General features: G+C 31.6%; 1 protein-coding gene across 1 annotated transcript; it reads left to right on the top strand.

Moving 5' to 3' along the window:
- The first annotated feature begins 39952 nt into the window (after positions 1–39952).
- On the top strand, positions 39953–97948 carry ckd (cracked). Its single transcript, XM_075363403.1, has 5 exons — positions 39953–40044; positions 72233–72277; positions 78090–78130; positions 82272–82495; positions 94124–97948. Exons 2-5 carry the CDS (start codon positions 72241–72243, stop codon positions 94191–94193), a joined length of 372 nt encoding a protein of 123 aa, XP_075219518.1. The 5' UTR covers positions 39953–40044; positions 72233–72240; the 3' UTR covers positions 94194–97948.
- The last annotated feature ends 46231 nt before the right edge of the window (positions 97949–144179 follow it).

Below are 144179 nucleotides of genomic sequence, written 5' to 3' on the forward strand. Positions count from 1 at the left end.
ATCAACTTGCTTCTTTTACATCCCTGATACTTGCGAATGCTTAATAGATATACTCCACAAACATCTGGAAGTCCTAGACGTCCTTCCGTTCCTTGGTGGAATGATAACTACCAAAACGCTATTAGAAACGACGGCTGACACTGAACAACGTAGGCTTAAAAACTAACATTTAAATTTGTACCGTAAGGCTAGAGCGTGTTGTCGTCGGGTATTCTTCGACGCTAAGAGGAAGTCATGGACGAAATATCTGGACACCATTTCACGTACTAATCCTACATTTACTGTGTGGAAGGAGCTTTGTGCAATTTGCGGTCACCGAAACAGTCCATTCTCGGACGCATTCATGAAGGAGAACTCCTTTCATTATCATCATCTGCAATAGGAACTACCTTAGCAGATTTTTCCACTCGGTGTCTCTCACTTCATCATAATAGATTTCAGAGGTACAAGATACAGTTGGAAGCATTATCGTTAAACGTTGGTGATTTGGTCGGTGAATTAAATGCTCCATTTACATTCAACGAGTTGCCACATGGACTTAAAAATTCAAGTGACACCTCCCCTGGACCTGACAACATTCGTCTCAGTGTGCTCTCACACCTTTCTGATTCGGCGCTGCAACACCTTTTGTGTATTTAAAATGGTTTATTCTTCTCACAAGTCATCCTGACGTCTGATCAGAAGCCATTTTCATACCAGTAATTAAATGTGATAAAGACAAAGCATCCCAAACAAGCTACCGCCCTATCTCCTTGACAAGCGTCTTATGCAATGTGATAGCGAGAATGGTGAACTGCAGGTTATCATGGCACCTAGAAACATGGCTTTTTATCTTTAGAACACTGCGATTTCCACCAAGAACGATTTTCCATTGACCATTTAGTATCACTGGAAGCAGCTATTCAAAACGCTTTTCTACTCCGCCAGCGCCTCGACTCTTCTATTTTTCCAACTTTTCGGTGTTCATATCCTCCATGGAGAATCAACCCTGTAAATCTTAACTTTAGCCTTACTGTATTAAAAAATCAACAGCTCCTTTAGTCTTTCAGCAAATGTTTTACCAAATTCTCTCCCAAGACAAACTCAGACGCAGTACTATATACAGATGGCTCGAAACAGAATGACACCGTTGGATGCTCATTTGTAGTTAAAGACAGAACGTATATGTTTGGCCTACCTAGTATACAAGTGTCTTTACTGCTGAACTACAGTACAGCCCCGCTATAACGCGGCTCGATACACCGCGGATATGGATATAACGCGGATTATAACCTGTCCCCTAAAAAAATATCTGAATATTTGAAAAAATCAAATAGGATAAAGAAATTCTAGTCACTCTACGTCTGTATTCGATATCGGTGTAAAACCCACCATTAATGCTTTGAAATTGTCAACAATACGCTTCTAATATAACATCTGCCAATTAGTCACGATCAATTTTAAATTTAAAGCCTTGGAATTACTAAAAACATGATTCAATAAAACTAAACTACGATTCCAATACAGTAATAGGAGAAATTCTTATGATGTACTGCACATGACTAATTTCCTGTAACAGCGATAAGACCATCAATGTACTGCCTGTACAAGGCACAGTAAAAGGAATCTGAATATTATTACGTATTGTGATTTATTCGTAGCTGCTTTTACTGTGAATATCAGTATCGTTAAGTTTTATTACGTTGGTTAATTTATTAGATTTTGTAGTGCTTGTTTTCGTTCGTATTTGCCTAACATATCGTCTAAACGAAAAACGTATTCTGTAAAGGAAAAATGAGAAATTATTGAAAAGATTAAGGCAGGTCGATGAAAGCCAGTTTATCCCGGGAATTCGGTGTGCCTGAAGGTACTATCCGTGGTTGGGTGAAAGAAGAAGATGAATTGCGTTCTTTTATTGATTCGGTAGATGAAACAGTCGGACGTGATCGCAAAAAGGTTAGACTCGGTGATGTTACTGTTGTAGGTGAGTGCATGTACCTTTGGTTTTTGTAAAAACTGAGTGAAGGAGTACCACTATCAGGGTCAATACTTCAAGCTCAGGCACTAAATTTTCATGAACAAATTAATAATGGAGAAGAATTCAGTGCTTCTAGCGGTTGGTTATCGCGATGGAAAATCCGTCATGGCATAGGCTAAGTGTATATCGAAGGAAAATCTCGTTCAGCAGATGCGACGGCAGCTGAACATTTTTCACAAACAATATTACAATCAGAATAACTTCAGCGACGAACAGTTGTGTAATTGTGATGAAACTGCTTTGTATTGTATCTATTGACAACAAAAACATTTGATGCGAAGCGGGCATCACATAAGTCTGGTATGAAAATGAACAAAGAAAGGGTAACTTTTCTTTTGTGTGCCAATAAGTCAAGAAATCATAAATTGAAGCCGTTGCTCATTGGCAAGTACGTCAACCCACGTTGCTTCAAACACGTTAATATGAATTCATTACCGGTTACTTTTAAAAATAGTAAAAATGCTTGGATGATGTGTAATATTTTTTTAACGTGGTTTAACGACGAATTTGTGCCTAGTGTTAAAAATTATTTACGAGTTCGAAATTTGGAAGAAAAAGCTTTATTACTTCTTGACAGTTACCCTGCTCATCCGCCTACGACTTGATGAAATCTAAATATGAGAAAATAAAAGCAATGTTTTTACCCAAGAACACCACATCTTTGATCCTACCATTAGACCGAGGAGTTATTCGGGCATTTAAAGCGTATTACCGACGAGAGCTACTGACCGCTATCGTTAACTCAGAATTACAAGTAACAGAATTTCTTAAAACCGTGTCATTAAAAGTATTGTATACAGCGCTGGAACAGCATGGAGTAGCGTAAATTCTATAACAATTAAAAATTGTTGGTCGGTATTGTCAGAGAGTAATACAGAAGATATTGAAACAGAAAATGTTCATATTTTTACTGACGAACACGCAATGGAATTGTCACATTCAACCGGGCAAGAATTGCCTGTAAGTGGTCTCAATGAGTGGGTTGAAGAAGACAATCAAACACCCGTTGCCCATTATATGACCGATGAAGAAATTCTGTTCTACAACCTAATGATAATTTGTCGGAGGAAGAAGAGGAAGGTGTTGTAGAGGTCGCTGATACGGAGAGCTGTACACTCTCAATAAAAGACTTCCTGGAAATTATAAATAGTGTAATAATATGGATGGAGCAACAAAGTGATAGTGATGATCGTCATTTATTGCACTTAAAAAAGTGTAAAGTCATATATTATAAAGAAGAAACGTACAACCGCGAAACAAAAAACAGTAACTTCTTATTTTAAAAAATAATTTACATTCAAAGAAAAAATATCTTATCTTCCGCACTTAACTTGTTTCTATGTAAGTACATGTTATTCTGCATTGGCTTTTTCTATTACACCATTATTGTTTGATTTTTTGCCTATTTTTTTTTAACTGATCCCTTTGTGATTTTAAATTTACTTCTCGAAATAACATGGTTAGCCTATAACGCGGGTACACGCAAATCCTCCGATAACTGCGTTATAGTGGGGTTACACTGCATATGCTGTCAATAAAGCTTTGAATATCATCAATCCGAAGTACCGTCATATCCTTATTTGTAGCGACTCGTGCAGTGCACTACAAGCTTTAGAAGATTTGAGCTCTAGAAATCCTCTCGTTACCGAAATCTATAATGCAACTGCTGAAATGAATCATCGCAACACACAAGTAAGTTTTGCTAGATTCCTTGCCACGTCGAATTTCCGGGTAATGAAAGTGCGGAATCCGCTCTTAAAGACGCATGTAGTCAACTGTCCTTCCCCACTTCTGTTATTACATGCGATTTTATTAACTGTATAAAACACGCTGTTTGAGTAAAGTGGCAAGGTAATTGGACTGCTACAGTGGATAATAAACTCCGGCACACCAGAGATACTGTGTTGCCACGGAACTCTTCATGTAGAAAAAATCTTCGAGAGGAAGTGGTCCTCTGCCGATTGCAGTTACGACATACGAGAGCCATTCACGAGTTTCTGATGTCGGGGAAAACGCACCAGTATAGTTGCATAAGATGCAACAGCCGCTTGACTGTGCATCACATTCTTGTGGATTGTATATGTTACGCGACTTTACGTCGTAAATTTAAATTGCCCAGAAACATTCGTAGAAAGGGTGTTTACACTCCTCTCGGACTTTGTTAAATTTTATTTAGGTTTTGTTAATTTTATACTTTTTATTTTAGTTTTAACTAGCCGATTAGGGCTCGCTTTGCTCTACCAACCGTCTAACCAGGGGCTCTGTTTCCTAGACCCTCGACACGTTCGCATCCTCATGTTTGTGAGAATTTTAAGTATTTTGCTGAAATATTTCAAGAAAATAGATATTAGCATTTCGCCGCGATGAACTTATTGTAGTGATTTTTTAGCCACAGCTCCATTTATCAAACCGCAACTTATGCTTCGCATTTATCGCTCCATCTAACTGCTCAGCCAGGCATCGCTTCGCTCTGCTCTTTGGGGCGTAAAAGGAGATTCAGTTTTTGAAAACCGATTTATTTGTCGTAAACGTGAAAAATACATAATTTTAACTTTAATTATAAAATTAACTAAACTTTTACAAGATAATTGAAACTGTTTTCCAGACAACCCATGAGGTACAGTCAAATGTGCGTTACTTTATAGTCTTGAAAAGTTTTTCCAGACACGATTCATTTTTGCATGCCTCACAATTAACTGCGTATTACGAGAAATTACTGTAATTAAAAGATTTCTACTATTTATTTTTCCGGTACTTTAATTATTAATTTCGGTTTCTTATTTCTATTTCATAATTCCAACGTTAGCCCTTGTACTGCTAGCAAATACGCTGTTTGAATTTTTAAAATTGCTCGTACCGTTCCGGAGATATAAGTAAATTTCGGAAAAATAGCGGATAACCGAATGATACACCTTTTTTATGCAAAGGTTAGCACTCAACGTAGTAAAAAATAAGCCGTTAGAATTTTTAAAATTGGTCATACCGTCTCGTAGATATAACTGAATTTTGGAATAAGAGAATGACCTCATAACCGGACAACTGGATAATCGAGACTATAAAAGAAAAAAAGAAAAACCACCCTCATAATAAATAGAAAATTTTTGTCGTATTAGATTTATTTGTATACCTATGGGATCCTTTATCTTACATTTCAAAGAAATCGACTCCTCTTTTATATATGTATATATATATATATATAGATAAAAATAATTTATTTTGAGTTTTGGTCTGTGATATTAGTTTTAAGTGAGTCTTAAGTGTCGGTAGTACTGATGAACAATAATCGAGATAATATTCGGGTTGATGACATATAAATATAAAATCATTCAAAAAATTGAATAATAGTGTGAGGGAAAAGTCTACAAACGGTTTTGATTTTTCTTAAACTTGCATAAATTATTAAATTATTTTTTTTCTAAAATTAAAGTAGAAAGAATACTTCATTCTGATTTATTAAACAGATTATGGGAGATCCATTATGTTATATAATATACTAGTTAAATTTATGTAAGAATAATAATAATATTTCACTAATGTACAGAAGAAAAATATTCGAAGTATTTTTGTATTAAGTATTCCGAAAAATATACGATGAACTGTGTATACTGCCAAATAATTATTTATTCAACGTATAGCATACCTGTTGATAGTATAGAATAAAAATTTAAGAACTCGTAAAATCAGCAACTTACTTATAAACATGTATACATGTAAATACATCAAAATATTTTGTACAAGGTAGTTAATTTATACAAATATCTTCCAGCATAAAATAAGGAAATTATAATTTAATGTTTAGAATAGTAAATTGATGTAATTTAATTATATATTTTTTTCATTTTTGCCTATTAACAAATTCAAACCTACAGCAGTAATGGAGTCATTAATAACGTTTTGTGTATATATGCGCACACTTACACTCACATACACAAAAAACTAGGTATGCTAGCCTATACTTCCGCGCCAGGTTACGAAATAAGCATATCTTTAAAACTGCGTTTATTTAATGATGTTTATATTAAATGCTACAGTTTTGTTTAAATAAGTTAAGCCTGTAGGCATAAAAAGTGTAAAAACCTGGCATATTTTATTTAATAGGTCATTATTAACATCAATTATAAAAAATTCTGATGTGGACACCACATGACTTCCTTGTACGCCTATTAAATTACATATACCCATTTTTTTAAATGAAAAGAACGTAAAATTTTATTTCATTAATAGCTTCCGATATTTTTTCATAATTTTTTATTTTTATTTTTATTATTGAATTATTATTTATCGTAAATATTTTTTTACATTCAGAGGTTAATAATTCTTAATAAATCAATATATTTAAATTATAAAAAGGAGATGTCTGATTCGAACCGATATGCCTTCCCCTTATAAGATCCAAATATTTCATCAATTAAAATTTCATTCAGCTATAACTCTGGAACCAATGAAAATAAGTACCAGTTATGAAATATCGTTGAAAAGCTCTCAATAAGGGCTTATTACTATAGTTAAGAAAAAGTCCAAAATCCAAATTTTTTTTGGATTTTCGGCTTCTTTTGACACTTTTGGTTCAGTCGATTGCAATCAAAATGGGTGGTGCACAACTAGATGTTACAACAGTTCTAAAGCCAAAATTTCAACATCCTACGGCTAATCGTTTTTGAGTTATGCGAGATACATACGTACGTACAGACGTCACGCCGAAACTAGTCAAAATGAATTCAGGAATGGTCAAAATAGATATATCTGTTGAAACCTGAAAACCGAAGTTTTTCTCAATTACAATACTTCCTTTATTTCGTACAAAGAAGTAAAAAAGAAAAAAGCATCTATTTAATATATTAAGATAATTCATTTATTTATCGTTCACAAACAATTTCTTTTATAAAAATTAAAATAAAACAAAACAATTACAAATATCTATTTATTATTTAATTTTTAATGACCTTAGTCGGTCGTTGAAATCAAAGTAATTTTATTTTCCATAGGAAATTATTTACATAACGTTATTTAAAATCCCGATAGTGGTGGTTCGTTGGCGCTCAAGTAATTGGTGATATATGTGGAGTAAATAATCCGGTCTATACGGATGATCGATTATCTCAGTGGATAAAAACGGCCGGATACTTGATGTCAAGAGATTACAGAAATAAAAAAAATCAACAAACTTGTATTTCTATTTTATAGTTAACAGTTTAAATTAACTAATAAACGAAATTTTAAAAGACCTTTACTGAAGCGTGCAACAAAATTTTGTAAAATGTTTTTGAGTATGAGAATATTTGAAAAAAAGAAACAGGTTATATATAGTCGAAAAATGTTACGTAGTAATAAACACATTTTTTTAAATCAAAACTTTCTTCACAGAAAAATATTGTGCCGTATTATTAATCTCATTTTATTCCTGTTGAAATCTGATAAACCTTTGTCATAGCTAAAGATGACACTACGGTGCATGAATCTGTTCGTTGTTAATGAAAAATTCGTTAACGATTTTAGAATTCTAAAATTATCTTAAATCGTTGACGTTATAATTCTCGTTTTAATTAGCGAGAAATAGAGGTAGTCACTGTGGTGACGATTCGAAAACTTATAGTTATATGTTATATAATATTATTGTAGTTAGTTATTTTACAATAATTTCGTTTAAAAACTAAGTACAGAAACCTTTTCTACCGTTTTTGAAAAATATTTATAAATAATATGTGTATTAGCGCTTCATTTTTTCCATTCATTTATGCCTTCTCACATCGGTTATATTAAGTTCAACTTTAGCATATTTTATACAGTTTACTAATTACTTATATATTTTCTGTAGTATCACTTATTTCAAGATTATTCTCTGTATAATTTTTTAATAAAGATCATGTAGAAAGTAGTAGTCCTTCCATGACGGATATGCAGACGTCTCAGAGTACCAAAAGGCCGGACAACTCAAAGTAAAAATGTTTTTAAAGAAAAAGAAAATTTAACATATATTTAAGTCTAATTAAATAAAGTTTTTTCCAATATTATTTTTATCCGGTTCTCCGGCCAATTTCAGGCACGTGATAAAGTTTATACATTTCTCACAACAATAGATAGGTCTCTATGATGCATGTTCAACGATAACATTTCACTTAATATTAATGCGTGATCTAAATAATAATACATTATACAATGAATAGCATAAAATATTTAAAATTTTATAATATATTAGTAAGGAGGACGTGATCAGTAAATATTCCATATTTTTTATTAATTCGTTTCGTAGTAATTCTTGTTTCTTTGATGAATTTATAAATACCTTTTTTTGTTATAAAGGTTTGTTTTTTAATTTTTCCATGAAAAAAATCTTATTTTCCCATATCCTATCTATAACGAGTTTTCCGGTCCATTTCAGGCATTAGTTGAAATTCGAAACGTCTTTCGTTCAAAAAAATATATCGTTCTACGGAGCATGTCCCAGAACACCTTTATCATTGACATTAATGGCGTGATCTATATAACGTATTATTATGGACCGATCAGAATAAAAAATGTATTAATAACATATTTTTTGGAATAATAGTAACAAGAAATCGGGATTAGTAAATATTCTATTTTTTTTTCAATTACCTTCGTAATAATTCAGGTTTTTTGTTGCACTGTAAATTAAGCTTCTTTTAAAAGAGGCATTTATGATTTATTTTCCATAAAAAAAAAAATTGTCCCCCATATTCTGTCTATACAGTGTTCTCCGGCCCATTTCAAGCCCGAATTAAAATAAGTTAAACCTTTCTTTCAAATAAGAAACAGATCGGCTTATCTTCTATGTTTCACAAACAAATTCATCGTTGAGATTAATTGCGTAACACAGTGTTTCTCAACGTGTGGGGTGTACGCCTCCCTAGGGGTGCGTGATAACACTAAATGGGGGGCCGCGAGCATATCGAAAAGAAAATATTAAATAACTTAATTAATTTACTGAGAGGAAAGCAAAAAAAAATTCATTCTGACATAATAAATAATAAAATTCAGATTTACACTGATATAGTACACTTATAAAAAGGATTGTATCAGTACTGCACAATGTATTTAATAATTATTAATGACTCCCTTGGTCCTGTCTTGCACAGCAAAGTTTTACGAAGGAAGGTTTAATATTAGAAATAGACACTCTGAGTTCTTTTTCTATATTTAGCAGAGATTTATATTTTGTCTTAAAAGCAGCCACCGCAGAAAATCCGGTTTCGCAAAGATAGGATGTTGAAAACGGTAATCGCATACAAAATGCTCTTGTTTTCAGTGCAGAAAACTCATCATCCACCCCTTTCCAAAATTCACAAAGCGATTTATTACTAAATTCTCTTTTGATTTCGCCACTTGCCGTGAAGTCTATGAAGACTTCTTCTTCGGCAATTGAGAGCACTTCGGGAGTATTTTGAAAAGGATCCCTAACCCGCTCGTAACTTGCTAACAAGTTGTCGTCAGCAAGAAAATACTTTTTTAAATTCTTTGTCGGCACGGCTAAATGATTTTCAACAGTTACAAAAGCAACTTTCATATGTTGTTCTTCAGCCTTGTAAGTTTTAACACATTCATCTACATTTGCAAACATTTATAGGTTTTTTTGCTTTAAATTTCTGTTCCGCAATTACAATTTTCTAAAAAAATCTTTAATTTTATCACTCGTATCCAATATCGTATGTGTATTTTCTCCTTGGAGTTGAAGATTCAAGGATTTGAATTTCTTGAATATGTCTACCATGTAGCTCAATTCCACCACAAATAAACCATCTCGAAACTTCTCGGCTTCCGATCGGTTTTCCTTTTCTAGAAAAATGGCGATTTCATTTCATAATTCATAAACACGTTGCAAACATTTCCCGCGTGATAACCATGTTTCCTCGCAATAAAATAGTAACGCTGAATGTACTTCATATTTATTTAATACCGTGAACGGCAATTAACACGCAAATTCCGACATATAAATTCACGATAGATTCGACAGCGATGGAAGGATCGACTCGACAGAGACTGGCTGGAATAGAACGAGGTGTAGCATTTATACACGTTTGCGCAGACGGTTGCGCAGTTGTTCCAGAATTTTCGAGCCAAATCGGAACTTCTCGTGAAGCCGCGAGAATGTCCGATATGGTGGACGTAAGACAGAGACCAATTGAGAAGCATCGATTCTGGTTTTATCAATGCAGCGGTTCGGTGTTGCCAAATATCAATAAATTTACTTATTCTTGGTAATTTGTAATGTTTTTAATTAAGGCCTTAGTGTAGCTTTAGCGTAAAATTAGTGAAAATACTATATTATTGTATGAGAGGTGGGGCGCAATGAAAATTTTGATTGAAAATTTATCGATTAAAATAAAAAAGTTATCGATGACATTTTTTTTGGAATATCAGTAATCAGATCTGTATCTGTAAATATTCTATATATTTTTTATTATTGGTTTCGTAATATTTGACGAGAAATTGAGGTTTTTATAAACGTGATAGTTTTATAATTTGAAGATTATATTTATATTGGCTCTTCTTCAGAAAACTAAAGTATGTATGATCTGTATTTAACGAGTTAAAACATGTGTCCAATATGCTACGACTATTATTTTGAGTGAATATCGGTTGGCCGGGCCAAAGTATAACTAATATATATTCTATTTTTTAAAATCAGTTAAAAAAAGATAGCTAAGTAACTTCAGATGAAAGATATTTATAGGAAAAATAGACAGGTAACTCCTGTAAAACCTTTTAGATGTCACTGTTATAAATAAACATTTTTCAAAATCTTTTCCTTTTTGTATATAATTTTTGGTAGTTTTATTTAATAAGAATTCTTTTTATAAACCTTTCCAATCGTTGTCGGTTTAATTTTTTTTTATCCTTTTATATAGGATTTGCGAGTTTTTTTGCCTTATTAAAATATTAGCACGGAATAACCAATTCCGTGCTACTTTTTGAATGATGCTTTTGCTGTTGTAGATTTACTTGTAGTATAATTCTTGTGTATGAATACCGGTTAGTATACTGACTTCTGATTTTAATTTTCATTTAATATCCTCTCAGGAAATATATAAAAATTGTTAAATCGATCGCTAAAACAATAATTTATTCTAGTCTGTGTACGCTGCGACTTGAAAAAATACAACTTAGCGTTGACTGGTGCCTGTAGTTGCTTGTTTGTTATTTGATGATTTTATCTTTAAAAAAGACAATTTAATTATTTTACTTCTTTTTTTTTTATGAAAACATGAAATATTTAATTTAAGAAATGTATAATTGTATACGAATATATTTTATAATTTGATAAATTGTCGTTCACTTCAATATTTTACCTTTTTTGCACTTGTTTGTTGTAGTTTGTGAGTATATTATGACGAGTACAGCTTATAGATAAAATGTGAAAGAAAAACTAAACAACCTGAATAACGATTATTTAAAATTTGTTTTTATTTCATATCAGAGTAACAGTTTTTTAATACCCTGTGTACTATTAATATTTCGTTATTAAAATAATAAAAAATATTAAGTTGAATTATTAACAAGTTATAAAATAGTTTTTTTCATTACGTACAATGTATGCACGGATGCGTGGGTGTAGATACACGTCTAAAAATATATAGAGGATATGTCTGGATTAGAAATTATGTTATGCTTGGTCGAACTGAAAGCAAAAGATGTGCAAGTACAGTCTTTTCTCAACATATTAATGTGCATGATAAAATTACGTAATCGCATAAGAAAAATTCATAATTCTCACTTATATAAGATAGCTAAAACCTGGGAAATGATAAACCGGATTTTGCTTATATCTTGTATAAAGATTTTATGAAAGTTCACTATGAAATAAAGAACTCATTTTTATTTCATTGAACGGTGGAAATATTTATGTTTATTTATCTACTATTTCATTTTCTCTTGTATTAATTTTTTTAGTTTATTTTATTGTCTTTTTATTTTGAGCAACCTATTTTACGCGAATGAAGATAAAGATGGCAAACAAATAAAATTAGAAGTTGTTCGTTAAGTTCCATAATTCATGTTTTTAAATTTAGTAAGTGTCAGTATTTGATTTTTACGTGATCTTTGGAAAGGGAATTAGCTTTTTGTAAGATAACGTATTTTACAAAAATTGTGGTCGATCATATTTTGAATCATCAGTCAAAGAGCTAACAGCTTTTGGTTATTTTATGTAAATGTTGAGAATATGAGAAGAAAAGATTAAAAGCTTTTGAAATCGGTGCTGTAGGAGAATGTTACTTGTAAAAATCAGACGGGTGGATAAAGTGACAAATGAAGAGGTATTGCGGCAAATTGATAAAGAAAGAAGCATTTGGAAAAATATAGTTAAAAGAAGAGACAGACTTATAGGCCACGTATTAAGGCATTTCTGGAATACTCGCTTTGATATTGGAGGGACAGGTAGAAGAGAAAAATTGTGCAGACAGGCAACGTTTGGAATATGTAAAACAAATTGTAAGGGATGTAGGATGTAGGGAGTATACCGAAATGAAAAGACTGGCACTAGATAGGGAATCTTGGAGAGCTGCATCAAACCAGTCAAATGACTGAAGACAAAAAAAAAATATAAATGTTATTTCGTTTCGCTTGTTAACTTTTCAGTTAGGTAAATAATGCTTCTTAAAGACTATTGACTAATTAATCTAAAGCTGAACACTTACAATTATTCCTATTAATTTATAAATAACACGAAAATATAGATATAGATATAGAAAAAAATTTGATCCGCATATTTTATATATCATAAAATTATAAAATTAAATCAATTAAAATAAGTTTAAATTGAACCATTGGAGATTCTTCATAGACTTAGTAATGATGTTCCAACGATGAAATTAAACTGGAAAAAGTAGCGTTGAATCTAATTAAAATTAACCGTACACTTTGGCATAATGTTTGATAAACTTTCACAAAGTTTAATACCCTGCAACTAACTCCTGCAAATAACTCATCTGTTTGTCTCGCTACAGGCGTCTTACATTCGAATCCGGTCGTCAAACAATCCGCTTTGGAACAGACGAGATCAGTTGATGTCGTCCTATGTAGCCCGCATCAAAGCTCAGTCACACCGTCCAAAGTTTGAAGTTCTTTTTTCTAATCCCCATGTTCGTCGGTACGAAGACTCTCCTCAGTCACCTGCTAAGCTTGTGTTAGAGCTGTTCGCCTATTTTCTTTGTTAAATGTTAAGTTCTCTTCGCTCTTCTCATTTAACGTATGTTCTTATTCGCCTTGGGGATTAAATCCTATAAATACTGATTTGACTGAATTTGTATTACAAATTACAAACAAACCGTATATTCTTAGTGAAGAATTCTCTCAAATCCTGTCTGATTTAAAGTCGGATGCAAGTGTCTATACGGATGGCTCCAAATATAATAATTTAGTCGGCTACGCTTTTGCAGCGGATTAACAAAGTTCTCTTTGGACTCCCCACTATCACAGTGTCATTGCCGCTGATCTTTATACTATTAACAAAGCACTGAACGTCGTGAATCCTAGACGTCTTCTTGTACTTATTTGTAGTGATTCGTCGAGTGCATTGGAAGCAATAGGTATCATGTATTCGAAACATCCTCTTTTTTTTGTAAATACCACGAAGCACTCTGTATGCTTACCTACCGTAATACACGTGTCAGCTTTTGCTGGATTCCAAGCCGCTTCCGAATCCTAGGGAATGAGCGGGCTGACGTCGCCGCTATGTAAGCATGTACTCAACCCGTCTTCACTACTCGTATTCTTGCCTCCGATTTTTCTAATTTTATAAAACGACTACTACGAGTGGAATGGTAGCAATGACTGGAATGGGACGGTAGATAACAAGCTATGACTTGGAAAGAAACGGTACGTCCTTGGTTTTTGTCCAGTAGAGTATATAGGAAGTATGAAGTTGTTCTTTGCTATCTGCGGGTAGGTCATACAAGACTTACACACGTACATCTTATGCTGTCCGGTGATATTCGTACGTGTCGTCGATTCCGATTAATTGTTTTCCGTATTCTTGTGAATTAAGTAATTATGCGGCCTTACGTCGCAAATTTAAAGTTCCTACCATAATACGGCGTATTCCAGTGACGATCTTAACACGATTGATAAAGTGATTAATTTCGTTCGTTGCATAGAATATGACGTCAATAGTGATATTTTTATTTTATTTATTTTTATTTTATTTTTATCCTTTATACATTATACTGATTTTTCTTTTGTTTGTGTACTGTTTTATGTAGTCTATATACCTGTTTTTTTAGTTAGTTTTTAATTTTATTGTTAATCTAGAAGAGGCCCTTTACACTCCTCTTGGAATTTGTTGAAATTTATTTATGTTTATTAAAATTTTATATGTTCTATGTGTATTGTTATTTTTTTAATAAGTATATCTTTGTTTTTAAGATCCCGGCTGTGATATTAGTTTTACTAATATCTTAATTAAGTTTTTCGGATGTTGACTATGATACTAGTTGCAAATTTTTTTGTTTTTAATGTCCTATATGACTTCTTTGTTCCGGGTGATGATATGGAAAAGCATGTTTTTCGCTCAAAAATATAAATCTTGTCCCGAAGCAGCCCTATGTAGAATACCAGATTACAGAGGGAGATAAATAAAAACGAAGAGTCTAATAGATTATCAACATAATCCAAAAATGTAATATAATCTAATATTAAATTATGAAATCTAAATTTATGATGATTAGTTATTCAGTCGTATTCGATTCTTGGCGATTCCACAGGCGAATGTTCTCCCCGATTGTCGATCATGTATGGCTTCTTTAAGCTGCGGTATTATCCTGCTGGTGTCATTTTTTATGGTTGATGGTGTCAAGTCAGCGTTAGCTTGAGGGAATCATGTTAGGTTGGATGTGAAAATGTTCGTATGAGGCCTACGTGAAGGTAAAATTTGATTTGTATTTTATTGATGCAAATGTTTGCCGAAGCGTTTACATCGGTGGCATCCCGACCGAGGCCTGGCTGATGACTGTGAGATGTAATCAGTTAGAGGGTCTAAAGACGACCTCCGGTAAAGCCTCTCAGGGTTTGAAACGGAGGGGGTGGTGTGGCGGTCGGTAACGTCACAAGGTGGGTGTCTTCCCCCTACGGGGTTGGAATGTCAAGTCAGCGTGTCCGTGGTCGTCCTGTTTTTATTTTTCCGCTGACCATACTGAGCATAATCGAAGTTTCTGAGCAATTTGTGCGCATGACGTGGCCAAAGTATGACGGTTTAAGTCTTGTGATTTTTTCTACGAGTGAAATTTCCGGTTTTATATGTTCGAGAACTTCTTTCTTTGTGATTCTGGCGGTCCATGGGATTCTCAACAGTCTTTGCTAGCACTACAACTCTAATGCATCGATTTTCCGCCGTTCTGATTTCCTGAGAGTCCAGCTCTCACAACCGTACATGGTAATTGCAGAAACTATCACTTGTACGGGTCTGCATTTTGTGTCCAATCCGACATTTCTACTTTTCCTAACCTTCTTCATCGCGGTTCGTCCAAGTGCTATACAGCCTTTAATTTCAGAGGCCGATTCTGCATCGCGGTTGATGTTGGAACCAAGGAAAATGAGATCTTGGGCGCATTTAATTTCGTTTCCGTTGACGCTTTAAATTTTAGTATTTACGATGTCCAATTTTCCGATGCTCATACCTCATACGTTCCATGTTGCTATTTTGTGATTGTCTATGCAGCGCAGGCTAGGTCTTTCACCACTGGATGTATCAGCAACCGGGATTTCGCAGAGATTTGCTTCAGCCATATCATAATGTCCACAGCTACTAGTGCCCGGCCGTTGCTCATCCCTAATCACAGTTCGAGGTCCAAGAGAACCTCGGATGCTCGCTGATCCATAGGTCCCATCAACGGACACCATGTCTGAACTTTAGTTTTGATATTTTTCCATTGAAACTTCCAGACAGGTTTTACGGGTGGTTCGCTGTTGCCTTTTCAACCGTCCTCCTTTATCCTGGCTTAGGACAGGCTGTAGAGCTACCACAGTCGCCAACAAAGTCGCTTAGAACTTCGTTGAAGTAGTAGGTAAATAGTTACGTAGTGCTAGTAACATTGACAAACCCACCCGCGGCAACTCCACAGGGAGAGTTTAATGTAAATTATAATTGTGTAATCTACACCCAAAACATTGGACTATTTGAGTAATCGTTAGGTACTGCTTTTTTTTTCACATGTTCATTATGTTTTAAAAAATACAATTCATTAAATTTGATAATACAATACGGTCAAGATTAGCAGATGGCGTACTTCAATTTGAACGCGTTTGCGGTTAAATAATATGAATTAAATTTAATTATAGAATGGGATTCGTTTATTGAAGAAATATTGGTTTTTTTGTTACAAAAAGAGTAGCTTTTGGAGATTCTAATAAATAATAACTTTTGTATACTTTACGTCATAATGTAAATGTAAAGAAAGAGTATTTTATTAATGACGGATGTATGATGAATGAGTAGTATGAGACCAGTAAAACCTTATCATGTTGTGCAAACTCGATTGTTCTATACACGCGCGTGTGTGTGTGTCAGATTAGAACAAGCATCTACAGGTAGATAAGTTTAAAAGTATGGCAAAAATAAAATGAATTTTTTAAGTAGATCTGTAGTAATATGTTACAGAATATACATTTCATTACAATTTTAAACGGTTAACCGTTATTTAGTAATGAAAGTAGTAGTCGTGGTCATATTGCTCAGATTTTTTATGTAATTTTATAATTAAATTTAAGAGAGGTAGAAATATTTCTCAAATCAGACTTGCTTCACGTTCAAACAAACCTATTATAATTCTGCATGAAACGTAGAAAATAAAACAATGGTTTCAATGTAAAAAGCGAAAAAGAAAAGAATTGTTTGTATACTCGAGATGAAGGCAGGAATTTTATTATTATGCACTCTTTCCAGAAGACAAAGAACTCCGCAGAAGACATGAAAAGTTGGAAAGAACAAAGCTTATAGTAAAATGCTAATGCAGAGATATAAATTACTTACAAAGTAATAGTTTTGACGACGTGTCTTGTTCGTAGATGAGAAAAATTAATGCCCTTTAACGAATTCGTATTGTTTTTAACTGTTGAATTCTTTTGCGAGGTAGAAAAAATCACCGGTCAATGGCCGTCGAATAGCAAATGAAGTTTGGCAATCGAATAAACAAACAGAGTTTTACGATAAGGCCGGATAATGCAAGTTTTGAGGACTGTTTGAATGATTTTCTATAATGTGTGTCTGTGTGTAACCGTGATTTTGTATTATATACCTCATACCTTAATGTGTTAATAAGCGCACTGACATTTTATTATACAGCGGATTACAGTAACTAATGTAAGAAATTACTCCTTGCCTTATAATAGTAAAACTGTAGAAAAAAATTACAACGTTTGCATTATTTTCAGGAGAGTTACACACTGTTCTCACGGCAAAGTAGTCATCGGCCGAATTAAATCCCATGATCTGTAAGGTCTTAATTCTAATAATGAATCGCTTGGCCTGATTACCAAGCTCCGTCATCACCAGCTCGAAAAGGGTTCTATCTTCCTGGCATTGATATCTGGGCAAGAAGAAGGCGGGGGAGCTGTTCTACCTTCTCCTGCCTTCTTTGTTTCAGAAAACATCGTTTTAACAAACCGAAAACGTTTTTTATTGTGACTCGTTTTTCCAAAACACTGTCGATCGTCGGATAGAACCGATGCTATATTTAATTTCAGACGAAGTACGAATTCATTTATCTGGGTGTGTTAATTCGCACAACACCAGGCATTTGATGATTAAAGTCGTCACCGGATGTTTGAGAGTCCACTTCACGATGATAAAATCGGTGTACGTTGTGCTGTTCCTGATAATCGTACAGTGGAGTTAATATTTTTGGACCGGATTGTCAATGCAGAAGTTTATCTTACAATTTTCGAAGAGTTCTACTTTCAGTAAATATATCGTGAAAAAGAGTACCGCTTCTTCTAGCAAGTCGAAGCAACGTGTCGTACGTAAAACAATTCACTAACACGCTTTCATAGGGCTTGTACAGATCGAACTGTTGGCAGAGGGTGGTGGCCTACGCTTTCACCAGATTTTTCTATTTGCGATTTCTTTTCGTAAAAAGATCACTTAGCGATGTATTTTCTTTTTTACATTATTAATATCTAGTAAATAAAATCCTTCATGAAAATGTATTCCATTCAATAAAGAGTTACTATTTAAGTTCTTGAAAAGCGGAGTATAACGCAATATCATTCCTTATGTTAGAAAAATGTTTACTTCTTACAAAGAATGGATTTATTTGTCACAGAGTAATGTAATATTTTATTTAAAAAATAAGAAAAAAAATGTATGGTCGTTTATTTATTGACAGTAAAAATTATTTTATGTAATGCCATCGGATCATAAATTTTATAATATGCTACCTTAAGTTGCGAAATGTAATAAGTTATGATTAAAGAAAAAAAGTGCTGTTCTTTTCTTTTGAAACTGTAAGCTAATTTTACTGAATAAAAAATACGCAAATCTGAATAGTCTTATTTACTGCTTTTGCGAGCTGGAAGGAGAAGCTAAAAAGAAAAAGATAAAAAAATACAAACTTTTTTTAGATAAATAATTCACTTACACACTGAGAAATCATTTGATAGTAAACTTTCACTAAAATGTCTCAGAGTGAGTAAGGTTGTTGTAAGTTTAATTTAAAATCACTTTTGATCAATAGTAATTGTTTAAAGCAAAACGATTCTTTTTTTAACCGGTTTAAAATGTATAAAAAGTCGTCGTCTTACATTTATCCATTTAAATCAAAATTAATTATTGCACTGACACGTATGTATGTATGGACGAGGTAGTTTTATAAGTTTATAACAATACAAATGTTAAGAACACTAGTTACGCCAAATAAATTTGACAACGTATCATTGGAACAAACACATGTTAAAATATGTTAATTTTTCAAGATAATAATACTCGTCAAAAGTTAACTTAACAATTATATTAACGTTTGTTATGTTTAATCAGTTAAATACAGAATATTTCTAAACATCTTTATTTTTATTCATCAAAATTTTAGATTTTTAATTTACATTTATAATGAAATAGTTTATTTTTGTGTAGTATTTCTATCGTAGTGCTATCAAAAATCAACTAGCCTATTTTCATCGTTACGAAGAATATCCTCGATGCACTGCTTCACCGTCATTTCCAGTCCTTAAACTTAAACTTGCTTCCACTTTCTCTGTCGATCAGTGTTCCTCAATACTGTGAGATTTGTCCTCTTAATTTAAATTTTACGCTAAAAATAATAAGAAACGCGTAAACCCAGTTGTACGCAACAGGAATCTCGTAACAACGTTACTGACTTAAAATAGATGCATTTATTTACATTTACAGTACTGAGGATGATAATTTTGTCCGTTGTGCTTTCTTTATCGGTAACAGGACGAATAGTTTTGGTTGGCCATCTTTAACTATAAGGCCCTTAACATTATTAGTCCAAAATATTGCCCGCCACATCTTCTTGTGCTCAGATTCGATGAGTGCATTGCAAGCGATGAGAGACTTGTATTCAAGAAACACTTGTATTCAAGAGACTTGTGTCTCTTGTTGTCAAGAAATAGATTCGGCTATTGCTTCAGTGATCCGCCATTATACATGTGTGATCTTATTGCATATTGTGGCATATCCGGCAAAGAATAAGCGGATAACGCGGCCAAAGAAGCCTGATCTCAGATGTTTTTTACGAATCGTGTTTCATCTTCCGAATTCAATCTTTTTTTCAAGCGTCATCTGTGGAATGAGTGGCAATACGAGTGGACTGCTAATGACGATGACAAGCTCCGTGCTATACCGTCTTGGGATTCTTCCAGTCGGACTAATGATTAGTCTTTTACGGATCGATTATATGATATTCACTCTCGGGTACTTGACAGGATCTAGCGAGGCCCCGATAAATATGTTGATGTAATTGCAGCTTCACAGTCCGCGTTCTCATTGATTGTATGCGGTGTCCAGATATTTTTGCGTCGTAACTGATTACCTCTACTTATTTTTGTAATTTTTATGATAATTAATAACAAAATTAAATGAATTTGAACCGCTTATCTAATAGACTGCATTATTAGTGTAATCAGTTTACCTATGTAATAAGCGATTCATTTATTTGTTGATTGTAGCGACTAATTTGCCGACAAATAATGAGTTTTTTCTCGCTTGTCTGTATTATTGCTAATGAAGTCTGTTAAACACAATTGTATCACTTAAAGCATTTTTCTGTTCATAAACTTATGAGTTTCGTAAGGAATATGATTAGTAATTACGTTAAAAATGCCTAACCGGGTTCGAATCCCGGTTAGGCATGGCATTTTCACACACGCTACAAATCATTCATCTCATCCTCTGAAGTAATGCTTAACTTTGGACTCGGAGGTTAAACGAAAGAAAAAAAAAAAATTACGTTAAAAATGTAATTCGATTATTACCTGTGTATTATTTTTTAATATTAAAAAATAAGAAATAATACAAGAATTTTAATTTAAGTGTTATCCTGGAATGCGAACTACGCGTTAAAACAATTGTTTATCTATCTTACGTATTAAATCTATTATTTGATGTAACTGCAATGGAATTGATATAACCCGTTGTATTGTATCAATTTCGAAGGAGAGTTTTATTCTTTAAGACTTCTGGAGATTGATGACCGGCACGGTCCGAAAAAATGTATTGTATCAGAAGAATTATATATACAGTAAACAAGTAAAACTGTACATCATTCGATCTATTTCTTTACTTAATTTTTTTTTTGTTGTATAGAAATTAAATAATAGATTTTTACAAGAATTTTCATTTAGGATGTTTCCTCTTCTGAAATACTACTTCCTTCTCAAAGTGATTAATTATTTGTCAATGCATGCTATTAGTTTACACTGTTATAAGGTGGTAGGCTTTTGTTTTAATTTTAAAAATGATTAAATGCATCGCGTAGACAATGCATTTTCCTCCTTGTATTTCTTTCTGTGCGATTATCCCCTTCTTCTCTTTATCTCAGTTCCCTTACTACGTCAGTTATTCCCTTACTATCTCAGTTATTACTACATAATATTTTGGGCTAATACCTCATAATCATATATACATATATAAAGGGCGATAAATATTATTCATCGGATTTTAAAATTCCATATTTAAAAAAGTACCGCACATAAATTTATGAATTTTAGATGAAAATAAACAGAAACTGTCCAAGTTTCAGTCGTACCTTCATAAATATTTGATATGGCCTCCATTCGTCACACGCCATACCTCTATGCGTAGTCCAGTTCAACCCAACACATGCGTTAACATACGATGGTCATAAATGTAGCTATAATGCGTTCCTGTAGCTCAACCAAAGTTATTGGGTGTGGTGGCACGTAAACACAGTTTTTAACATAACCCCAAAGGAAAAATCTCAAACCGTGAGATCAGAAGCTCTAGGAGGACATTTTAAGAGCGCTAAGTCGTCATCTGCACATCGCCTGATCCAGCGGCGCGAGTTCTTCGTTCAGGAAGCCTCGTACTTCAACATGCCAGTGAGGCGGAGCCCCATCTTGTTGGAATACAAAGTTATTCCAACTCTCGTCTTTCAATGAAGGCCGTCTTTCAATGAAGGAAACAATCACAACTGCACAATATCAAGATATGAAATACCCGTCACGGTATTTTCCGAGAAGAAAAACGGTCCGTACACCTTTGTTTTAGAGATTGCGTCAAAAACATTAAGTTTTGGGTAATTACGTTCTCGTTCTACAGAATTAGGTTGTTCAGTACCCCATATCCTGACTTTATAGCGCTTCACTTTTCCATTCAAGCGGAATGTTGCCTCTTCACTAAACACCGGACGGTTAGTAAGATCGTCATCCTCCATAGCTTCCTGCATGTAATTACAAAGTTTTTATCGTTTTTTGAGGTCATTTAATTATAACTTTTATAATAAATTTGTACGGTACGGTTTCAGCCGTAATCGAGTTCGCATAATCTTCCAGACAGTTGCTGCGGAATATCGAGTTCACTACTAGCACGTCGAGTTGACTTCTTTGGGCTTCGAACGAGTCAGGGCGAACGAAATTCGCCCTGACTCTACTGTTTCATGCGAAACGCTTGGGCGTCCGGTTTTTTTACATTTGCACAAACAACTAGTGTCTTTAAGCTGTCGATACCATCTTAGAATGCTTTGGTGGTCTGGTGGTGCTGTTTCAAACCGTTTCCGGAATAAACGCTGCACGGTAACAATGGATAAACATTTCTATACTCTAAGGCACAGAATGTATTCTGTTGCATAGACGCCATTTTAGAAACTGAACTTGTGCTTCTACCTGTCGGCGACCACTTTAAATCTAACCTGAAACTTGGAAAATTTCTGTTTATTTTCTTGTATCATTCGTAATTTTATGTGTATTACGTTTTTAAATATAGATTTTTAAAATCCGATGAATCATTTGTAATCACCCTATAGGTGTATTCCGAAGTTCACTCGGTACTTTCATAACCTATTCTACTCGTGAAAATAAAGGAAAAAGTTCATATAAATATAGTTTTAAAGTGCTTCGTTTTCGAGTTACGGCTATTGAAAGATTTCGCTCGGATATCAATTATCACGGTAAAATGAGGTCGTACTAAAATTTTTAGGACATTAAGTAGGGTGCAGAACTTTTTATCTGAAAAATCGAATAAAATAGTTCGAATAAATTAGGTAAACTAATCCAGATACGGATCTGTATTAGTTTTTGAGAAATCTGAAGTGAAGACCGATAAATTGGGATAAGCCGTTTTTATGTTTGACGTACAATAACTTTGTTAAAGGGGTAATAAACACATAAATCTTTTAAACAAAACTAAGGGAATTTAATTTTGTACAAAACTGTGTAAGATAAGTCGAATAAAAGAAAGAAATGTTAGAATAATTCGAATTTGATTTTAAAAATGGTGAATAACTTGTTTGAAAATCTTTATTTACCTTCACATTCTGTACAATTGATGCTAATTTCTTACAGCATTTATCGTTTTAATCGAATTTATTTTTATACAAGTACAATATGTAACTGCTGTAGAGAATTATAATAATTAATTGTATTTTTAACAAAACCACTTATTACCGTATTCAATTTTTTAATTGTGTTTTATGAAATACAAATTGCAAATAATAGTTTTCTTTCTAGTATTTTATTTTATTTTTATTTCTTCCGCGAAATAAAACTATCCAAGTACGTTATTGTTTACATTACAAATCAATGACACTGGTTTTCGGATTTTTAGGATGGTTTTTAGGTTTCAATTTTTTAAAAGTTGAAAAATGATTTATGCACGTCATGATTATTGCTTAATATTTTTGACCGGTTAATACTTTCGCCTATGTAAACTAATCATCGTGTTTTAAAATATTTTTACTGCTCATAAACACAATATTATAACTAATGAGTTAAATCAGGATCATAAACATAATAATTTATTATCAATGAAATCCTTTATTCCTCTTTTATATTATAAATAAAAATAAAAACAATCGATTTCAAGATATTTCTAATCGTTTTTACATCCTTTCTGGAAAACTGTTAAAATGAAGCATTTATATATATATTCTTCATTCTTTTATATAATGCTTATGTATAAATTCTCGCCACTGAAGTAACGGGTTTTGTAATTTGTAGTCATTTGGATTTGATTTTCAAAAAAGTGAAAAACTTTCTATGTAAGAGACGTGTTTTACCTCGAATCTCTGTGTAATTAGTCTTTTCTTCTCATTCAATCATTCAGTATCGTAATATTATGTATAATATCTATGTATGAACATAATATAGTATTCAATAATACTTAATACGAAATACGAATACTATCTAATACGATAATACGTATAAGAAACTCACAAAAACTTTACAAATAAAATAATTTGTTATCACTGTATTTAGTAATTTAAGATTAAATAATAATATAAAAAATACAAGTTAAAGAATTTTACATAATATAATCGCAAGTAATATGCCAACCTTTTGTTTATAGTATTAATGCATATAATTGATTTAGGTGGGTGTTAATTTAACATGTTACCTTTTCTTATAAAAAGTTGGAAAAACTTGTATTTACAAGATATGTTTACCTTGGATTTCTGTACAATTTAATACTGGCGTCTCTTTTTCAAACCGGTCGTAGTCATTCATAATTGTACTATAATAATTTACCTGTATTATCAGAAAATTAGCATTAACAATTTTATTAGCAAATTAATTTTTTAACACAGTATTCAATTCTTTAGATTATTAATTTTGTATAAATAAAATTTTAATCGGCTTTCTCATTTCGTTATTATTTCATATATGGAAATAATCGAGAATGAGAATATTCTTACGTATTGAAACTCATATACTACTGATTTACCTCGGTTTAAATGTAGTTCTTTGTTTTAATTTAAAAGTTATGAAAACGTTTTACGCACAAAGTGCGTTCAACATTATAGTTTTATTTTGTAAAATGACATCGGATTAGGCTAAAAAATTTCATACCCGTTCACAAATGATAGGAACACTGTTAAAATAGTTCACGGTAGATTTAGTAATTTACTGAGTCTTGTTGAAAAACATTCTTATTTTGTAAAATTTTTCTTTTCTTTAGGCAATGACAGAAAGACTTTTCCAACCATTACAAGCGGAATAAAAAATCGTAACTACTAAAAATATGTGTGTCTGTAGTTTTTTTTTATCTAATCCTGCAGCAAACACTTTAATAAAGGATAGTGGATCGTGTTTTTGGCAAAGGTAAGATAATTTAACAAATATATTAACTTGCCCAAATTTGGGTAGGTTTTTTTTTGAACAGTGATAACTTAACTATTACAATAAGTTAACAGAATTTATTAAGTAAAGTTTAAGTAATAAAAGTTTGAAAAAATTTACAAAGTTCAAGAATTTAAGTTTTTCATTTTCTTTTTAAAAATTTAAGTTTATTTCTGGCACAAAAGTCACAAACGAACACCGCTGACCCAACCTCAGCGCAAGATGTATGAGACAATCTGAATGAAGATGAGCAGCGCACCCAGTCTTCACCGTTATGGTCCTTTGAATAAAGTCCTGTGCAACAGATGCACTCTGCTTCGACGTTTCGTCAGAAAATATGTGGTAATCTTCAGCAGAGCCATAAGTGTGTAGTATTGGGTCGTCATCATTTTCAGAAGAGCTATCAATCAACTTGCGGACTACTTTATTAATTTTTTCAACATCTTTCTTTCTAACATTTTTATTTTCTGTTCTTTCCTGTTTAACTTCGGTTTTTTTGATATAGCTTTCTTAACAATCTTCAAATTTTTTTGTTTATGTTAATCACTTTTAGTCTTTTCTTCTCATCTCCTTCCTAATTACTTTCTTGTGAAGATTCCTAGTTATAATAGCTGCTGATTCGGCTCGAACATGTTTCGTGTTCTGTTCTACACTCAAAAATGGATTGGGGGAAATATTAGAAGCTTTAATATCTGAAATGGAATGATTTTTGTCGCAACATGTTACGGTTTGATCAGGCGTAGAACTTGTTTCTTGGACAGCCGTAGAACTCGTTGCTTCTTGAGGTTCTTGTTTGGAATCTTTCTCTGGTCTTGAGGAGTCATTTGATCTTGGTTGTTGATGAAGCGAAAAATCTACAAATCGATATTTGTTCATAGGAAAGAGACCAGTCGTTTGAAAACTCTTGACGGCGTCTTGGACAGTGGCTGCTTTCATACAAGGTTTCCTAAATAACTATTTGATTTGGTAAACGTTCATAACTCTTCCAAAATTTGCTCTTAGCCACATTTCAATTTCCTATGCGTAGAATGTTTTCAATGGCTTCATAAATCCATGTCAAGAGGTTGCATTTTATGTGCGAACTTAGGGAGAGGGGGTGCAAACATACTATAATTACATGGTTATCTCGAGCAATGTAAATTATATCAATGCGTCTGGTAATGTTCGTCAAACACTAACAACATTGGGTCTGCTTCTGTTGGCTGAACATGATTGATAAAATGATTTAACAACTTAGTATCTATTCGGATGGGTGGCTTTCGAAAATTGAAGCAGGAGGTTTGCCATTCATAAGTTCTAATTTCATATTTTTACGCGGGAAAATAATCGCTGGAAGGACGAATTATCCCACAGCGTTTGTGCACGTCACCATTGTCATCATGGCTCTGCGTTCTGCGGACTGCAACGTTGCTATTTGCCGCTTACCCTTCAATGCTATCACCTTCCTGTGCTTGTACTGTACAATTGTGATTCCAATTCTATCACAATTAAACAAATGTGATTACTTTTTATTTGCTGGAGACAAGGATCATACATTTCAAAACATTTTGATACCTGTTCAGGGTTGAATCCTGTAGCCCTAGAGAAAAACAGTCCCTGTGGTTGTCTTACAGAGAGATTGGGATTCCTGCGAAAAGAGATTTTAACCACTTTTTTCTGCGAGCTCAGATGTTTCTGAAAAGCTATGTTTAAGCCCATCCAAATAAGCTAATTTGAACGCCATTGCACGCCCATCTCTTATAGTTAATCCATAAAACTTATTTTCCATAATGGTACAGTATTTTACAAGGTCCTCTTCAATATGTTTGGCAAAGTTTGCAATCGATAAAGATGTAAAAGACCCTTTTTCGTTATTGGAAATTTTCACTTAACGCTCTAACGTCAATTGGGGGCGCACTGAAAATCCGAGCAGTTTTAAAAGATCCCATTTCTTTATTTTCCACTGAGTTGACAGCAGTTTTCATTCTCTCAGGATACCATTGCTTTCTAGGCGCATTTTGTACATAAAGAAGTGTGATAATACTTTAAAAAATCTAAGGTAAGCGCAGTTCGGGGCTCCTTAAATTAGGCAACACAACACCTCCCCAAATTAGGTCACACCACGTGTTAAAATATAACTGTAATTTTTCCTTAGTATGTTAAAACAAACAAATAGGAATAAAACTGGCTTGTTACTTCACTAAATAGCTTTGTAAAAACGTGTTAAGACTCAAAATATCATTTACCATTTGCGAAATAACAGTCGACAGCTACCGTTAAGAAAACTTTGAGCACGAACAAAAGTAAAACCACTACCACACTCTTGCTATTCACGTAAGACACTGGCTGTTGTATGCGAAGGCTGGACTGACTGTCTAGTTACTTTACAAAATGTCCGCAACATCGCAGCACATCCTGGATCCAAGAAACTTGACCACCTCAAATTGGGAATATTCCCCAAATTAAGCCGACTTACTCTACGGGTTGAATAAGTTCACCCCCAAAGCATACGTTTTATAACACAATTTTAAAGAACGGGTACATGCACTCTCGCTTTTCTGCACCATTAATTATCTATCCTGTATAGAATTACTCAGTATTGCCTCCCTAGATTATTCCTTGGATTTTACTTAGGTCTGTCAAATTATATGTGTTTATGGCTAAGCTCTTCGCCATTTGTAAATCCTTCATATAGCCACTGATTACACGCCCCATTTTGTGCTGCGACACAGTCAGTATTTAACAGATGTTTTCTGATGTGTACGTAGCAGATTTTTTAGTTTCCGAGATGAATGCAGATGTTACTCGATTTGGCGATAAGTTTATCAGTATCAGCTGGATTTCTTAATCGCGTATGAATTCCAGCTGACGTAACCGCCCGAGAAGTTTTTACTCAGCCGGTCTTTACAGATCATATTAATAATTAAACTCTTTTACCTGCTTGTTGAAAAATCAGTTAACAGCAGAACGGCAAAGTGAGTAGTTAACTATATACCTCGATGGATAATATATTCCTGTACAGGAGTTCACTACGAGATTTACGTTTTAACGAAGTTGCAATTTGCGTTTCGATATACTGGGAAAATTAATAAGTATTAAAATGCTATCTACGAGAAACCCGATCTATTTTGTCTGCAGTTATCATATAACGGTGTGTCATGTTCATTTTGATTGTATTGAAGACGATGCTGTACGTATATATTTCGCGGTGTTTTAGATGACGATTGAAAAAAAGTGGGGTGCGTTTTTGTGAATAGCTGATATTTTGGGAGGGGTTTTGTTTATAACTAGAGTACTTCAGTTTTGGTAATAATTGATGACACCTTAATAAATGTTCTAGATCATTTCAGGGACCTCTGGATCGTCATTCATATTTGCTATTTTAGTTTTATGGATTTATTACTGAGCTTTATATTGCTATACCATATATATGCTGGTCGTCTTAGAGTAGTTATTTTAACTAAACTAAACCAATATTTATAGTATAAAAACTAAGTTATCGATTAACAGTACATATTTAAGACATTTATTTTAAAAATATCGTATATTCACTTATATATGTGCATACAAATTATAATTTTGTTAAAGCATCTAATGAATGTTTATATTTTTCCTTTTCTATGAGACAGTAAATAATGTCTGTTAAATCCGGTGATAATTAATAAATATAAAAGTAGCCGATGGTTATGTTCGTTTGACATTTAATATTTTATTTAATTGATCTTGACTTCGTGTAGGAAAATATATCTTCTTGATGTTGACTTTAGATGAGAGTGTTCCCTTCAACCTTTAAAGGCAACGGTTAAAGGCTGAAAACCTTTTTCACTTCAGTATGTATCTTATGTAGATGTATAATATTATACATCTACATAACATTTAAACGAAATAATAATCACAGAAATTACATTATAAAACATTAATTATTTCGTTATATATATATATATATATATATATATATATATTTATATGACAGGATAGTTAAATAAATTTCTTCTTAAGTTACTTTAGTAGCAAACAACTATTAATCACGTTCAGATCAATCACCACAGTTGTGTTTAGGTCAGTTCATTATGCAGTTAAGATGCGTAGATTAAGAGTGTAATGTTAATTTTACGTTATTTATTTTGAACTATATACGATAAAAGAGTTTATTCTGCACAAATTTTTAACGATGAACTATTCCTCATTTTTTATTTTTACACGTAAGCACTGATTTTAGAAAATAATGAGGTAGAGATATATGTGACATGAATAAAAACTCACATAGTTGGAAAGAACCAGTTATAGTATATCAGTGCCTATTGAAATCTGAAATATCAAAGAAACTAAAAATCTATGTAATTTTCTACTAAATGTCTTGTAGGAACGGTGGGATGTGTATTACGTTTAATGTATGCTGGGAAAAATTTATGCGTTTTGCAACTAAAGGAGTTGGAAGAATAAAAAGCGCTCCTTAATTACGTGTCTTCAATTTTATTATATTTTTATTATGGGCGATGTTAATGCAAAAGCATGTTTTTCGTCTAAAAAAAGTGTTCAGGAAACGCACCGTGAAAGAGGGATGTCAATCTTTGTGTTTATCACCGTGAACGTTTTGACTACGCCACTGCAGAAAGAAGATATATCTGGCAATTCTCTTCAAGGGCATATTGTTTGCTACGTGGATTCCATTGGGTGCTCCCATTATTGCTGTTGTAGTTAAAATTACAGCCTCATTCAAGGTAAAATTGGCCACGTAAATCTTTCACTCGCCTCTAACTATCAAAAACAGATATTCTGAATCTCTTTTCCTAGATTCCGATGTCTTTCCAAAGAACATCGGAATCACGTCTTTGGTTGGTAATTTCACGATCCACCATTCGTCATGGGGCTCAGTTTCTGTCTCCTCTAGGTCATGTGATTGATAAAGTGAGAAAAATCTTAGGTTTGCCTATTGAACAACGGAAAGTACACCTTTTATTCCATCCTTCATTGGCACATGGTCCAACATTGATCTGTTCTTCAACTCAGCTTCTGCCCTTCCCTGCCTTGAGTGGATATTTTGTAATGATTTTTACGGAAGTGATCACAAGCTAGTAGTCTCTATGAACGTACTAAGCAACTATACAAAGGAAGACAGAAATGAGTTATCGAGAAAGCCAACTAGAGTGTTTTCAGGTAAACTCGATTGGCAGTATATGACGACTGTGTACATCAGAAGTAATAATGTACTAGCTGTATTAACGGAAATTTTACTCGATACTGCTAGGGATAATTCCACTAACTTTCGGAAGCCTTAGTGGCTTCTCGTCCTTTGGTTGAATTTGGTGGAATGAGGAGTACCAAAAACGTTTAGAAATCCCGAGCACTTCAACATTTTTATGGCCGATCGAGATACAACGCCTAATCAAGTATAACTACATGTCGACGGGCATTCGTGAAGGCAAAGAAGCAGATATGTTGGTAAATTTGCCCATACCACGGCTAATTCTACTGTATGGAAGAAACGTCAAGCGTTTTATGGTTCCAAGGGAAATCAGTCTCTCTCTCTTTTTCCTGTTTAGCCTCCGGTAACTACCGTTTAGATAATTCTTCAGAGGATGAATGAGGATGATATGTATGAGTGTGAATGAAGTGCAGTCGACCATACCTGAGATGTGTGGTTAATTGAAACCCAACCACCAAAGAACACCGGTATCCACGATCTAGTATTCAAATCCGTGTAAAAATAACTGGCTTTACTAGGACTTGAACGCTGTAACTCTCGACTTTCCAAATCAGCTGATTTGGGAAGACGCGTTAACCACTAGACCAACCCGATGGGTTAAGGGAAATCAGTCTGTCTTTGGACTGAAACACTGCGGCTTTCTAATGATATTACACTGAGATTGTTAATGCTAGCGCCAGTTCCTTCAGCAAAGTGTCTCACACCATATTGCCCGGACTTTCAACAATATGAACTGCAGATTGAAAGAATCCCGTTTATTACTGCGGAATTTTATAATGAAATAAATATCTCCTTTCCTTCGATAAGGTAAAATACGCTCTTAAGGTTTCACGTGAGATTCCACCGGGATGTGATAACATGAGGCTTAGTATGCTCTGCTGTCTTTCATATTCCTGGGTTACACATCTTCTCTCTATTTAAAACAGAATCATCTGTGTTCGAGCCGTCCTATCAAATTAGTCATCCCGAAAGCTTTGGTATTCCCGGAATCAAAACCTGGTAAAATAAAGTAGTATTTCCTTGGAGCTACCGTCCTCTTTCGTTAATAAGCATTGTATGCAATCAGGTGGAGAGGCTGTTGAACCGTAGACGTATACGGTAGTTGGAAAAGTACTCCTACCCTCTCCAGTGCAGTGTGGTTTCAGGCAAGACATGTTTTGTATTGACCACCATGAAAGTCTCAAATCAGCTACAAACAATCTGTTATTATTCTGTCACTCCTGATCACTGTCTTCTTCAGGATACATAATTTATATGACACAGCCTTGGGAAGAGGCATTCACCCTTAAGGAATGATCTATTAAAAATTGACTCGACTGGTTTTTTCTATCATCCTCGCAATCATCCATTTCATTTCAAAAAAAGAAACAAACAAAAAAAAAACAACTATTCAAAGTCGCCCACACTAACTCCGAGGTCTCGCGGCTTTGCACAAGAAGGTCTAGAGTAGCTCTATCTCACGATCAGTAACGCGAGAGAACTACGGTTGCAAATTAGAACTACGCAAACAAATTGGTTGTGAAATTGAATTAAAATTAAAAAGAGAAATAGGTAGCTAGTTAATAACCCACCGGGTTGGTCTAGCGGTGAACGCGTCTTCCCAAACCAGCTGATTTGGTAGTCGAGAGTTCCAGCATTCAAGTCCTAGTAGTCAGTTATTTTTACACGGATTTCAATACTAGATCGTTGATACCGGTGTTCTTTGGTGGTTGGGTTTCAATTAACCACATATCTCAGGAACGGTCGAACTGAGACTGTACAAGACTACACTTCACTTATACTCATACATATCATCCTCATTCACCCTCTGAATTATTATCTGAACGGTAATTACCGGAGGTCAAACAGGAAGAAGAAAGGAAAAGGTAGCTAGTTACTAATAACAACTACTACAAAATAATAACACTACAAGTGTAAACGACAACACAGGTAATTAACTTATTCAGAACACAAGCACATTAACCTAGTATTTGGTGTAGCCTAATTCAGGTTATGCAAAACAACTATACACAATTAGTAAGGATAATCAAGCTCCGCGGCACAGTTAGTACGAAAAATACTAATCTAATAAGTGAGTCGTGTATTAGAATGTTTCGTTATGATATTTACAGAATTCAGTTTATTATAGCGAATGCAATTCTGCCTACTTATATTCATATTAACTAAATAATATTTTAAATTTCAGAAATTCATCCTAGATTTCTGAGAGTGATACACACTTTCCTTGTGTGTAAACCAAACAAAACAATGTTTCCTTAGCACTTTTAAATGCTATCAAAATGTAGATGATTCTTCGTAAATTCCAATATTTTACCGGTTTATTTTACATCGTTTTAAGAATAGAAGTCAGAATTTTTAATTCAACAAATCAAGTCGTGCATTTCTTTCAAAATACATTAAAAAAAAAAATATGGATGTAATAAAATTTGATTCATAATTAAATTTTATTTAAAGCTGCTGTCGCAATAAAAAGATAAATTAGGCAGTGGACAGTAACATACCAATAAAGATCCTATGAATTTCACAGGAACTGGAATTGAAGTCGATAACTTATGTTTGCTAACCTCATTACAACTCTTATAAACTATGTTAATGTAAAAATATAAATATGATATCGCAGTTTTTAAATATAAGTTTTATTTTAAGTTTTTAAATATAAAACTTACCGCCGATGACAGTATTAATGATCACTCTTAATCTAGAAGTTATTAACGAGTTATTTGAGTATTAACACTCGTTTACAACATTGTTGTTACACGGATAATTTTGGTTTATTATTTTGTTTTTTGTCTCCAAATAACACATCTGAATTCAAATAAAACTTCAAAATTTGTTCCAAGGGATTAACTGTTTTATAATTGTCACTCGTTAAAAATGAAAACTGTAAAAAATGTTTTTTTTTTTTTTATTAAGACAGCACTTGTAAAGATTTGTTGCGAGTCAATGTTTATATTTATGAAATATGAATGTCTGAAGATATCTGTATGAGTATATGAACCACATATATTTATAAACGGTTCAGAATGAAATAATGTGGAGTGACTAGTGTGACTAACAGATATAGAATGGCATCGATGTTAAACTATTTAATATTACTCATTCCTTCTAGGAAAATAAAATTTGATTAGTCATTTCACTATATTTTTGCAGAAGACTAGATAATTAGTTTCGTTTTGGCTTTCGTACGAATACCATCGCGTATTTTGTATTTTGTATTATTCCTACTTTTTCTGATGCAGATGTTTATTGTTTTCGTTATACTTCATACATATTGTTTTTTCTGTATTAGTAATTTATTTTAAAATTTGTTTAAATCCTCCTAAAACTCTTTGCTACCTGTTCGGTGAATATACTTTTAAATCTCTAGAAGAAATATTATCCTTTGAGTATAAAATAGGAGGTTAGGGAAAGTCTTGAGCCCCTCATGTCTGGCGCAATTCTTGCCTAACTTTACTAAGCACGTAAGTGGGATGCTGCGATATATACCTTTTGCTTTTTCTACGGTATGAAGAGAGCATAAGGATCACTCGACAGTCTGTTATTTTTATATCACAAAAATCAAATTCATCACATGTAAATTTAAAAAATCTGTTATATATTTTTGTATTCCTTCAAGTGTAAAATCTATTTTACACGATGAAGAGTTCTGCCAGAAATATGGAGTTCAGTAGAAAGCGTTGCGATGAAGAAGCTATGGTGATTTAGAAAGAATTGAAGAAGAAGAGGACCTATATTTCTAAGGTGAGAGTATTGAACCGTATAAAATTACTCAAACAGAAGCTAATGATTTATTTCGCGATCTTAATTTGTTTAATATACAGTCAAGAGTTAATCGCTGCAAGTTAAAAGGCTGGAACCTCCACGAAAGTAGCACTTAAATATGCTTTTTCCGTGTTAGGCAGCAAACATTTCTGCACTGGTTCTTTTTGTACAAATGAAGGAGTTGTATGTAATGTGAAATTTTTACTGACCGATACAGAATGAAAAATATTCTTGGCATTTATGTGTGGAGATTTAAAGATGATACGCTTTTATTAGGTATGCTAAGTACTGTTATTTCTTATTCGAGTGGCACAGTAGTCAGAAAAAATCACTACATTAAAAAGGACTGGTCAAAAAGAGACGCAATCGTAGCCGGGAAGAAAAATGTTATTTATCAACTTCTTGTTAATCCGAAGAATGTGTGTAACTTTTATCATTAGACCTAAAAATTGGTTTGGAGAAACATTTTTTCAAAGCAGTGATCGTAACGGCCAAGGTTTGTTATACTGTAAGGGCACGTTTTCCAGGATCACAAAATTTTCAGGAGATAAAAATCAAAGAAGAAATATTTTTTGGACCGCACATACGTAAGGTAGGAAGAATTCCGGCTTTGAATAAATTTGAGAAAACAGCGCGTGTAACGTTTCAAAATATTATTAAAAGAAGGCTGAGAACTGTGAAGAATTGGTGAGTGAACACGTTTTTAAAGCTATGAAAAATTGGGGTGCAATATATCTCTAAAAATGGTAATACGAAATATGAATATAAAAATGTTATCGCCTTGTTGTTGAATAGTTGAACTAATTCAATGTTTCTTAGTATTTTCAAAGTAAGGTGCATTTTGAAATAAAAACAACACTGAAAAATACGAACAAACTTTATTACTTACGCATAAAAACTACGTGTATTTGCTACTTTTCTACACAGCTGCCTTTAACTTCATAGGACATTTCATGAAATGTGTTTCAGCACACTTTCCATAGCGTTTCACTAGCTTCTTCATCCCTTGTTCTATAAATTCCGCTGCCAGTGTTTTAAAACCACGCAGTAACGCCATTTTTCAATTTGTCATCATTGTTTCATCGCTCTAGGACTATAGGATGAATAATTGAACATTTTCCAACGAAAATTTTGAAATTGCCTCACTGTCTGATTTATCGTGTTTCCGGACTTTATCATCTAAGAACAAAATCTCGTGGGGTAGCATTCCACGTCGTTTGTTTTTTATAGCCTTCTAAAATTTTTTAACGCTTTCGCAATAAGTAATCGACATTCACAGTAGTTCCGCGATCGCTAAATTCGACAAGCAAGACACCCTTTTTTCCCCAAACAAACAGTAGCCATAAACTTCTATACTAAAGGTTTCTGTATGAACTTCTCCGTCAAGGAGATGATGAATGTCGTCATTGCACTGGCTGCTGCTTTGTCTCAACGTACGAATAAGAAATCCAGATTTTATCTCCGGTAACAGTGTTCAAACAATTCATCACTTTCATTTTCGTAACGCCGCAAAAATTCATGCGCTGATACAAGATGTTTCTCCTTGCGTGTGTCGGTTAAAATTTTCAGGACCCATCTGGCACACAATTTTTATAGCCCAATTTTTCAGTCAAAATTTCATAAATCAAAGATCGTAAAACAACGGGAAACATCAAGACAGTTGTAACATGAACAGCCAATTTTCTCAAACTTTTTCCATAAAATCATTGTTAACACCGACAGCCGGCCGCTACGTTTTCCATAATGAAAATTTGTTCGCTGTTCTTGAAATAATAGCTCCACTATCTTACTTTAGTGTCACTGATAAAATTTAGTCCGTAAACGTCCGTAGAATTGTTTTCTGCCATAAAATATCGGATTACTACTCGTACTTCACACTTGGCCGGATCAAGAATTGTAGTACTCGTTATAAACAGATGAATATAAACAACTAACAACAAAATGAGTGAACTATTGTTTATTGAAATAACTGAGCTACGCAAGCTCCGTCTGTCTACATCGCGTATGTAGGCGGAAATTCAAAACTGATTTTACTTTAAAAACATGCCTCGTAACTTAAAATTTACCGCTGATGACTGTATTAATGACTATTATTAAACCAGAGATTATTAACAAGTTATTTCTATAATAATTAATATCGATTATTTTGATAATTCACAAACTATTATTATATTATTTTGGGAGTAATTAGTGCATTCAATATACGTCCAAAACCGAACGACTATCGCGTAATAAAAAATACATCCAGTATTCTTACTACCACTCAAGAATAAGAAACATTCTTGCTATAATTTGAAAAAAATGTGAAGCGAATTACTTTTACTACCGTAAAAATGTACAGTTATTCGCAAAATTTCCGAGTTCGCAGAACTGTGGGTGACATTCATTCATTTCATCACGTTGACATCTTCATTCTCCTCACTGCAATGACTGATTGTAAAACGGAATCTCATTTTTTTTAGAAACAATATTAAATTTTAATTGTTATCCTTGTTCTTTTGACGCTTTATATAAAAGAAAGTGTAAATTTTCTGTAAGAAGCATTAGCAGAGATCGCGTAAAACTACAAAGTAATTATTTCTTCGAGAATTGTTTACAGTAGTTATATATCTTGTGAAATGTATAACTATGTATATAATGTATATGTATATAATCTCTCTCATGTGTATGTTATATATGTAATCTCTCCTATACAACAGAAAGAGAAAAAATATTTTTGAGAATATGTTTTTGTTTTATAAAATATCACTACACTATGAAACGTGTATGTTTCAGTTTGTTTTGCAGGTTATATAAACAATTTTTAAGGGCTTATATATGATCATTATTTGATTTTCTGCAGACAACGGTCGTGTTACATTATTATCAGCCCGGAACGACAAAAATTTACTAATTTAACTTAAACGTCATTGCGTGTTTTGTGTATTGTTTCGTAGTTAAATATTAATTAATTATCAGATATTATAGTGTCCAAATGGTAATATTATTATTAAGCCTCGTTACAGTTTGAAACTATTTTTTACCCGGTTTTCTTTTCCGCTAAAATAATATTTATTTTTCATAAAACCTGTGTTATTATTTTTAATTTATCTTGGTATACATTTTAGTTTTAAAAGTATGCATAAAATTTGAGTTTTTATTACGATGTATTTTTATTTATTTTAAGTGTTAATGTAGGTAGTAAAAGGTTATCAATTTTATATATTCTACTTAACTGTGCCTTCAGTACCATACACGCGAAAATACTTGTCCATTATACGGGTGATTCAAAAAAGGACTTTACAACTTTAAAATCATATAAAAGCTTATTAGGATAACTTTCAGATTCGGTTGAGGTCACATTTCGTAGAAAAACACATAAAAAATGTCACCCGATATTCACTTTGGTTTGATATGGCTTTTACTTGTTAAACGACGTACAGTCGATTTTATTTCAGACTGTAGCCAGCAAGTCGGTCGTTACCTCTGCAGTTGCTGCGGAAGTCAGCTTTAACATCACCAACAGGCAGAGATGGTACATAAACCCGATCTTTAATAAAATCCCACAAGAACATCTACCGGGATCAAATCTGGGGAGCGAGGTGGCCGTGCAACTGGACCTTCACGACCGATCGAACATCAAGAATTCCCAGGTCTTCCCGACCTGCGAATCGAGTATCAAGAAATTCTCGGGCTTCTAGGCGGTATTGAGGTGGTGCCCCGTCTTGCTTATAGTAATTGCGTCTTGGTCGTTATGGTCTAGCTGAGGAATTAGAAAGTTTTGAATCACATCCAGATAAACGATACCATTACGGTTGCCTCTTGGAAGAAAAACGGGCCGTACAGTTTTTGTGTCCTTACAAAAAACATTGATTTTGGGGACATCACGAATATGCTGCAGTTTCATGACGTTTTCGCTATCTCATAGTCGGCAGTCTTGGGTGTTCACCTTTCCATTGATGTGAAACGTTAACTCGTCATTAAAAATTACGTTGTCTAAAATTGTATCATTGTCTGCGATTCTATCCATCATTTCCGCACAGAATTGCAGCCGAGCAACTTTGTCGTCATCTATAACGTATTGAACTACCATTAGTTTGTACGGCTTCACGTGCAATAGTTTTCGTAATATGCGCTAAACAGACGTTTGTGAAATGCCAGTCTCCATGAAGCTTACATTACTAACAGCTAACGTTTATTTTGTGTTTTCAATCTATTTTATTTAATAAAAAAAAAATATATATATATAACATTTTACCAAACGAATATTTTCTATATTATCAGACAGCAGAATAATATATTTTAAATCAACTTTTTAGGAGAAGGCTCATAATTTAAACGTATCCGAATCAAACTGTGATGTAAAAAGAAATAGAATTTTCAATTATATTAAATTTTTGTTAAAATATTATTTTTAAAAATAAACAGTGCAAAAATAAAACTGAATTTAGAATTATCATTTTTAAGAAACTACTATTCGTTTTTTTGTAGCATTTCCTATCACACCGTCACTTTAAAACAATTTTTTTTTTTAAAGAAGGCGTTTAGGAGCTTTTGTTGTTAACGGTATCTAAAATTACGTTAAAAAATATCTATTGTTGATTCCTTTATTTATGAAAGTAATTTATTTTCGTATTTAATCTACCTTACTCTCAAAATGAATTTTTTATTTAAAAATATTTAAAAAATTAGAAAAATCAACAATCCTGATAATAATTTACTGATTTGAACATTTAAACACCGGGATGATCACTAACTTCCGGATCACTTTATTATAATCGCTACATCAAACCGTGAAGGGATGAGCCGTCTATCCGTGTATTCAGTAGCTATTGATATTTCATATATATAAATTGAATTTACCTTAATAAAAATCTTATTTTTTAAAATATTTTTCCATGAAGCCCTTTTGTAATTGTCACGAATAATTAACAGTCTCCATTAGATAACTAATTTGGATTTATATTTTCATCTCTTCTTAAACAGAAAGAGATTCAATCGGACAGTGCTGTATTGGCTTCTTTGATTTTGCGATTCATCCCGGTTTGAGGTTGTACAAAAGTGTAACCTGTTTAAGAGGTAAAAAGCGCATATGTAGTATTGTTATGTAAAATTCCATCTTCACCATCTAGTAAGTAAAATGTATACGTACTGTATCTTTAACAATTATGTAAAGCGCAGATCTGTTCGTTTTGACATAAAATATAATAATTATTGCACATATTATTGTGTTATGTTAATAGACTTCTATTCTAGGAATTTTTAATTTTAAGCGTGCGTATACCTTCTCTTGTGTAGGAAAGCAGAAGTTAGAGATGGGTTAGCATTTTATGGTGGGGGTATTTTTCACGTTTGACCGTCATTTTCCGCGCACCAAAAGCCGTTAGTGAACTTATATGTAACTAAAAAGTAAGAAAAATAATTTTCTTTGGGTTGAAGATATCAGCAGATAAGCTTGAAGTTTGCGTGTGGGATATGGAAGTGGAACATTGTAGCATATGAAACATATCACGCTTGACCGGGATGCAAAGCCGGGACCTTAGTTGAAAGGCCGAGACGCTACCACTCTGCCTCGGAGATCGGCGTAAAAAAGGAAAGTAATTATTATTTATCTCCGTTTAAAAACTGATAATTTATTACTTTTCTCCTAATTCGATTACTTTTTTATATTGGTACATAATTCGGTGTTAGAAATGACATTTAAAACGGCTTGTACTCTGCTAATTATGTACCGGCTGAATAAGTAATCCAGAAGAAAACAACGTTATATCCACAATAATAGTATTTTTTTTATCGACAAAATACAACGTTAATATTGTTTACTTTAGCAAAAAAAACAATCGTATCTTTTTTGGACAGAATTATTATTTGTTCGGCTATTGTAATTTAATTATAATCGCTTGATATATAGTACCCAAAAATAAATTTTTTTAAACCGAATCTTCTATTAAACCGAAAAACAAAAGCTGCCAGTTGTGGACTAGCACTGTTCTACCCGACAAGCGATTTACGGTTATATATTTTTGCGAAATTCATATATAATTTCACAATAGGTGGTGGTATCGCATACAAATTATTATAAATACTTTTATAAAAACTTAGATTAAAAAAAAAAATACATATCTTATACAAAATTAAAAAAATAAAATTGTAATTAATTTGGTTATTATTACTATCAAATATCCTATAGTTTCAATAAAAGAAAGACCACGCCTTTAAGCTGAAACTAAATAACAGATATATGTGTACAGATAGGCGCGCGGAGTGGGAGGCATATATAGCCCATCTTCCTGCAGTGTCAGGACAAACCTGGCGCCGGTTGTTGCACAGCTCTCTTCAGGTATGCGTCTCAACTTCGCACACCTTTAACTAGTAGATATAAATATTTATATGTTATATTACTTTTACATTTAAATTGCTATTCGGAAACCTTTTATTAAATTTAATACTAACACGTCAACAATACGTTTATGTAAAGGATTTCTAAACGACCGAAATAATAACTATTGTATTTTTATATATAAATTTTATTATTTACTAATAATTTTTTTGATTACTGTATAAAATTTTTAATTAACTAATTTTAAATACTAATATAACATCAAGAGTTAAAAAAGACTGAAAGTTTTGCTAAAAAAATTTGTTTTTGTAGGATTTTAACTAGGTAGCGAATTATATAAACAAAAAATTTAAAATAATGCGAGCACAAAAAAGGAACTAAAAAAATTTTTTTAATTTGATAAATTCCTAACTTCTTTTTGTTAATGCTAGTATTATACAATTAATAACAAAACAATTGTTTAATAATGCTAACTAAAAATAAAATCTCTTGAATAAAATTAATTTGTTTAAATATTTTAACTAAATTAGCATATTTTTGGAAAAAATAACTGTATTTTTTAACGAAATAGTCAGTATAATAAGTTTTATTTCTAAAAATAGCATGATTTTTTTGTTTATAAAAATTTAATATTTCAGGGTAGATGTAAAACAATGTCGCTTAACATTGCAGCTTATTAATATAGAAGATTCAAACTTAGTCAGAGGTATATTATTACGCACTGTTATTTTGATTTGAGTATCTATTTATCGATATGTTTTGGGTATAAATTAACTGTACTATTTTAAGAAAAACGGACTGACATTACTAACTGTTAAATTTTATTGTGTGCTTTCATTATATATATATATATATATAATATTTTACCAAGTATTTTATTATATTATCAGAATAGTAAAATTAAGATATTTAAAATTAACTTTTAGGAGCAGGCTTGTAAGTTAAACGTATCCGAATCATACTGCGTTGTAAAAAGGAATAAAATGAGTTAAAAGAAATTTTAAATTATTTTCAATCATATTAAATTGTTGTTGATAAATTATTTTTAAAAATGAACGATTTAAAAATAGATTTAATTTAGAGATAAGATTAATTATTTAGCTTATTATCAAGTCCCCCTTAAACAGTATTACCCAAAATAAAACAGTAGGTGCACTCTTGTCATACACACGCTCACTGTGTTGTTAATGAACCTATCCGTATTCTTACATGGAACTTTTTAAATTTTCTTATAATACAAAATCAGAAATTATGACAACGCTAACGTATATTCCGATTGTGTTCTAATTTGTTTTAGGGTGGATAACAAAGCAAAATTATGAGTTAAAGCCGTTGTAATTTTGTAACTAACGGTGTACACACTACACACGTGCGCGTGCGCGCGCGCACACACACACACACACACACACACACATATATATATATATATATATATTATATATATATATATATGTTTAACTATTCACAATGAATGCGGGAAAACAAAGTTTTTATGAAATTTTTTCAAATCTATGACTTAGATGAAATCATTTTGAAACGTTTGGTCAATACATGGACTATCTTTACTCTTATCGAAATTCAAGACGTATCGGTGATAGTAAACCCTTAAAAAAAATGATAACTCCATCTATAGTTCTCTAGAAATGATGTTTTTAAAAATAGAATTGAATAATTTTGTAACGGGAATTAAAAAAAAAAAAAAAATCGTTTCCTGAAAAACTAGAATCATAATATTACTATGATCATAAAAGTGTTTTATAATTTTCGTGTAGATTCTCATAGTTTTTCGGATGAGGGTAGGGATCACATTTTTTTTTAATAACTGAGTTGCGAAATCTTAACATTTTAACTTGTTTAACTAGAAATTAAATATGGATTATTATTAATTAATATTTTTAGTTTTTATTAGTTGTTATTTTGTATTAAATTGTAAGCATTAATTGTATTCAGTATAATTTATTTTTAAGTATAGAAGAAAAATTGTATAAATGACTAATTTTTATTATTACGATTATTTCTACTTTATTCACTTATTATTACTTTTTATTTTATTTTTTTAGAATTTTGTTGTTGATGTTTGGGTATGCTTTGACAAAAATTTATAAGTTTCTTAAATCCCTCATATCGGGTGATTAAGTTATTATCACTACTGTTCGAATTAAATTTCAGCTAAATGGTTCAACCGAAAAATTATCCTTATTTCGAAATTTTTTAAAAATAAAAATATGTTTTAAAATATATATATTTTTTTTATTACACATTACAAATGTAGATTACGGTATCAAGAATATAAGGTTTAAATTTTTCACGTACTAATGTATCTAATTATACGATATTATTTGTAATTTTCTTGCTGTAAGAAAAAGAATGTAAATGTGTCCCAACTTTTGTTTTCTAAAACTTTTGTCTTAATATATGAAACTTCCATTTTCTTTGTGCAATCTATCCGTTGCAGTATTATATTACAAGATGAATTAATAAATATATATATATATATAACCTATAAATTATGCAGATCATTGATTTTCGAATTTATTTTATTTTATCTAATCAACGTAATTCAAAATTCTAAATTTTCAGACTTCTTTTATTTCCTTCAATGTGCACATGTTAATGAAATTCTATATTTTCACTTTTCCTGAATTAATTTTAGTCTACTTTGTAAATACGAACATTCACAAAGACATCTTGACATCAATATATCAATATATATATATATATATATATATATATATATATATATATATGTGACATCTTTGACATCAATATATCGGACTACTTTGTATATAATAGTATGAAACGATTCTTAGCTTTAAACCAGTCTGTCTAATGAATGATGAAAAATCTGTCATATACGTAATATCTTGGTATAATTTTTCTGCTATACTTCTATTTTAATTATAATCTGAAAATGGTTATTTTTCTATAGAATATGAAGGAATTTATAGAATAGGTACTAAGTAATGTCAATATTATTCCGTGAATCCCACATAGAAGTAAGGTTAAAAAAAAAAAATAGCTTCATCGAATTGTAAAATAAACTTTCCCGATTTTTTTGCCACTATCTCCTTTTATATTGATTTGATAATAAGTAATAAAAATCTTTTAGAAAATTTTTACATTTTTTCGTGGTAATTCTTTTCGATAAAAATTATTTTGGCGGAATTAAAAATACAAAAATAATTATTTAAATATTTAGAACCTTGTTTCTTAGAGTTATTTAAAAAAAAAAAATTATAAAATCCCAGTTATGCTTCTGATTCATACCGTAGTAGAGTACATAAAAAAAAACTTTTTCCTACATAAATATTTATTTTGTAAAAAGTAATGCCACCGTCCCAAAAAAAAGTTTTAGAAGCTAAAACTATTTTGTCACTTCCTCTTTAGCCACTTCCGGTTTAGCCTCGTTAATTTATTTCTGTTATCCACTAATTATATTAATAAATTAATCCACAAATTCATGGAACATAAATATAATCGTAAATAGAATATTTTATGATATTACTGAACTGTTTATATCTAACTAGTGAATTTTTATCTCGCAGAAATAAAATTTTAGTATAACAATTTTTATTTACTTACTCTTTTTGTAATTCAATAATTCGATTTATTAGTAAATTTATTTTAATCTAGTTTGAAATTATTTGAAAAGTTAGCCTTCGAGAGTAACTTAGCTGTTTTGGAAATGATGCTTGTTAAATCTAAAGGTAACTTATAAACAATTAAACAAAATTTTAAGAAAGTATTTTACAACAATTTTGTTTATTTTATATAAAAAAACCTGTTAATTGGACGCAATTATACAGAATTTTTTTATTTGTTGCATAATTAATGGTTTTCTTTAAAATATTATTCTGTATGAATATGATGATGTGTTATAATATAATATGTTATAATAATAATAATGGATTCAATGCCTATTAAAAAAAAAATTAAAAAAAAAGATTGCATTAACTGGTTTCTACGGTTTATTCTGAACGAGGTCTATCGTAGATGTGTAGGTATCATTAACTGCAAGTAATAACAGTATATCAGGATCCGAGGTACCCAGGGACTGAAATTTATGATTACAAGCTTGAATAAATTAAAAAAATGAATAGCTTTTGTTTGCATTGTATATATAATATGAACACTAAATAACAAATATTTACTGAAACTACACAGAATAAATTTATCAAAATTTTATTCAAAAAATGTTTTGAATTTTACAAAGTAATTTATAAAATATGTTAAATAACCGATTTTTATGAATGTTAGATCTGGTATGCGTGTATTACTAAAAACGTCGTAGGCGAGGAGGGTAGGTAATTGTCAATGAAGAGAATCTGTTTAGTTATATTTAATCTATTTAAAAAAAAAAAAATTATTCTAAAATAAAATATGAAATTATTTGCAAACTTTCCGATCCGATGGAAAGAAAAACAACAAACTACTAAAATTTCACGAGTTACGTTGTCGTTTCTAATATTATCGGTCGTCTTTGTTCTGTGTTACAATTATTTTCCGGAATGAATCTACTACTTTCAACAGATAACGAAATTGTTTTGTAAAATTTAAATAAAGTTTTATTTGTTAAAAAATTACTTTTTTATAAAAATATGCGTCCAAAACGTACGTCAGAATTAAAATTTTATAACGGAACAAAACATTAATGAGTTCGGCTTATAATATATAAGCGTATAAAAATTTCTACATAGTCATATCAGATTCATGACTTTAACTAAAATCAAGAAATTTATCATTTTCATTAACAGACTTGTATAAAACAATGAATTCTGGGTAAGAAACTTTTTACATTTCACCAAAATATCGTTTTATTAACGATGCGATTTGCCTGTACGCATGATCGTCGGGTGTGTCAGTACCTTTCTTAATTGGTTGTTATAATTGTGATACCATGCGTTTGAACGGAGCTCAATTCTGCTACCGGTTGTTACCTATCCTGTTAGTAGAATTAAATTAATGCACTAAAGGTTGGTAAATTTGAAATCGGAAAATATCAACTGCCGTATTCTAAGAGGCTATCGTCTTTAATGAGGTCATATAATATCTCAAAGGTTCCTTAAAAATAAAATTATTCCTTAAATAATTTCTTAAAGAATTAGCTACTAATTACTTTTTCGTTTATTTATTTATTTTTTAACGAACTCTTTATTATTTCTCTTCCGCCGTAATGTTTAACCTCAACGTTCATATCGAGTTCTATGTTTTGCTATTATCCTTAAATATCTGATGTAAATCTAATTTACCGTTTTATTCAGACCGAATTAACAAATTCAGATGTTTTAAAATGTGGCCAAACAAAAGTTTGTTTTTATTCTAGAAGGTTTTACCAAAAAATTATTTATTTGTGTTTAAAAAAATTCCTTCATATTGAACTCGATCAAAAATATGTAACGTTCAACATTTAGTGTAACACCACATTATACGATTCATTATTAAATGCTTTTCTGTCGTCTAATTTTTTCTGATCCATATTAACATATTTAACCAGGATAATTTCATAAAAATGACCTAGGCTTGTTTTAAAATTTTTACTTGCCTTAACTTAATAATATGATATAAGATATAAATATACAAATTATTTGCTCACTTTTTCGTTAATTAGAAAAAACTGAATAAAAGAATTTGTACTATTGTTATTCAATATATATTTTTTTATATATTTGCATACAATACTTTATTAATTTGCTTTTCGCTAAATAAGTATAATTTATTGTAAATAGCAGAAATTAATTAAAAGGTTAAATCTTTGCTAATATATCGATAAAGAATGCGTGAATATCTTTTCCAAAAGGAGTTGTGCGAAAGAAGCTAAAGTTTCTTTCAGTGCTCTGCGTACATTTTTGTTTCCTTTTTGAAAGTTCTTCTGGGTATTTTTTTTTTTTTTTTACTGAGTTCGTCCCGATCGTTAAAATAGTAACGATTATTATTACTGTTTTAATTATTAAAAATTTGTGAAATAATATAATTGTTCTTCATCAAATAACTAAATAAGTATTTTTTTTACTATATTAATTCTTCTGGTTGTTTTCCATCTGATCTAACAAGAATAGATTTTAGTTGATTTTATGTAGGCGTTCTCAATTTTATTAACATTACTATAGAACCTATTTTTATTACTACTTCAACGAACAAATAGTGCTGCAGCATAAAGGTGAAAAAATAATTTGGTCTTCATTGATATTATTAATATGTTTCATTTCATTATTCGAACAACAAATGTTATAGTTTGACATTACTGATAATAATTTGTGAATTACATGTGCATGCGTTCAAATCGTCTATGACGATTTGACTGCAAGTGTCTGAAGGTAGATTTATCAACATCTCCCGACCGGACTTTTGAATAGTTTCACTTGTCTTTTTAGCGGTGTTGAGGCGGGTGTTATCACGTAAAAGAATTACGCATTTTGGGAGACAACCATGGAATTTAATCCTTTAGCGGGTATATCTTTATTTTCTAGCATTCACTTTACTATTCGCTTTTGATTGTACGTTGCTATTCCAAGTAATCGCAGTGAACTGGCCTTTATAGTCCCAAAAGACCATTAGCATCATACCGTAGGTTTTGAAGTCTTTCCTGGCGGTTACACTCGGATGTTTTTATTCCTTACTGTGATTATTGGATTCCAGTTAATAATGATCAATCCAAGTTTCATCACAAGTTATTATGCGATCTAAAAAAAGCATTCATTACCTTTCGCTAAAACCCGTTGTTTAAGTTCTGTATATATGTAAATTCGAGTATCTTGGTGATTTTTAATCGATCGTGTCTGAATCCAACTTGAACACGTTTCACGGTTATTCAGTTTATGGATAATGAAATGAACAGTGTCGGTATTTTCACTACGAATTTAAACAGTTTCCCTAATTTTTATGCGACTGTCCTTGCGAATTAGATCATTAATGCGATTTTGCAAAATCTCAGTCGAACTTCCACCTGTTTTCCGCTACGATGAAAATCGGTGACACTTGCTTTACCCAATATAAACTTTTCAATCAATTTTTAAAAGTTTTTCTGGTTAATACAATTTTAACCGGACTGTTTTAACATCCGCGAGTGAATTTCGTCGTTTTACACCTTCAGAAAATAAAATTTTTATCACAGCACGCAGTTTTTCCACGGTACAAGTTTCAAGCAGAGCCGACATTTTGAAAAAAAATAAAAGAGGTTATAATGATAGGATTTCTTTTGGAAGTGCTAATATTTTCTGTTTGATGAGTGCTAACTTGAATGTTAGATAGTTTTAGTTTATTCTATTAACAATTTTTTTTGCTGTTGTAATTAGTATCTTTAATTATTGAATGACCCTTTTTATTAGTGATATTTAAATAAATTACAATCCATGAAGTTTGTATGAACTTTGTTTTGCTACCTTTATTTTTGTTGAATATAAATTTTTTATCGTCCTGTCTTACAATCACTTTCAATACATGAAGTACAATCTTTAGGTGTAATTTCTAAACGATCAGTCAAAATATTATAATTAGAATAAAACCTAAGGATACCGATACATTATCAGTACTTTGAAATTAAAAAAAAATTAGATTCTGATGTTTCTTGTTTATTGTGTTTTGTGTTGAATTGGCTTAGAACCTTTGTTTCGTTTAGCAATAAACAGAATTTTAGTAATAAGCAGAATTTCTTTTGTAATAATGAACTCGTACCAAAAAATATATCGTTTTGGTTTAAAAAATAATATTATCAGAACTTCGTACGTAGCAAAATTAAAGACATCTATTTAAACATTTTAATTTCGTACTACTGATAACGTTAATATTTTTAGTTACTTTACCGATTTAAAATACATAAAAATTAATTGATAATATTAGATAAGAATTATTATAATATTTTTGAATTGAGAAACACTAATTGAAAAATTCTTTATAATTATTGTTCTGTCTCGGGATGAACGATTAACTGGATTCCTTACAAACTGATAATTACTCAATACTTGAACTGTTTCAGATAGTAGCGTCTTACAACCGAAGTTTGTGAAGTAAAGACAAATAACGAAGCTACGTTTAATAGCCCTTTCCTATATTTAATCGACTTCGGGTCTATTTCATTGCTTTCCGTTGTCATTTACTACATCTGTTTTTTGATATAACTATTGGAACACACCGATGTTAAAGATATATCTTTAGAGAAAAGCAAATTTGTAAGTTTTAATAAAAATATTGGATTTTAACCAAAACAGTATAAAGAATCAAGTAAATTGGGTTGTAACTAACATTGTTGATGTTTAAGTTATAAAAAATTATTGTATTAAAAGAGAGATTTAAGCAACTTATAGAAATTAATCTGTAAGTATAATAATAACTTTGTTTCTTCTTTAAGATAAAAATCAAATATTTAAAAATTACACTCAAATAAATTTAAAAAAAATATCTTTTGTACGAAGTATGCAGAGAATACAGTCATTATACAGGCATCCCATCGGAGATCTAGATAGATTTATATGTTATGATGGTTCTTGACTCAAAAAAAGTGGTCGTTAAACATATGTCGTTCTTTTTATCTGTGTGTTTGTGTATCTGTTTGCGTGAATGTAGCCTGTATTTGAGTCTGAACAACTGAATTAATTTCACTACCATTTTCTACGTTTACTGGTTTATATATATATACATATATATATATATATATATATATATATATATATGAAAATTGTCATACGAATTTAAAAAAATAATATATATTTATTATAGTTTTTTGTTTCAAAATGTATCTTTAATATTAGCATATTCTTTTCTACATATACATCTACTACTTTCTGTTAAACTAATTTGGATATCTTCATTTTGTATAAAAAATATTTACCGTAGAGAATGTATAAAATGTAGTTTTTCTGCCTGTCCTAGCCGCGTTATGTCTGTATCTATTTTTTTTAAGCTTAATAACACGTCTAAAAAATAACTGTAAAAATCGGAAGTGGATTTAATTTATTTTCGAAGAGCAGTTGTCTTACCCTAAACGATTCTATATCATTACAGAACTTTGTTTTCAAAAGACTGAAAGAAATATTGAAGGAAGTTACGATTTATATATATATATATAGTTATATAGTTATCTTGTTTAAATAAGTCGATTAAGAAAACATATATAGCTTATTACCACATTACATCGGGGATGAAATGATATCTGTAAATAAAAATGAGAATATTTTCTTAATTTGAACGGGATAATTAGTTTTACGGGCTAATTTGTTGTTAAAAACATAACACGGAAACGTAAATATCAGATCTTTATTAGGGAAACCCTTCTTCGAGAATTAAAAAAAGTAATAAAAATAAATACATAAATCTTTTGCATTGAACACTGTGTTTATTATTATTATTATTATTGTTATTAAAATTAAGGATAATAAATAATAACTTCTAGAAAAACAGGAAATATATGTATTTAAAATATGTATGACAGAACGCTGTAATAATACTGGTTTTAAACGTCATACATTTTTTCTTTACTTGTAAAGTTTACGGATTCTCTGATAAAATAGCTTAATCAGAATCGTGTTCTGATGTTGACATTCATTCATATGGAGAAATTTCTAAGTCACGAAACAATTATTATCATTAAACATAAATAATGGGAAAAAAATTATTTTTAAATATTTATTCTTCTTAACTCAAGATTTTAAAATAGAATTAAGGGATGACATATGCTTTTATCCAGATTCGCATCCATACATACATATACAAATGTACGTGTATTCATACATATAAATTCAATATCGTTATATAATTACAAATCCGTGGAAATTTATTGTAGCTTGTAAAAATGATTTAGTACGCTTGGTTTTTTGTTAAAAATAAAATCTTTACTTTCAAAAGTAAAAATTTCCCCCTTATAAGCTATTAGTAGGAGTGTTACCGACCTAAGGTTTAAGGTTCAGAAGTTATAGTCAAATTTGAAGCTATAGTCTAGCGAAATGTTTAAGCCGAGTTTAAAATTAATCACTCTAAAATTTTGACTTGTTTCCTTACTAAAAATTCTTACTTTTTCATTCCCCTCCCAAAAACACCAGACATTCAATTACCGTATTCTTTTAATAAATTTTAGCCTGAGATAAAATGTTTTACGTATATCTTATGATACGAGATTTTATTGTTTTTATTTTCCTAGCAACATAGCTTTAGAGCTATGCTGCAAGAAGGAAAGTATGGTAATCAGTTAAAAAATGGTGTATGGGTTTTTTTGCATTTCCCGACGTTCATGACCCAGGGACTCCCAAAAAACAAAAAAATGAGGGGTAATTTTCGTACGTATGTTTATATGTACGTGTGTTGGCGTGTTTAAAGCTTAATAACTTTTGACTGGATAAATCGATTTTGATGAAATTTTGTACACAGACTCATGTTTATGGAATAATTTGTTAATAAAACTTTGGGCTCAATATCTCTAGTGGGTCGGGTAGATAGTTTTTTGGGGTCAATTTTTTCAAAATTTTTCAAACATCACCTCACTTTATATTAAGCTCGATAAATGCGTACATGCTTATCTTACCATTTTTAGAAAAATTTAGCTTCAAAATTACTCCTTCACCAAAAATAGAAAGAAGGTATCTTTTTTTTTACATTGCACATTTTATTTTAACAGAATCGTTTGTATGTCTTCCTAGGCATAGCAGTAGTTCATTTGATCCTAAAAAAACTTTACGGGGTTGGGGAAGCCGATTAAATTTAAAAAATGGCAATTTTTTAATACTTTTTTCGGTTTATTTAAACTTTTAATATTATTAAAAGTTTATTAAAAAACATTAATGATAAGATTAAAATAGAATTTCATCATACGAGTAATCACCCCCTAAGAAATAAATCTTAGGTAACTTTTTATTGATTGTACATTTTTTCAGTGGAATATTTTTTAATTTCTTCCATTTAACATAGTAAACCTCAAAAAAAAAAAAAATACTTGGAAGTAATTCTGAAAGTGGGAGAGACGAAAGTATAAAAAATACAGATTTTTTGGATTTAAAAAAAATGTTTTTGGTTTATTTAATTATATAATGATAATTTTGCAATAAAACTTAATCATAAATTACCTCCATCCAAAAAAAGGAATCTTAGGTAAATTTTTTCACGTATCATTATTTTTTTACGATATGAGAATAAATAACCAATATCAAGGAGCATTACAACTTTGTTGTCAGCTTTTTTCTTTGGTTTTAATTCATATCTTGAAATAAAGAATAATATCATTGAAGATAGAAAGTCTAATTTATATATATTTAATTTCAAGAAATTTAATGAGTTAATAGATTACCAAAAAACCTGTGTTATTAACTTACGTATTGATAACACTAACTCTAAAATTTTAATAATTATTACTTTAAAAAAAATTTTTCTTACATTTAAAAGTTGAGTAATTTATGTAACAAGTTTAGTAAGTTGTGTAACTAAACACTTCCATAAGCGCACGCAAACAAAACTTTCCATTATATAATAGACCCCTTCACGTAAACAGTAAAATAAATTACTGGACATAATCTTAAAATTTGTACTATTGAAGGCATTTTCGGTAGAACTAAACACTAAACTGAGATGAAACCCTTTATTAAATTTTATTCTAGACTTTTATTTCTATATATTATTGTTAAATTCTTACAAAAAATCTCGTATTAGAATTTTGTACATCGGATAAATACTACATTGTAGATTGTTTTCCTTGAAAGATTTCTACATTGAAATTTATTACTATTCATCGGGACATAGTATGCGAACTTACCCTTTTATTAATTTAAAATAGCATTAGTCTCATTTTAATTTTCTCATTATTATCAAATAAAAATGTATTATTAAAACTCAGCAGAATATCTGTTAAATCTATGCGTAGACAAGAAAATAAGATAATTTGGGGATTAATATTTTGATAAACGTACGTTTCTCGAAATAAAAGTAAAATTAGGGTTTCCTCGGCATAAAAGCTTTTCTAAGTTATATTCAGTAAGTTTTCACTTCCTGTAAAAAAAATATTTTTGTACTAACATTTGCTGTAATAATATTTTATATAAATGTATAACTCAAAAGAAAAGTTAACTTGGATTTTTTTTAATTCTGAAGATTACGACCGACACCTCGTACAACGGATACCGCTTCTAAATAGCCCCGACAAAACAGCCCCTATAAAATAGCCTATTCTAATATAGCCCAAGACTATATATACAAACACAGATAAGCACTGGTGGGGGTCGAAACGATAACTAGAAACTGAAAAAAATCATCCATACTAACTTCTAAGGAAAATATATTACGAGAAACCCTTGTAAAAAAGGAAGTTTAAATTTAAGCCAAACATAACCTACGTTCGCTTCGCTCGCTAACCTCGTCTAATTAACGTTAAATATACTAATTTTCTTCTGGGCTATTTTAGAATAAGCTATTTTGTCGGGCTATTTTGATGGGTCACGCTTACAACGGTTAATGCTATATTTTTTTGTTCGGTAACTAAAAGTGATTTTTCACTAAGATTGTGTACAAATATCGGTAATGAATTAACTCTCATCGTCTTTAAAATAAGTAGAAATCTTTGAAGAACTGTTAAGATTAAAAAGTTTGCGTCGCGATCAAGCATATTACATTTTTTTGATCATTTGTTTTCGTTTCAAGTCAATACTGATCAACAGCAATCGAAATTTTTATAACTATATATCTAATTTGTACATCTTTTTACAAATATTATTTCGATTATTTATCAATTTTTTATAAATTTATTTGCATAAAGAAATATGTAAAATTTAAAAAAAAAAATAGAAAATCTACTCGCTTTCTAAACAAGTTTTAAGTGAACTTCTAGAAGATGTATTCGAAGTCTTTATTCAGTTACATAGTTAGCTATGTTGTGGGTGGCGTTATCTCAAATTAGTTACGTGGCCAAACAGTATATTTAATTATTTAATTATTAAGTTGTTCGTTTAATGTGGATTTTCGTTTACTTTGCCGCTATTTCGTTTATAAGAGTTGTTCTTTACATCACAGACATGAATTAATTTTGTTATATGAGATTTATTATTTTTTTAGACTATTTATAAATATAGTGCGAGAATCAGTGTCCGGGTCCGGTTTTCTATGCTTCTTATAGAGAAGGAACATTTCGATCTACCACAAAAACTTAGCTTAGCGCGACTTATTATTGGTTAGTGGGGTTAATAGAACAATTAACAATATTGATGAGGATCCAATCAGTTTTCGTGTTGGTCACACACACACATGCACAGACACACACAACACACACACATATATATATATATATATATATGTGTGTGTGTGTGTATGAACGTGTGGTAACTTCTTTTACCAAAGAAAGTGTGCATGGGAAGAAAGAATATTGGTTTAAAACATCAAGTAGTGGTTATTTTAAAGGCTAAATGCTGCTGGAGAGGAGATATAACGATTTAATTTCTTCTTTTTTTCGAACTACGAGTAGAAATTAATTATATATTCCTCAGAAAAATATTATTGAATCATATTTCTATTTTTCACGCACTTCTCCTTAGAATTTTTTCGTGTTTCGAACGTGGCGACTCTGTAGTGCTGGCAATAATTTAAATGAGTTTAATATTAACTGCTAACAAAGTTAATGAAATTATTATTTCTTTTCTAATTTTTAAGGTTTAGTAAGCATCAAATTTATCACTAATCTAAATTTCAATATTTTTTTGTATTTTTAAAAATTATAAATAATCATTACTACGACATAAAAATAAAGAATTCATTGGAGTAGTAATGACCTTCTTTTAGTTAAATTATGAAATTTATGACTGAATTTTCATGTAAAATAAGCTTTTAGTACATGGAATACTTTAACAATAAATTTCTTTTCTCTTTATGATTTTCTTTTATATAAAATTTATTAATATTTGGTTTAATTGATATTTACTTTAAAAAAAGAAGAAATTAAAGAAATCATTAACTTATTTCCCGATTACTATTAATGCTGCTGCTACTACCACACAACCATAGAAAATTCTTAAATTGCTGCCCCAAAATAACTCTCAAGTTATTTAAAAACTGCCTCAAATTGTTAAAGTCTGGTTTTTCTTACTACATAAGCCAATTTTTTTTTTTTCTAATATGTACGTTGCAATATGTTTAACTAGTGAAAAATTAGCACCCTCCCCATCCCCACGGACCAATGAGATGATGATGATATGTAGATGTAGTCTTGTGCAGACTCAGGCCGACCATTCCCGAGATGTGTAGTTAATTGTACCCCAACCACCAAAGTACACCGGTATCCACTGTCTAGTATTCAAATCCGTAAAAAAGCAAATAACCTTTCCTAGGATTTGAACCTCAGAACCTTTGACTTTGAAAATCAGCTGTTAAACAACTGATATCCGACGACGAGTTATGTTATTGCGACCAACATCGGGCAAATTAAACAAGATTTTTTTTCACTTGTAAATAGAATGTTTTAAAAACAACAAATATTTCAAAGAATTTGATTGCCTTGTAATTAAAAGCTATAAAAATGTATTCGGTTTACTTGCGGAATTATTTTTTCTAATTTAAAAGTTTTCAATATTTAATAATTAAAAAAAACAAATAAAACAGTAGTAGAAAATATTATAAAGTGATTCTTTCTATCTATATGTGCATGTTTATTTATTTGCCCGTTTTATCCGTATCCCTTTAATTGCTAATGAAAGGGTCAATTTAATTTTTCTGTGTTTTTTTATCAGATGGTCAATATTTTTTGGAATGATAATATTAGATTTTTAACGATCAATCCTTTCAAGTGAAAATCCTTTCATCATTATTCCCTCCACACGCAGATTTAAATCTATTATTTTTTAAAAATAATTCTTCAGTAATAATAATATTTTCCTGAACATTACTTTATATTTAATGTTATTTTATGGCCGGGTAAATGTAATTTAAAAAAAGATTCATACGCGTTTTGATTGTTCAAAAAAGTGAAATTAAAAGAACCGGTCAATCCATCGCAATGAATTTGCAACTATACAGGTAGCACAGTGATACTGAAAATCTTTATTAAAAAAATTCCTTCGATGTTGCAATTTCGTTCAAATACGACTTTTAACTGAATAAAGTCTATATATGTATAAGGCAAGAAACACGGTATACCGAAGACCGACTCCTTGATTCGTCGAGATTAAAATCTGGCCTTTCAAGTTCCTAAATAGCCTCTAAACATTCCACACTCGGCTACCGTTTGTATTTAATTAACTATGTAAAAATATATTTTATAGCCCTTAATGTAAACATTAAAAAAACATTCAAACAAACACATGCAGCTAACGAATTCGTAAATTACATAACGATGTATAGTCCGTTCAATACTAAATTTAAAGAAACAAAATATATATATTTAATAAGTATTTCTCCCCTGCTGGTTCCGTTAACTAAGATCGGTAGGGGGCACGATGTCAGCATCCTCGTTTTCGTTCGCTTCTTTTACTTCGTAAAAGAGATTGAAGGTTATCAAAATCGGTAGTCTTGTAGAAAATAATTTATCGGTTATTTTATAAATTGAGGACGTGAAATATTCATAAAAAATCTCTTCCACATTTTGATGTATCATTATTTTAAAAATTATACCGTCTACTTAAATTAATCAATTTTATAATTTTTTTAAATCGTCAGTTGATCGATTTAATTTTATCATTTATCCCTCTCTATTTTGTGCTAAACTTACAATCTAAATGTATTTAATACGTTTATAATTTAGTATTTTTAAGTATATTTAATCTTTATCTATAAATTTACTCTACAATTCCTTATATAAACAGATTAACTACCCCTAGATGCCTTAATGTTGGACTATTCAACTTAATTCTCTTGGGTATGTGAGACGCACACAAAAGATTAATCTTCTCTTTTCCGGATTTGTTTTAAAATCTCTTTATTTGATGTTCCATTAAACCGTTTAATTTTCAAAATTCTGTCTTTTTAACTTCCTTGTCATATTTTGTTCCCATTGAGTGCAATATTTCATACAAACGTTTTAGACTGGACTCCAATATTATCCTTGAATACGGTTTCATGATATTACTTTTATTTAAGCAAACAAACAGAAAGTTAAAACTTTTTAAGAAAGTTTTAACAATATACACATAAATTGTGTTAACGTTTTGACTATACGAAAGCCTACAAATATATTTATGCGCAAACGTACCAAGCCGCTCAAGTATTTTAGCAATTATTATACTAAATAATAGATTACCTGATTTCCGGTTCAATTTCTGGCACGGATAAATTATTTTTTTTACCTGTATCTCGTTTCCTATTGCAATATATGTAAAACATAACCATTAAGGTTGTTATATTAAAAATTAAACAGATTACTGTAGAAAAACAATCTCAAAATATGAAGCGTAGTTTAATATTAGTTATAAGTATAAAAAAAAATGTCAGGCAGTAGGATTTGGTTTCGGAGAAGTATTTCGTTTTTTCCTGCTACCTTTACTTATTTTTATTCATATCTACCTCTCCGCTTATCCTTTAATGGGAGTCAAGTTTTTTAATGTTTTTTAATCTACTGGCTGAGTGTTATTTTCTGTCCTTCCTAGCACTGTCACTCTAACATTCGTAGTTGACCCGTTTCGGCGTACCTTCATTCTCAAAGCTACTTTTAGCACTGAGTCTTCCTGAGTTGGAATCACCGAATAAATAGCTATGTTAAGCTCCTGCAAGTCCCCATCCTATCGCTATTTACAAATGTTAGAGTGACAGTGCTAGGAAGGGCAGAAAATAGTACTGAAATCAATCGTGATAATCCTAGCGAAAATAAAAAATATGGTGAAAATTTTAGTCTATTGGTTTTTGAAAATTTTAAATATTTAAGATATATTGTAGTACTCTATTCTAACGATTGTGTCACTTGATATCCTGTTCAAAATTGTCTACTATATAGATTGTAGGTTCCGAGCACTAGGAAACCGAATGGTGGGAAACTTAGCTTTATTTATCAGAGCCAGCAAAAGATTAAGCAAAATAGTAGAATCTATGTAAATTATGAGGTTATGAAATAATTAAAAACATATACCCGCATAAAAAAACTCTGGCGATGGACTCTCAACGTCAAAAAATATGGGTGAATTTTAAGCGGAAAGTACGCGATGAAAAGTGTAAAATATTTTAGTTTTGAATGTTCATACGAGTTACTACTTTTAATTAGGGGGAACCGAGATGGCAAAACTGAAAAATTTATAACGTAAAAAAACCTGATTTTTGAAAATAAGTAAACTACAACGTCTTAAAATACGCATAAAAGTCGTTTTACACGTTATAAAGCTATGAGAGAACAGAAAACCTTGATTGAACTCCAGATTAATAAAATACACGTTCCCTCTGTTTTCCCTCATGGGAAAAGTTGATTAAAAATTACAGAAAATCAAATGCGTTAATAAAGTAAGTAGAGTATACTACCGAATGGTTGAAATTAGAAAAAATTTGTTGCGATCAAATTGCTGAAAGTCAACGAATTTTAAGTTTTATTTATGAACGAATAAGAACACATTAGCAATTTGGTTAAAATTATGAAATACATCTGAATACGGTTGCGTTTCGTTCGAACAGTTTTAAGTTTATGTACAATTTATTATCAGTTTAACATTTTATTTAAATATGTTCCTTTTAAAATTTACTTTAAAATGATAGATTTTTTTTTTAACTCTTACCATAGCGTACACGTAGTTTGGATGACACACACATATATTTTCGAATTATATGTCTAATTAATTACATGTCGGTATAGTTATATAAGAGAATGTTTAAGTTGTTAACATTGAAAAATTGTATTTTACAAATAAATAAAAGTGTATGTATATACTCGTATAAATAAATATATATTAAATATATAATAATATGCTATATTATATATTTATAATAGTTAAATATATATATATTTAACGCCATTAAAAAAAAAATATTTTTATAGACTGTAATAATCTAAATGAAATAATATGAATCATACCATTTTAAAACTTACACACCATGATCTAATCTCTTTTTAGATTTTTTTAATTAGGCTTTGTGCCTTCTAAATTACGAAGCTGTATAACATATTCAAATGAAGCTATCCATAAAAATAGTATTAAATACTAATATAAATGTACATTTAATATCTGTACAGATATAAATTAAAAAAACATAAATTTATCTGTTAACTCAAAATTCACGCTTAACTGATAATAATAAATAAATATTTTATTTTTATATTAAAAACAAACATGTGTTAGTTATTATTTTTTTTTAATCTTCGCTTAGAAAGTCACGCATGGATTATCTTAAAAAGAATCTCTTTAGAGAAAGGTCATGGCTCATATCGTTTTAAAATTATTAATAAACTTTAAATTGCCATTTTATTTCCGTTATATAACTTATAATCATTGTTTTTTTTCTTTTTGATTTTTAATAATTAAAATAATAGTAATTTATTATCATTTTTTAACAATTTATATAGCTAATATATAATTAATATTCTTTTGTGCTAATTCTCTCCGTTTATAAAATGAATAACATAATCTTACTTAGTTCTGAAAACCTGAAAAGAAGTAGACATTAAACTTTCTTTGCAGTTATATATTTAAATTATTCTTGCAAAACGATTGGTGCCTGTTCCCCGTTGATGTGATCGAACACAGGTAGACAAATGTGTTAATTTTGCATTTTACTAAAATTAAATGTAATGTAAACAATATGAACACTTCGATGATATATTTTATAAACTTGGGAAAATATTACGGTGTAAAATTCTACATTATGGGTCGAAAGATTTTGATTAAATTTCAAACAGATTTATTTATGTAATTAGTCAACTCTGAAGTCACGCTGGACACTAAGTAAATAATCCCCATACAGAAAAATTATTTAAATATTAATACATACGTTAAATAATATCAAAATTCACCTATTATTTTCGTAAAACTGAACAAAACTTAAAATTTTAGGTTGAAATTAAGGATAGTTAGAAATCATAGTAGGTATGCCCTCTTCCATCAAACATCTCTACTCTCATCGGGGTGTACGTCAAAAAAGCCGAAAAATTATTTTTTCAAGACTAAATAACATTAACATTAATCGGTGATTTAAATTAAAAATATAATTAGTTAAAAGTATACAAAACTCTTATTATATTACTCCATATTTATTTACTACAGACAAATTATCAGGCAAAAGGCCGGTTTCATTTTCACTGGTGCCATTAACCGTATTATCCAGTACGTAGAAGGTACTAAAAAAATTGAGTTAATAAAATTGAAGTGAAGGTCAGTTATGTTGATCCTGTAGAATGAAGACTCGGTAGATATTTCTATTTTCGTGTTAAGACGGTTGATATTTTTTGTCGAGACATTACCAATAAAATCCGATAAAGTCATAGATCTTGGTCTCATATATCTTACATATCTTACATATATCTTATTCCTTTTGCTTATTACAGTCTCTGTGTATCAAATCTAAAACCCATTCGGTCCACATCTCATCAGGACTTCTTGCTACATGCCGGGAAAATTGAAATGCCAATTTTTTTATTAATTGTATTACATCAGTTTCCTCGATCCTCTGATCGTATCATATAGTATTTTTTGTCGTTGTATTCTTTTTTGAATGCCAGAACATACCTTTTATCGGTTTGGAATTTCAAATTAACTTTTTTTTAATGATCATCAATATATGACGTAAATAAACGTTGTCTATAGCCTTAATAAATTTGTAGATTTTCACAGTTGAAATATTTGATCTAAACAATTCTGTTACCGCAGAATAATTTCCATGCTAATTTTATTTATTCCTGTATTTCTGGCATTGTATTGTTATGAATAATAAAAAAAAAAACATGTATCTCTATTTCAAGAAAATGATCTGCCGCTCAGTTTTTACTGTTCTTCAAGATTTTTTGTCTCATTTTAAACTAAATCTGCTTTGCTACGTCTGAGTTCGGCGAATCGCGTACCGTTTATTCTACATTTACCAGGTAATTTTACAGATAGAAAATTTTAATTACGCAGATAGCGCCAATTTAGGAGATGAAAAACGTTTCATCCAATAGGATACGTATTATCCGCTAAACTAAAATAGTTTGATCCGAAGGTTAGACGATATTCAAAGGAATTGTCAAACGTTGGTAATTATCCAATTACCTACATGTAACAAAAGAAGTAGGAGTAGAGGCCTGTAGCTGATCTATATCTATTATACCTTCGTTTAAATCAATAATTCCAAACCATATTTTACTTTACAATACATGATTTTACTCTAGGAACATCTCATTTCAAATTTTGTATTTTTAAACAGTCACCCGTATTCTCTTACAGGTTACTATAGAATTTATTAATGAACCGAATAAATTAATCGCTGTTATTTCACTGTTTATTTTATTTTGGCCGACAATATTTTAAGCTTGTTTTTGACGTGTCATAATTTTTAATTTTTTTATAAATCTCCTTTAATCCAAGCAAAATTCCATTGAGATCTAATAATTAATAAAATGACATTAACTATCTTTTAAATTACTGTTTGAAAGTACTCTTGAGTATTGAATTCTATCCTTATTTTTTTGCGACTTAACGTACCTTCGTGTTCGTAACCGGTTAGTAATCTCTTGATGTCTCTTTTAGAATTTATTTGATATTAAATTCATCGCATAAATTTCGGTGAACGAAACCAAACGAAAACCGCGTTAAATTCTAAATAATTTAGCAAAATTTTAACGCGGTTTTATTTGGAAATTGCCGTAAAAATTTCGCTTTCCTATTTATAATACTTTAAATTTTGAATTGAATTCGTCCTTGTAGGTATAGAAACTGGAATGAATTCCATCAATAGTAATTAAAAGAAATCATATGTTTTTTCGCCGATAAAAGATATAGAGGTCTCATTTTGAAACAAATCACACCCGTATTACTTTATATCTTTTATTGGAAAGAAAAGATTTTTCTTAAATATTCTTTGTTTAAATTTATTGTTATAACTTTTTAAAATTTAATATACATATTACTGTAATCTCGTACACCCTTTTGCTAATCTGTTTTGGTTATCTTTTAACGTATATAGTTTTAAAGAGATTAATATTATTATGAAAAAGTTTACCTACCTTTTTTAAGAAAATGTGTAATGAAATACACCACTATTGAAATTTTGGTTGGTGGATCAACGTCAGGAAATTCAGGTCTGAAATATCGTGCGGGACTCCAATAGATTGTCAAATGCAATGACCCATGCACAACATTTAACTTTTTGTTCAGTTGTAAATCCCATTTTAGCCATTAAATGTTAACACAAGAAAGTGAAGCATATGACTAACTTGTTTTATTAAATTTTAACAGCTGTTTAACAATATACCATTTGGTTTTAATGATTTTTACCAATTATTTTGTAATGAAAAAAAATGTTGTTTATCCGAAACTGATGATTTTATTTGAAAGCTGCTATTTTGTTTCTATAATTCCTAAAAGGTTGAAATTTTCGTAGAACATTTTTAGAACCTTCGTTAAAAGGTGTGTATTCAATAGAATCGGTTGAGGAATGGGCGAGTGATACTAAATGAAACGCGTAAACCTCTTCGTGGGACACACGGTATATATCTGTACATAGCCTACTCGTACATTATTCAGAAAAATGTTCATTTTTAGGTTTACTGGGATGTAAATTTATGCATATATTTTTTTTTTACCTACTTCAACTACGTTTATTATTTTTTCGTTACACGTTTGTATTTTTTCTATTTCTCCTATTGTTATTCTTTTGAAAATGTTAAATACTTTAATCAGCTAATTTTAAATACGTATCTGAATATTTAAACGATGCCTCAAGATTTTCGTTGATGCATCAACCTAGAGATGAAAAAAATATGTTAATGAAAATTAGACTATTTACATTCTGTATGTAAATCATCGCTTTTTGATTTTAAATAATCTGTTATGATGTATTTCTAAAAATGATTAGTTTTTAGGCCTGTTATTTTGAATAAATAACGATTCTCACTCTGAATACCTGGTATAGTATATTAATTATATGATGATATTAATTACATGTATATTATATTAAATATTTTTATTTATATAATTTTAAATTCGACGAATGATATGAATTTTTTTCATTGTAATGATGAAAAACTTTTTCACCTTTCATAATTTTTTTTCATCTTCTGTTTCCCTAATATAAAATCATAAATATTTTGTTTTACTCAGTTAATATTTTTATTGTGTTGTTAAAACTATTTTGTTTATGAATATTCCTTGTTAAATTATTTCATTATGTTTTTTACAGCTTGTAGCAATTAAAAAAAAAAAAAATATCCTATTTTGTTAATTAAATAATCCTTAGGCATGATTTTTTGTTTGTTTTATGAAACATTAACTAAATTATTTATAAAAATTATGAATTATTTTATTAGCAATCTGTTACCCTTTTTTCTGTTTATTGTGTTATTGTAATGCAAATAAAAAATTTGTGATATAAGCACCTTATTTCATGCATGTTAATAATATTCAATATTTTTATGGTTTATTTTTTTACAACGCGTTTAAGTAAAGATTATCAACGTTGAATAACCTTATCGTGCCTCTTATATCTTAGAAGTAACATGAAACTTCCCGTTGTAGAAATTACTTCATTTTACATTATTCTTTTTGTCTGTGTTTTTTTTTTGTCATTGTCTGTGTACATGACGTTTCTTCAAGTTGATTTTAAGTTTAAATTCCTGTCATAATCCCAATAATGAAACAAAGTTATCATAGACAGTAAAATATATAATAATAATCGTAATTTTTTTAATAACTTTCTTACACTAATATTAAATATACAATATATATATGTTTTACCAAAATCACAATCATCATTTTTTTAAATATTTTATTATTTTTCATATTAATTTTATTTTATAATTCATAATGGTTGCGGGAATTAATTTTATTTGTAATGTATATATATATATATATATATTACTTTTTTGTTTTAGCGTTTATTTAATGTTATTTAGTTGTAAGGTGCTGATGTTTTTCTTCACTTTGATATTTTATGTTTTTATACGGTTATTCCTTTTATTACAAATGTAATGATACCATTCGCTCCTTTAAAAATAAACTATCATAAGAAATACGATTAAATTCATGTCTTTTAATATTTCCTACTTTATAAAGAAAAAAAAATCTTTTACAACATTTTTTTCGATATTTTTAAAATCGCGATCTTGTATATTATTATCCACATTGATTCTTTGTTACAAATTTACATTATATATCTTAGTTGTGTTTGTACAAAATATAAAGATTTCAAAGAAGATATTAAAGAAATATATACTTATCTTAATCTCCTTTACGCTAGCATAATTTATATTTTGGTCTGTTTTTTGTTAATTTATTTAAATCTTCATTAAATAAATAAATCTATTTGAATTTTTACAGTTATTCTAAAGTAATTAGTGTTCACCTCCCTTCTTTCATATGGATAAAACTTATCAATTCGAATAAAAACGTGAAAATTTCACGAATTTAGATTTTATACATCGCTCATCTATTAGTATACGATTAACGATTAATAATAATAATAGTAATAATAATAATAATCGCTCATCTATAATATACGATAACATTTATCCTTTTTTTATATTTTTCATTGCTATTCGTGCTGCACGATATGGGGTCGCTCCATAATCAGGATTTAGTTTTACAGATCCTTTTTAATGATAAAACCGACCCGTTCTTTGTACGATTAGTCGGTCTTTTTTGATGTTTTTTTTTCTTATTTCTTCCTCCAGCTTTAATTTTCACTTCCTTGTAAATAAACAGTAATTTAAAACAGAAAAACAATTTAATTACCCAAATATTAATAAATATTATAATAAAAACTAATTCAAAACACTTTTATTATAAAAAAATATATATACATAATAAATAGGAATGATAATTAAAAAAAAGAAAAAATGTATGAAATACCCTACAAATTTATGCAGATAACTACGTATAAATATAACTAAAAATCAACTGATATTGAACGTTAATAAAAATTATAAATAAAAATAGTTGTAAAATAATAAAAACTCAGTATTAATATAATATTAATAAGTAAATTAATAATATTAAAAAAGAATAAATATATATTTATTTAACCTTTTTTAATGTTTTAATTTTACTTGTTTCAAACTTACCACAGAACTGTCTTTTCGTTACACATTAAATATTAATACTTCAGCCTATGTGACAAGAAAGGACTTCGTAATGTTTTAATTTTTATTGTAATAGTTCATTTATTGATTTAAAAAATCTTTTAACCAATTTATTTAAAATTAAATTATAACAAGATTTCCTTTTACAGGATCAATTTTGTACAGTAGATGAAATCTTTTTAATTTAAAAATTAAATACACGTTAATTTCTTTTGTACTCCTTTTACAAGTACGAAATACGTACTTAAATAATTACCAACTCAAGCCTGTTTACTTGGATGTATTATTATTATCTTTATATAGTAATAAAGATTACAAACTCTTCTCTTATTTATTTATTTATACTTTGTAAAGCTGCTTTGACAAAGATTTTTTCTCGGTTTCCCTTGAATCTTCCAGGAAAATTATAGTCCCTTTTTTATCCGTGGATTATCTGACTTACTATTCATGACGTGATATCTGTATAATATTTATTTCTTTACTGGGCAGTTAATTTGATTAAAAATACATTTTTCCATCGAACCAGTAATGTATTTTCGTTATATAATTTATTATATTTGTTATACCTGCAAGTTATTCTTATGCTGTAACTCGTTATATGTTTGTGAATATTAACTTTAAAGTGACCTTACACACAGGGTTACAACGAAAGTATTTACAGAGACGTAACGATTACACGGTATTATTTGTTTATCTCTCGCCCGTGCTTATCGATATGTTGTTTTATGGTAGCTGCCTTGCAGATAGATTTATATTAACAGATCCGGCATAAGTTTAATGTTCTGACTAAACTTTCTAATTTATAATTATATAGTTATAATATTCGAATGTAATTTATTTTTTATTATTTTCTAATTTTTACTATTTAATACGTTATACTAAAAGGTTTTTAAATTTTTTCAGTTGTGCGATAGTTTATACTCTTATTTAGTACTTAAAATATTTTAGTAGAAAAAGAGATTACGTGCAGGAAGGATGTTGGCGTAGTTTTAATAATAAATATTATAAATAAATTCCGTATGAAAAAAAATTTAATAAAATATCTGAATAATTCCAACAATTCCTTAATGGAACTAACGAGAAATAAAGGTCCAAAACATTGAAAAAAAAACAGTGATTTTAGAATTAATAAACACCTAATATGAGGACGTTGGTCAATAGGAATGTTATCGAACATCTTTCTTTTAAATCATTTAAATAAACTAAAGCCCATGAACGATGTCATTTATGAGTAGAAGAAATAAACGTAGTGGAGAATTTTAAAACTAATTCCTAATATTTATTTTCAATAAGCTGAAAAATAATAACCTATAAATTATAGAAAATATCTATCTAAATTTTCGCCATAAATAAAAGGAAAGTAATCGACCATTACCTTCTAACCGGTCATTTTGTATAGATTTATAATTATGTCTATGCACTGTATAATAGTCAGTATTATCACTAGTAAGTGTAGAACTTTCCTTGGATCTTTTAATTAATAAATAAATTTGAACTAATATAAAATATAAATACATAGAATGTCTTTAAACGTATGAAATGTTTAATTTAATTTAAGTATCTGCATATAACAATAAACCGCACATTAAGGTTACAAAACAAATTAATTGTTTGTACTGTATTTAACCGAATGAAATTTGTAACCTAATGGGATCGATTCATCAGTAATGGGTAATTTATCGTTACTCATTACTTAATCGATGGTAGAAGTTAAAAGGGAGATGAGTGCTATTCATTTTTCATGTAACACTATTGTGTATGTGTATCTTTGACTATGAAATGAGGTTTTATATATATATATATATATATTGAGAAGCCTCTATTATTTAAGGGAAAGTTAACTATACCATTGTAAAATAACGACTTTTAAATTATAAAGAAATCATTTCACGTACAATTAAACAATATTTCTAATATGATAAGGCAATTAAGAATTTCATTTTAGAATTTTTTTTTTAAATTAGAGAAGATTATTATGAGATGTAAATTAATTGCATGTATGAAATACTTTTTTTTGAGAAAATAATATTAAATTTGAAAGTACTGTCTAACCCTCAATTTTTTAGAATCTGTGCAGATATATCCGCTGATTTAAGAAAAAAAATTAATACCGTTCTATTTTTAATATCCGATCACTTCCATATTTATAGGAGATAGAAAAAGCTATTCATGTGTCATTCCATGATGACGTTTACTTAATTAAAAAAAAATAATTCATGCTATATAAATGTAAAAGCCTATTATTTTTTCCTAGAATAAAATATATCTGTGAAAAAATTAAATCTAAAAAAGATTTATTGTTTATTTTTTGAACGGTTACTATTGTGAGTTTTTTCCACATTTTATATCAACAGTACATCAGAGTTTTATGCAGTTTACATTTTACAGTCTTTTTACTTCTCGATTACTGACGATGATGGATTCGTTAATACCGGGTCGGTTCATTACGTCGCATATTTTAATAATTATTGTTAAAAGCTAATTCTGTAATTTAGCTAGTAAAATTCCTAATGTACATTTAACGTGTACTTAGACTCATGCATAATATATATAAAGTGATTAATTATTCGAAGTAAGGTACGAATAAAAAGCTCGCTTTAAAACTGAGAGTTATCGCGTGCGCATAAAGTTTAGCATAATAGTTACAATCTTTGATGTCGAATGTAAACGTGAGGGAGTTAAAAGAATAAAAAGAAAAACGGTTGACAGTAAGGTCAGACGTGGTATTTAACTTACGTGTACGGGAAGGACGAATACGATGGATGGTTAGTCGTGGAGTAAGCAAGAGTTCGCTATGTAGGGTACGAGTACAGTAGGAGACTAGCGCTAGATGAGATGGTATTCCGTAACCGTAATCGATACCTGGAGGCGTGTGTTTATTTACTTTTATTGCCAAAGTTGAAAATGTGAAACTACTGTACATATGTACAACACCTTTTCAACAGTGCATTAAAATTTGCATTTAAAATATGTCGTTTTTAATGGTTATATTACAGTGAAGTGTGGTCGGCTGTTATGCTGTAACGAACCGGTTGTTATTCGGTGAGGATGCGTTGCGGTACGGCAGCGCAACTGGCAGTGATTTAGTGCGAATGAACGGAGAAAGTGTGACCTTTGCCGGGACCGGTTGCAAACGCTTCTTCCGCTGTGTGGGCGGTTCGGACGGTTTTGCAACCTCGTAAACGGCGCGTCGGGTAACGGCGTTTGGAAAACGACCTGACATTACAAATCATATAGCACTTCCTCGTAATCCGATAGATATACTATCTTGGATATACCTTAAAAAAAATTGAAGAATTACAGGCTAAACAAACAACCCGTAGCGATGTATACTGTTATTCATGACGAAATTAAACGTGTTTATAAATAACGAACGAATCAAATCTTTAAAATATTTCATTTTTACTAGCGATTGACGTAAGAATTATTCGTACGTTAAAAATTGATGATACAGTCTTTTAAATGTTTTATAGATACGCGACTACTTTGGTGTTATGAAACATATATACAAGTGTAAACCCCTCTTGACACAAATTCCAAGTGAATTCATTAAGTGGTAAATTCAAGGTTTTTGTCTGTTCCATGAAACGCTTCCTTGTTTTCTTCTATTACTGTAGAGGCAATATTATGCCATACATATTTATATTTATTGTCAATAGCGATTAATAAATTACGGTAAATTCTTCTTTATCTCTTGTTTATTTATATATCGCAATATTATTCTAATAATTTACTATTATGAAACAGCAAATGGAACTAACACACTCACAAAGTATATATATATTTCATCGATATGTAATCGGATCACTTAAGGAAAACAACACTTACGGAATATATGTCAATGGAAAATTAGACTTGGATAGATATAATACTGAGTATCGCGAAAAATTTTCAGTAGGATAGATAACTCTACGAATTTTACACGTATATGCCACTTGCCTATCACAATAGGGGATAGGATATGACGTTATTATACACTTTAATCTGAAAAAATTGAACTCATATTAAACAAAATTTGAAGCGGAAGAATTCCAATAAATGTACAAAGAAAGTAATTAATTCAAATTCTAACTCTGAATTAATCTCACGTAGTTCAAATTACAAACGTGAATTTTAAGGAAATATTTAAAAAATAATAATTTTCTTATAATCTGAATTTCCATTCTACAAATTATTTAGATATTTTAAGACAAAACAAATTATGAACAATTTTTTTTCAAATCGGTGAACGAATAAAAATAATAGGGTTGTTTCCCTGAATAAGAAAAAAATAATCAGGTACAAATACAAGCGTCTGTTATGTAAAAATAAAATCTTGACAAAATTAAACGCATATTTTTATTATATTTAAGGATATATCTTACCAATTTGATTATTTATCCTTTATAATTTTTAAAAAAATTGACCAAATACTTTATTTAATTTCATCAAAATGCGGTTGAAAAATAGTAAAATGCGATAGATTAAATGATAAAATAGCAAATCAATATGTTTTTCAAAAGTTATCTTTTTTACTGTTAATATTAACTTTATTAGACTATTGAACCAGGTAGTTAATTAGTTATTCGTCAAATTTGTTTTCTGATTTTTATAGCAGACGATGTCTAAAAAAGTGGACTTTTCAAAAAACTTTTATCTCTACTAGTCTAAAGAAGTAAATAACTGCTTCATAAATATTTTCTTAACTCATATGATACTGTAATATTAATAAAATAATATTACAATAAAAAATATTAAAAAAAAATTTATTTTTTATTTTTGTACTCATCAATATGTATTTTTTAAATGCCGTTAATAACATACATTTAAAAACAAACAATTTGAAACGGTAATCTTATAAGATGTACCAGTAGATTATACGATCACAATTTCTTTCGAATTGGCAAACAACCCTTATGGAGATCAGATCACATCATAAAAATTTCACCAATACCTACAAGAATAATTTAGGCGACCGCTGCAATAAAAATATTCAGAAAGTTCTGACTTATTAGGCTGTATGTCAATTTTTACTACACGTTTACTATAGATAGATACATCTTTCGTTGCTGTGCAATATATTTGTACAGATACTGTAAATTACGCTTCCCGTACTGTATTTTACAGTTAATTACAGTCGGAACAATTTATGCAGAATATTATCCGGTTCGAAAACAATTATAACATTTTTGTGCAATGATCAACGAATAACTCTATGATATTACGAGATTATTTTCTTTTTTTCAAGTTGAAGAAAAAAGTAGAGAGGAACCACCATATGGTAAATGAATTCATTCAGACATATATATATATATATATATAGAGGGGTTATGAATGAAACAGACGATTAATAAACTTTACTGTATAGTAAAACAAGAGATAAATATTAAAAATTAAAAAACACGACTGCCAAATTAAAACATTGCTGACAAACATTGTTTTTTTAATATAGGATAGTTAAAGACCGTGCGGGTGACAATTTCCTATACAGTATTTGTGTATAGTATACTTTTGTTTTCAAAATTTTAAATTTATTTACACATTTATATAGGTTATGACTCCCCGTAACGTAAGGATTCCAACGCGGTGTCATTGATCTAAATCGGTTCAACCGTTGAGCTGCTACGGCAGAACAAACATACATACACCCTAAATACATTAAATAATTTTATTTAATCATTTCTTAAAATTCTATGACAAACATTTCCCTTGTTAAATTATATTCGACTAATGTGTAAAAACACCATCGTTCGGGATTTGAGTAGTATTTCATGTTAACCAGTATCTTCGCGTTATTCTTTTTGCTTTAAATGCTTTCCATTGTGTATAGTAAACTACGAATGCCAGTTTTTTTTTAGAATTAGCGTTTTTTTAACAACTTATGCTACAGGGAAGACTTAATGCTAAACTTTTAGGCCAAACTGTAACTTATGCTAAACAAGGATGAACGAAAATGTATCTATATTTCAGGAAAATCGTAATCAAAACCAGCATTTAAGAGGTTTGAAATTTTATCCACTTTTACTTCAGATAGTCTGCTTGTAAATAATTTCATTTACATATTAGTTAGTAAGGCTCTTATGAACCTGTAATTATAAAATAAAAATTATTTTATGATATTGTTGCAAAAAGAAGGCTTATTTTATTTATATAAAATACTAATTTTTATAAATAAAATTATGTTAAGTGTGACTGGGTAGTAAGAAATATACTTCTTCAACTAAATTATATATCTTTAATATGTATAATATAAATTAGCTTTTGTAAATATGTTTTAATGATGAGCGCCATCAAACTGAATTGAACTGATTCTAAGCCGGATATAATTGTGCAAAAATAAATTGCATGTATAAAAGAAATTCTCTTTCGTTTACCTGTGTGTAGAAATTCGTATCCGTTTCCTTTATTTGTTACCGTCAAATATATTCCCGTTATTTTGTACAATCTACATATAATCCAGCATTACATTTATTACGATTACATAAGAAATAGGTGTGATTCCTTTCAAGTTATCTTTTTTTTTTATTTACTTGTTTCACTAGTCGGCGCTACAGTCTGTGGAGAATCCTGGTCTTTCACACTACATTTCTCCAAACATCTCGACTCTCGGCAACCCTCCTCCATTTCCTACATCATCTAATCACATCCGTCTTGGTGTTCCTCTTTTTTTTCCATGTAGAAATTTCTACGTCTCGTTTCCAGAATTCGAAGTCAGTTTCGGTGCCGAGTTTCCTGTGTTGCTCCTAAAGCAAAGTAGCAATTTCCGTAATCTTTTTAAAATTCAGGTATGTGGAGGATCGGCTAACAGTACTACCCTATCATAAATGGAGAGTTGCCTCCTTATGAGCTCTGTGTTGATATTGAAGATGAGTTTGTACTTCCTATTTCCCGTACTCCTTGAGAAAATCCGGTGTTCTGACCCTTTAAGCAAAGTGTTAAACTAAGGATATAATTCCCAGTCCCCACACAAACCTATTCGCTGAAACAATAACCTGCTATGATTGTTACCCAACTTTCCAGCTGGGTTGCTCGGTTTAGCAGGGACGCCTCTTGTTGAGAAAGGCTGAGAGAATTCTCTTACAATTTCTCTTAAATTTTTATATTTTATGATATAAGTGGCAATTTTCACTACGTTTCACTACTTCCATTTTCCAGGGCCGAAGGTATCCCTCCCAGGTAAGCTCCTAGTGCCCTTATTCCTGTTTTTACAATTAAAAAATGAATCTGGTAAAATCAGGACATAGTCGGAACCATTTTATAAAATCCTCACAGACAATTAACTTTTCTTCTTAAACATTATATCAAGCCTTTCCTTTATCCATTTCACTCAAGAGGATTTTAATTAATACTTTACTGAAAGAAAAGAGCAATGTTTTTTATTGTAGTTTTATGATACACGAAAACGCATTAGCTTTTTTTTTTAATTGTGACCACTCAAAAACATCTAAAATTAGATGGAGAAAACATTACATTACTGTATAAAAGTAATGGGACTTATAGGCAAAGTGGCGGCACTTTAAACTAGATCCAGTAACATCACAAAAATCAGCCTGATTTAAACAAAACCGAATTACGGAAATTTTTCTGGAGGTTGAATACTAGGAACACTGGTTCGGCAAAAAAAGTTGTTGATTGTATGTACACGTAATTTAATCTATAAAAATGTTGTTGATTTTTCATACGCGAAATCAAGCATATTATGGATTAAACATCAATATGTATACTATTGTCAAAAAGTTAGTAATATTAGCTTTTTTTTTTTGTTAGTAATTTTACTATTTTCGTGAACTTAAAGGAATTCTATTTTCTTCTGAATACAATTTGATTTGTTGAAATGGAAAAAATGAAGTTTTAATAAGTCCCTTTTAAATTATAGAATTTATTAATCAATATCAAAACGAAAAGAACCATTTAGTTGCTTTGTACATGAATATTTTACATATTTAAATTTATACGAATAAGTCTAATCTAATTGTAATGCTTATGTCCGATGATATAATAATATTTACTGTACGATTGTTAGCTCTAATTATATATATCTGATTAACTGAAATTTGTTTAAATCTGTTTCAGGGTCAAAAATGCTGAGAGAAACGCTTATAGTGGCTATTTGCTTAGGTAAAATTAAAGTTATTAATAAAGTTATTGTATTTAATTAATTTCTGTATTAAAAAAGAAATTGTGATTAAAAATATATCGTACTTGAATAAAAAAATTATTTAACAATTAAAAATGTGAATGTAATCTATTACATTTATAGATTTCTTTAACTTCTATTACATCGAACCGGTAAATTTTTGTAGCGGAATGTAACCAATAGTGCAGTCATTCAGTACGTTTTCATTCGTGTAATGCAGCCCTCATTAGTCAAAGTCCTACCATTGTCGGCTACATCATTGAACAATTTCGTTGAAACAGAAAAATAGTTCAAATATTGTAAATATGTTAAAAGGATATAAATAAATCTTAAGTTGGATGTATAAAATTTAATCTGTGTATAAGTTACCTTACCGAGGGGTTATTTCTAGCCAATTTCTTTTTTTTCATACTGGCCATTTTTTATAGTAATAAGAAGCGATCTACGTTTGAACTGAGGTGGCACGTGACGATCTGCAATTATACATTCGACCGTGTAACTGCATCCAAATTTAATTTTCGTTTAGGTTTTTCAGTTTATCCTAAAATTAACTCTAAATGACAAATAAATGGATTACTGTTAAAATTTATTAAATATTAAAGTAATAATGTAATAACTGCCTTTTTTCATGCTTTTTTAACAAAAAAAACTTGGTTTTTTCCCCCAAAATTTGCTCAAGATAACATTTCATTGACCCGCAGATATTTCTCAGACGTCCTCGGAAACGATCTATGGATAATTTGGCAACTCTTACTCGGACTATAAATGAGGATCTACATTAATAACAGTAATAACACGATCAATTTCAGCATCAATAGTAAAAGATGTGGTCTTGTAATACGAATAATTTAATTCTTTTTTATCTATTTCAAACATATTTCCGATTAAAAAAATGAGGCTAAGCCTCAGCAATTTACAAATGCGTGTTTCAAAATGAATATCGGGGTTTTAAAATTATGTAATCTGTATTATTAAGTTTTACATTGATAAGTTATACGTGAAATGAAACAACAACTCAACCAGTTTTTTATATGTGTTCAATATGAGAAGCATTCGTTAAATGTCACACATTCAGCCGATAGGAGAGTTCATCCCATACTTTAATCAGCAAGTCTGGAGTAATTGATGCGACATCTGCTTCAATCCTTTGTCTTAAGTCGGGTAGGTCAGCCGGTAACGGGTAGCACATAAACATTATCCTTTATAAACCCCCAACCGGGCGATGAACACGCCGAAAATTTCCCCCGGAAAAAACAAAAAAATAATAAAAATAAACCCCCAACGAGAGTAATCGCACAGGGGTTTGACGGGCTAACGTGGAGGCCACGGCAAACAAGCTCAGTCATGTGGACCCAGGCCACCAATCCAACGGTCGGGAAGAATTTCATTCAACCAATCACGTACAGCGTTATGCCAGTGAGGAGGCGCACCATCTTGTTGCCAAATAAATTTCTGCGGTTCGTATTGCAGTTGAGGAAAGAGTCATAGCTGTAGCATATCAAGATAATTCATTCCAGACACTCTGCGAAAAAGAACGGCCCGTAAACTTTCCGTCGGGATACTGCACAAAAATCATTCATTTTTGGGAGTCTTGTTTACACTGCAATATTTCTTGAAGATTTTCTGATTTCCAGATACGCAACGTATGAGTGTTTACTTTTCCGTTAACATGAGATATTGATTCGTCACTGAATACGACATGATAAAGAAAGTCTTCATCGTCACGGTGCATCGTTTCATTTGCGGAGCTAGCACGCAAATCATAACGATATGGACGCAGTTACAAGAATTTCCTTAAAACCCCCGTCCACATAGACATCACTGGATATCACTGCTAATTTGCGGCTAGCAAATTATTGTCTAACGACAAAAAACTCTTACATGTTTAATATTATCTTCGGACACACTCGGTCGTCCTGTACTCTCTTCTTTACAAATATAACCAGTAGTTTCAAATTGTTTATATCACTACGAATGTTATTGTCACTCGGGGATTACAACGGAACGTCAAACGGTACGCATGTTAAACGGTAATCATAGATTCACACTTTGCAAACTGCAAAACACAGATCGTTTTCTGTTGGGGGGCATCTTTGCTACTAGCGCTTTCAAGCGGAAGCTACAGGAAACCATTTATGAGCTTGTGCACAGCTAAAACTGCTTGATTATCTGTTTCATTTTATGTATAATTAATGAATGTACGTGAAACATGAAAAGTATTACACAGTTTTAAATCCCCGATATCCATTTTCAAATACACGTTATAATTGACAAATACCGCATAAAAAAAATATTGCAAAATCTAAGAGATCAAATTATACATTATTATTTACTTTTTATTTATCCGTACAGTATTACATATTATTATTACACGGAAACATTAACGTACACACCTATTGTCAAATATTTAATAACTGTATCATAAAATAATAAAATTCTTTACAAACAGGCTAAATCATTAATACTACACTGAACATAAGGAATATTCATTCGATTAAATTTAGACTACAGTGCATCCTCAATTTTCGCGGGTGTTACGTTCCGGAAAATTTCCGCGTATAATGAAATCGCGTAAATTGAGACTCACATTTAACGCAGAAATACAGGTTAGGTTCTTGTTAAGTTATACGATAAATGATATATGCAAATTACTGTATTTTATTTTACTGTTTTATTATTACAATATCATTTTACTATTATTTTAATGATGTTTCAGTACAATGTATGTATTTAAAAAGAAAAAATTATGTACTGTACAAAGATTATTTCAACTAACGTCATTTAGCATTTATCATCATTTAGTTTTTTTTTTCACTTAATATTAAAAACACTAGTAATGGTGGACTGTATGGATTTGTTCAGTAAAAGTCTTAGTTGTTCCTTATAAGCTGCGACTATATTTTCTAGTTCCCGTTGAAACCGCAAACTACCTCCATCACTGGATCTTGGCAATGATAAATTCTTTCAATTCTTCCGCCATTTTTACAAATTTGTTAAAGTCAACCGTTTATTTTTTATCGAAATTTTCTCTTCTTCATTTTCGTTAATATCTTGTATGATTTCGTTTTCCATCATCTCCATAAGTTTCGACTCACTTAATTCTTCATTTACATCCTGTATAAGTTCATTTTCATCCTGTACCTGTATCTCTAAACTTCTACTGTCTGGCAATGTTGATTGTTTCGTTACAAGTATCCTCTACATCTTTATTTATTTTGTCTCTGTACTCTACGGCTTCGTTACGTCCTCTCTTTGGCTAGGCCTTTACCCTTTGGGCCAAAGCTTCTTCCAGCAGGTCTTTAATGTTTTCTGTTGTAACTCGTTTAAAATTTTTTTTACGTTTACGTTTACAGTAAGCGATTGAATAGTTTTTCCAGCATTCGCTCAAAGTTAAAGATTTGTTCTCTTCCATGTCATCAAAAAGTTTTTTTAAATGTTTGACGAATGTAATACGCTTTTTACACAGTAGTCAAGGGGTTGCCAGTTATTTTTACACGGATTTGAATACTAAGAATACTTAATACTTAAGAATTAACCTCTAAGAATTATTTACCGGAGGCTAAACAGCAAAAAAAAAGAGTCAAGGGGTTGCAAAAGTTGTGTAATTTTTGGCGGGAGAAACTCAATTTGAATATTTTCATCAGCTTCTTTCAGTAGCACCTTTGGGTGAGCCGTACAGTTGTCTAGAACAAGCAAAACGCTGTATGAAAGATTTTTGGACGCTAAGTACTTTTTAACCTTTGGCTTAAAACGATTATTAAACCAATCCATAAAAATATCAGCAGTCACCCAAGCAAGATTATTAGCTCGCCAGAAAACAGGAAGGTTATTTTTATTTTTTAATGAGCAAGGATTCAAAGATTTATAAACTAGCAACGGCTTAATCAAGCAGTCTCCAGACGCATTCGAGCATACCAACAACGTAAAACAATCCTTTGCTGCTTTAAGACCCGGTGCGGTTTTTTGTTCTTTAAAAAGGAATGCACGGTTTGGCATTTTTCCAATACACACCTATTTCATCTGGATTGAAAATCTGTTCTGGTACGTAAACTTTCTCCTTTATGATGCTTAAAAAAGCTTCAGCAGTACTGAAATCTGCAGAAGCTTTTCCACCTTGAAGTTTCACATTGTGCAAACTGTGTCTTTTATAAATCTATCGAACCAGCCCTTACTAGTATTAAAGCTGAAGTGGATGAACTATCGGTAGAAATTTCAGATTCATTACCTCTTTCACTGGACACCCAGCGATAAAGCCGCATAGCCTTTTCTCGAATTAAAGCTGATCTTAATGGCTTAATGCTTTTGAGTTTGGTGTTCAATCCATGTCACGAACAACTTTTCGACTTTCTCCAATATCGGATTTCGCGTGTACAAAACGACCTTGGCATAAACCGGTACACTGGTCGCGATACTTTGGCGTATTTTGTCTTTATTAAGCCGTATTGTACGTTTTGTTTTATTCATTTACGTTAAACTTTCCAGCTAAAGACGTCACAGTATGTTTATTATCTAGACAGTTTAAAATTATATTTTTTTCTAATAACGATAAAACGTTTTTTTGTTTCTTAGGTTTTAACACAGCACTCGTTTTTTATCTCAGCACGTAAAGAAACAGTACAGTGCAAAAAAAGTAGTCTTATGAACATAGCTGCAAAATACACTAAAACTTTATAACAGTAACGAGACGTATTTTACGCTGTTTTTGTACACAGGCACACGTAGGCTAACGTAAACTGCGAATGAACGATGATTGTGAAAGCAGCAGTGCACTGTTCATTATAATGACTCATAGGCACTTACTGCTAGTACAGGATAAATGTACTAACCCACCTGGTTGGTCTAGTGGTGAACGCGTCTTCCCAAATCAGCTGATTTGGAAGGCGAGAGTTCCAGCGTTCAAGTCCTAGTAAAGCCAGTTATTTTTACACGGATTTGAATACTAGATCGTGGATTACCGGTGTTCTTTGGTGGTTGGGCTTCAATTAACCACACATCTCAGGAATGGTCGAACTGAGAATGTACAAGACTACATTTCATTTACACTCATACATATCATCCTCATTCATCCTCTGAAGAATTATCTAAACGGTAGTTATCGGAGGCTAAACAGAAAAAAGAAAGAAGGATAAATGTACTAATAAATTTGCGGATGTTTATCTCGTAATCGAAATATGTACTGCACTACAGTATTTTAGATTGTTTTACAAAATACGATAATGACTGTGTGACCGCGTATAAGTGAAACCTGTCGCGTATTCGGAAATAATTTTCCTAACTTATTTGAACGCGTATAACTGAAATCGAGTAAAAAAATTACGCGTAAATTGAGGGTGCACTATATTTCAATTATATTCAGGCTGTAGTCAGAAAATTCTTTTACAGAGTAGAAGCAGTTCTTTAACAATAAGAACTTTAAATTATTTTAAAATTCGGTAGGATTAGATTATGTAACAGAATGTATAGTCCTTTGTACTACTCTTCATTAATTATGAAGATATATCGCGGCTTGATTTCATATAGGGCACAGGTCAGTTTTAGCCACAAAATTTACAGCTTCTTCAGGCCGTATACATGTTATAAACGAATAGTGTTTTTACACATAAAGGAAAATTTTAGTTTACAAATTCCGTTTCTTTATGTTAATAAAACATAATAGTTAATATATGTAGATGAAAGAAGGATGTTAAGCAGTAATGTATACAGACACATTACTACTGACCCGATTATTATTATAAAAAAAGTTATTCGATTACAAGACTTTTATTTATTAAGCTTTTTTTTTTCTTGTTACAGCGTACGCCTATGTATTTACAAAACCAGTCGCACATCATAGGGTAAGTAAAATTTTATTTCATTTATTTAACATTTATCTATTAGTTATCTAACGCAAACATTTTTTTATTGAAAAAAAAAGACATAGCAATTAACGGATATTAATTCTAGCGGAATAATTGTGTATTAAAAATAACCGTTTGAAACGTTGAATCGAAACATACCTTTACCGTTTTCCATTTTTCTAACAAAGCGGCTTCTATAGAGATAGTCACGAAATAATGAACTCGTCTTTGAATAGTTATATTTTATAATTTTTGATCAAAAAGAAATTGAATTTATATGGCAGAAAACATTGATTTTCTCATACTTAGGTTTTGTTTAAAATTAATAAAATAAAAGTTGTAAGAATACGGAAAATTATGCATGTAAAAACCGTACTAGTTTTTTCACCTGTTTTCTTACTAGTTTAATTTTAACGTCTATAATATCGTTAATGCTTAATGCAAAAAGATTAGTATTCAAACATCATTTTTTAAAAAAAAAAAACATCGTTTCGATAATTGGTTTTACCTTATCTACTATTGTATTTTAGTTAAAAAAAGAAGATTATTTCGGCATTCGATGAAGGCAGAAAATGTTTTCTACACCGAAATATATGTTATACAACACTATTACGGTACGTAAGTAATTTCTTAATTTACTACAGATTGCAAAAGTGTTGCAAAGGATAAAAAGATTAAAACTGCTGGCAACCGATGTTTTCTTTACAGAAAGTAACTTCACAGTTCTCATTAGCTTAACAGCTGCCCAGAGAATATAAGGTCTGTACAGTTGTATCGGTTACGTGAAGAGTCTGACTATACGTGTATTATTTATAACGCATAGTTCATGATATAAAAATGGCACATTAATTTGCCGCTATTCTCTTTTCGTATTTTCTATCTCATGGTTTTTATAAAAACGAAGCACCTGAGGTACAAGAATCACTATTCTGTGTTACTTTCTCTTTGAATAATTATATCTACTCAACGCACAGCCCTTGTGGTGAACAGAATGAATGTTATTCGTGCGGGGTTAAATAGACGAGGTTTATTAAATCTGGTGGATCGAGATAGGAGAAAAAATTTTCCCAAGCATGAGACCAAGCGGAAAGGGTTCCTAAAGGTGTGTGGATTAATGTATGAAACCTTTTATAAAAATATATTTTTGCAAATTTTTTTATTAACAAATTACTGTAAAAAAAATATCGTTTTATTAACTTTTCTTTCGGTTTTTCTTAAATATATCATTTATTTAATAAAACACCGGACTATAGAATAACCGAATTTAACACAATTTTGCTGATAGGTACTTTTTTCTACAACCAGTATTTTCGGCAGTATTTTACATACAAAGTAGACGGGCGACTGCTGGCTGCAGCTGTACATACGAGTCGCGCGCGCCATAAACAAATGCCTATAACTTTTGAACCATTAGTTTGAGAAATTCAAAAAGGCACGTTTAGCTAATACTCAAGACAATTAATTAATCATATTTTGAAAGTATTTCGAATGTTTTAATTCGTGGTTTTCTTTTTTAAATAAGAAATTTTACAAATTGTTGATTTAAGCATTTACGTATAAACAAATCTGGAAAATCTAAAAAGTCAATGTTATAAATCAATAGAAGACATATTTATCTACAACTTCACCAAGTTTTAAATGAATATTTAATTTTATTATCTTTTTATAACAATTTGTTTATAGCGATATTTTCATATTGTTGAGTAGTATTTTAAACTTTTGCTAATAAAACTCACTGAAAAATTAAAAGTCTTAGTAAAACCAATTCCACCATCTGAAATTACGTGTTTAACCTCACTGATGAGTGGTAAATCATTTTTAAATCAAAAGAATTACAATAAATAGTGATTGGTTTTTTAATTGGATTAGACGATGTGAAAAGCATTTTTCGTATAAGACAACTGAAAATTTCTCATAAAAAAATAATAAATAACCTATAGAAATATACCTTACTAAATTCGTAGATAATAACCTTAACAAGAAATTACAATAATGTCTTTTTAGTTTTTCGAAATCTGTTTATAAGTACAGGGCTTAAAACAACAAATTGGAAAATTTCACACTTAAACAAGAAAACCGAAAATTCAAACATTCGAAATACTTTCAAAATATGATTAATTAATTAATTGTCTTGAGTATTAGCTAAACGTGCCTTTTTGAATTTCTCAAACTAATGGTTCAAAAGTTATAGGCATTTGTTTATGGCGCGCGGGACTCATATGTACAGCTGCAGCAGTTGCGCTTCTATTTAGTGAGTGGTTTTTTGTTTATTAATACGACTGAATCTACTGATCGTAGAAAAAAGTGCTCATTAGAAAAATTGTGTAGAATTTTCTCAGCTTTCCAATGGTATCAGTAGCGTTTCGCTATTTTAATAAATTACCGATATAGTAAAGAAAAATGAAAAAAAAACTATTTTTGTACAATAATTTGTTAATAAAACAAATTAGCTAAAAAAATTTTATAAAGAGTTTTATACATTAATCCACAAACGTTTAGGGACCCTTTCCTCCTGATTTCATGCTTATGAAACCTTTTTCTCCTATTTCAACTCTCCAGATCCAATATTCCTCGTCCAATTTTATTCTGATGATTGATATTTCTGACATCCAACATATATTAACTTGTGTAAAGAAGGCGATGATAAATCGCTTCACAAGTTACTTTTCCTATTAAGCATGGCATGTAATTCTTGTTATTCTCTTCTTGAAGATAGTTATGTCATTTTAAGAACAGTTTGCGACTTACGTAGTCTGTTAAAACCGTTACGATAATGACACTTAAATAAATGCCGAAAAAATAATGTTTATTGGCAACGATAAAAATATCAGTGGAAGAGCGTTGCGACGGAAGTTGGGATTTAGTGAAATTCGTTTGTTTTTGTTATACTTTTAAAAAGATTTGAGGTTATCCGTTATTTCTTTCTTTGCTGTTATTTAGCACCTGTTTCTATAAAAGGAAAGTATATAAATCGGACCAAAATCTCGATGTTGGATTATTTACGACTGTTAAGGTTTCACGTCCCCTAAGTTCAAAACACTAAAACAAAAAGACGTATCTATGGAAGACGCCTTGTTACACGCCTTGTTTTAAAGATATATATATATATATATATATAATTTAGTAGCCGAAGTTAGTGGTGGATAATATAGAAGTTTAAATATAAATACTTCTAATACGATTTCATTCAAGGCGTTGTAACGGTAGGATAGATTAGTACGTAATTTAAATTCATCTATTGAATTTTTTCTGAAATTCGTTTTTTCTTGTGTAAATAAAAAATACTTTTTTTCTTAGATTTCCTCTAAGAAAAAAAATATTTTCATTCCGTTCCCCAGTTTATTCTGTCAGCGAATAAACGTAAAAAATATCGTTGTAACAGAATCACACGGAGCTCCTGTTAAAAAACTAAATGAGTGCAATTTATTTAATTTAAAAATACATCAAATGTTTATCGTACGGGTTTTATTTATTATATTGTAATCTTCTTTTATAATCTTTTTTATTTAACGATTCTCCAAGTTATAAATATAAAAAATGCTTCAAGAGGAAATTGACATTCCTTTTATATGTTTTAGCTTGCGTAGTCAAGATTTCAGCAAGAGATATAATAAATTCATTCTTCAAGATTATTTAACAAAAATTTGGAGAATTTTTATCGAACAATTTTAGTCATTCATTTCTTTAATTATAAAAACGTTATTTAGTAAACTTTTATACATAAACCTTCAGTGCGATATAAAAGAGACATTTTATTTTCCTTTAAGTTGCTATCTTCTGGCTGAAAATTTATGACTGTTAGAGATTTTTATATTAAAAAATTTGATTTTTCCTTCGTTCTCCTTTTTAAGATAACTTTTTTATTTTATAAGCTGAATTTGATGTTTAGTTAATTTTTGTATCTTTAAAATAATGAGAAAATTAGAAATAATAAAGAATACATATAAATAACATTGTGTGTATGGTTAAATAATTTCTACTTAAATGCTAAGAAAATCGATTTAACGTTTGAAGTAGTAAAATCATAATTTCAAAATTATTGTACATATACAGAATTATGAGTTTCTAAATAATTATTTTATTTTTATCGTAATTATCTTACAAACAATTAATAAAACTATTTTTATAACAATTGCAGGCGAAGCGATGGGAAGATTTTCCAAACCTAACGTTTACATTTGATTGTACGGATCGTGCTGTTGGATTTTATGCTGACACTGAACATCATTGTCAGATATTCCACATGTGTGATGAAGACGGCAGGCGTATACCGTATATATGCGCTAATGACACATCATTTAATCAACAGTTTAGAGTTTGTGACTGGGAGTACAACTTCGACTGCGCTGACGCGCAAAACTGGTCAGCAATTTATAAATTATTTTTCATCTGTATAGTAATATGTGTATTTATTAATTCCAGTCGGAACGAATTAATTTTTGCCCTCAAGGGTTATTATGTAATTATTTAAACTACATCAGAAATAAATATTTAAATAAAATTAATTATGGTTTTTCATTATATGGGTAAAGACAATGTATTTAACGCATTTTGTTTTTTTTTTGCTGCAAAAAGGATACGTTATCTTTATTGCTTTGGCTCTATTTGCCTCAAACTTTGTCATGGGTTTCAAAAATGTAAACCACTTGAGGTAAAACTCCACCGGACAGAGCTATTTTAAGAGAAATAATATTCATTACATAGAATCGATCCTGTAGTACGATGTCGTTTGTAGAGGCGAATATTGCAATCTTCACTTTGCCGTGCAAAGTGAAAATTGCAATAAGAGTTAAGGTTAAGATCCACCGAGAAATCTTTGATGAAATCCAAATATTGAAACATATTTTACGTATAGAATTAAATAATATATTACTTACACGGCTAAAATATTAGTAGATTTAAAATGTAGGTAATTACCCTAGTGATAGATACAATTTAATGTATCGGTAACGCATTTCTACTGATAAAAGGTAACAATTTAACAATTTTTATTGTAAATATTTTATTATTACATTATGTCATTAATATTTATTCGTAGCTCTTAATAATTTGAATCAAAATAAAAAAGATGTGAAAAAAAAGGTATAACATGTATGCCTATATTTTATCATTGAACGTTCATGATAATCATAGACATTAAATTTCAACCTCCCAAGTATGATAAAAATAAAAAAAATAAATAGTACTTGCTAGATTTAACAGCCTCATTTATTTATTTATCTATTCTTTTTGGGGAAAATGAATAAAAAAACAATTAGTGTGGTTCAAATAAAATAATAAAATGTTTTACACTTTAGCTAAACTTTACGGCTCTGCATAATGTATTAAAAACCGTATTGAAAATCATAAAATGATAATACTTGAGTAATTATAACAAAAACGTAATTTAACAATTTTATTATTTTCTGTAGTAAATTTGAAAATATTTCTGCCTAAAATCTTTCATTTAGAGATAAATAATAAAATATTTCAAATCCACGGTCATTATCAGTAAATGTTAGAAAATATATACAGAACTTTGCTTTAGTGTAGGAGGATATCTTTTACACCGTAATAATTTTACCAGGAGAAATAAAAGGTCCAAAACGAAATGAAATATCTTAATAAAAGTCATGCTTAAATCTTTAAGTAATAATTAATTCGCAGCCGGTTTGAAAAGGAATGTAAAGGTTCTTCATGACATTCTCTATTTTTCTTTCTGAAGAATTATAGAAAGGAATTATAGAAACCTGGTTGTGCACGTTTGACAGCGACTCAGACTGATGATAACGTGGTTGTCACCGGTAAAATTTGTGAGCAGGTTTTCCCTGGACAGAAATGTTCAGTGCGTTCATTTAACACTTGAATTCAGGGAATTTAACTTTAATACTGAAGTTGGAAAAATATTCATATTTTCAAGTGTAACTTTAGAGTTCAGCAGATGATCTAAATTAATAGAACCTCTTTGCAATAGAAAAACCACAATAAATTCAGACAGTTGTGTTGTGACAATCATCGCAAATTTTACAGTAAAAACATGAATAAAAACAATATATAATAAAAAATAAATCACGTTAAATTCGGTTTTTATGAAAAGTTATAAGGTTAATGCTTCACCAAAGCACTTAATTTTATTTATGTAATTCAAAAATTTTAACACTTTTTAGCATTTAATTCTAATTTCATTCGCCGAATTATGTATCATATTGGACTGGGTTGCATTGTCTCTATGCTCGGTGGTGAAAGGATCCGCCGTCAAGAGTAACACTTGACGTTGCCCAGGGTACGCCCGATTGCTATTTGTTTGTGCGTATAATTGCAATCTACGTGGAGGCTCCTTTCAGGTACCCCAGTTTTAAAGCTGTAAATTTTAAAGCTGACAGAGCACATTGAACAGGGCTTTCAGGAGAAACTCATCACAGGCGTTGCATACGTCGACTTATCGGCGGCTTACGATACCGTAAACCACAGACTGCTTCTACAAAAAATACTTATATCAACAGCGGATCACCAACTAGCTAAAATAGTAGAATCATTACTACAGAACAGGCGTTTTTACGTTAGCTTCGAAGGAAAGAAAAGTCGCTGGAGAAACCAGAGGAATGGACTGCCTCAGGGCGGTGTGCTATCACCCTTACTTTTCAACCTGTATACCAACGATCAACCTAACTTCCCCGAGGCCGAGCATTTCCTGTATGCGGACGACCTTGCCTTGGCTGTTCAAGATCGAACTTTTCCGGAAGTTGAAAAGAAACTTACCGCAGCCCTAAATGGTTTAACTGAGTATTATAAAACAAACTCCTTAAAACCAAATCCAGCGAAAACAATTGTATGCGCGTACCATCTGAAAACCAGGAAAGCAAAGAGACGATTGAATGTTACATGGAACGATCAGCAGCTGGAACACTCAGAAGCGCCAAAGTACCTTGGAGTTATATTAGACAGATCACTTACGTATCCAGGGCTCACTGTCAAAGCACAATGTTGAAAGTAAATACGAAGAACAATCTCCTGAGGAAACTCCGAAGCAGTAAATGGGGCGCTAAGCCAACCGTCCTGTCGACGACAGCTAGAGCTTTGTGCTATTCAACAGGCGAATATGCATGTTCTGTGTGGAACAGATCAACACACACCAAAAAGGTTGATATAGCGCTGAACGAGACTTGTCGTTTAATAACGGGATGTATGAAACCCACTCCTATTGAAAAGTTGCATCGAGCGGCAGGCATGGAGGAACCTGGAATACGTCGAGCTGAAGCCGAGTACATTGAACGGATCAGAAAATCTTTCGATACACGACATACAATGTACCAGATGGAGCGACCACCCCCTCCGAGACTGAAATCGAGAAAGGGATTTTTGAACTTTACATCTATCGAGCCCCGTCCATGGTTCCCAAAAAGAGCTCCAACACTTCCAGGACATGACCTGGACTGGCAAACGTGGGTGACTTTAAACCGGCTTCGAACTGGGGTTGCACCAACCAGAGTTAACCGCGCTAGATGGCATCAAATAGAGCCTAACGACCTGAACTGCGAGTGCGGTGAGATTCAGGACTCTGAACATCTCATAAAATGACCCTCTGCCCAACCAAATGCGCACTAGAAGATCTGTAGCAAGGAAATGCTTCTGGCAAAGGTTTTAATGTCTCATCGCTTGGACACGAAAAAGTAAAGTAAGTATGTATCATATTGTTTGATAGTCTTGCTGGTATTCACTTACCGTTATAAGAGGATTAGCGATACTGCACTTCACATTACGTAATGGAACACGATTCTAAGAATCGCATTTTCATAGTTGTTTTTCAGTTTTCTGATTCTTCTTTGTTACGCGTACTATTTGCAGTACCGATTGTTTTATTTTTATATGTTTAATGTAATGCTTAGAATTAATTTTGATTTTATTTAGATATTAATTTTTTGATTTCTTTTTATTTTCTTATTTCCTCAATCAAGTCGTTAATAAGTTTGACTGGTGATTACTTGTTCAGTTCGTCGTATAAGCAGTTTGTATGACCAGTAATATCTGGAAAGATTTAAAAAAAAAAATGGGTAATTTAATGCTAATGTAGATTATGATGTTCACCTGAATGAAGTATGTGAAGAGAAATATCGCGGCACTTCTATTAATATTTTTTTTCCAGTTCTTAAGTGATCATTTATTACTAAATGAAATAAAAATACATTTTGTGTATGAAAATGGATTAAAAAAGAGTTTTTTTTTCTTATTTTCATCGGTATTAAATAAAAGTGACTACGATCGAGATGTTAAAAGAATTATATAATTAGCGGTCGATATTCACCGTACTTGAGTACGATGATTTTTTTTTTGTGAATTAATTAATAGAACTTCGGACCTTTGTTAGATGATTTATAAAAAGTCTTCCGGAAAATAAGGATAAAAATAAATCAAAGGAAACAAAAGTCAGGCTATCTGTCGGAAGGTGTAATATCATATACTTTTGAAACTTTTGTGTAATTTATTTATCTCGGACAATTCTTTTTATTCTATAATGACGTATTTCCAGAAATACAGTATTGATTAGCGGCAAAGATATATTTATGTGTAACTCCATGATTTTTTTAGATCAAACATGTTAACATTATTGAGAAGAATTTCAAATTTGCAGTTTATACTACTTAAGTTTATCTATGGGGACGGGTGTTCAGTAATAAAAACATATTCTAATAAAATTACCTCATTGTAGATCGATAGAAAGATCTGCGCTGTTAATTATTCGAAGAAAAAAAAGACGATAAATCAAAGGATAATGATAATCATGAACTGGAGAAGGAGGAATTAAAACGAAAATTAATATAAATTTCTTCTGCATAATCGAATCTAATCAAAATGAAAGATTAATGAAATATTAATCTTTTTTTAAAATTTATATGATACATAATCGGGGGTTTTTCTGTAACTTATATCATTATGCGGAAGAGTGGAGAATCCGCTTGAAGTATTATACTTAATACTAGGTAGGAGATACGAGAGTAGAATTATTAAGGAGCTACTACGAAATGTGTGAACTCATGCTGGCATGCAAGACACTTACAGTCAATGAATACATAATATAAATTACTCAATGCTAAGTAACTTCAAGGTCAGCAGCTATAAGTTAGAATGGTCACCATCTCACATCAATTTATGCAAACCCTAAATGTGACGTAGTAAATGTATTATTTAAGATGGTTTTTAATTCACTTCAATATTTGTATCGTACGTACATATTACCCGTGCATATTATCCACTACATGTATACACGTGCAACATAAAAAACACGAAGAGTAAATGCATCAAGCATCATTGACGCTGATGGTTATTTTTTTTTGACTTGGTTGCCCCGATCATTTTAATTTGATAAATTAAAAAATTGTGATTGTCAATTTTTCATCATAATTTAAGTGTCGAGCGGTAAGTGGCAATAAATTAATATCGTGCGACTATCCCGTGTTAAGATCACGGTCCAATTCGTAAAATACTCAAGAGTGGCATTTTCCACTTAAATGTAAACAATAAGATGAGATCATTACCTATACGGCTTTTGTTTTTTAAGCAAGTGAAAAATAATTCAAATCCTTAAGTGGTAATACTCAACGTCCTTTTAACTGTTATAAAATTTAAAAAAAACTTTGCGTATAACATCAGGTCATTCTGAATTACAAAATGAATTAGCGAGTTAGAATATATTACGCTTTCAGTAGTATGACCTCGAATTATATATATTTTAATGAGAAAAAATGACATAAAAGTTTACTATGATAAAATGATTAACTTTTACGGAAATTAAATTTAAGACCGGAGAATCTAGTCGGAATGCGAATTATTTGCAACTCTTTTGTAAATAAATGGTGGTGTATTTTTCATTCAAATTTCAATGACTTAATACCACAAATAACATTAAAGCTTTCTACAACAAATCCAAAAAAAAAACATAATTAAATAAAACGCAATGAATACAGTCGTATACAAGATTTATCGATTACAAAATAAGCAAATAATTTCATCTATTTATTGGAGCTGAAATAACTAGTAATTGATAAAATTGAGGTGCAATGGTGTTGATGCGATAAATTCTTTTGGGGTTAAATTCAAGTGTGAAAATTTCGCGATTACGTAACTAATTTTTTTACGATTTAATTTATTATTATAATACATATTTGTAAGAATATCTTTTCTTTCTGAAATAAAATCCATTAAAAAAAATTGTTATCTTGTAAACATGTGGTTTTGTTTAGCAGGGAACTGATATATTTTAGGGATTTTCTTTGATGAATTTTTCTTGACTGAAAGAAATCTGTGTGTTAAATTGCAACTTTTTAGAATATCTGAAAATAACCTTTATCGGTCTGATAGATGATAATATATTTACCTAGAATAGGAATTCAAGGATCTTACAAAATACAACAAATAAATAAAAAGTTTCAATATATGATGAATGGAACGTTAAGAAAATTATGATGTAAACAAAGCCGTTATATTGTTTTTGCAATGTAGTTCAAGCTTTATATATTGATTTTTTAATCAAGTTTCCGGTCAAAAGATATTCGTGTATTTCTTAACGGTATGTAATATCCTTCACCTGTTTTTCTATTTTACTGTACATCTAAACATTTTTAATTTTAAACCACTTCGACAAAAATAGGAAAAATAAAAAACCTGATTGTATAATCAAATAAAATGTAATAATTTTATAATAAAACCACGATTCGAAACCGGGACCTATAATGTATCACACAGTATCGTAGGCCGCTAAGCTGTTCGGGTCAATAACCTAGAGTAGAATGGAAGATTCAACATCGGTCAGCATAAATGATGAGGCATACTATTAAAACATTTATAAATTACTGCTTGATACTAATTCACTTGATTTTGGACTGAATTAAGATTTAGCCTTACATTTAAATCGCTGATAGCGTATTAATAAATCTAAGCGAGATTTAATATTAAGAATGTTTTTTCTGTATTTGTTTACCGTATAATTCGAGAACTAAGAAAGCTGAAATTTTACATTGATTTTATTATTAAAGTATTCATGTTTTTGATAAATAAATTTTTTTTAAATTTTCCATTAAATCATTTTTTATAGTAAAAAATGTGATCCTTTGTATTGAATAAAAACTGTAGCTGTAAATTGAATTTTTTTTTTATATATATATATATATATGTAAGTTAACTTTACAATAGAAAAAATATAGATTTTAAATGGAAATTCTTTAATATCTGCTTATTATTATTACTTTCACGATGAATTGGGGGTATTATGGAATAAAAATAATTAAATAAAGTTAACATTGGAACCTAATCCAGTTTTAGCGGTTAGAAAATCCTAATATATGTAGTATTTTTTGGATTGTAGACACTGAAGTTACGAGAGGATTAATGATAATGAATTTTAGATCGAATTCGTCTATTTCAGGTCGGGATCCTTGACCGAAGTCGTTTTTAATTTTTTCGGGAACTATGAAAGGTAGTCTACAATCAACCGGAATAAAGTTATTGAAAAGTATAAGTATGTAAATTCCCACATAGTCAACGCAAAAAGGAAAAAAAAATAATGAAATATTTTGCGGATTTAAATAACCAAAAAGGTATCATAATGAAATCTTGATTCAATTTTTACTTCCTTGTACGAAATAAAGGAAGTATTGTGATCGCGAAAAATTTCGTTTTTCAGATTTCGACGGAAATATCCATTTTGACCAGTTTCGGCGTGACGTCTGTATGTACGTATGTATCTCGTATAACTCAAAAACGATTAGGCGTAGGATGTTGACATTTTGGATTTAGGACTATTGTAACATTTAGTTGTGCACCTCCTTTTTTGATTACAATCGATTGGACCAAAAGTGTCTAGAAAAACCCAAAATCCAAAAAAAAATTGAACTTTTTCTTAACTGCAGTAATAAGCCCTCATTGAGAGCTTTTCAACGATGTATGATAAGTGGTACTTATTTTCATTAGTTCCAGAGTTATTGCCAAATAAAAGAAGGAGAAGGCACATCGGTTCAAATCCGACTTCATCTACTTTTTTTAATTTAAATAAATTTATTAAGAATTATTAACCTCTGATTGTAAAAAAATTTCTACAATAAATAATAATAACAATAAAAAAATGAAAAAATATCAGAAGTTATTAATGAAATAAAATTTTATGTACTTTTCATTTTGAAAAAGATGTGTAAATGTAATTTAAAGGGAGTAAATATAATTTATGCGTACAAGGAAGTCATATCGTGTCCACATCAGATATTTTTCTAATAAGGTGGAGAGTAATTTTCAAATAATTTGTGAACGATTCACATGTTATCATAAAACTGTTTTTGTTAATATAAATTCAAATGAAAGCTATTTATTTTTATTAATAATTTTCAGCCTCTTATTAACTTTGATATAATTGCAAGTGTTTTCACATCCCAACGTTTTTCAAGTGTATGTTAATTTAAATAATTATACCCAGGGGAAACATCTTTATTTTTTTTCTAAATCTATATTTGGAAGTGATGGATTTCTTTATCTGAACTCTCCCTTTTTAAAATGTATTGCCCTTCTTTATGTTAATATTTTCATAAAAATATTAGGTTGAAGCTATAATACGAGATACCGCTTGTCTATAAAAACTATCGTAAACACCCAAAATTGTTATTTTTTATTTAATAAAAACATAAACTATACACGGGATTCCACTGCCGTACGTGCCAAAGTCACACGAAATTGTTTTTGGTATAAAACAATAGAAACAAAAGTTGACATAGTGTTATCTTAAGTTAGTTTGCCGCTCTTTGCTCGTAGCTGGTTCAGTTGTAGGCTTACAGTAATTTCTTAACTAACGAATAAATAAATATTAGTGACATCCATTATTAGTGATTTACAAATTCTCTGATTTAAATTATGTTTTTTTCTTCTAAAGAATAAAGTGTGATAATTATTAAAATTCTTTTTAACATAAATAATTAGAAATTTCTTTACGACAATTAAATAAATAAATAATATTCAAGTAATTTTACGTATACTTTTATTTGACTAGATAGGTCTTTATATGGTTATGTTGTATAATATCAACTGGTTTTGTTAAGTATTATCTTTTAAGAGTGTAATGTCACATAACCATAGCTAGTATTAGGTGAAGGAATCTACGAATTAATTATTCAAAGTAATGTTTTCTAATTTTCTAATAATATTCCAATAATTCTGGTTTTTTAAGTGCTTTTATATGTTTGCTTGTTAAAAATTAAAAAAAAATATTACTAATTATATTTTTAAGTTTCTTTTGAAAAATTATTTACGTTGAGAAATAACTTCGACATGGTAAAAAAGTGAGTAAAAGGGTGTTTTTTCTACGGTTCCTCGAAAACATTTGATGCAAATTATTTCTTATTGTTTTGTTGATTTATATTAGTCGAGATATATCAACAACGTAATATCGAAAAATTAGAAGCTAATTAATAATTTTAAATTATCTGTTTATTTATAATTTCATTCTTATAATTAATCTGATTTTTATTTAACTCATTGAGTTCAGAGAATATAATTTCTCACGTGTACGTTAAATACAATTAAGTATTAAACTTTAGCCTCGCGAGGGCTGCGTTATTTATACTGTATGTTAGATCTAATGTGGCCAAACCGAACACTATATTTTGAATTAAAATTTATTATTTCTTTAATAAATAAATTTTAGTACATTTTACTATACATTATATGAATTAATTTATCCAAAAAAATACATTTTCTCCCACGTCAATCTCTATATTTTTTCTTTCTCGGCTACAACTCAATTGCTAGTTTAGTAGTATAGGTATAAAAAGAAAGTCAGCGGTCGACCAAAACTTTATGTATCGAAGTTTTCCAAATTTCGACGTTTCAAACAAAAAAGAAGTTATAGAATTTTCCGGAAGAAGTATTTACGTTCGTGTGTTGGCCTGTACTTTAATGAATATTTTCGTACTGACTCAACATAATTTCTTCGAGAATTGTACAAAGAATTTCTGTATATGGGGTATTGACGGCATTAACTTATGAACAAAATGAACAAAGTGTTTTCGATATTTTGATTTTTGTATATTATTTTGATTTTGTATATTAATATTTAGCTGTATATATCACAGTTTAAACTCAGTTTTGATTACATCGGACAAGGGGCATTAGCGTATCCTTAATTTGTTTTTTAGTGGAGTATAATGTTTTTTAACCTTTTTGAACAACAGCACCAAATTGGGTCGACTTAAAAGGAAATAATTACTCGAATAAATAAACTTGTAAGCCCAAAAATAATTTAAGTTTTCGACAACTTCCATCGGCTGATTTGAGGTTATGTATTCTTCCTCATGCTTATCAGATTTCGATCACATCAGTCACAAATCGTACAGTTCTTTCACAAAATCGTTCTTATGAAAAACAACCATCGCATAATGTGCTAACAACATCACTAGCGTGTCGATTTGGATGACATTAAATTCTACATCAGGACGGATTGCCCCTGTTGGCAGCCCACCGGCGCCATCATGTATATTATGTTTAAAATTTTTCCTTTACTCGGCCGGGATGTGTTATTAATATAACACGATAACATGTGATGGCTAAAGGATACAATGAAGGGCCGGTGTATTAAAATTGAACGAGAACGGAAAGACTGAAAATTTAATTCAACTTATTACTTTTTTAATATCGAGTCCATACAGTAATACGATCGACAAACCGCTGTACCCCTCCCTTTCCATAACTCGATGACTAGCTTGGGAGAGAAGATGGCATAAACCGGTCAAAAAAAAAAAAACATTTCTTAATAAATAATTATATTACTTTCTGGTTCGTTTAGTTTAAAATTGTTTACATTTTACTGGAAATTTATGCTGTCTTACTATAATTTACAATTTAAAATTTTACAGATTTGATTACAATTTATAGAGTTGATTTCAGATTTTAAAAATAATTTATTTAATAACAGTTTATATCATGTGTGAAACTGGTTTTCATAATCAAATTCTTATCGTAAATAAACAAATACACTAACGTACTCGCGTATTCACATAAATGTTTGAAAGAACAATATATGTGCTAACTCATGATGAAAATGCAAATCGAAAGAATGCAGCAATGTTTCTCAATACAGGATCTTGTATTATTAAATATATGATACTTACTAAATCTTCAAACCACCTCGGCGTATTTTTATTGAGCGGCTACCTCATTCGTTTACCTCTGCATTTTTTCTATATTTTAATGATTATATATCGGCACGTCACTAGTTTTATTCCTTCCCTATTAATTCTGTATAACTTTCTATATTAAGAGATTAATAAATTAATTAGAATTATTCCTTTAAAGGATTATATTATATAATTTATTTATTAAATTATTATAAATTTGGATAAATTCCAAACAATCAACGGATTTTATGCAAATAAGAAATAATTTTTAAAACGTTTTTATACCACGCTTGCTAACTGTGTTTTGGTATACTCAAAATTTTGACTTTCTTTGTCTTATTTTTTTAAATAAGAATAAATAAAGTAATTCATTGGGCTTCATTCTTATTAAAACTAAGATAGAAATCTCATAGTATGGACTGAATTATCATAGATCCAATTTTGCAGTTAGGCGAATAAATTGATGAAGGATTTAAATAACATTTATCTTATAATAATGTTATTTAATAATAACAAAATCTGTGTATTTTTTTCAGTAATCGAATTTTTTCATCATACAATTATATAAGTATTTTTCTTTAATCATATTTTATTATTACTACCTCTTATATACTTCCACGCTTATTTTAATGGGGTGGGGGGAGATATACAATACTCATGTTGAAAATCAAACCGATTAACTTAGAAGTAAGTATGCAGATTACTATATCAATCGGGCAATTAATTATATATTGTGATAATATTAACGTCAAATATGACTATTTTATTTATTTAACTTATTCGTAACCTAGAGTATGAGAAATTTCAGTATATTAAATAATGTTTTTAAAAAATAATTTACATTTATTTTTTTATTTTTCAGGTATTACTTGAACGAGCTAACATACGTCACGGATCCTCCGAAAACAAAAAATCCAGTTTATCCTCAATAAATCTAAACGATATAGTTGAGGAAATATAATCTTTGTAGGCTTCAGATAATCGGTTATCATTATTGCTATGAATACCTGTTTTTATTAGATATATATTTAAATGTAATGATGAAGAATACACACAAACACACACACACACACATACTCATATATATATATATATCTTTAAATCTGTTTTCATTTCAGATTATTTATAACAAACAGATGTTGCAGTTTTGTAAATGCAAGTTAAAATACGATTTCTTATATTAATATTTTTTTTTTTTATGTTACCGACTAACTGTATTAAAAGTTTTATCAGTAGCTTTTTTGGACATCAATAATTATTGCTATTCTGTTAAAAAATTAATCTTTGTAAAAGTAAAAAAATAATAGTAATGGTTTTCCCTCCAAAAATGAAACCTATTTTACGGTAAGAAAAGGAAAATATTATTATTTCTTTTAATAGTATTTCCTGGGAAGAATCTGCCTAATTTAAAAATTGTACGATTTAATTTATTAGAATATGTCAGTATATTATTTTATACAAATATATTTGAAATATTTTAACGATATATAATTTATAAAAGTGTGAAACTGATTTTTATAAATTCCTTTTTCTACGAATTTACGGTTTTATATTTTTTTGTTAAGCGAATGAAGTAGATACCGATATAAAATATATCATGAATTAATTTGCTGAGTAAAGAGATGTTTATAAATTCTGTAAAAAAAAAAAAAATAATAAAATTAAGATTTTTTTTTATGTACTGTTTCCAATATAAAACAGTACAAAAAGCAAAATAACAGTTAAAAAACTGTACATTCAGTTACTCTCCATTACAGTTACAAAATTGTAATATAATTTTATTTTTGAAATTCTATAACTAATAATACTTATAATTTACAATTTTAATATTTTTTAGTAAAATAGAAGCGTCAATTACTTTACATCAGTAGTCAAATTATGTCTTGTTTTTTTTTTCACCGTCTTTATTTACTTGACCTAAAGTTGGAAGATTTTGATGGAACGTCATTTTAGTTTAATAACTAAAATTTAATTGGAAAAAGTCTTTGATATTTCGATGAAATTCAATGAAAACTTGTCGTAAAACATCAATTTTTTTACTTCCTTTCGCATTTAAGACATTAAATTTTACAACAGTACAAATTTTATAAAATTATGTACTTGTTTAATATTAAAAAATCTTCTGTAAATACATTCTTTTCTCAGTGTTGTCAGAAATCGCGTAATGCTATTTAAAAAAAATAAAATAATAGTGAAAACTTATATTACTCTTGCACTACTTTGTATATAATATGTGAAATTTCGTACTTTACAAAATTAAATGGACGTAACGTCGATAAAACCGTTATATAAATAAAAATTGTATTAAATATCTATTATCTGGAGCTTACCAAATTGCCTATATGTATATGACAATGTGAATTATATGTACATGACAGTTACCTATGTAGTTAATATTCTTAAGTATAAACGTTTTGTATATTTTATTATTATTTCTTACAATTATCTTTGTTCTAGTAATTGATCTTAAAGAAATGTTTATCAGTATGAATGTGTTCATTAATATATTGTATTTTTTTAATTTTCTTTTTTATACCATTGAATTTTATTACTAACATATAAATTAGAATACATATTTCAAACAACGTTTTAATGAAGGGAATTTGTCATTGTTATGAACGCCTGTAATTGTTTACATTCTAAATAATTTAGTAATATGTAAAATATAATAATCTAAAATAAGTTGTCACGACAAAGCCGACTTAATTGATAAAACTTTTTTTCATAAAAATATGTTTTTTTAATTTACATATAAACGCGTGTGTGTGTTTGGTAATATACAATTAAAGTAGGTCCTTCAAATAAAACTTTACTCGTTTGAGTTTAATTTTTTTTTAAATTTATTGTAATATGTATGCATGCACACACGCACACACATCCATAAAAAAACAAAAAAAAAATAGGCGTGAATTCAAAATTTTCTATAATTCATAAATTTTCTTCCCATTAACGTTAACTTAAAGTATCATTTATTTTTAAAAAAAGGAAAAAAATGCGTAAAAAGAAACTATGTGAAACACAACAATAGATGTATTTAAATAAAATAATTAATAAATAAATTAACTTTAAATACGGTTTAAAAATAATAAACAATATTTTTCTTAACCGTTTACTAATTTTTATAAAAAAGTCGTGTCCCATTTTGAGAATCACAAGCTTACTATTCTCATGATAAAATTTTAGTAGTATTCGACTTTAAATACTTCATATTTTTTCATTTCTCTCCGACCACAGCGCTAAAAAAATATATTAATTTTGTTACTATAAAGGTTACTCGGTTATGAAGCGTGCCAGAGAGTTGCTTCGTTTATGGACTATTCGCTAGAAGTATTGTCCGAAACGAAAGCCCGTGGTTTAGAGTATTGGAGTTCAATTCTCAATTTGTATCGAGAAGATATTGATGAATTTGAACCGTAATATCGATAATTCTTTGAAGGTAACTAATATAAAGCATTGTTCCCTACTCAAATCGGTAAGAAACGACATCATCCTGTTAGTTGTTAAACTTCTGTCTATTCAAACGACTCGTATTTTGCCATAATTCTTTTCGCTTCGATTACATGATTTTGTATATGTTTTACACTTTAGCTCCAGTGAATTAAAGCATGCGAGAATGTTAAATTATTTTTTTAATTTTGATTGTAGAAGTGGGTTTAATATTAAAATTGAAATAACATTTGAAAATATTTAACACAAGCTAGAAGACATTTTCGACGTTTTGTTAAGCTTTTTTTTTTTTATTTAACAACTAACCTACAGATTCAACTAAACAACAACCTACAGATTTAATGAACTAAATTTCTTTGCTCCATTACATAAGGTTTATCGGAATGCTCAATTTATACGTAGTGAAAAATTAACATAAAAGTTTTTTAAATAGATTCTTTTAAATTTAGAGATAAAAAGAATAAATCCACTATTCTAGTTTACTTATCCTAACAAAACTATTAGGATCTTTTTTGTTTCACGCACCAACTTGTAATATTATGCAAAGTTTCTTACTGTTTTCACCAACCTTTTACTGGATGCAATTGAGAATTTACATTTTCTAGAATATTGTTATATAATTCTATATAAATATTTCTTATGTACGGTACCTATCATTTCTCGATATATTGAGGAAGTATAAATGACTTTAATTTTTTGAAAATTAGTTGAAACTAAAATACGGTAATATTACTTTGCTATAAAGGAAAGCTTACAACGAAAGGTTTCCAGCAACACTTACTACTCATTTAGTATAATTTAAGATTTTCTTTAATTAATTAAGTATAATTTTTAATCTGTTCTTAATATAATAAAATTTTGCCTTCTTGAATATTTTGAATAAAAATAATAAAAGAAATGAGTCAAATTATAGTTCATTATACATTACTCTTACTAACCATAATTTACTATACTCATTTTTCCTAATAGAATATATTTTTTATTGTACGGGATGCATTATAAGAATACTACAATCGTATAATTACAGATATGGACTGTTAAAAAAAAAATTACGGGGAAGGTTAAGATTAATTTCAGCCAGGGAGTAACCGGCACTGAACGATAAAATTAAATTAGATTGATGCACAGTTACCATTAATTATATATTAAATGTAAATGGTTTATATTGTAATTAAAACTGTTGTTTATTTTTATTTTTTAATTTGTAGTATAAGTAATTAAATAAATGTTTTATTTAATATTTGTTTTGTTTTTCTATTTCCTTTTAATCCTTTAAGCCAATAAATTTAGTTTACTTTTTATTGTACCAGAATTTAAACAACAATAATGGAAAACACGATACAACAATAATAATAACTATATCTGGTAGTTATCTAGTTAACTGACTGATCACTGATTTTCATAAAACTTAAATTATATAATAATATTGTTTGTAACATTAGTTGTATCATATATTTAATAGTAAAATTATTACTATTTTCCAGATACTTTTTTTTTTTTTTTTTTCTCTCAGCTCCCCTGGGCCGGACCGACTTGTTGGTATTACGCCGCCCAGGGGAGTGTCTTTAAACTCAAATAGGCCTCCCCACCTACCGGCTATATACCGGCAAGGCAGGTCGGCCTACCGGTTAGCTCTTTTTGAGAGTTCTTTATCAATATTGGCCCCTTGGGGACCCAAAAGGGGAATACTAATACACCACGCCAGACCCAGTTCGCCGCGACGCAGTACCGGGTCCCTTCAGTATTCAGTGTGCTCTTGCCTGACTGTTACCCGTGGAGTCCTTGGTGGCTCATCAGTGCCAACACACCGCAGCATGCTGAACCTCACCAGCAAGGCTGTCCACCCAGTCCTATTCTAGCAACACCTTGTCTTCTCTCATCGGAGTATTTCTGTAGAACAACTTGTCTAACAAAACTAGCAAAATTATTCCAGTTTGACTCGCTTCTTAGCATGTAGTTTATTGTTGTCTCTGGAGTTATACCTGTGAGTGCCTTACTATGTCTAAGTGTGTCCCACCTATTGCACTCAAAAAAGGTGTACTCAGCATCATCTATTTCGTTGCAGTAGTTGCAAATTGGTTCTTCTCTCTTGCCTATTTTGTGCAGGTAGTTATTGAAGGAACCATGTCCTGTAAAAAACTGCGATAGGTGATGATCAACCTCACCAAATCTTCTCGACAACCATGGCTTGATGTTGGGGATGAGGGTTCTCGTCCATCGACCCACAGCTTCCTGCGACCATCTTTCCTGCCAGATATTATAAACGGCATCCCTGACCTCTTGTTCTGGCTTGCCTTGTGCCCTCTCCACCCTCTTTTTTGCGATTAGGTCAATAGGAGGTGTACCCGATAACACGCACAGGGCGGCATAGGACACTGTCCTGTATGCGGACACAACACCTTGGAGCACACACCTGTGCGTCCTCGCCAGTCTCTCTTTGTTGCGCCTGATGGCGATAGAGCGCCACCAGGCCGGAACGGCATACATAAGCGAAGACACGACGGTGGTCGCCAGTAAACGGCGCTTTGAGGCCCGAGGGGCATTCTGCGATGACATAATGATGTTTAGACTTTTTATCATCCTTTCTTTATTTTCCAGATACTGACGTAATATTACGTCACTCGTAGTATTGCCAAAAAGAGCTCCTGTTATAATATTATGTTCCCGAATTTTTTTCTATTTTATATAATTTTCTGTCGAAATATTACTAATTCATTTATAAAATTTGTTCTTTTGTAACGAAATGGTTAGAAGTTCTAGGGGCTACTCTATTACCTATAGAAAATCGTATCATATATTACTTATCACTGTATGTTAGGTTATTGGAAGATTATGCCATTATACATAGCATCTAAATTTTTTATCTGTTGTTAAAGAATTTGTAGTTTTATGGAAGGTTTTTTTTTGGGACTTATTTATTTACGATTTTTATTTCCTAAGCATTAATTTTTGGGACCGTGTATCATATGTTGGTATGTTGAAACGGAATTTGATTTAATAATTTTTAAACTTATCAACTGTAAAATTTCTTTTAAAATAATGTAAATTGGAATTTATGCTCATAATTAATGTCTTAGAGTAATAACGTGTAAAAATATTGGGGAAAGAAATTTGGATAAAAGTTTAGGAAGAGGTTATCATAAAGGAGTTCTATTTTAATAAAAAAATAAAGATTTTCATGTGCATTGCTATCATTTTACAGTGAATTCCACTTTACGTAACTATAAAAATGATAGGGTCATCTTTGTATGCAGTAGCCTATTAACGATAGCGATTAACAGCCGTGAAATTATAGACAGTTCAAACTCGCTTCTACGGAACCGTTAAATAAAATATCAGTAATCCCTCACGCGATATACACTTTAGAGCTGGTTGCCAATAGCTCGCTGTGTTCATTCTTTCAAAGTGCATTCCGAGTAAGAATCTATTAATACAGCAAATACCTTCTATAGCGACCTAATTACTTCCTTCAGAGCGGTCTTAAATTGAGTATCGCATAGCCATATTATCGCAGGTTCGACTACACAGGACACTTTAGTGTATTTCTTAAGTTAAATGAGATTATACAGTTTTAATTTTTAATAGATGAATTTAGTTTTGTCTTAAATCTTGTAATAATCAGTTATGGGATTTATTGTAGTTAAAAAAATCCAGGTACATATATATATACACTTTTTTTTTGGGGGGGGGGTGTATACTTTCGCAATAAAATAAGTATTTAAAAAAGAGGTTCAACAACACAGAACATCAAACCGTATTAGTATTCTCCTTTCTCTACTATTCGTAATTTAGCTGATGTACTCGTATAAAGATGGAACACTCGATAGAATCACTAGCCCTTGCTACTTTATCTAGTACTTTAATTGTGTTTAATCTGTTTTAATCAATCAAACCGCTCTTTACAAACATAACACTTCCTCACTTTAACATTTCCGTCACTTTAACATTAAAAAATATTGACAATGATATTATAGAAATAGTTTTTGAGTGAGAGACATTAGCTGTTCACGCTAAGTAGTTAATCCATTTCGTTAAAAGCTTTACATCCGGTCTAAAACTCTATTGAGTTATTATTTTTTGTTGGGACCGGTGTAGCATTGTTTTTTTATCTCTTTCAAATATCCTTTTTGAGATTATTTCATTTACTTATGTGATTCCTTTAGTTTTCAATTTTTGTGTCTGTCTTAAAAAATCTCCTTCCTTGTTTTTTTTTTTTAAGAGATGGTTTAATTTTCTCTTCCACCATTTTATTATAAAAATAAAATCATTTTTATGAGTACGTATTAATTATCCTAATAATGTGAGTAAAATACTCAAAGAAAGTTAATAATTACAACATAAAGTTATGTAATTACGTAATATAATAATTATTATACACTATTTAACGCAATGAATAAGCCGACTAACAGAAATTTAGGACTAGAATTTTGAGATAATTATTGCAAAAAAATCGTTTTCTAAACAAGCTAGGCAGCATAAGAAAAATTATATTTCAAAAATCTTAAATCCCCAATATAATACTGTGTTCATGTTAAAAATAGTACGTTAGGATTTAAAATAGAAAGTGAAATAATCAAAGGACAGTTGGAATGCAATAGCGTTCAGTAGGAACAACTAAGTAAAAACGATAAGTTTAAATACTATTGTAATGTCACGTAAACATAGAGCAATAAACACCCCTTATCTTTGCACGACCGGTTTATATCTTAATTTCAGTAAATTAAATTTCTCCAAACAAGTTAGTCGTTATAGAGGACGGTCGTAAACTGGGAGTTGACTGGATTTTATTTGGGGAAGAGATAGCCTGTGAAAAATTACATAATAAATCTAAATTATTACACTTCTTATGTTTAAAGAAGTGATGTTAATAATGTAGTAATTGTTTATCTTACTTGTCTTCATTAAAATTCACAACAATATTATTAATTTTTTTAGTTAATAAAAGTTAATCTGATACTTGCTTTATTGCATCGTTAAATAGCACAGAGATAACACCCAATTACTGATAATATATATATATTTATTTTGCGATGCATGAAATTTGGTGGGATTAAAAAATGACAGACCTGGCCGGGATTCAACCCAGAATTACCTAACCGTGGCTTTGAAACTTCGAAAAATAGTTCAGATAAGTTTATTTCAGAATTATTTTTTCTCCAATAAAAACGGATTTGGATGTTCTTTATTTATTATTTTTTCGTCAAAAAACTGTGAAAATAAAGTTGACTATAATTATTCTTTACGTTTAATATTAATTTAAATTTCTGCGTGAGGAATAGAGAATATAAAGAGTATTTAATAAAGAATTGACTTAAAAAATTATTTAATTATGTGAGTAAACACGTTTAAATTAGATTCTTGTATAAGATTCAAAAATAAAATTTTCAAAAAAGTTAAACCGATTTCACGAAGCGCAGTAAATATTAAAAAATTTTCTTAGTTCTTTAAAATTTCGGGTCTGAATTCAACGACGAATCAAAACCAAACAACTTTGTGCCGAATTTGAAAAGTGTAAATTTAATGAAGACTCATACGGTATTTTACTCTAAACTGGGTTATTTTAAGTTTATTTTATTATTTTCCCCCACTACACTTATATATTTATATACGTGTAGTTATGTCCACTTATATATATTTATTAAAATCTTAATAAACCCTTCTTTGATAGTAAATTATTTATTTAAATTTTATTTTTTTTAGTTTGTCAAAATGTATACAAATAATATAATTACATATCGTATGAATCAACAAACATATGGGTCTAGATTGTACGATTTCATCGAGGATAAACAGTGAGAGTTTGTAAAAGTATTCTATCAAATGCAAACATAATGTAATACAATTGATATAAAAAAATAAAAAAAAATTAAAAAACCACCTCTTCGAAACTAAGTGAATAAAAAAACCACAACTCTCGAGCGATTTCGGCCGTACATACCATATCAAAAGTATTAGATATTTAAAAATTGATGAATTACAGCGTATTCTTTTAAAACGCAAACCATCAATCAGCCTTTTATAAAATTTTAAACGGCTACCCTCCTCTACTACGTTTTATGGGAATGGACTCGTCCAACATCAGACTATCGCGCCAAATCAGTAGACGACTACTACCGGTAGCCATAATAAAGCAGTAAGAACGCTCAGTGCATTGTTGGTGAGAAGATTGTATATTCACATGAAGAAAATGTTTTTATTATTGAGTATACATCATCGCGGGATCAATGACTGCAGTGTAAGAATCCTTTTGCCGTTCAGTACCGAGATAGATAAGAGACACAGGTTCTGTTAATGACAAGAAACATAAAATTTGGAGAACAGTATTGAATGCATTCACAGTCGCTGAAATCAGTGACGAATTTATTGGCGCGCTAAAACAAAATCTGTTAGACGCTTATCAGCTGTAATTAATTTGCCGAAATCAGCCGTTCATCGGGTGAAAAAACAGTTACACTCACGACCATGTTGAATTCAAGAAGTTCATCAACTTCTGAATCCCGTAAAGAAAACCGGTTAGAATATGGCATTAGTTTCGTCGATTTGCGCGCAAGAGGACGATTTATGTTATGGACTCGCTATTTTTGTCTGACGAGGCCTGGTTTCATTTGGACGACTAAGTAACCGATCAAAACAGTATGATTTTGAGTGTTGAAAATCCCCTTCAAATACTATTGTACCCGCAGAAAAAAAAGCATTCGGTTAGCGATATTACGAAAAAAAAAAATTATTGGTCCTATTTTCTTTGAGTACAACATTAATGCAGAACGATAGCAGAATATTTTATTGCGTTTCGTTTCACTTTTTGGAAGACAAAACTCGACTACTTCAATATCAGACTACGTAAATTCATTACTTTCGTTAAAGAATTCTTTGGTGAACGTGACGTTGGTCGTGGTTTATGGCCACCGTGATCTCCAGATTAGATACCGATACATTTTTTCTTTAGGGTTATTTCAAAGAAAATGTCTGTACCAACAATCCACGAACACTGCTGCAACTGAATGGCCAGACTGCAAAAGCTGTATTAAATATCCAGTCAAAAACTGTGAAAAAATTTGCAAGAAACACATGGAAATTAATGGAAAGCATTAATTCAGGAAGATAGCAACCACTTTTAGCAGTTATTCTAGAATTAAGCTGTATTAAAATTTAATAAAAGACTTACGCATTTATCATTTAAATATACCTATTGACATGACTATGATAAATGGGTTGTGTTTTACACAGGACACTTTGTATATAGTCACATTAGATATTTGTCAGCATTTTTCCATATCTTAAACAAATGTCAGGTTTTTAAGATTTGGTTTATAAATTATTAATATTTTAGAATAAATATTTCATAAAAGCTGCCGATAAAATAAAGCTCTTGAAGCTGACTTAACTTCTGTTTTTTAAAACTTCTAAAAAAACTAACTCTAGAATGCTTCTAATGATTTTCTTGAATGATATAATTCTACATAATAATAACATTATTATAATTTTATCAAAATCAAACCGTGTTTGGGCTTTTAAGATACCTATCTTAAAAATGATACCAATATACAAAATCATATGAATGATCGAACGGATCTTGTTTATTCGGAAATTAAATCGTTTAGCCCTATGTTTTGATTGCACTCACCCACCGTAAAACGTACCGATCCGATCTTTCGCTAAATACGCTCAAATGTGTGTGCTAGCGCAGCTGTAAAGTATAGACTTATGAAGACTAAAAAGTAAGAAATATATTAAAAAAACTTTTTAAAAACCACTCATATTAAGTGCACCAAAAATTAAAATATAAAATTACGTAAAAACATTTTTAAAACCACTCTTAAATTAAACGCACTAAAAGGTAAAAAATAATTTTAGGTCGGTATCTCAGAATAGATCTGACAACAAGCTTTGATGGTGATATTAAGATTATGTGAAAGTCATTGCTTCAAATTTAAAATTTGATGTTTTTGCCAATTTTTTCTTATGCTTGATTAATGGCCTAAAGAGTGGGGTGTAAATAAGCATAAGAAAACATCAAATTTTTAATTTGAAGCTATGACTCACATAATCTTACATGTCACCATCAAAGCTTGTTAAATCCTTCTGAGATACCGTCCTAAAATTATTTTTTACCTTGTAGTGCGTTTAATTTAAGTGGTGTTTTAAAAAAAATTCTACAAATTTTTCATTTATTTATGTGATTGTTTTTCTTCATAAAATAATGAACTATAACAAAAAATTAGGCACCGTACTGTACCGATCACTAGCGGGAAATCCCGATTCGTTAGTATCAATTTAAGCGTTAAATTTCTAATTTAATTTTCGTTATATCAATTTTCATCATTGAAAAAAAAAATTATTTTTATACAAGAGGTAATCAATTTTGGACACCTAATAATCTCATTCCGAGGCGTCGCCCGCCAGGGCAACTCGGACCTGCAGCTAGTGTAAAATTATTAAAATAATCAAAATTTTCAATAAAAAAATTATATCCTAATAAATAAAAAGATAAATAAATAAAAAACCATAAATTATAAAAATAGTTTATATCTTTTATGTGATAAAAAATTTATATCAAACTTGAGAAAATTATGTATCTATAAAGAGGATGACACAAAATCACATATAGTAAGTACAAGAATATTTAAAATTTTTCATAAATAATTTTGAATTTAAATTCTTAGAATTACCTTTGTATCTTTCATTTTAAACTGAAATTAATGGAATACTACCAAAATAATCAAAGTATTTGATAAAAGTTCTATAATCCATTTGATCAAATTATGTATCCATGAATTGGATACAAAAACATATGAATATATTCTAACAATCAAAATTTTTAATAAAATAATTTACATCCTAATTCAAAAAAATTACATCTACATCATCAGTATTCTAATCTAACCAACAGAAAATTACTAACGTAATCAAAATTAAAATAAAAATCTATATCCTATTTGACAAAATTATGTTGGTATAAAATCATATGAATGTATGCTAAAATAATCACTATTTTAAATAAAAAATGTTACATCTTAATTCAAAAAATTACCTCTGTATCGACAAAATTAAACTGTTACTAACGCAAAATTACTAAAGTAATCAAAATATTAAATAAACAATTTTACATCCAATTTGAAAAAGTTACGTATTTATAAGAAGGAAGGTCAGGTCATATGAATATATAGTAAAATAATCAAAATTTCATATTTTGATTATTTGAACCTCATGTAGGGTGGTCAACCACACAGATGTACCACGGTGCTTCAAATGTCAAGGCTTTGGTCACACCTCTCTCCATTGCAGAACCCAGTCGGAGATGTGTGGTCATTGCGCCTTTGCTGGGCACAGGGCAGTCAATTGCACAAGTAAGAGCGCGTCAGCAAAGTGCGCTCCTTGTGCCACGGTGAAAGGTTTTGATGCTGGACACCGGCTCTAGGGGAAGCAATGCAGGTCGCATGACATAGCCCCGGCGAAGATCGTCAATAAAATGGCGTATAGCGACGCCTGGGAGAAGCTTTCGAGGACGGTCGTCGCCTTATTGAACGCTTGCGCCTGGGGCAGTTAAACTTGCATCATTTCAGGGCGGGCAACAATGAAGCCATAAGGATTCTTGACGAGTACGACCTCAAGGCCCTCTTTTCCCCCTTTTTTTCTTCCCCTACATTCCTGGGCCGGAGATCCACTTAAGTATACTCGGCCCAGGAACGTGTCCATTTGACTCTAAGGGGGCGTCCCCCGCCCACCCGTTTTACACCCGGCACGGTAGGTTAGCCCCCCCCGGTTCCGGATTTTTTTTTTGCGCCTGCCTCAAATCTCCCACGGAAGAGACGAGGTCCGGCTATGCCTTTCCCCCACCCCCCACCACCCGCAGGGAACCGGGTCTCTGTCTTTATGCCCTGCCTCAAACCGACGGTGCCAGAAAGCACCGAAGCGCCCTCGGGACCGCCGGCCGAGACTAGGTCTTTACATTTTCCCATACAGTCTGCCCCAGGAGTCCCCACCCCATCACAGGAACCCGCATACCTGAGCATAAGAGCCCTCCGGGGCAGGGCTGTCCTCCCTTCCCTATTTAATTTCCCTATTTAATTGGGCCCCTATAACCCGTGGTATCTTGAGTCTTCTTCTTTTATCCTGAGGATATTTCTTGCGAAATTCGCGAACCAGTCCCAGTTTGCTTCATTGACCAATAACCACCCGACCAGATTTTCAGCTGTTAAGTTGTTTGCTGCCATTTCGTTTCTGTACTGGGACCATTTGCTACAATCGAAGATTGTATGTTCAACATCGTCTACTTCGTTACAGTAGATACATATAGGCGATAACCTTTTGCCAAATCTATGCAAGTAATAGCCAAATGAGCCATGCCCAGACATTAGTTGTGTCATATAATAATCCAGATTGCCGTGTTTTCTTTCCAGCCAGACCTCCCGATCAGGGATCAATCGTCTTGTCCATACCTCGACCAATGAGACAGACCATTCGGTCTGCCAGTTATTACTAGTCTCTGCTTCCGCTTCAGTTTTTGACATACCCGTTGCTCTCAGCCTTCGATTTCTTATTTGTAGTTCGATTGGTGGTACCCCAGCCAAGACACACAGCGCATCATAAGATAGAGTGCGGTACCCCGCCACAACCCCCAATAACGCAACCCGGTGTACACTTCTTAATCTCTGTTTATTCCTTTGTATGCTCATTGTTTCACCCCATACCGGGGCTGCATATAGCGCTGACGATATCATGGCTGATGTGATCGGTCTCCTGACTGAAGCTCTAGGTATGCTATGGTTGTTGAACATTCCCCTTAACGCCCTTATAGTGGGGGCTACCCGTTTGCATATCATCTCTATGTGCGCTCCAAATTTAAGACTCTTATCGAGCATTAGACCAAGGTATTGCACCAAATACCTCTAAGATATTCTCCCCTCGTATTGCGATGTTGATTCCTCGGACTCTTCTTCTACCGGAGAAAAGAATACATCTCGACTTGGCAGGGGACACCTGTAACTTATTGCTTTCAAGCCATTCGTCGATTATTCCGAGAGACTGATTAGCTTTGACCTCTAAATTATCTACTTCTCGATCCTCAACCAGAATTGCCACATCATCCGCATAACCTACGATAGTTACCCCTTCCGGGTAACGCAGTCTAAAGATCTGGTCATAAAAAATAATCTAGAGCAGGGGTCCTAACACTGACCCCTGCGGAACACCTCCAAATATCTGAAATGTAACAGTTCCTTCAATCGTTCTGATTTCCGTATATCTTTCATGCAGGTAGTGATTAATTTGGTTGATTAAATACATACTGATGTTCATTCTTTTTAACGCATTTATAATCGCAGGCGAAGGGACTGAGCCGAAGGCATTTTTTATATCTAATAATATCATTAAAGGTAGTCTTCTTGTCCGCCAGGTGCCCTCCCGAACTCCTGCCGCCCAATTTGTCAACCTATTAATTGCGTTTATCGTTGAGTATCCTTTACGAAAACCGTATTGATCTACATGTAGACTCTTCTTCTGTTCGAATTCTTCTTGCAGTCTACGCGCAATTAACCTCTCCACCACTTTTCCCATGTTATTGATCAAGCTGATAGGGCGGTATTCACCTTGTCCCGCAGTAGCATCCGGTTTGGGCAAGAAGACTGTTCTGGCTGCTTTCTAACAGTTAAAGAAGCTACAATTCTGCAGTCCATACCTAGCGATATCGAATAATTCCAACGGAATCACTTCAGCGAGGCCCTTGATGATTGCCGCCGGGATCCCATTCAGCCCCGGGCTTTTTTTATTATTTAGTTTTTTAACCGCATTAATCGCCTCTTTCTGTGTAAATCTACCTCGAACACATGTGATTTCTTCACGATTTTCTGTTTCTTCCCTTGGGAACAGTATGCTCATTTGCTGAGCCGCAGTGTCCTTGTTTAACATAGGGATGTCTCTGCCAAGGCGTTTTGTCACTATCTGGAATGCGCGACCCCAGGGGTCGGCATCCAGTTCGCGACATAGTTCCAGCCATTTCATTTTTTTTAGTCTGTTTTATTAGAAAGTTCAGTTTTTTTCTTGCCGCCCTGTATTCCTCGATGGCCAATCTCTTCCACCGTACCCGCACGAGCACGCATTCTCTGCGCCTTTCTTCTACATCTCTGCATGAGATTTCTCTGGTCCTCTATTTCGCGAGTCCACCAGTATACCGGGTGGTACTTGTCAGTTCTATGTGGAACTCTGGCGATTTCTTCGACTATTATCTCCTGAAACATGTCTGGATTAATCTGCGCCTGTTCTGCAATTCTGCGTGCTGATCTCCTAACCACCAGTTGAATCTGCCTATTTGTTAGTCTGGGGGTGATGTTCTGCCGTGTCGTCCCTGTGTGATGATCACTGATTACAACTGAGACTGCCAGGTGGTCACTGTCGGTCTCTTCGCTCAGTACGGTAAATGCAGTCAGATTTGGATCCATTCTTCGATCTATTATAGCCAAATCTAAGATCGATTCGTGCCCTCTAGCTTTGAATGTGGGCATACTATCATTAATGCATACTGCATACTGCGCCGGTGATGGCTAAAAATTCTTCAAGAATCCCTCCCCTGGCGTTGGAGGAGGCTGCACCTGCCGCCGTCGTTCTACAATTGAAATTCCCGAGAATAAGTACTCTTTTGTGAGACTGCATGACTATGCGTTGAAGATGGAATATCTTGTCTTGGAACGATCCCAATGGAATGTTTGGGCTTATATAAACGCCAATTATAACTATTTCGTTTAGTTCAACTGCTACCAAACCCTCCGCTCTACGGTAAAGGCCATATTCCCTGTTCCCTGCTACCCTTCTAATGGCAACATCTCCATTCGTATCAGAGACCCATTGTGGTCTGGCTGCTGAATAAACGTGCGGCACGGTGGCCACTATGAAGTCATAATTGCCTCTAGTGGTAATTTCTTCTAGTAAGTCATTTGATAAGATACTCCTGTGGTTGTTTATTAATAACGTTCTAATCAAGTGACTTAGTACAAATAGCACTGCCCGTTCTGTGAGCCAGACTTCTGCAGTCGAGGCACTTTGAGGCCTCGCGACAATCCCTTATTATGTGACCTGGTTCACCGCAATTATAACATAAGTTTGTTCTATCGGGTCCTTTACAGAGCCTGCTACCATGGCCCGTTCTCCAGCATCTATAACATCTTTCATTTTCTGTCCGGATGTATGTCCTACAGTTTACCCAGCCGACCCTTAGTCTCGAGGCCACCAATTTGGTTGCACCTCTATAGGTAGTGATTACTGTCGCGTTCCTGATGTCGCCGTATGCGCCTCGGAGCGAAGTCACCTGAAAGCTTTCGTCTGCTCCCAGTACTCTCTCAACTGCCTCCTTCACTTCTTGCTCGGTTGTATCGCATACTAGATCTTTAATATGGACCACCGCCCTACGATCCCCTCTGGTTCTGACATCCAAATGCAGGTCCGATACACGGTCTCTCAGCATTGAAGTAAATTCCCCCGCCTTCTGGGTGCCCTTAATCCTGACTTCTAGTTCTTAATTCCTCCCCTTCCTTATTGAAAGTACTTCTCCGGCCTCGTCCACACTGACCTTGTCCTTCACGGTCTTTTATACATCAGCATATGATTTGCCGGGCGCTTTAACTACAACTGTTTTGCTATCGGTCACCGGCGGAGTGCCCCTCCTCGCCGACGCCGATCTAGATCTAGCGCGAACCTGGTCTCCCAAATTGGGCAAGATCATTCTAGGTAGTGTTTTGCCTTTGCGCATCAGGTAAATCACGACTTTCTTGATTATCGTACCCGCCGTCCCCGGGGGAATGACGAACACTGAGGATTCAGACTTACCCACAACCCTCCTCAGCGCTTTGATTACATGGGATGCCATCATCCTTTCTCCATTTTCTGAATTATACAGTACTGTATATTTAGTTCCTCTTGTTATTATTTTATTGTCTTCCATGATAGTAGAGTCTTGCAGCACCAATGCACCAGGACTTGCTCCAAAGTATTGACTGTTTGGCCTTTGGTTAGCCAGGTCAACAAAGTGACAGCTGTCGTCACCCATCTTAAGAGCATTAACCTGGGTCAATCTATTCATGACCCAGGTGGACCATCTTGTCGGTAGCCTGTCCAGTAATTGCTCATCCGTCAAGTCTAGATCTAATATGTCGGACATCTCGTCTCTGTATTGCCTATCAGTCTGTGTCCCCTGTTCAGTTGTTTCCAATGTCTCTTCATTAATCCGTTGCAGTTCCTTGTATATTTCTGTTAATTCTCGCTCATGGGCTTTGATCGCCGTGGTACTTGACTTTCCCAAATTCTGGCGTAGCTGAATTCGGCGTGCCCCAGCTTATGTCACCTCCTTGAATGCAAGAGGGGCCTCTTCCTCTTCAGACGAGCCTGCCCTCCCTCGTTTAGCCCCTCTAGCATCAGCAGGTTTCCAGTTTTTCTTCTCCTGTACACTAACAGACCCGATAGTACTAGTTTCCATCCCTTCAGTCTCTGTTACTGGATGTTCCTTTCTTGAAATTCGTTCAAGTATTCCGTATTCAACGACACCCCACACGGGCAGGAGCTCCAAAAAAACTTTTTGGGGTGGTGGGTAAGTAAAATGTATGTATCCAAAAAGTGATCAAATATATTTTTGGGTGGTCAGGGGGTAGGGAAAGTTAGGATTCGGATAGATCTGGAGGAAGTTTGGAGATAGTGTGAAAAATACAGAAGTTATGTTAGGAAAAGGATTGCCCGTATAATTCGCCTTTAGGACTTAGAAAATTTTTGTCCTACGAATAATATATGAAAAAAGTTTAAGTGCTTGTTTACAACAAACTGTAATGACGTCACCGACAAGCCTTGGCTTGTCGATCAACTTAGAAAATTTTAACTATGCACTATACTATATGTATAACCTCAAAATTGTAAAAAATAACACAACCAGTGCTTTTTTACTCCCACTATTGATATAAGAAGTCTTGTCCAATCACTTAAAACCGCTATTAACTCTTACAGATCCATAATATCGTACCAAAAACAAAAGAAAATAAAAAAAAAAACAACTCACTTTTCACTAAAATTATTAGTTTTTTAAAAAATGCTAATAAATTAATCAGTCCGTAACCAAAACTCATAAAACTTAGTAAATTTGTCCGTTATCCATACCTTAATAACATCCAATGTACAAATCCGTAAATTTCTCCAAAAAACAATGAAAACGCGGAGCGACAAAAATTCTCGTGTATTCACCAAGATGTCTCCCACTCGACTTGGTCCAGGAGTCCTATCCAAGGTCCTCTTGGTCCAGGAGAAGTACACGGTCGGAGATAGGGTGGTCGGCTTCCACGGAATTGGTTATTCATTCTCGTGGAGGATGGCCGCTTCCTGCGATCATAGTCGGCTCGGCCTTGCTGGGTGTCTTCTGGATGCCTCAGTTTTCTGTCGAGCAATTCACCATCGTTCGAGTCACGAGGGGTACGCTCGATGCCGTACTAGTGTCGGGATACTACCAGTTTGAATGGAGTATCGATGACTGGTTGGCGAAGTTGGGACGGATTCTAGATGGTCTCCCGGGTACCAGAGTGCTGGTTGCTCTGGACGCTAATGCCAAGTCTTCCACCTGGGGTTCACCACTTACTGACGCTAGAGGCCATGGTGTCGCACAGTTTGTAGAAGCCAGGAACCTGTACTTGCTTAACGAGGGAGAACAACCGCCGACTTTCTCTTGTAAACTGGGAAAAAGTTACATCGACGTCACTTTGCTGACGGGCGATCTGCTTAGGAGTACAAGTAGTTGGACTGTTAGGCCCGAGGCCAGTGTGAGCGATCATAGGCTTATAAGCTATGAGATCGCTTACGGAGGCAGTCTAAGACCTCCAGATTCAGGTCGCTATAAAAGGAACCTGGATCGGGACAGGCTGCGGCGCAAGTACGCAGCTGATTTACAGGGGTTGGAATGGCGCATGGAGCAGAACGAGGAGGTGGAATTGACGGCTGGGCAATTCGGCCGTGCCATCAAGACTGGCTGTGATAGGTCCTACGGCGGCCACAGCCAATAGACGGACCTTTGGGTAGTGCCCAGTCCACTAATCAGAGAGTGCTTGGAACCGTTATAACCTCCGCTTCCGGGAGGCCGTCTATAGATCGCAGGCAGCGGCCCGGGAAATTGTGGTAGTCCCCTGACATGAGCATTCTGCGCACAAGAGCGAGATCCGCGCGTAGACGGTACTAGCGTCGCCTGCTAACGGTTTCGTTGTCGGGATCACACTTTAACATCTGTGGCGACATACCAGGCGTTCCTGGATACTCTGTTTCTAGGTGCTCCGGACGGTGGAGCAGAAGTCAGCGTCAGGGAGGGTGAGATACCATTCCCTGGCGTGCGGGCTGTGGATTCCGTAGATATAGACCTAATGGTTTCTCGAATGGCACTGAGAAAGGCACCAGGAATTGACCAGCTTGTGCCGGATATTTTTTATCATCTGCTGCCTGTCATAAGAGAGCCGCTTGGCAGGCTGTTCTCGGGGTGCCTTAGCTGAGGTTGCTTTCCGACTTGTTGGAAAGTGACTTTTGTGAGGGTGCTCCTCTTCTTTGATGAGGAAAGGATCCTAGTGATGTCGGCAGTTATTGGCCCATCAGCCTCTTGCCGGTAATCGGCAAGTTGCTTCAAAGACTGGTTGTGGAACGGCTAAATATGTTTTGGCAATTTTTGTAGACATAGAGGCAGCATTTCTTTCCTTGTGTTCTGTCCTTTATTAGTTGGAACGCCGCAATGTTCCCGTAGCCCAGCAGGCCGCAGTGCGTGACGACTTGTCTAATCGTACAGCTCTGCTAAGAGATGCGCACTTGACTGTGGAAAAGTCTGTCATCAGGGAAGCCTGCAGGGTTCCGTTCTCAGTACCCTGCTGTGGATCCTGGTATTTAACAGATTTTTCGGATTGACATTCCCAGGAAGGGTCACCGGCCAGGATTTTGCTGATGACTGTTTCTTGTTAGTTCGTGGTAATTCACGACCGCAGCTAGATGACCAAACGCAAACGGCTTTGTCAACCGCAGAGGGCTAGATGGACATGAAATTAAAGATTTCTGTTCCCAAGACGAAGTTTATGCTTCTCAAGGGTACAGAAAAATTATCGTATAGTTTCAATTCCCACATTAAATATAAAGGCTGTGTAATCACCCGAGAGTCCATAAGTACCTAGGTGTTTTGTTTGATTAGAAGTTGTTGTTTAGCAACCACATTAGGCAAGTAGCGGCGGATGCTATCTCTGTAATTCACAAGGCTAGGAGGATTGCTCGAAAGTATTACGGGCTGTTGGGCCGTCATTTGTACATGGTGTACCGAGGTGACTTCGAAAGTATGACCTCTTATGTCGCGTCCGAGTTGGCGCATAGGTTGGAAAGAAATTGAGCACTTTTTCAAAATTTAAGGAATGCCCACCGCAGAGCTTTAATTGTATGCACTTGTGTTTTTAAAACAACCTCCTATGAGACTACCTCTGGATTGGGAAAGGCTCTCCCAATTGATCTAATGGTGAAAGTTCGGGCAGCCATGTGTAAATTGCGAAGAGGTAGGGAGGCCGAGGTATTTGGGATGCGGTTTCGAGCCGGGCCTGTACCGCAGCGGAACGGTGATCGCAATGCACGGTTCTAAATTTCGAACAATTGTCCATCTCCCACCTGCGGAGGAGGCTTTACAGCCTCGCGATGGAAGCATAGCAGCAAGAATGACACACCACGACTAAGTGTAGGTTCTTATATAGATTTATACAGGACTTTATACAGAGATGGTACGCCTCTAGTTTGTTTTTAAGGGTAACGGAAGTCCAAGTGCTCTCCAACCACGCGAATTTGAACCAGTATTTGTTTCAGTTTTGCCTGGCAGCTAATGATCGGTGCGGCTGTCCATTTGAACGAACACATGATGTTTGACTGCCCAGATCTTGGTGGGGGCAGAAATTCAGGTCACCTTGGAAATTAGAGGTAAAAAAAAATTGGCCACTCATAAGCAGCGAGTCACTATGGAGAGAGCCGCATTGTCGGACCGTGTGGGTGTCCCTTGATGCCGTTGCTTTGTTCAACTGGGATCACTAGTTATTTGAGGGAAAGAATCCTACCGCGCTGCTGTGGGAAACTAACCGAGAATTATGGCTGGCTATTAGCCAATTAAAGCTCCAAGGGCCATAAAATGATGGACAGGTACTTCCTGGCATTCAGCGACCTAGGCATGGCAGCAAATTGCTGTCTTGACGACGTAAATTTTATATTGATGTCATATATTTTAGTAGTTGACGGGGTGCGCCTACCCATATTAGTAATATATGTCAGGTGAACGGTTGGGACACGTTAGCCAGTAATGTATGGCACTGTGTTTAGTCCGCTCACGCTGTTAGGTAAGCTCTAGGAGCTATTTAGGACAATAGTCGCTTAACTGTTTCGAGACTCAGTAGCCGTTTGTGGCACAAATCTTCGGTCTTATGCTTTAGGGCGACCGAATGGGATGGTGGTGGGAGAAATGCCAAGCAAACCAATTTATCTAAGCCCCAATTGATATTTGATAAACATTTAATAATGTTTACGGCTTTCTTGCATCTAACTGTAGATGCAAGAACTCGAAGTACTGTATATGTAGTCCCCATGTAAGGGACTTATCTAATAGTAGTCCTAAAAATCGTACATTTTCCTTGTATTATATTTTGAGATCATCGATAGTCAAAATAGGACTACGGTGAGGAATTCTCTCCCTACAGAAGTGTACACATCACGTTTTTTCTGGTGAAAATTTGAAACCGTTATTCCTTGCGACTTCGTTTAGTGCGTGTATCGCTTTTTATAAGCATATTACACTTCACCATAACTGTTGTATTTCTGGCATATACAATCGCTAGATCATCGTCGTCAACACTTTTTCTGATTTCTGCTGGAATGGCTAATATCAGTTTATTGATGGCGATCGTGACCAAGGTACCGCTCAATGGCGAGCCTAGTGTTATGTTATTTTCTAATTTTTTTTGTAATGAGTTATTGTTAACGCGTATTGAATGCGTGAATTCCCCATTCATGAAGTTGCCGCATTATTCCATGACGCCAGGTCATATGGAATGCATTCTGCAGGTCTAAGATGTCCGACACACAACATGAACGTGTGGTTTAGTATCTGTTTTCTGCTCAGATGCGCTTTTGCTCTTGGTCGACGTATTATCTGGAGACTGTATCTGAATCGATGGTTTCATAACATTTTTATGAGAAAGACACTTCGTTGTGCTATCGATTATTCTCTCAATCACAGTAGCTAAAGTAGGCGCAATATAGCCTAGGAATTGCTTCGGATCAACAGCAGTCGGAGCAGGAACCGCAGCCACTGCCTGAGCATAAGTTGTAACTCTAGGCTTACGAGCGCTTACAATCTTCTTTGCGTCGAAGTAGCTTACCTTCTGCAGGTTTTAACTTTATGAACAGCTACCACGTCTTTGTAAACAGAATAGTTTCTTTATCTGCATGAATGCTGTCCTTAGAGTTTATGCAAGCAGGAGGATTCTTGTTGCATGGTTCCCTTTCGTGAATATCATCAATATCACGCATATTTGCGGTCTTTCACATCGGGCAGCTGTGTGGCCCAAACGTTGATACCTGAACCATCTCGTTGGTTGCGGTATAAAAGCTCGCACATCCAATCGGTGAATTTCTACTCGCAGTTTCTCCGGCAGGATTGGCCTGTTAAAGGTGAGGACATGAGAAACAGAAGGTATGTATGTTTTTAGGATTTCCTTAACTGCGCCTCCAGCGCAATTACTTATTTCTCGAGGGATTAGAAAGGGTCTTACTTTAAAAAAATTGTCATCTTCTCTCTTGATTATCAGATACTTTGGTGTCGGAACATTGCTTTTGAATAAAGCTCTCTGCAATTTCAACTTCAATTTTCATCCTTACTGACTCATAACTCTTTCTCGACGGCTGGTTTAAGACGAGAGTGTTTACGTGAACCTTTTACCGCGTTTGGTTTTTGTTCAGTTTGTTTGATAATTTGATCTTTTCTCTAGCAAGGCTAGCCGCCGGGGCTACACCCCCACTCCAAGGCTACCAATCCTGCAGGTCCGGTCTGATTCTCCGGTGGAACCGGCATATGTCCTGGCAGACAGCGGATGCGCAATCTCTGCACTGACTCCAGGCCCCTACCCACCGGAGCTTTCAGGGATCTCATGCACGACACACATGGGCATCTCAGCTACATGCTTTCCATCGCGGGGGCATATGGACAGCAGCTTCGTTACACCTGCAATCACTGCGATCATGGCCGCCACATGGCGAGCTCTAAGTATGGTATAAATCCGTTTCCAAATCATTTTCATTGTAAATGATCTGCAGGTGGCCGAGAAAATTCAATCCAACGTAGTGACCTAAAGGTGGAAGGCAGGTCAAAAATGATCACATTTCCGAGGAAAATACTCGGAGCCTTATTAGCCAGCTATATGTGTTGTACGTACGCTGATGCCGCCCTGAACGTGGAATGTAGGGGTGCGTTCCAGACGTGGGGATTTGCTACCGCAGGCATTATTATTATTATTATTTACAATATTAAATACAATATTATTAATTGTCATTAATAATATCCTTATTAATTTCACTTACTTTCGGAAACATATTATTAGTGTCAGTACAACATTTTCCTTGCTACAATTTTTTCCATCATCAAATTTAATATTTGGCAATATACAATTGTTATCTTCACTATCAACAGTATTACCTGACAACATATATTTATTATTTACATATTTCTTCTCAATACAATCATCTTCATTATAATATTTGGCAATACATTTTCGCTATTTACATAAGTTTTCTAATTAACATCATCAATTATCAGTATCATTATTTCCTATACTACAATCATTTTTATTTGGCAAATCACTATCATTGTTTTTAATAATTTCCTGATTATTTATTTCAGTAACATTTTTACCAATCTCTTCCTTATTTATTTTTTCATTAACCTTATTAATTTTTGACAGCTTATTAAATTCGTTTTTATTTAATTTCCTTAACATTCGGTATATGAGTACTATTTAAATTAATTATTGGCTTAATATAAAATGATTTTTTACTTTTTAATTTCTTATCTTCATTATCGTTACTATCATTAGATTTTGGCGGTTTTAAACTAAGATTCGTTTTTATATTATCTTCGTTAATATTTGGCAATTCAATACAATTATAATTAGTTATAGGTTTGTGTATACAATCATCAATTGTTTCTACGTAAATTAGTTTTTCAAATGTTAACTCTGTCTTAAAATTTATAATTTAATACTGAACATTAGGTTTCACTGCCCCTGACATTGACTGTACATTGTGAAATTTCCAGTTCATTAATTTTTTTTATAATATAATACGCCATGACCATCTTCAACGTTATATACAGGAATCTTAATACTACACGTTGTACGTGCGCGTATGTTATATGTAATCGGTTCGATAACAGGCGTTCCTTTTTGAATTTTTTGACTGTTATTTAAGTCCTTAAATTTTAACTCTATATGATTATTTATTAAATTATTATTATTTACGTTATCCTGCGTTTTATTATTTTTAATATTATTGTTACAAAAATTATTTTTAGCTTCCCTACTAGCATTATTTCTATTTTTAATTTCATTAGCGCTATTATATATTTGCCAGTTATAATCATCTGATAGTTCTATACTCCTTAATAAACGTAAAAATCTAAAAGCAGAGTCCTCAATTAAATATGGTTTTATCTTAAAATTTGTTCCGAGGCTCGAATTTCCTAAAAACTTATCGGTATCCATTTTTTCATTTAAATCATAGCCTGTGCTTTCTGATATTTTGACCGTCTCATATTTACTCGTATCATCTGATTCGTAAAGTTCATTGTCGTCTACATCTCTTACAATATATTCGTTTTACGAATTAAAATTATCTAGTCCATTTTCAAAATTATAATAAAAATGATCGGTTTCAAATTCCTCATTTAGTTCGTTTTGTAAATTAAAATAATCTAATTCATCAAATTCATTTTCATTTTGTGAATAAAAATCATTAATTTAAAATTCTTCATATTATCTTATTATTTGATTTGATTTACGAAATTTATTTGGAGGTTCTACGGAATTTTGGAAGAAAGATTGTGGATTATAATTGGGTTACAAATGATTAAATCGTTGTCTAAATCGGAAATCAAAATTTTTGGGAATATAGTTCTGGTAATGATAAGGGTATTGGTTAGAATACTGTGGCGTTTGTTTTTGAACGATTTAAAGTTACTGGAATTTTTGGCTGAAACGACTTTTTTAACCTTACTATTACTATTATTATTTAAAAAATTAAATTTCTTTTAAATTGGAAGTCGTTGACAGACGCACTCATCGCTTCTTTTGAATAATTGTTAAATAAAATTTGTTTTATATCGTTCCATTCATGAACATTACTACCTGTTATTGATTTAAAACTTAGTGCCTTAATCTTTTCCAAAATATTAAAAGTTATTTAATCAATTTGAAAATCATTACGGTTTTTTCTGTCGTAAAATTTAGTCGCTAATTCATCACATAAGGTGATAAATTGGCTTACCAATAATCGATCTGAAAAATTAGGGATCTTGTCTAAATCTTTCTCTTCTAAAACTGGTGTAGCCATTTTAGACACAAATTAAAAATCTTTACAAATATAAAAATAAAATTATTATAAATTATTACTTCACATAAATATTTTTTTTTTACTTACAATACTAAATTCGTTAACTTATTCATCACGTTTCGCCATAAATTTATCGTTTCCGGTGTCCACGATAGTGGGTTGCAGCCTCTGATAATTGATTAGGCTGCTTTTGATCGTTGGTCATGCTGTCTTTGATAATTGATTAGGTTGCCTTCGTTGATTGGTCGTGCTGTCTTCCATAATTAATTAGGTTGCCTTCATAGTCTATGGCCTCCAATTCCTGACATATTCATATGTTTTTAATAATTTTTACCAATGAATAAAAAATGTGTTTTTTCTGAAATTGATGTTTTAATTTGAAAGCCGCTTTTTTGTTTCTATAGATCCTGAAGGTTTTTCACAGAACATTTTTAGAACCTTTGATAAAAGATCCGTATAGTTTCAATAGAATCCGTGGGGAATGGGCGAGTGATAATAATTCAAAAGGGTATAGCTTTTCGTGGTAACACGATATATAAAGCTTAAATATCTTCAAATAATACATGTTTTAGAATCTTTTCGTAACGTTAATCTGTTTGTTCATTTACTTGTTTCGCAGGGAATCAAAAACCGCGTAAACAATTTTAATCAGACTTTAAGATTAATTTACTTATTCTACTTAAAACTATGAAAAAATGGGGTACATAATATCACAAAAGTTTCTCAACACTTCACATTTTCGTTAGTCAATAAAGGTGGTGTATCGTCAGTTTTTTTTTTCACTTGGATTGTTTTCTATAAAACATTCTATAGTGATATAATTAAAGCTGAGATAATTGTCAGAAAAAGTTTATCGAAATTATAAGCGTAGGCATGGTACTATCGTGAAGTAATCTTGATTATAATAATTTTTCAAGTTGCCTCATTTACGAAACATTTTGTTAAAACCTTTATTTCTATAAACAGCATTAAAAAATTCAAATATTTGACGAATTAATTTAGTTGCTATCTTTGCAATAATTAAAATCAATAAAATATTGAAAAATTATTTTTTATATATTTACATTCTTAATCTAATAAGATAGTTGTAACGGTTATTTTCTAACAAACTTTTGAAATATTAATCGATGAATTCTTACATTGTTATCATTTTTAACAAGGCTGGATCTCATAACAATAAAATAAATAAAAAGTAAAGATTTCAACTAAAAAATAAACTTAAATTCTACATTTTTGCATGCGATTCTGTACAGTATAGTTCGAAAAATCTGTGTCATTAGGCATTCCTTCTCATTATAAGTTTTGATATTCCAATTATCTTTTTATTTTAACTGTTGGATATCTAAAAATAATTTGCGTAGTCTTTCGGTGTTAAACTGTACAATCTTTTCAGGCTTAATAAAGACTGGCTTACTCTAGTCTTTGTCAAGTCTCAAAGATCATGCTGATAGGTCATCAAAACCACTCGACCGAAAATCAGGTGGTTTTCATCAAATAGGAGTACTTGTTATCCGATAAATCCTCCGCACGCGGCACTAAATGATTTAATTTTCAATGACCGGAGAAATATGATCTGTGACAGTAGAACATCGAAACGATACTCTTTGTTTAAGTAAAATTTATTATTGGGAATCCTGTACCGAAATATTTCGTAATTGTTTTGTAGATAAAAAAATAAAACAGTTACAAATTAAAAAATTAAGTAAATAAATACGGCTCGAGATATTACAAAATTAAAAAATTAAATATGAATTAATAAAAAATAATATATTAATCTCTGTATTAAACGCTGTGAGTGATACTAGATAGATATGGATTTGAAGAACACTTTAATATTCTTGGTACTATTAACAGACAAATAAATTTACCTTTTCGATAGTTGTGTTGACATAGTTATGATGGTATCCAGTGGGTAGGCTATGTTTACACTCTGTCGTAAGCAAAACACCAATAACAGGAAAAATGTAAATTTATAGAAACATGTTTTAGACGAAAGTTAACAATTTTTATAAATATTATCTTTTATTCATTAATAATTATAATGCTGTTGAACTTTGCCGGAATTTGTTTAGAGCTTTAAAATTTAATCTTTTCGTAAGTGGAAAATTATTACAAACGTTACGAATTATTTTATTATTTATTTTTTTATTAAAAAGAAAATAAACAAAATCATTCTATAATAATGTGTTAATTCGATCATAAAATTAGTTAAATCTCATTACTGCGCTACAGCATTTTGTTTTAAAACATTATAATACGAAGATAAAACACCTAAAAACCAATAGTTTTAGAAATTTACCCAAACCGTTTACTAAAGATATTTAAAAATTTATCCTTTACTTCAATTATAAAAAAATTTAAAAACCATATCATAGTATAGTTTAAAAGTTACAAACCATACCTACCCTGATATCTGTCATTTAGGAAAATACAATGCGTTCGGAAAGTTACTGTACACTGGAATTATGGAACTGTAATGACGAAACTTTCTTAATTATTACTTTGTATTTTTATTTCGTTATTCTGTAGAAACGGATATTAAATTAACTGAACTAGATTACAAAGGTGTTCAAATGACCTCCAACGTCAATACAATACTGCACACGTTTCAATTGATTTTCAAACACTTTACCCAGCTGATCTACTAGAATGTCTCGTACGTATGTCGTTATTGGGGATTTAGTTCGTCAATCGTGCGCCGTCTATTGTCATACACAGCTTGTTACGCTGCCCGCATAGAAAGTAATATAGGGAAGTCAGATCGGGCGATCGTGAAGGCCACAAACTCTTCGAAATGATTCGTCCACCAAAGACAATTCGTAAAAACGTCATCGACCGTAGCTGTGTGAGCTGTGGAGCCATATTGTCAATCAACCGTGATTGATTTCCACTTCTATTGACTGACTAATGAAGTTTCTTAAAACAGCACGGTAACGATCACTATTAACTGTACTTATAAAAAAGATTGGATCCACAATGGGCGTTCTGCTCACACCGATCCAGACTCCAATTTTCGCTTCGTGTAAAGGTTGTTCGTGTATTTTATGGAGGTTAGTTGTCGACCACAGTCGTGCATTTTGTGAATTAATATACCTTCTCAGATTAAACCAGGCTTCATCTGTAAAAAAACGTAATATGGAGGATACCTACGTAATTTTGGTTGATACAATATTTGATTGGACAATAATCTAATCTCTTTTGGCATGATCTGTAGATATCTGTTCTTGAACACACATTACTTTGTAGGGGAAAAGTTTCAGTTCTTTCCTTTCTGTTTTATGTGCGGTAGCAAATCCGATATCTTGCTCTTATAAGAACCCACAGGGCAACCAACCTAACGCCGAAAGAATAGAATGCACCACATAATTCTAAAGCATACTGCACAGCAACTTTCTGGACGCTCTGCACAATAAAAACCTATTAAGTTGGTAGGATGAAACAGTAAACAGATAACCATTAAAAATTAAAAACACGACTGCCGAAAAAAACATTTGTTCTGGCTAGGTTCCATCGTGATTTTGTATTATACTAGCAAATATCCAGTTTCAATTTTGAAAATCGGAAGTTTGTTACCAAGCTATAATAACATTTCCGAATAACCGTGATCTGTTAGATGGAGAGTGTACTTGATGCACGCAAAAATTAGCCTTCAACCTATTAACTAATACTCCGATTGAATTTTGAAAACCGGACGATTGTTTGCAGAGATATTATAAGAGCACCCAACACCATCCAAAACAGCGCCCCAGAGGCATCCCGTTTGTTACCACTTAATAGTGATGATTGGTTTAACCTCGCACGAGGTGCTCGCATCACCTAACCACTTTAGCCTCACACGAAGTCCCCACGGGAAGCCCACTATTATTAAACAGAGATTATTTAAATTTATTTAATATTATTTTTTTCTATTTAACGTAAATTTAATTATATTATTATTGTAATAGTATTCATTCGATTGATTCGAATCATTCAACTCAAACCCAGCTCACACAGTAATACAGGCTCACAGTTCATTAATTCAATTCATTAAAGTTTGTGCATCAACCGGTAAATCTCCACTACTACAGATATTTTTATAAATATACATTTTTATATAGCCTACGACACTCCCGGAAAGAAACGTAAGGATTCCAACGCGGGGTCAGTGATCTAAATTGGTTCGGTCGTTGAGGTGCTACAGTGGAACAAGCAAGCAGACGAACAAACGAACAAACGAACAAACAAACAAACGAACAAACGAACAAACGAACAAACGAACAAACGAACAAACGAACAAACGAACAAACGAACAAACGAACAAACGAACAAACGAACAAACGAACAAACAAACAAACAACAAACAAACACAAACAAATAAACAACAAACAAACATACATACATACATACACCCTAAAAAAATTACACTCCCTTTTGGGCAGTCTTGTAAAAATGAAAAAAACTCCAATTTTAGAGTGGGGGTGTTCTTACTCCTAAAACCTTTAAGCACTTTTAAAATTGTTCCCTTCCTGATAATTAACTATTTACAAAATATAATTAAGAAAAATTGAAATTCGTTTCAATGCAAATTAAAAAAAAAGTTTTTAAAAATCTCATCTTTAGGGAAAAAGGTTATTTTTAGAAGAAATTCAATGTTACTATTATTCCAAATGTTTTTGATGAGATTAAGAAGAGTATACGTAAAAAGTTTTATAAAGATCTATCCATATCTAAATATACTGACACCTAAATAATGATCTACCTCTCATTTGATTTTTTCTAAATTTTAATAAATTCAATGCCTGTACATACGTGTAGCTGCATGATATTTTATAGCACTACGTTTTTCCTTTATAGAATGAGTAAGCAAAATATATGCCAACAAGTAACAAAAATTCGTAACTAAAGAAATTATATCCTATTTCTTTTCACAGTTTTAGTTTAAAAGGATCTCAGAAAATTTAATGCAAAAAGCCCAAAAAACATTTCCAGTATAACCTTACCTTATTTCAGTATTATGAATATTATTAACAATCGAAAAATAAAAAGTGACAAGCCTTTTCACTATTAATGCCCGCAAAGTTCATATGATTATAGATTTTGTATAGAGGTATCTCAAATAAAACGCAACCGTCAATCAGCTTTTTATAAAATTTGAATTGACTATCTTACTCTCCAGCGTTTTTCTGAAACGGGTCGTTCAACATCTAACTGTCGGATCAATGAAGCAAAGCACTATCGATAGCCATGAAAAAGCGATCAGAATGCATAGTGCATTGGTACTGATAAAATGATGTATTCAAAAGAGGACTGCAGTGCAAGAATCTTTTCGGCGTAAGTACCGAGATACACCATTTAAGAGACCAGTAAGACAATTTCAGAGAGAGGCAGGTTCTGTTGAACAGTGTTGTGTACAGATAAGAGTTACTCAAATCAATTACCGATTACTGCCTCGTTAAAAAATCAGTTACGTGCTTGTCAGCTTAAATTAATTTCTTCAAAACCAACCCTTTATCGGGCATAAAACAGTTAAATCTACGATTATATCGAATTCAAACGGTTCATCTACTTGTCCATCCCGACAAAGAAAAACGGCTAGAATATTCTCATCGGTTTCGTAGATTTCTGCGTGGGGAGATTCAAGGGTTATTAATTAGCCATTTTCCTCTGAAGAGACGCAGTTCCATTTGGTCGGCTACGTAAACACTCAAAACAGTAGAATTTCCCCTTTGTTAATCACGAAAATCCTCTTGCAAGGCGGATAATCATGAAAAACTACTGCATCCGCAGATGAAGGGTATCTGGTGAGCGTTATCATGAAAAAAATTGTTTGGCCTATTTTCTTTTAGTATACTCTTAATGCTGAACGATATCAGAGTATTTTATTGCAATTCATTTCACTTTTAAAAGAGGAAGATAAATCCTGTCAATTGTAAAATGATGATCCAGCATCACGTTATAAAAATTCAAGTTCATTCATTTACGAATTCTTTGGTGTTTGCATCATCGGTCGTGGCTTAAGGCCACCGAGATCTCCAAATTTTACACCGATTTCTTTCTCTGGGGTTTCTTAAAGAAAAAACCGATAGTAACAAATCAATAACGCTAGAACAACTGAAGGTCAATATCGAAGAAGCTTATTCAATATCCAGTTACAAAATCTAAAATTGTTGCAAGAAATACAATGAAAGGGTGGAAGCGCGTATTCAGGAAAATAACGACCGCTTTTAGCATTTATTCTAGAATTTAATACGTCAAATTTGATAAATGGTTTTTGTTAACTCACTCGTGCCTTTTTCATTCATATACTTATTGACGTAATGGTAGATGGTTTGTGTTTTATTCGGGTTACTCCGTGCACAGATAGTGAGTTACAATATTACAGATAAAGAATGTGCGATATTAAAGAACGCGATTTGAATGCCCCATCCGTTTACCCCCACCAGCAGTCTCGAAGAGAATGTAGCATAGCCCCGCCCACTTACTCATTCTTTCTCTCTTTTTTCCTGTTTAGCCTCCGGTAACTACCGTTTAGATAATACTTCAGAGGATGATATGTGTGAGTGAGAATGAAGTGTAGTCTTGTACATTCTCAGTTCGACCATACCTGAGATGTGTGGTTAATTGAAACCCAACCACCAAAGAACACCGGTATTCATGATCTAGTATTCAAATCCGTGTAAAAATAACTGGCTTTACTAGGACTTGAACGCTGGAACTCTCGGCTTCCAAATCAGCTGATTTGGGAAGACGCGTTCACCACTAGACTAACCCGGTGGGCTCATTCTTTCTCTGCATATTCTTTCTTCAAAGTAATTCCTTCACTTATTCTGTTCTCTGTAACCTTTTGTTGAATAATTCGCAATACTTGATTATTACTGTTATAGAATTTCGTGGTAAATTTTTTTGTTTGTGTATGGTCTTTTAATTGTAAAACGTACGAGAAAAAAAACTTGTACTGTATTATGATTAGTTAATATTACGTAAAATATGATCGGTCAAAATGAGTTTTATTAAATTATATTTAAATATTAAAGCTTCTTCTATTAAAATATTCATGTCTTTGTTGTAATATATCAAAATTTAGTTAATATAATTAATCATAATCCTCACATGTATTATAATATATAATCCTCTATTTACATTATAATACAAATAGAAATGACATTTTAACGTTAGTTTTATGTATCTGCATAATCCACATGAATATTTCTGATTTATTTATTTTAAGAAATAAATAAAATTATTATACATTATCTTTAAAGTCATCCTAATTTAAAATCAGTAAAAGTCGTTAAAGAATGAGAAACGTATATTAATAATTCTCAGCCGTTTTATCTGGAAAGCTTGATTTCTTGCAGCATTAAAATACATCGTTTTTCAAACAATGGAAATGATAATAAAGCCGATTTGGATATAAGAAACCCGGTAAGAACAGATTTTATATTTACGTTACAGCATAGAAAGGTGTTCATATTTTACAAAATACTCAAGTTTTTAATATTTAAAGGTTAATGCACTTATATTTACATCATACAGTGATATATTATTTCTCAACGTCTATCGATACGATGTATATAACTTGCTACAGTAGCTATCATAAAACGATCGTAAAATAGCATTAAAACTCCACTTATTCAGGATATTACTTCGATTGTTTTGTTTAGTCTACTCGTATAAGGAAGTAAAATATTAAAATATAACTACGCACGTAGTAATATCTATTTAATAACACTGTAATTTGCATTACGGTACGTTATGTCGATGTGCGTATATAAACATTTAAGTTGAGTCATGCCCTACGTATGTCGGTTTATTACTAATTTATAAATCTGCACATGATATTATGGAAGCGGTAATATTTATTTATTTTTTGTAAAACACAAACAATGAACTTATGATGGATAAACAGATTCGTTCAAAAAAAAAAATGTTCCCATAAAACCCTTAATCTGTAGTATATCGTACGTATTTAAATAGAATACTAGATTATTATTCTGCTGTAACAATTTATAATGAGGGACGTTCAAATAAAATGAAGGGGCATTTCTGAACAGAATACATTAAACCTAAACACATCTTTACATTAGGTCACATAAAGAATGTACTATCAATGGAATATGTAAAGCTCACCACTTAGTATTAAAATACTCCACAACTGCAAACTACTTATACCAACGCCTTGATTTATTTTGACAGGAAGCTTTTTAAAATGTATACAGTTGCATCTATTATTGCACTCTTATGAATTCGAAACCCTACTCTTTATCTTTTATAAAATTATTATCGAGGTAGATGTTATAAAAACTTCTTTGCGTTAACAACAATTTAATGGGTTCTTTTATCAACATTATAAGTAAATTACTGTAGGTTTTTCACTCTTAACTGTTAAACGATACGGTTTGTCAACACCGTCTGTAATCTTTACAAATATAGACAATCTAATATCAGACACAATTTACCCCGGAAAAACAAGATTCTTTACCAGGAATGCTAGAAAAAACTGAAATAAAGTTGGTTTACGTTCCTTATGTATAGAATTGAACATATTATTACGCTTTATCATGAGAAACTTACCGAAATTCAGACGTAATTTACGCTACCGATTAACTTTCATTCTTTTTCATTATAGGATACGGCAGCATAATGAAGATTATTATTCTTCGAGAAAGCTCTGATTGATGTCTCTTGTACATCTTGTTTTAGAATTTACAAGCATCTAGCTGATGAAGAGGTAGGAAAGATAGAGTAGAATTATAATTTGAATTTTATATTCGTTCCTTCTGTGAAACAATGCATTAATATTACACGTTAATAGTTAATTCTTCACTGGAAAAAAAATTAAGGTAAAAAATCCTTCTCTGTATTCAAATAAGCTGAATGCGAAATTGATAAGTAAAATGTTTATTTTCCGATTAAAATAAGCATGGTAGTATAGCATAGAATATATTTTTTAAATATTTGTTAGATAAAACAATACAGAGCCAAATTTCATTATACTGTAAAACATATATACATCAATAAATTAGTGTAGGTGAAAAACTAGTTGTTACAATATTTATGCTCTATTAAATATTTTTATGGCTACCTTGGCCAAGAGATTGAAGATTAAAAAAAAATTAGTGCATAAATAAAAAAAAAACATAAATAGCTAATTTTTTCGAAAGAAATGGTTACCTTTTAACACACGAAGTGAACATAATCTTCGGTTGATAACATTACATTCATATGATTTGTAATGTAGATGAACATGGGAAATTGTAAAAAACTGTATAATTAGAAATATATATATTAGATATATATATATATATATAATAGATTATATTATAATATAGATTATAGATTATATTATAATATATATATTAGAAATATATATATTATAGAGTATACATTATTAAAATTAATACTTCTTTTATCATTTTAACCGTCTTAGAGATCCTTTGACCTATATGTTGCATTTATTTAAGATTAAGCGGATAGATTTTGTTCTATAAAAACAATATTAGTGTGTTAATGGATTTTAAAATAACACAATAAATAAATACAACTGCATTTTTTGCATCGTACACTTTAATGTTTTCCATTGAAATTCTTTTATTTGAAATACAGTAATGTATCAATGTTATTTTAATGATTTTTAATGAATTTACATTACTGCAACCACTTCGTTTATTTATTTAATAAGCGTTTATTTTGTGATATTACTATAATTAAGGATTGTCAACAAATTTCCTTGATCTTCCGCATAAATGCCAAAGAGATTGTTTCATTATTATTGGTGGTTTCATCGACACTACCCGATGGGGTAGCGCACCTTGTGCGGTAGTGATCTATATAACATAAATATGTACTGAGCTAAATAATATATTTACTTATGTGATATAGTGGAATAACCTCAAAACAGGACAACGTTTCAGGCAGTATTGAATAGACTAATAGAGGTGATGTTGGAGAATTAACCGGGTTGATATAAATCGTAAGGATGATAACAGATATGAAGAGATCTAAAAAAGGAAAATTGGAGTCCAAAATCAAGGTATGGTTTCCATGAAGAGTTTACCCGATTAAATACTATTAAGACAGATTTTTGGGCCGATTAATTTTATTCAAATTAGGTGCGACAGGCAAAAAGTAAATGAAGTAACAACATTTAACCGAGTAACAAGAAAAAACGAAACCTTTTAAAGAATTATTCTAATATCACTGCCAGTAAATTGGAATGTGAGAGAAGCAGTGAAATATATAATTTTGGGCATAAAGAACAATTAAAATTATAATCTTATCAAACGGAAAAACAACACGCGTTATGTAATTTTTTGAAAAAAGTGGAGAACTCGTCTTCATGATTTTTCAGTATACTTATATTTTTTAACAAAAATAATAAAGAATTTAGTTCTTACAACTTTACATTTTAGTGAGATTAAGAGGGCCTTTTTGCCCGATAAGTGCTTGAACAAATAGTTTTTTTTTCTTTTTGCGCGCGACTCCTGCCAAGAAAGTGCCCTCAGGCGGCTGATTCATTAGTTAACCCGAAGGAAGCATCTAGTATAGCGTGAGGCGTGTAACTGTGCACATTGCTTGCGAGAGAGACGGGCCGGTAGGACGGGATAGTCGTTCCTTTACGGAAACATCTCGTATACCTCCGTATATGTATTGTAAAGGAATGACTATCTTAATGTTCGACCCGTCTTATCAATCTCCCTCTCTCGCACGCAATCTGCACTGCTATATCATGGAAATGATTTCATTCTTCTTATCGCATACGAACACAGTTGACATTATTTCCACGGTACCTTTCTAAGGAAGAAAAGATGAAGAAAAAGTAAGGTAAGAAAGAGTAAAGAAATGTAAATACGAGCTGCTTCTGATAGGTTTTTACCGTCTTATCCAGGACGACTCATATCTTATCTGTATCTTAACTAAAAAAATAACATAAAAGATGCTTCTGTAATACGGATTCCTAAACGTGGAATCCATTTCCCCTTCCTAGATTTCTCCAGCCTTTATACTGTAATAGCTCCTTCAACGAGAAATTCCCTACGGATAAATTAAGTTGCCTTACTTTCCTCCTTGAAATAAAAAAGCAATCTTTGACATCATTGTTAGCTTTAAGTTTTGAAAAATTTATTTCAAAATGTTGAGGTCTGATTCATTATTATTATTACTCGATAAAAGTATGTATATATAAAACCTAAAAAGTTATTTAAACTAACTTTCAGCTAGCTAAACTACCTGAAAACTTAAAAACCATCAGATAAATTTTATAACTGGATTAAAAAGTACGGCTTCCGGATGTCGGGAAAACTATACTTGTACAATTTACAGTTAAAATATGTCATACTACTGAACAATTTTTAAATAATTTTTTAAATATATATTAAAATGAACTGCTGATTATAAAATATAGTGAGGAAAACGTAATCAAAATAATTTCCATAATTGGTTGAACATATTTTCCCGAATCAGACGTATGTTTTATTACTACGGTGATTAAATATTGTGAGAAATTCATGATTGTTCAACAATAATTTTTTTAATTTATTAAAAGTAAACTTACAAATAACAGTTAATTTTTTTTTATGAGAAACTTAAAATCATGAACCTACGCAAAGAAGAACTGTTACTTCTTGTTTTTGTATCTCTGTTATGACAAATTTGGTACTGTAAAAAAAAAAAAAAAAAAAACACGAATAGTGTCGTAACGTAGTGAGAATAATTTTACTGTTATGATATTGATACAAACAAATTGCGAGATTGGAATCTCCTCCGCACGTCTTCTATTTAAAAAAAGGTAGGTGCCAGTTATAATTATTTTTCCAGGCTAATTCGTATAATTATTAATTGAAATCGGTAAAGAAAATTAATATTACGTATACAGTAATTTTAAAATATGTAAAACCTTAATATATACGTATGACATCTTCACATTACTTTAACAGAGTAGGTTTCGCGTCATAAAATGGCGGTTGGTCTACTATATTTGTATTATTTAATTTTTTATAATATTAATTTTCGCTTTTTTATTTTTACAAGAAAGATGGTTTGATTTTTCTTACCAAATCAAGTGGCATCGCTTTAGTATCCTGCGTTATTTGATTTACTCTTGAGCGTGAAATACTTGTGGCAAAATAACAGTTTGAATTTTGATGGTAAAATTAAAATCTTTCCTGTAATAATTTAGGGTGGTTATTATAATATTAGCTATTATAATCCGATGTCGTCAAAATTGTATGCAGTTGAAGACGCACCCGAAAAAGATTAATCATAATCTTTTCAGGTCCAGAGAATTCTGATTTTCTGGTAAAAAAAGCATTGTGATACTTATTATGGATTGACAAATCAAAGAATTGAGAGAAATGAAAACTTAAGTTTGATTTTTAACAAAAAAAGGTGTGTAAAAACTTTCTTTTCTTTGCTTTTAAATATCCGGTAACGCAATAAAATCCATAACAGACTAATTCCTTCCATATAGGCTATGAAGTACGAAATACCATTATATAATGTAGTAAATAACTAAAGTAGAATTTTTATGAAAATGTTATTTACAAAATACATAAAATTAAATCGCTAAATTATTATTTTTTAAGTGATCTTATACTAAAACGACCATCATTTTAAATGAATAAAAATGATAAGTGTTTATAAATGACATTTTGATAAAAAAAAAAAAAAAAAAAAAAATGAAATTCTTATAATCGAAATAAAATTTATGTGTTTCATTATGTAATATTATACACTACGAGATTGTCAAACATAAAATATTATTTAAAACAGCCAGAATAAACCCGCATTCTTTGGTCTAGTCATGTTAACTCTTTTTAACTATTACTTCATCTAACTGATATAGTCGCACCGAAATCTTCTTCTGATGGAATTTGTATATGAAATTAAAATTAAGTAAAAAATCTCGCCGGCAGAAATTCTCCCCTGTAATTCGATGTTATGCTAATAAACAATAGTATAAATTCTATTTGAAATTTTGATACTTTTTTATTACGCAACGTTCTGATAATTATTTGATGGGTGTTTTTTTAGGTCGATCGCTAACTAATATACAAAAGGAGAAAGTATCTACTTTAAATAGGATGACTTGCTAGTCAGAGCTTACATTCTTATCTGTCTTATAAACAGACATGTGACATCTGATTAAGAAAATAAAAAATTATTATTAACATCATTATTATTTTTATTGTAAGTAATTTTATTTATTTCTAATATAATTTTACGGTGTAATATTTCTTTATCCGTTATCCGAAAAGATAAGGAAGTAATAACGAGTTAATTTTTAAAATAAAAGTTTAAATTAAGACTTCAAGTAATTTTATGCGTTTTAATGCGATTCCCACTCAATACTCTAGAATAGAAAATAATTTCTCCATTATCGTCGATTTCCAATAAATTACTCTTGCAACTACAAAAAGATTAAACCAACCGGGAAAAAAACAGTTCGTATCCTTTCAAAAGTTTCTATTATTTTCCTTTTTGTCTTTGCCGCTCATTTCTTGCATCATAAAAAAATAAACATCTCGCATATCTTCTCAAACATATAAGTGTTTTAGAATATCTTAATTCAAAAATTCTGACCGTGCTTAGAGTAGAAATTCCGTATTTAAATTTATCAGAAATATTTCCTGGTTAAAAACGCTAGTTATTTATGATTGTTTTTTTTATTATTATCCTATTTGAACCATCCCCTGTAATATAATAATTTTTCTAGTATGCGAGTGTAAATTTTTCCAGGATTCTCACCGGCAGCTGAAGTCCAGTGAAATTAAAAATAAATTATAAATAAATTTGTATCCGACGCCACAGTTTCGGCAATGTGTCGGCTTAGGGTGCTAAGCGACGATGATCTCATCGGCTAGCCTTAGGGCGCTCCGATGCCCTAAAGTCGAACAGCAACCTTGACGACTCCGAAGGAAGTAAATATATACAGATAAGGGAACTGGGTTCATCGGATTTTAATTTTTTTATGATTTTTCACTTACTTATTAATACAAAAATGCAACTGATTGCCTAAAATTTCTCCAAATACGAAAGTTTGTTGTTAACCTGATGAGAAAATATATGCAAAGAAACACGACAGTTAGTTAATATGCGTGAAGGAAAATTATTTTTTATTTATCCTATTTCCTTTGTGAAATATTAGAAATGGACCTGTGAAATTTCACTGCTTTCTGGTAAATTATAAAGTAGTAATCACTCATCGTGATTTGTGATAAATTTCAAAGAAACTTTCTTAAATTAGTCAACATAAACGTCCGTACCATTTTAAAGAAAAGTGGAAATCTACAATACATGTGCATTAGGTAGTAAAATAATTAAATACAAAAAAGAAAAATACAGAAAGAAAATTAAAAAACACACAAAATTATAAAAATAATACAAAAAATAATTATTAAGTTTATGCGAAGCAAAAACAATTTCTTCCATACTTATAAAAAATAAGAGTACAAGAAATATGGGGAAAAAAGTGACACAGAAGAGTGAATAAATCTCCTGTAAATGTCGAAAGAAAAGGATTTATTAGCAATTGTAGGCATCTATTAAAATTTCTCCCGACTGGCTGTCAAACCTCCGATTATTTCCCGTTATATAAATTAAGATAAGATGAGGTTTATCTGAACAAGATCCAGTAATAGCATTTTTAATGTATGTATGTAGGACTACCAAATATAAAACAAAAAATTCATACAAAAAATTTATCATTCAATTATTTTTGTCCCATTTTCTTCTTTTTTTGCGTCGGAGGAGAGGAAAGCTCTACTAACCACCGTATGCCCGTACATACGGTAGGATCGTGCTTTCACCGACTAAAGCCATCCCTCTCACCCGCGCGATGCCGGACCCACCGTATCTGGTACACAACATCGTGAGCGAATAACAGGACCACCTACCGCAGGAATCCTGTGGACATCATCATAGGCAGCTACCCCTGCAAGCACGGTACCTATTTAAAAAAAAAATATATTTTTTTTATTACCTTTTCGCATCATAATGAAAACTACGACATAAATAAAATTCTAGAATAAGGGGAGGGGAATCGGTTAGGGTGTTTGACTGTTACCTTCTCTTCAATCTTCACAACTTACGTTACGTCTTAGTTTCAAGTATGCCAGTACTTTTGTAAATATCGCTATCCTTTCTACATGACCTATTGATGGTGTTCCACCATGCATCGTCTCATGCAGTCCTCCTGTAATCTATCTTCTTTTCATATTTCATATCTACTTCTCTATTTCGTTTTCACTACTGTATTTTTCGTATTCCCTTTTACTTTGTGAGGGACCCGTGGTCTTTGATCGCGGGGATCCTCTCCCCTTGTTGTAGAATCTTATTTATGTTTTCGTTTTCATTATGGTGCGAAAAGTTATAAAAAAAAATAAAATTTATTTTTTTATTTTTTTTACTATTAGGTAGTTCCTTCTATATATATATATATATTAAAAATACCACTACTCGATCTTGTTCAGATAAACCTCATCTTATCTTAATTTATATAACGGGAAATAATCGGAGGTTTGACAGTAAGGAGAAATTTTAGTTGATACATTAAATTGATAATAAATCCCTTTCTTTCGACATGTACAAGGGACTTATTCACTGTTCTGTCATTTTTACCCCATATTTTTCTGTACACTTATCCTCTATAAGTATGGAAAAAATTGTTTAGTGCTTCACATAAACTTAATATTTTTTTGTATTTTTAAAAAATTTTCTTTCTTTATTTTTCATTTTTGTATTTAATTATCTTACTACCTAATGCACATGTATTGTAGATTTCCACTTTTCTTTAAAATGGTACGAACGTTTATGTTGACTACATTAAGAAAGTTAGGTTAGGTTTGAAATTTATCATAAATCTCGATGAGTTACTCTAATGGTGATTTCTATTTTATAATTTACCAAAAAGCAATAAAATTTCACGGGTCCATATATTGTAACAAGACCGGTATAGGGACCTGAGTAACGGGTTCCTACCAATTATTATTAAAGTAATAATTAATTTAATAATTTGAGGAATCCAGAAAGGAACAAAAGGGAGAACCCTTTTTGTAAAGAATAGGTACGTTTTGCAATCGTCTTTTGTTAGACTGCCCGCTAACATGCAATGAATACCTGTTGTACGGCGAGAAGAGACCAGGTTTGGAATTCATGGGAACAAAAGCCTCGGTCGACTGTTCTCATGTTCTCACGCTTCGACTTGGGTCCGGTCCGACAGTTAAAGAGGCTAGCAGTACAAATAGCCCAGTAAGACCGGCTAAGAAAGAGTTCTATTAAAACCAGTCTGCGAGGCGTTATGGTGTCGCAAGTGTAGTTCTGCGAGGCGTTCAGTGAGGAGAGGCTGCGAGTTTTGAGGGTCGGTGGAGTTCTGCGAACCAGTCCAGTAAGACGTTACAACGACGGTCCAGCGAGGAGAGTTACAGGTGAGACGAGAGTGGGAAACGTGAGTCCAGCGAGAAGGGTCTTGAATCCAGCTCAGTACGAGTAAGATGACGCCACGAGTAATTCCAGTAAACAAGAAATACTGTCGGTGAGTTACAGTAAAACTATAAGTGTATAAGTGAAAGAAATAATGCGATAGACTTAATTTATAAACTGTTAGGTTAGATAGAAAAGGTATTTGCAAGCGAATACTATACGATTGTTTGTTAGTACAAGACTATTGATTAAAAAGGGTTAAGACTAGCGGTTTCTTTTGTTAATGGGTCTAGTTTCCTATTTATCTACTTGGAATAAATTTGAACGATTATTTTTTTTGCTCTCTGTTTGTGTGTAATCTGTTTTTATTATTTACTAATTACATTTATCACTATTTGATGCGTAATTTTTGTTGATTAAGCTCTGTTTTTTTTTCATGCTTACTTTTTTTGTTATGTTATGTTTTATGCCATGTACTATGTTATGTATTGATTGTTTCATTTGTTGTTATTGACATGTTATATTATTATTGTTTACTGCTATTATCCTGATTGTTATTGTGATTGTAATTACTATATTAATATTTGTGTATTTACTACTTTTTTATTAACTGTTTTATTATTGTAACTTATTATTATTATCATTATTGTATTTATCACTATTGTTATTATTATTGATTTGTCTGATTGTAATTATGAACATTTTAAACCAATAAACTGTAGTTATATAAACATTCTAAATTGCCAACCTCTCAATATTCTGATCGAGCCGCGAACCACGTGACAATATTATTCCTTTTAAGCCAAAGAAGTGTAAATAATTTTAAGCTAACTTTGAATTGAGAAAGGCCAGTTCGGAGTGTTTTTGTTAAAACACTCCGAAAATGTATATAAACTCTGGGACCTTTTATTCTAAAGCCATATTATAGAATAAATCTCAGAATTTAACATTAGTTCCATATACTTTTCTTTAAAAAAAAACGACACGTGTTTAGCTTATCTGAGCTTATTTAAGCTTAGCTAATTCTGACTGAACAGACCAGAATACAGAATGTTTAAATGAGTAAATTTAAACTGACTGGTAGTGTTGGCAGATGTTTGCTATGTATTTCCATGATCAATTGCAAGATATAGAAAACACTGATGACATGATAACAAGCTATTGTTATTTATCATATAATAACTAAACTATTAAACTGATTGTTTCATTAAATTTTTGCCAGGAGCTATTTCAATAGGAGAAATAGATAATGGAAATAGTTATCATTGGTCTCCCCTTGTTCTATAAGTCATCTGTTAGTCTGAAGTTAAGCTATTGAAACTTGAATTGCTCTGCTTCTAATTGGTATGATTGATGACTCATAGATGGCAGCATATTTAAATAAAAAAGTGTTTTTTTTTTTGTTGAGTATCTCTTGCAGTTGAAATATCTTCACTTTATAGCACTGCAAGCTTAATCAATTCATCCTTCAACTTGTAAAGGCATCAACATAAAATATGTTAGTAGTTGTGAAAACGACTGTTTACATTTTATTCTGAAAAGTTTCAATAATGATATAAACCACACCATGCCGTAATCTAACTATATAAGCAGAAGTATTGACTTCATGAAAGATGCTGTCACTATGTAATATATACATTTTTGCTACACATACTATCCACTGCTACCAATGGGAACTTCTTTGTTCATAATTTAAACATTTTTCTTAATTTAACTAAGTATCTCCAAAATCTCATCAGACCATCCTGTAGACATTTATACTTATAAATTCAGTGTTACATCAGATTACTCAATTTTTGTGTGTTTTTGTTAAAATCTAGAGGATACCAGTAATGCATAAGACTAATTACAAGTTAATCTACTTTCTGATAAAATTTATTTTTTGTTTTATACAGAAATGGTGTAATAACATGGCTAAGCATCTGGAAAAGTTATGAATTTAATAAAATTTAAATGAACTGATTCAGCTTTGTGCATGAATTAAGGGAGGTGTTTTTACTATTAACATTCTTCAGTGAAAATCCTTTTTTTCCTAGGACTTAAAGTGATTTTGTAGAAGTATTTCAAATATAGATTCCTTACCATGAAAGAAATATTTAAATTAATTGGTGTAAAATAATGAAATGTGTCAGAAAAGGAAGATATGATTATAGGCGAGGCAGACAGAGAAATAAGTTGTTATGTATTAAGTTCTATTCTATGCAAAATAATCTTATATTAAAAAAAAAATAAATAAATTGTGGGTATTTTTCAAAACAAAATTTGTAGAAAAAATGAACAGTTAGAAAGATGAAGAGAAAAAATATTTTTTAATGTTTCTTAATTAAAAATGGTAAATTAAGATATATTGATCAAATTTGAAGTGATGAGGTTTTAAGAACTACATATAATGATGTAATCAATCTATAGTAGGTTTAGATCTCGGTTCTATAGTTAGTATTGTCTTAAGAAAGAAAGTTCTGGATGGCCAAAAGCTGCAATGAAATTAAGAAATGTATGAAGTTATTAAGAATATTGAAGTTGTTGACAATAACGGATTTTTATGATTGAAATATTTTTAGTACGGGCTATCTTTAATGTAATAAGTGCGTAGTAATTTCTTTTCCAGAAATTGACAAAATTGAGGGAGCCAAGATCAAACTGTTTATTGACAAATAACTTGCTATCCTGCATGTCATGTCTTATATCACCTACGGATCACTTGTGAAGTTTTAAATTCAATATGGCAATTAACTTGTCTCATAATGTAAATTTTGGGCAGTGATATACATTTTGAATATTCAGCTGGCTTTTTTAGACAAATGGTTGTATTGTGGACTGTTAATTGTTTAGTGAAGTATTTCAGAACTGTAGAATAAATATGCATGTTGAAGAGCATATCAGGTGATGTTAATCATCACTTATTGAAGAAATTTCTTAATGAAAAAAAATGTGTTGACCCTTCTTGAACTTATAATTGATTTTTCTGAGTGGTTCTAGAGTTCTTATGATTCTAACAAATTTGGAGGAATTTTTGAGTGTGTTCTCTGCAAAGGAGTGTGATGGAGTTAATTTGATGCTTATGAATCACTTCAATGAATCGTAAGTGTGAGCAATGATTATGTAGAAAGATAGGGTAAGGCGTGTAGTTACAGTACTACCACACAACTGAATGTGGCATTTCCTAATCATTATGTATGCACAACAGCCCCTTCTGCTTGTCCAGTTAGTCATTTGCTAACTGAACTCCGATTGTTGTTCTGACTGTAGGAGAGCGAGACAGAGATGCTAAACAGCTGAATGATATAATATATATAAAAAATATATATGTATGTGCAGTCAGATAAGCCCATCTGTTTTTTTCTTTCCAGTATTCACCTGTGAAAAGTACAAGAGTAAAGTTAAACAATGTTGAATGCAGTTTTCCTTTGTATCGGTAACTGCATGGTGCTGGATAGCTGATGATCAAAGCAAATGGTATCGCTTAAAACTAGAAGAAACAAATAAATATTTATACATACTTCTATAATTTTTCAAAAGCTTTTGAAAACCACTATCGTACAGTTCACAAGAGTGTGTCAAAATAGTTATCCGATGGAAATATTTTCATACTCCCTGACTGCTCATCAGGCAAATAGAAAAATAAATACAATGATTAGAAAATAGAAATGTGCACATTATTAAACATTAATAATATTCCTTGGTTATTTGACAAGTCCAGAATAAATTTGTTGCAAGTATTACACTATTTATAAACAAATAAGTTCTTGTTACTTGTGTTACTTCGATTTCACAAACCTGCTGCTTATTAATCTGATTATTTTTAGATTTGTAATGGAATATTTCTTTGATATATTTATATCTCTTTCATCATTTATTTATATTATTTCAAAATTAGTAATCATATTTGTTAACAATGTCATTTTATAATCATCTGTTTTATATATAGTAGAGAATGACTATTTCCTTTTTTGTAATATGTGTATGTCGGTAAATACAGCCTTCATTGCACGTATAAGCCTTTTCTAAAGTGACAAGGTGGGTTTCCCAGTATAAACATAACAACGATCATATTCATTTCTGGAACCAACAAAAGTTAAATCTTGCACATCCATATGATATTCATTATATTAATAAAATATGTATGAAAAAACAAATAAATGAGTAGAAGTACATTTCCATTTACACGCATATATAAAATATAAAGTACAGCATTTTTTAAGTTCATCACACAGTTCAGTTCTATTTATAAGTTCTGATCACAAAGTACCTGATCTTGAGGGTCTTAAAAAAAATTTCATATATTTTGTTCAAAATGCATCTACTTTAAAGTGTGACTCACAGTTATCTCAGTGCTTCGAATTTCATTATTGAAAGTCTTTACCTCTCTTGCTTCAGAGGGAAAGAACATGTACAGATAGTTGCCAACCTTAACTTTTTTGGAGGAAGAGGATGAAGGAGGGTATCTGTTCCTTAATAATTTCCCCATAAAATTTTTCTCATTTCAACAACCTTAAGGCTATAGCTCAAAAGGCTCCTGGAAGTCAACATCTGGGAGCTCATGAAAGAAAATCCATTACTCACATTCTTCTTAATTTCTTTACTTATATTTAGTGTTTTATGGGTGACAAGCACAACAGGAGTATTCCTTCACAGAATAAGGCTCAAGAGAATTTTATTTTGTTCATTATAAAAAATAATCAACTAAAATAATTCCATAACATAACTTGTACACGTTCTTAGGTGCTCTACACTTCCTGCTATTACATATTTATTAAAATTGGTGGAACCTTACAAAGAGCTTATCCTGTTGATTATTATGATATGATAAACATCCTGATGTTAAATAGCGGCTATGTTACTCTTTCCTTCATTTTCTGCCTTCTTCAAATGATTCTGAATGGTATCTTTTCACAAGTCCAGTTCTAATGGTTATTTTCAGATGGGCTAACTGCCATCATACAAGTACTAAGAACAGACTACTTTGTTCCCACAAGTGCCAATGATGAAGAACCGCTGCAGCAGAGTTTATGTGTACTACAGCTGAAGTTAAATACAACTAAGTTCAATCTGGTGTTTCAAATTATATCATCTGAGACTCTCTACACAGACCCATTCATTAATAAGCACGATTCTTTCAATAAAAAGAATTTCTAAAAATGTAAAAAAAGGAAGAAAAACTAGGTTTTGAAGAATATGGCTTAAGTTAAGTTTGAAGTTAGGAAAAACATTACAAAAGTCATTGAAGTTTTTGTCTTCAGTCATTTGACTGGTTTGATGCAGCTCTCCAAGATTCCCTATCTAGTGCTAGTCATTTCATTTCGGTATACCCCCTACATCCCACATCCCTAACAATTTGTTTTACATATTCCAAATGTTGCCTACCTACACAATTTTTTCCTTCACCTGATCCTCTAATATAAAGCGACTATTCCAGGATGCCTTAATATGTGGCCTATAAGTCTATCTCTTCTTTTAACTATATTTTTCCAAATGCTTCTTTCTTCATCGATTTGCCGCAACACCTCTTCATTTGTCACTGTATCCACTCACCTAATTTTTAACATTCTCCTATAGCACCACATTTCAAAAACTTATAATCTTTTCTTTTCAGGTACTTCGATCGTCCAAGTTTCACTTCTGTATAAAGTGACGCTTTAAACATATACTTTCAAAAATCTTTTCCTAACATTTAAATAAATTTTTGATGTAAACCAATTTTATTTCTGACTGAAAGCTCGTTTCGCCTGTGCTATTCGGCATTTTATGTCGCTCCTGCTTTGTCATCTTTAGTAATTCTACTTCCCAAATAACAAAATTCTTCTACCTCCATAATCTTTTCTCTTCCTATTTTCACATTCAGTGATCCATCTTCATTATTTCTACCACATTTCATTACTTTCGTTTTATTTTCATGTGGTATTTCTTGCGTAGGATTTCATCCATGTCGTTCATTGTTTCTTCTATCCTTTTTACTCTCAGCTAGAATTACTATATCATCACCAAATTGTTGCATCTTTATCTTTTCACATTGTACTGTTACTCCGGATCTAAACAGTTCTTTAACATCATTAATTGCTAGTTCTATGTAAAGATTAAAAAGTAACGGGGATAGGGAATATCCTTGTTGGACTCCCATTCTTATTACAGCTTCTTTCTTATGTTCTTCAATTATCACTGTAATCGTTCTTCTATCTCTGTATTTGAACCCTAATTTTGTTTAAATGCTAAACATTTTATTCCAGTCTACGTTATCGAATGCCTTTTCTAGGTCTATAAATGCCAAGTATGATGGTTTGTTTTTCTTTAATCTTCCTTCTAATATTAATCTGAAGACTAAAATTGCTTCCCTTGTCACTATACTTTTTCTGAAACCAAATTGGTCTTCTCCTAACACTTCTTCCACTCTCCTCTCAATTCTTTTGTACAGAATTCTAGTTAAGATTTTTGATGCATCGCTAGTTAAGCTAATTGTTCTTCACATTTATTTCCTCCTGCTTTCTTTGGTATTATGACTATAACACTTTTTTTGAAGTCTGATGGAACTTCTGCTTTTTCATAAATATTACACACCAGTAGGTATAATCTATCAATCGCTTCCTCACCTGCACTGCGCAATAATTCTACAGGTATTCCGTCTATTCTAGGAGCCTTCCTACCATTTAAATCTTTAATGCTCTCTTAAATTCACATCTCAGTATTGTTTCTCCCCTTTCATCCTCTTTGACTTCCTCTTCTTCCTCTATAACACCATTTCTAATTCATTTCTTCCATATAACTCTTCAATATATTCCACCCACTTATCAACTTTGCCTTTCGTATTATAAATCAGTGTTCAATCTTTGTTTAGCACATTATTAGATTTTAATTTATGTACCCCAAAATTTTCCTTAACATCTCAGTATTGTTTCTCCCCTTTCATCCTCTTTGACTTCCTCTTCTTCCTCTATAACACCATTTCTAATTCATTTCTTCCATATAACTCTTCAATATATTCCACCCACTTATCAACTTTGCCTTTCGTATTATAAATCAGTGTTCAATCTTTGTTTAGCACATTATTAGATTTTAATTTATGTACCCCAAAATTTTCCTTAACTTTCCTGTAGTTTACCAATTCGTCTATTTTACCAATGTTCATTTCTCTTTCCACTTCTGAACACTTTTTTTAACCTCTCTTCTTTTGCTAGTTTACACTTCCTGTTTATAGTATTTCTTAATTGTCGATAGTTCCTTTTACTTTCTTCATCACTAGCATTCTTATATTTTCTACATTCATCCATCATCTGCAATATATCGTCTGAAACCCAAGATTTTCTACCAGTTCTCTTTGTTCCGCCTAAGTTTTCTTCTGCTGATTTAAGAATTTATTTTTTAACATTCTCCCATTCTTCTTCTACATTTTCTACTTTATCTTTTTTACTCAGACCTCTTGCGATGTCCTCCTCAAAAATCTTCTTTACCTCCTCTTCATCAAGCTTCTCTACATTTCGCCGATTTATCTGACAGGTTTCTAAACCCCAGGTTTTTAAACCCCAATCTTCATTTCATTATCACTAAATTATGGTCGCTATCAATATCTGCTCCAGGGTAAGTTTTGCAGTCGATGAGTTGATTTGCTTAACCATGATATAATCTATCTGATACCTTGTAGTATCACCTGGCTTTTTCCATGTGTATATTCTTCTATTATGATTCTTAACCTGGGTGTTGGCAATTACTAAACTGTACTTCGTGTAAAACTCTGTAAGTCGGTCCCCTCTTTCATTCCTTTTGTCCAGCCCGTATTCACCCACTATATTTCCTTCTTTGCCTTTTCCATTGCTTGCATTCCAGTCTCCAACTATTATTAAATTTTCATCTCTTTTTATGTGTTTAATTGGTTCATCAATTTCTTTGTATACACACTCTACCTCATCGTCATCATGAGCACTTGTAGGCATATAGACATTAACAATAGTTGTCAGTTTAGGATTTGATTTTATCCTTATTACAATTATTCTATCGTATGCATTTTAAAATACTCTACTCTCTTCCCTATCTTCTTGTTCATTACGAAACCTGCTCCTGCCTGCCCATTATTTGAAGCTGAGTTAATTATTCTAAAATCACCTGACCAAAAGTCGTTTTCCTCTTCCCACCGAACCTCGATAATTCCTACTACATCTACATTTATCCTATCCATTTTCCTCTTTAAATTTTCTAACCTACCAACCTTTTTTAGACTTCTAGCATTCTACGCTCTGAGTTGTAGAATGTTATTTTTTAATTTTCTGGTGACCCTTCCTTAGTAGTCCCCACCTGGAGATCCGAACGGGGGACTAGTTTACCTCCAGAATATGTTACCAAGGAAGGTGCCTCCATCATTACTATATGAAAATGCAGAGAGCTATATTTTCTTGGAAAAAAAGCAGCTGTGTTTTCCATTGCTTTCAGCTACGCAGTACTCAGAGGACTGAGTGATGTCGATATGGCTG

The sequence above is a fragment of the Lycorma delicatula genome, chromosome 4, assembly GCF_047948215.1.
Source record: "Lycorma delicatula isolate Av1 chromosome 4, ASM4794821v1, whole genome shotgun sequence".
NCBI classification, from domain to species: Eukaryota; Metazoa; Arthropoda; class Insecta; order Hemiptera; family Fulgoridae; genus Lycorma; species Lycorma delicatula.

Coding starts and splice junctions, on each gene's coding strand:
- ckd (XM_075363403.1), top strand. CDS start 72,241: ATGCTGAGAGAAACGCTTATAGTGGCTATTTGCTTAG. Junction 72,278..78,089: donor TATAGTGGCTATTTGCTTAG/GTAAAATTAAAG, acceptor TTCTTGTTACAG/CGTACGCCTATGTATTTACA. Junction 82,496..94,123: donor TGCGCTGACGCGCAAAACTG/GTCAGCAATTTA, acceptor TTTATTTTTCAG/GTATTACTTGAACGAGCTAA.